The sequence below is a fragment of the Cydia strobilella genome, chromosome 3, assembly GCF_947568885.1.
Source record: "Cydia strobilella chromosome 3, ilCydStro3.1, whole genome shotgun sequence".
In the NCBI taxonomy this organism is placed as follows: Eukaryota; Metazoa; Arthropoda; class Insecta; order Lepidoptera; family Tortricidae; genus Cydia; species Cydia strobilella.
The window spans coordinates 10,965,889-11,087,057 of NC_086043.1; the positions used below are offsets into that span (position 1 = coordinate 10,965,889).

The window sequence follows — 121,169 nt, forward strand, 5'->3', positions numbered from 1 at the left end:
TGTGATGAGCACAGATATTTGTTCCTGAGTCATGGGTGTTTTCTATGTATTTATATATTATATATATCGTTGTCTGAGTACCCATAACACAAGCCTCCTTGGGCTTACTTAGTCAATCTGTGTAAGAATGTCCTATAATATTTATTTATTTATTTTATTTTACATCTATATTGTAAAAATCACCGTTCCTTTTTAAGTCAGGCACTGTTCTATTGGGCATGATAGGCAATGTTGAGCAAGTTTATTACGGTAATTTGTTCAAAATCGCCTAAACTGAAGAAAATAAAGTATAATACATAATATTATGCCTAGTAGCACAGAATATATAATAGTACTCGCTAGTATTAGGTAGATATAACAAATAGCTTGTTAGCCGGAGAGGACGTTGTTTTGCAGAGATATATTTGTAGAGCTCCCTTTCAGCGCCCATATGTAGCAAGCATATTTCGCCAGCGGCTACGATGTAGCGTGCAGCTTGCTTATGCTGTAAAAATGATTAGCGTAGCACCTTGACTTGTCATCAACTCATGCGCACTAAAAGATTAATAAAATTACTATTTTGGCAGGGATAACCAGACCAAGGATGGAAAAAGTTAACAAACAATGCACAGTTTTAATCATTTTGTCAATTTTACCTGTAAGACACAAAAATCATGAGCATGTTATATTTTATGTACCTAAGTCTTTACTTGTATTTTTATGTAGTTTGTTTATATTTGTTATACATTTTTAACTTTAATTTATTTCATTATTAATAAAGCTGTACATATAGCATTTCATTCCATTTTACGTTTGTTTTATTTAATGATGCAAGGAAATAAGTTTACCTTTACGAAGGAAGTATAGAAAAAAGTTGAACGAATTCTTATATCAAGACTTTTACCAGCCCGAGTCTGTATTGTTAGCATAAAAAAGCCAAATCGTAGAATTGAAGCTGCATAATGGAATTTTGTTAAACCCTTAGTCAGCTTGTATATTGGCGTATACAGCTATAATACAGCTGGATCTACACTTGAAGCTGTATAATTTGGGGCCCCTTTTGGATGTACAATGGCTGTATACGCGGATATACAGCCCCTATGCAGCCAAATTTAACAGCCTAAAGTAAGAAAATAATTCATAATACAACCTTTATACAGTTATAAATGTTTATTGGGGGGTATTACTGCAATGTTTTGCCACCAGAGTGCAGCACTAGCCCCTTTAGTAAACCATAGAGTAACATACATACTGTACACGACGCGCATAGTATTTTGTAACTTAGAGTCATTTTAACATGTAATAATTTTAAGTCGCGTCACGTATAGAAATAAATGGTATTTAGTATGTTTTTATAACAGGACAAAGTATGAGTAGCATACTTTGTACCTCTTAAAGGAATCCAATAAGAGAATTCCAATTAGGTAAAGTTAGGATTGCAATATAATTTAATTAAGATAGGCTTATAACAAATAAAGAATTTTCCTCATTGTGTTTCATTACGTAGATCTGTATAAGAAAATAGGGCAAAGTATACGCTACCTTATTCTAATAAGAAATTGTGATATTAGACTAGAATCTAATAAGATAGGTAGGATAAATAAATAAAACATGTAATTTGTTAATATATAACATAACTTTAATAAATAAAGAGAAACGTAGGAGAGTCGAGGAAAGAGAGGTCTGCGCATGCGCGAAGCGCAGACGCCCGCGCCGGCGCGGCGCGGGGGACGAGGTCTTTAAATATGGAGGGAATAAAAGGCGGTGCGCCGGCCATAGGAAGCCATTACGAATCGAGCAGCCGAGCAAGAAACACCTCTCCAAAAGAAGAAAAGAAGACCTCTCCGACCTCGACCCTCCTGCATCTGATTTAAGAAGAGCTCCAGTTGTTTTACTCCATCCTTGCCGCCTATGCCGCACCCTATACAGTCCACACCCCTACGATAGATCTCGAGATAACAAGATTAGGGCCTAACACTCACATTGTTTGGTCCTTCGAGCCGGATCTCTGAAGCAAGAAAAATAGCAAGATGGCAGTAACAAGAAGCAACCACGGCAGAGAAGAAAATTCGTCAGATGAAACGCAGGCCACGGACCAGACCGGCGATACATCTGGTACAGGAGAGACGTCAGGCACAGGCGAGACGTCACGAACAGGCGATACGTCACGCACAGGCGAGACGTCAGGCACAGGCGAGACGTCACGCACAGGCGAGACGTCAGGCACAGGCGAGACGTCGGGCACGGGCGAGACGTCAGGCACGGGCACCACCACAAGAACGCGCACTGCAACAGAAGCCAGCATCGCCGGCACCAGCACGAATGGGGGCCCAGCCGACACGTCGGGAATCAGAGCAACGCCTGCAGTTAGCACCGTCGCCACACTCGTCGGGCGAGATTCCGTCGAGTTAATGCCACCGCCGCCAGTTCCCGCTAAGCCCGCTCGGTCACACCGATCCAAGGCCTCCAGCAAGAGACTCCTCGCGGAGTTAGAGGCCAAGGAGAAGTTAGCCGAGCTGGAGCTGAAGCGCGTACAAGCCGAAACAGAACTAGCAAGAATCAGACAACAAAGACTCGACCTCGCCTCGTCAAGGGAAGAGTCTGAAGAGGAAGAGGACCTTGCTCCACAACGCATTGCCGATTGGTTCAACCGCCGCCCAGAACAACCAACAGCGATTGAAGAAGAGCCCGCCCATGAAGAAGCACACGTGCCGGCCCCGCGCGCCACTAGAAAACACGCGCGGCCGGAGGCCCCTCGAGCCGCCCACGCCATGGACGTGTCATCGCTGACCGCCGCCCTAACAGAAGCCATCCAAGCCGGCAAGTCCTACAGAAAATACATACCAGACCTGCCGACATTCAGTGGCCTATGCAACGAGTGGCTACAATTTAAAGCCGCGTACGACGAGTCCGCCCCCAGTTTCGCCGCAAGTGAAAACGTCGCCCGTATAAGAAAAAGCCTCAAGGGAGTAGCCTTGGAAGCCGTAAGCGCCCTCCTCATCAGCCGGCCGCACCCCGAGGACATCATTAAAGCACTAGAAAGAAGATACGGAAGGCCAGACGCATTACTCGTCAACGAACTGGAGAAGATGAAGGGACTGCCGCGACTCACCGACAGCCCGCGCGACCTGTGCATATTCGCCAGCAAGATCGCAAACACTGTCACGACTATCGAGATATTGAAGAAGCCTCAGTACCTCTACAATCCAGAGCTACTGCGGTCGATGGTCGATAAACTCACGCCTATACTTCGAAGCAAGTGGTACGACTACGCGGCCACGAGAGAAGATACGCCCGAGCTTAAGAAGATTGCCGACTTTCTAAACAACGAAGCCGACAAGTGCACGCCTTACGCTCCGCCTGAAAATACGACGGAGAACAAAGAAGTGAGGACCGCAAGAAAGAAGCCCGAGCGAACGTACGCCGCTACCGCCGACACTAAGAAGCCAAGAGAGGAGAAGCAAGCGTGCCCACTATGCGAACACGCTACTCACCAACTGCCGTCGTGCCCGCAATTCATCAAAATTGACACGAACGAGCGCTGGGAAGTAGCGAAGAAACACAACATTTGCTACCGATGCCTCGCTAGCAAGCATCGCCGCTTCGCGTGTCGTGCGAAGCCCTGCGGCCACCTGGGCTGCCCCATGAGACATCATCGCCTACTACATCACGAGAAGACGCCGCAACCAGTCGCCGCTGCGCAAGTCGAGCCACCACAACAACATAAACCGGAAGAAATAGTGGCCTCGGCAGTGAACACAGTCGCCTGCGCACAACCACGAACGAGCCGCGCCTACCTGAAGATAGTGCCAGTAACACTGCGCGGCCCGCGAGCGACACTAGACACGTTCGCCCTATTAGATGAAGGCAGCACGGTGACAATCATCGACTCAGCACTGGCGGACGCACTCGGGCTAGACGGTCCCACTGAACCAATGTGGGTGCAAGGCGTAGGCGGGAAAGAGATGGAGCACAATCAGAGCAGGAGGGTCGAGGTCTTCATCAAGAATAAGCACGACAGCCAAGAACAACGCATAACGAACGCGCACACCGTCGGCAGCCTCGGCTTCACCACACAGTCGATCGGCATGGAAGAAATAGACGGCTGCGCGCACCTCCGGGGTATCAAGCACAAGTTAACCTACCGCGGTGCAACCCCACAAATACTCATCGGCCAGGACAACTGGGACCTGATCGTGTCACGAGAAATAAGAAAAGGCCGGCGCGGACAACTCGTCGCGTCGAGAACCCTACTAGGATGGGTACTTCACGGCTGTCGCACCACAAAAGCGAAGCCGATCGCCTACTGCTGCGCACATCTCACTCGTACCGGGCCGACCGAGAACATAGAAGAAACCATGAAGAATTATTTCGCCCTCGAGTCTCTATCAATCGAGCCGAGGCGACCCCGTAGTGATCCCGAACAACAAGCTCTACGCATACTAGAAGAAAAGAGCCGCCGCCTACCCAATGGCCGGTTCGAGACGGGGCTACTGTGGCGCAACGAAACAGAGAAGATACCTAACAATCGCACCGACGCACTCAAGCGGCTGCACACGCTCGAGAGGAAGCTGGATCGTGACGCAAGCCTAAAGCAACAATATAACGAACGCGTCAACAACCTACTTACCTCAAACTACGCCGAGCGCGCGACAACGCCCCCGAGTGACAGAACGTGGTACTTACCTCACTTCGCAGTCTGCAATCCAGAGAAGCCGAAGATTAGACTGGTCCACGATGCTGCGGCCACATCACACGGTCGCAGCCTCAACGACATGCTACATACGGGCCCAGATTTCCTACAATCGCTACCCGGCGTCATCATGAAGTTTCGACAACATAGCATCGCAGTCTCAGCCGACCTGAAAGAAATGTTCATGCAGATAAAAATAAGAGAAGAAGACCGGGACGCCCTCCGCTTCCTATGGAGGGGCGATCGCCGCGAGGGAGAACCAGAAGAGTACCGCATGACTTCCGTTATATTCGGCGCGTCATCATCACCGTGCACCGCCCTATACATAAAAAATAGGAATGCACAAGAACACGCGACACAGTACCCGCAAGCCGCGCGAGCGATAGAACGAAATCACTACATGGACGACTATCTACAAAGTTTCGACACAATAGAAGAGGCAAGACAAGTAACAAGAGACGTCGACTATGTGCACAAAAAAGCCGGGTTCCAGTTGCGAGGATGGGCCACGAACGAAAAAGAAGCAATAAGTAACGTCGTCGGCAGCGAAGAGCGAGAGGGAAATACTGTCCCTATCGGCGGGAGCGAGATAGAAAAAACGCTCGGCCTGCTATGGAACACAAATGAGGACAGTATCCGCTTTCGCCTCAATACAAGAAGAGCGCAGCCCGAAGTAATCAACGACCTGCGGCCTCCAACGAAGAGAGAAGCACTCAGTGTCATTATGTCAATTTTCGACCCGCTCGGCCTCATATCACCAATCACTACGCCGGCCAAGCGAATCATGCAAGACACGTGGCAACATAGCACAGGCTGGGACGAAGCGATACCAGAGCAGCTACACGAACGCTGGAGCGAATGGCTACGACAACTTCGAGACCTAGGTACCCTAAAAATACCTAGGTGCTACGACACTACGCCCGCCGCCACACACGAGCTGCATACTTTCGTCGACGCCAGTGAAGAAGCCTACGCCGCCGCAGTGTATTGGAGAATGACGCGAGCCGACGGCTCAGTCAAGATAGCCCTAGCCGCCGCAAAAAGTCGAGTCACACCCAGGAAACCGGTCTCCATTCCTAGATTGGAGCTACAAGCGGCCGTCCTAGGCGTACGGCTAGCAAAAACAGTCATAGAAGAACACGATTTCGAAATCACTTCGAAAACATATTGGAGTGACTCTCGCACGGCACTGGCATGGATACGCGCCGAGCCCCGCACATTCAAGACGTTCGTGGCACACAGACTCGCCGAAATAGAAGACTGCACTAAGAAAAACGAGTGGAGATGGGTACCGACAGCACACAACGTGGCCGACGACGCGACCCGCACCACCCCGGCAGATTTCGACTCGCAACATAGATGGTTCACCGGCCCGCCCTTTCTCTATGAACAAAAAGAGACTTGGCCCCACGAGAATAAGGTCGAAGTTCCCGCGACCGGCGAAGAAAAAGAGACGTGCGCTGCGATCGCCGTCCCTACGCAAGATAAACACGCAGCTATACCCGAGATCGAACGCTTCTCAAAATGGATGCGGCTGCTGCGAGCGACCGCGCGCGTGCTACAGTTCATCGACCTAGTGCGCCCTCAACCCCGCGCGCCCACCCCGCCCGCGACACAACTTATCGCGGCGGCGAAGCGCAAGCGGACACGAGCGAACGCGGAACAAGACGGCGCATGGAACAAACGCACGCAACACACGCGCGTGCCCGCCAAGAGTGCAGCTACCCAACCCCAAGAAGAGAAGAAATACTTAACGCTAGAAGCCAAATACCTAAACGCCGCCGAAAAGTTACTAATACGCGCCTCACAAGAAGATAGCTACGAGAAAGAGAGAAGGCGAATAGCGAGCGGCCGTACGCCCGACAAGGACGACCGACTGGCCAAGCTGAGTGTTTATATGGACGAGGACTGTATCATACGACTACGGGGAAGAATAGCGGCGGCCGGGAACATACAAGAAGAGACAGTGCAACCAGTAGTGCTATATGGGAAGCATCACTACACGAAATTGTATGTTTCTCATGTGCATGAACAATTACATCATGGCGGTACGGAAATAGTGGTGAACGAGTTGCGACAGCGAGTGCACATAGTGAAAATAAGGCCGACAGTGAAACAAGTGATCGCTCAGTGTCCGAGATGTCGACTACGTCGTGCGAAGCCCGCGGCCCCGGCCACTGGTGACCTACCGGCGGCACGCCTGGCGCATCATGTGAGGCCCTTTACCTACACGGGTCTAGACTACTACGGGCCGCAAGAAGTCACAGTGGGGCGTCACAGAGAAAAAAGGTACGTCGCGCTGTTCACATGTATGACGTCGAGGGCCGTACACCTAGAAATGGTAGCCTCACTAAGCACGGACTCGGCCATCAACGCACTACGCCGTTTCATTGCCCGGCGCGGGTGCCCTACAGAGCTGTGGAGTGACAACGGGACCGCCTTCAGAGGAGCCAACCGCGAGTTGACGGAAGCCATGAGAGACGCCGCCCACGCGCGCCGCATAAACTGGCGTTTCCTACCCCCCGCCGCACCCTTCATGGCGGGCGTGTGGGAACGTATGGTGCGCACGGTGAAAGAAGCTATGAAGGCCACCCTACATGAAAAATACCCGAGCGACGAGACTCTACAAACCCTACTGGCGGAGGCGGAGGCGACGGTCAACTCGAGGCCCATAACCTACGTAGCGGTGAATCCAGAAGACCCGCCGGCACTGACTCCAAACATGATCCTACTCGGGCCGGACTGCTACACCCCGGCTCCCGGCACCTTCGAAGAGAGCGACATGAACGCGCGACAACACTGGAGGCGCGCCCAGCAGCTGGCCGACACCTTCTGGCAGCGCTGGGTTCGCGAGTACGCGCCGCTACTACAACACCGGCGGGAGCCCCACGGCGCAGGAGTCACCCCGGCCGTCGGCGATGTCGTAATAATATGCGACTCCAACCTCCCCCGCAACATATGGCCACGTGGAATAGTGAAGCAGACGTATCCGGGCAAGGACGGCGTGGTACGAGTCGTGGACGTCACCACCAGCAGAGGACACGTGCTGAGGCGGCCAACAAAGAAGATCGTCGTGCTACCAGTGGGATCGCAAGGCGACGGCGGGAGAAATGTACACGACGCGCATAGTATTTTGTAACTTAGAGTCATTTTAACATGTAATAATTTTAAGTCGCGTCACGTATAGAAATAAATGGTATTTAGTATGTTTTTATAACAGGACAAAGTATGAGTAGCATACTTTGTACCTCTTAAAGGAATCCAATAAGAGAATTCCAATTAGGTAAAGTTAGGATTGCAATATAATTTAATTAAGATAGGCTTATAACAAATAAAGAATTTTCCTCATTGTGTTTCATTACGTAGATCTGTATAAGAAAATAGGGCAAAGTATACGCTACCTTATTCTAATAAGAAATTGTGATATTAGACTAGAATCTAATAAGATAGGTAGGATAAATAAATAAAACATGTAATTTGTTAATATATAACATAACTTTAATAAATAAAGAGAAACGTAGGAGAGTCGAGGAAAGAGAGGTCTGCGCATGCGCGAAGCGCAGACGCCCGCGCCGGCGCGGCGCGGGGGACGAGGTCTTTAAATATGGAGGGAATAAAAGGCGGTGCGCCGGCCATAGGAAGCCATTACGAATCGAGCAGCCGAGCAAGAAACACCTCTCCAAAAGAAGAAAAGAAGACCTCTCCGACCTCGACCCTCCTGCATCTGATTTAAGAAGAGCTCCAGTTGTTTTACTCCATCCTTGCCGCCTATGCCGCACCCTATACAGTCCACACCCCTACGATAGATCTCGAGATAACAAGATTAGGGCCTAACACTCACACATACTGTGCCTTTAACAGTTTTTTCATAGTTTTTTGACAAGTTTTCAGAAATAATAAAATATGACATTGATGCATCAAGGCGGTTTGTATACAGGAGGACCTACCGGGAAACGCTAATCCGAAATTTTGCTATCGGCCTCTTTATCGCTCGAATATGCCAGTGACAGAGATGTTTTATAACGAAATTTCGATTTTTTTGTTTCGCGATAGACGCTCAGATTGTGGTAGTGGCGCCCCTTACGCAGTTTCGCGTAATATTCCCTGAAAGTGAATATAAATGGAACCATGACATCGGAGCTTGCAGTGTATTGATCCACATTCGTTTGGCACAGTAGGTACGTGACGAACATCAATGGCAACAGATGGCGCAAAAAACGCTTTATTTGCTTTTCATAAAAATATGCAAAATACAGTTATATAATTAATATTTTTTTTATTGCGATTTTTTCGCAAATGTATTAATAAAAGTCTCTCGGGGTGCACATAATGACAAACTTTGCACACTTGCAATCAAATGTACTAATTTTGCCGCCTTTTCTACTGGCAAAATTGGTTTGCCAGACTATATTACCTATTTTAAACCTTTTTACATTCCTTCTATATGTATATAGTTTACATTCTTTGATCAGTTTGTAATTTACGTTAGGATTTTTACAATATCTTTTATAAAAGTAAAATATGAAAATATATACAATCTACCCAAGAATCCCAAGATATAGAAAAGCTTTATTACCATTTTATTACACATGGTTGTTTTGTGAAAGTCAACAACTGACCTAAACATGACGTGAACATCGTGTCATTTTAGTTTTATATCGTTTTTTATGGCAGATCTTTATTAAGATTTCTTATTTTTACTTTTTTTCCAAAATGTTTAATCCGAAACTAAATGAAGACAAAGCCACAAATTATTGTTACCGCGTACGTATTGGTAATTGGTATGAAGACTCAGTATTGGAGGAGGTAAAGTTAATAGTTACTAGTTATGGCATTTTTTTGTCAACTGATCGCAGCAACAGAGATTGAGCACAAGAGCTGGCAGCGAATGAAACATATGACCGATTAGTACAAGATTTTGATTCAAAAAGGTATATTTAATACGTTATTAGGTTTATCAGGATCATGTTGCCAATAGATACTTTAGGCTTGCCTGCGGTCAAGAAGCGACATGGACATGACAGGCAGTTGTATGTATAGGTGTGTAGGCTCTCTGTGCACATCTTACAAACCAGGGCTTACTACCGATTTTTTTTATTAATGTGACTTGGAGGTGGGGTGACGGAGCGTGAAGAATTCAGATTCTCCACGCTCTAACCAGCCGACGGACTTTTATTCCTCGCTGAGGGACATGAGATTACTAGCGAACCTAAACATACCTGACGTGTAACATAGTAGTAGCAGTAAGTTAAGATTTTAGGAAATAAATGTCCATACAAAATAGGCTTACAGCAATTTTCTGTTATCTCTCCTTGGTGCCAGTTTTCTAAGGGTAAAAACGGAAGCCTATTACTAAGACTCCACTGTCCGTCTGTCCGTCTGTCTGTCACCAGGCTGTATCTCATGAACAGTGATAGCTAGAGAGTTGAAATTTTCACAGATGATGTATTTCTGTTGCCGCTATAACAACAAAGACTAATAATAATGGTTATAATTTATGAATCTATCCTGCACCAACATTTATGTCTCTGTTTGACCTAATGGTTGACTGGTAGAGAATGCCTTTTGGCATTAAGTCCGCCATTTGTACATTTTTGTTTGCTTGTGCAATAAAGTTTAAATAAATAAATAAATAAAGACTAAAAAGTACGGAACCCTCGGTGGGTGAGTCCGACTCGCACTTGTCCGGTTTTTTAGCCTAATGATACAGCAATTTTTATCTCGCGCCAGCTCTTGCGAATCGACTTGAAGGTAGTAGGTAGATTGTAAAGTTCTAATAAGTATTCAATATGGTAAAGTATTTATATCATATCTATAATAATTGATGGGTCATTTCAATTTCAGTACACAATGAATCCGTTTTCCCTGGAGACTATGAAAGATGGTGACTTAATGTTAGCGAGGTATCGAAAAATGAATGAAAATCTCAATGCGCCTACTATTTTAACTCGGGCTATGGGAACCATTGCTTTTAGTGAAAAAATTTCATTGCTTGCACCCAATGTGCCAGGTTAGATCTATCAATTTAATTCCAAATCGGACCTGCTTCCTGAAAACCAAAAATAAGTTATATAACTTATATACATAGAAAGGTGTACTACACGCTTCACCATTAGGTTGTATCAATCTTTGAAGCCGCGGTAGATATCATGGTCCTCATGCATTAATCGAGATTACTGCCGTCGGATACTAAAGATTATTGCCCGTATCATCTAGGACTTAGACCTCCATTCTGCAAGGTTTTCGGAGTGGTGCGATTTGAATATCGGTGTACAGGTATCGTAAGCTTGTATTCGTATTTTAAATTTTTTCATTAATTTCGTGTTGTTAAACACAAGTTGTAATAGTAGTTTATGTGACTGCTACATAATGAAAGGCATCAAAACTCGAGTGTGGGTTTATGAAACGAACGAAGTGAGTTTCATAATAGATTATGTACCTACAGTTACATACACTGTTTTATCTACACACATATTTTAAACTTTCTATGATATATATTATTCACAAACCTCATATTACACCCGACATTGGGGCATAGTTGCTCTCCGAAATATCTTTATCGCACATTTAACACGAAACTTTTGCTAGAGTTACTTTAAAAACAACAAAACAATTTTTTTTAACTTACAAACTAATTAAAAGATAAACTGCACGTCAAATGGCGGCAAAGAAACTTTTTTTTAAATTCAGAGACAAACTAGAGTGGGGGTCGATGGCCATATCGTTCGATACCAACTAACAAGCGAGATTTGTCAAAATTGTATGAAATTGACATTTCATTTCGAATAAAAGGTCATTTCGACTGATATTAGAATAGAGGTTAAATCAAATTTCTTTGTTTTTCAGAGATGTTCGAAATTTGAATGAAATAATACTATCGAAATCGATGTTATTATTTAGTTATTTAGCAATAATAACATTTTCACAGATAAAAAAAATCCTGTAACAAAACAGTTTATCTTAATGTTGGCCATTATTTACGGATTTTGAAGGCATCATAGGGGGTTTATAATATGTGTGTAGCTCAAGAAGCGTGGACGTGGCTGGCCCTAACGGACATGGCGGGACGACTTAGACACCTTCATCAGTAACTGGCCGGAAAAAGCACAACAACGGGAGATGTGGAGATCAAGGGGAGAGGCCTTTGCCCAGCAGTGGGACAATTTAACGGGCTAAGAATATTGATTATGTAAAAGATAATTTATTGTAGTATGCTTAAATAGATACACGTAAATATTAAAGGAGACCCCTGGCATGGAAACTCTCTTTTATAAATGTTCTACTAGTTTTTTGTTAGTCGTAGTTAGTGGTTATTATTAAGTTGCTACAATTATTACATCAATTTACTCACCAAAAGAAGATGCAAAAGGTCTCCTACTGGGAGGTCGCCTTTCGCCCGATGAATTGCTGTATCATCGAGACCTACACGACGGATGTTCACTGGCTGGTTTGCCTGATCTTCAACCGAAGGCTAAAAGCACCTTCGTTATTACCAGCGCCGATGACTCAGACCGAAAGGGCGAACATTTGAAATATAATCAAGAGTTTCTCTTAACACTCTCCAAGTCAGTGGACCAAAAGGTATCCCTTCTAAATAATATTATAAATACGAAAGTAACTCTGTTTGTCTGTCTGTTTCACGTTTAAACATTAAAATACACATTCTTATGTAGGTAAGGGGGTGTCAAGTACAATTTTACATACCACACAATAAATTATATGCCGGAACATTTTATAGACCTTTAACATAAAACGCGTACTTACTAAAACGATTTCAGCCGTTATACGTGCGTTTCGACCCGAACCCAATCCCGGGTCTGTGTGGCAAGTTCCTGCTATACCTGAGCGAGCACGCCGTGTCCAACACTCGTTGGAGAGTGCTGCCGGTCCGAACCCCTAATATAACGCGCTTTGAACAGGAGGGAAAACCGGTTCCTGTAAGTTACTATTAAATAACTGAGTTCAGCCACAGATCCCGATCTTATGCAGCAAGTTTCCGCTGTATAAGGTACCTGTTCTCTTATCCAACACATGCGGAAGTTTACTGCCAGCCCAGGTTCCTATCATGAGACACTGTACCTATATAAAGACTATCTCTTTGACCGTTTCCCGTAAGGCATAAGACTACTTTCCTAGGTCTCCAAAAAGTAGGTACATTTTTACTTTTACTTTTCAGATAAATACGGATATTGTTATAAATCACTGCGCGACGAATGTTAATTTAGGCGTGGATATCGACCATTGGATACATGGATTCTATGAAGAAGTAAGTTATTCACGTCAGGAAAGGTCTAGGAGGATATAACCAAACGGAGTAGTCATTAACAGGCATTCCCCTCTGTCGAAAATAGTCGGTCTATGGTCATACACAATGTATGGACTGACGTTTATCTGACATGGCTATTTTGATGTTACGTATATATTTAACGTTCCCCTCCCCCGCAAAAATTGGCATCTTTTTGTACAGCAAATTACAGACCAAACGGTTATATCCTCCTAGGGGAAGGTAGATAATTAAATAGTTATTTGTGCAACAAGAGAGGAAAGTTGGTTTTTCTTGCGAGTGACTCAAAAACACGAGATGTAAAATAACTTTGCTCTCGTGTTGCACACATAATTTTTCACCTCAGTGTGAGAACATATTAAAGGTTAAAATGTATTTCGAATTACACAGAATAAACAGAAAAAAAATTGTTATATAATATGTAATATAATACCATACCATACCAAACCATACCATACCATACCAAACCAAACCATACCATACCAAACCATACCATACCATACCTAACCATACCATACCATACCATACCAAACCATACCATACCATACCATACCAAACCATACCATACCATACCATACCATACCATACCATACCATACCATACCATACCATACCATACCATACCATACCATACCATACCATACCATACCATACCATACCATACCATACCATACCATACCATACCATACCATACCATACCATACCATACCATACCATACCATACCATACCATACCATACCATACCATACCATACCATACCATACCATACCATACCATACCATACCATACCATACCATACCATACCATACCATACCATACCATACCATACCATACCATACCATACCATACCATACCATACCATACCATACCATACCATACCATACCATACCATACCATACCATACCATACCATACCATACCATACCATACCATACCATACCATACCATACCATACCATACCATACCATACCATACCATACCATACCATACCATACCATACCATACCATACCATACCATACCATACCATACCATACCATACCATACCATACCATACCATACCATACCATACCATACCATACCATACCATACCATACCATACCATACCATACCATACCATACCATACCATACCATACCATACCATACCATACCATACCATACCATACCATACCATACCATACCATACCATACCATACCATACTTTACCATATCATACCATACCATACCATACCATACCAAACCATAAAATAGGCTTGTTCGAGCTGCTGAGGTGAAAACGTTATTGTCCAAAATACTTTTGCATTATATTTTTTACAGATTTGGCCACCTCTAATGAAAACCTGCTTAGACGTGTACGGGCGCGAACTACCCCATAATATTTGGCATATTCATGTCCCTGTCGCGTAATGAACGGTCACTTTTCGTTTTGTAGAAATTTACATCATTATTATTTTAAATTTCTATTTTTATTATTTTTTATTATCGTTATTTTTACCTTTAACCGCCTGTATAAAGGAGGAGGTTATCAACTCGACCGTATTATTATTTTTTGTATGTACATACCTATATGTTACGAGTAAGTACCTCAGAACTCCGTCATGTCTGATCTGATCCGAAATCCGATCCAAATTGAACCGATCTGATCCGATCCATGAAGAATTGAGGGAACTCCTTAAATGTTATAGGCACACATATGTATAGAGTTAGACCAAGATAAGTCTTCAACGATACGTTAGAAAATGGAATCCATCCATCTAGGTCACCTTCACGTAGGCACTACTTCTTCAACTTCAAATGAGTAAAACTCATGTAACAAATTAATTATCTCCATTAGATAGTGTAAAAACTTAGAGGAAGGTGGTTGTGACATAAATTTGTTTTCGTTCGTTATCGTCTCGTTTAAAATACGTTATTCGATCTGAAGGCATCGGACTTATTGCGTCTACCTTCGAAATCATGAATAAGTCATATGCTTCGTTATAAGAATTGCTCTAAAAGTGTCATGAATATCCTCGAATGGATTCGTCGCAAATCCGATCGTAATTTTTTGCATTGTGAATATAAGTTACAGAGCTTGAGAAATTTCAAGATTTTCGAGTGATGAATAGTAGATTGTTAACCAAGGGATGAAAGGCACTCATTTCTGCCGAGGTATTTTGGTGCTCGAACGCAGTGAGAGCGCCAATAGTCCGAGGCAGAAATGATGCCTTTCACCCGAGTTAAACACTCTACTTTTCATTTCGAATACGAGGAAAGTAAAATGCATGCGTTTTTTTTTAAACATGACAAGTATACATTTTTATAGTATTTTTTTGAGGGTACTTTCAATTAACAATTCAGGCAAAAGTATCGTTATTTATGGAATGGAGAGTCAAATATTAGAATGGAAATTGTATAACAAATCCATTTAAACTCAAATTTCAATTGCGTATCGTAAAAAAATTAAAAAAATCGTACTTCGAACGTAAAATGCTCTAGTGCAGACACGTATCATTTTCTGCACACCTTTTAGAACAACAATGACCCTCTTTCAGAGCATGAGAAATGAAAAAGGAATTTTAGTTCTATATTTATTTATTTATGGATCAGCGTGAAGAGAGGGTAGTGTTGTCCGATGGCTTATGGCGTTGGGATTATGGCGATGGGATGGCCACGGTGTTGGTTTTCGTCCGCACATAAGGTAGTGGGCCAGCGATGGTGCATACGCATCTATAGGTGGCCCATTCCATAGTGCGTGCTCTCAATTCGCTGACAGATAAGACCAGACAGTTCCATCCTGTGCACTTGTGTCAAAATTATTATTTGAAAATATGTATGTACCTCGCATATTTTAATATTTTTAGGACATTTGTTTATTTTTATTTGTACTTCTGACTAGACGTGTGTGCCGCGCCGGCGCGCCGCCGCCGCCGGGCTTTTTTGCCACGCCGCCGCCGCCGATAAATGATCGGCGTAAAATCGGCGTGACCTTGAGTGTTGTTAATTAGCTATTCCAAGTCGGTATTTGAATTACAATATGGATTTTTTTTGTCAGATATACGTCAATTATTAATTAAATAAAACAGAAGAGCCAGTTGCACAAACTGTTTCACACACCGACTAAGTAATCCTCAGTATTCAGCGTCAAGAAAGATGAGATAGCGATAGGTATATGAAGAAGGATTTTTTCTTGTTAATTGTGAATTCACATTGTCTCACATACGAAGGCAGAATCCTCAGTCATGACAAGACTTACGAATTACGAGCAATGAAAACACAGAGCTCATGTACCATGTGGCCATGTGACCTCAAGGTGGAATAGAAAAGGAAAACTAACTGGCTAATATTGCGACCATCATCCTTGCTTATTTGCTTGCGCCTTAAACTGTATTTAAGTCCAGCAAAAATCTGAAAATATTGATGTGCGAATACTCTCGAGACCCAGTGTCCTAAAAAAAGAAAGAGAGAGACAGAGTGACAACACTGTAGATTCGCTTGCCCTACGGAAATGTGCAAGCTGTAAATGTGTAAGGACACCCCGGTATACTGTAGTAACCAGTTAGAAATGTTTTCACTCGATACCTGGGTTACTAATATAGATTTAAGTAACTGTCTAATATCAAATGTTGATAAAATCGTTAAAGCTAAACGTAAGTACGACGGTTCTCAGTTACGAAGTATATGCAATTCAATGCTTACAGACACTTATCATGAGTATTATAAGATATTTACAGACGGATCTAAAACAGATATTGGTAGTGGAGCAGCGTTCTTAGATTGGCAAACCGGAGAAGTAATTAAACTACACATTAAGGATAATATTTCGATAATGGCTATTGAAATGATCGCAATTGCAGAGTCACTATCATATATTGACAGCATCAATAGTCATAATAAATTTGTAATTTTAACGGATTCAAAATGCACTCTTCAACATTTGAACCGCTGTACTTACGTCTTTAGGGGCAATCCAGTAGCTTACACAATAATTCGTCTAGTATATACCTACTTAAACTCTGCGCTGCCAAAAAGAAAGTTATTTTACAGTGGATTCCCTCTCACTGCGGTGTTGTGGGGAACGAGGTGGTGGATCGGTTGGCTAGGGAAGCATCCGAAATGGGTGACAATTGCCATAATGTTCCTTGGTTTTCTGATGTTCTGTTTAAGGTCAAAAATATGTGCTTTGACATGTGGTCCGAATATTTTGACGAAAGATCTCGCACAAAGGGCATATGGTATAAAACGATCCAACCCACACTCCCTCGTGCTCCATGATTCTCTTTCAGTAGCTTTCATTCCACACTCCTTTAAATAGCTATGCGTTTATGATGCGTAAAGTTGACTCGCCCAAATGTAATTTATGCGGAGTAGTTGAAGACGTGTTTCATGTTACAATGGAATGTCGCCGAGGTGCTGCGCAGCGTCGACTGCTTAATGTCAGGTGCTATGACCTCGGCAGGGTCAATAGTATCCTGGCTTGTCCAGCCTCAGAAGAGGCTGGGCTTCTTTATAATATGGTCAAGGACATCATTCAACTTAGAAGTAGTGAAAGTTAGTCTGTTGTAGTTTTTTTTAGAGAGTCACTATGAGGGTGGCATTTGTTTAAAACCCTCTATAAATAAATAAAGAATTTAAAAAAAAAGCTGTAAATGGGTGAAGCAACATTTTCTTGTCATTTTTTTTTTCATCTGGGTCACTGGGGTATGGATGGTATAGAAAGGATGCCAATCTCTTATGGCAGAATTGTTGCAAAAGTGACCGCTTTCAGCTTTAAATAATAGTTCCTAATCACTCCGGTGGCGCTAGTTAGGCTCTGGGACATGAGTATAACATGAACCAACAAATAACCCGACCAAATTACGTAGGTTGTTTTTGGTAGTATTTCGGTGTATGGTGGCGCCGCCTAATTACTGTTTTTTGATGGACACTTTTCATACATAGAGATTTGGCTCCTTTATATAGTCTCCATGCACTGGTGCTTTCAATTAACCAAACATTTTTGTAGTAGTTACTATAGTTTGTCAAAGGACTGTCACATTTCAAACGTAGACAGAGAGAGTCATACCGTCTTTGTCTTACACTAGTACTAGCGCCCGAAAGAAAGGGATGAATGTGATTTTCCTGGTTGTTACTGACTGACAGATTGGTTTGACCAACTATAGTTATAAACTTTAAGCTCTTTCCATAATGGGCCATCTAACAAGAATGAATGATAATGATAATATAATATGACTTAGTACAAAAGTTCTTGTAACAAACTGTGCCACTATTGTCGCCTGCCTGACGGGAATAACAACAGAAAATACATCGAAATAGCGGCTCTTCTGAAGAAATTTGAAGAATAAAGTTCTAGAGTTCAATCGTTCCAAGAAAAAAGTAATGGTAGTAGACAAGACAAATATTCTCCCATTTACCGAAGCACTCGGCGATTACCAAAAAGCGAGCTAGTTTGTATATCTTGGGTTGATAACCAGTGCCGGTGGTTGCACCGCCGAGATACGCCGCAGAGCTGGCATGGCTAAGAGTGCTATGGCTAACCTCGAGAAGATCGCAATTGCAGAGTTAATTGCTTTTATTATGTAAATTTATATAAATTTCTAGGTAAATTGGAGGCATCGATTACGCGGATTACGAGAGAAGGTTGTACCTCCTGAGGTTTTATGCAAACCAAAAATAAAAAACCGGCCAAGTGCGAGTCGGACTCGCGCACCGAGGGTTCCGTACTTTTAGTATTTGTTGTTATAGCGGCAACAGAAATACATCATCTGTGAAAATTTCAACTGTCTAGCTATCACGGTTCATGAGATACAGCCTGGTGACAGACAGACAGACAGACGGACAGACCCGTTTTTACCCTGTGGGTACGGAACCCTAAAAAAGAAGATGCAATTAGACGATTTTAACCTATGTGGTGATACGTAAGAAAATACATGAATTAAATATATACGGCAAAAAAAGTACCTACTATAAAAAAAGTGTAGACCAAATTTTTTTTTAATATGTTTAGTTTAAGTTAGTTTTAAGTTTCATATTAATTTAATTTTTTTAATTTTAATAATATGTAATTCTATGGATGTAATTAATCCGAAATAAAAGCTTTTTAATTTAATTTAATTTAATTTTTAAATGGGTTCTGATTTTGATTACGGTGAATAAAAGTAGATGTAAGTCAAACGAGTTGCAATCCACATTTTTCAGACTATACTGTGTGTGTGTTGCCATATAAATGAGAATAATAGCGCCCTCTTGACAATGATCATATATTCCTGTTCAAGCTTACGTTCCGAAACGCCATCGTTGGCTAATTTGCATTAAATCGAGTCTCCTTAAACAAGAAATACTTTATCGAAATGTATAGTTCTATTTTCAAAAATTTTATAATTGACTAAACCGTATCGAAATAGTACATTATGATACAAGTGTGCTACGTTGGTCATTAAACACGAGGCGATATTGTGCGCGCGAGCTGTAAGCGAGCGCGCAATAAGAAAGCCGATGTGTGTAATGACCAATGCACACGCGTTTCATACGACGTTTTTCAACACACTTGCGAGAAAAAAAACAAAACTTATAAATTCGATTTTTTTTGTCAAAACGGTAAAAGTACAATTTTCAAAATGGTGACTTCCAGTTTTAACATCGAATAATTGCACAAAAGCGTGCTGGGCTTGTAGGCACTTATTCGCCAGTTCATTGAAGTAAGCTACCAACACGTTTTCTAAGAAAGACTGGGCGTTTTTGCTGATTTTCCATTGTATAAAAGTTTCATATGCCGCCAATTATTTTTCACCCGATTTTGATGGTAAAAGTCTATCGTTCTCGGCTCTTGCCTCTATTAGTATTACTGGCAGCGTCAATTTTATGTGTTCTTCATTTTTAATATATTTTCAATGCATGAAAATTACATCTTCGTCAATATATAAACTAAAAACATGCAAAACTATTCCAATTTTATGACAAATACGGAAAATGGCTGCCGCGTAATTTTTTTACGCACGATTCCAATGCGCGCGCAAGGCAAAGGTGCGAACGAAATCGACAGCCAATTAAAAAAATTAAAAAAGCTAATATTTTCGTATTTCTAACCGATGGATGGAGATCAAATCGATAAAATGTTATGTTTATTCATTTATGTAATTTACGAGATCATTTAATCTATAAATTATGTTTGGTGTGATAAAACCTCTTCGAACTAACATTTGAAACCTAATAGTTGGTTAAAAAAAATGTGTTACTCGACCAAATTAAGAAGGCTCCGTTTCCATGCATATTATTAGCAATCAGTTACCTTCTTAACTCAGTCAGATAATATAATGAAAAAGCACGAGTGTTATAATATACTGAAAAAGCACGCGTGTTTAATGTCTAGGATTATGAGCCAAAAATCGGTGGAATAAAAACGTTGTTTTGAGCAAGTGTGTTGAAAAAATTCTTATGCTTGAGTCGGAAGTGCCATAGACTATCCAACGTTGAAAAGAGTAAGGTTGTAGTACAATACACAGCATATGAAGTTGTAATACACAGATTATAGTCAACGAGTAGAAATAGTTATTTGTTATACAAGGGTGCAAAGTTGTATTTTACTCGCGAGTGTATCAACACACGAGAAGTAAAATACATTTGCACCCGTGTGTAACACAAAACTTTTCACCTCACTATAGCGAGGAAAGTGCAACATCCACTGGCGTTAGATCATTTTTATCACTGGAAACACTCATTTTTTACGATATTATAACAAAAACTGGAAATTCTGTATTTTTACGTGAAAGTTATTAAGTAAAAATTTTGTTGACAATGTTGACATTTCTGACGTATGAAATGTCAATGATGCGTTTTGAAATTGCATCTACTCAACTTGTGCGTTCAGAATTATATTTAACATCATTATTAAAAAACAAAAGTTTCTTATGGAATTTTAAGGTTTATGACATAAAATCAATAAATAAAGCTAAATTTGGTATGTTTTATTAGATTCTCAAACCATTTGTTTAATGATAATTAGTATCGAACGAACCATTATTATAAGCGTTTTACGTTTTGTTATCTGTCAAGCTACTTAAACACGCTCCATCCAAGGTCAAATTACTTTCCCCACTAGTGGATAAAATGCGTTTTTCCCCGCTTGTTTTAAAGGATAAAAGACAACTTTCCGAGCTAGTCAGGGGAAAAAGATATTTTACTTTCGTACTCGTAGACAGGTAATCTGACGCGTTTTATTCCGAAGTTCATGCATGCAAAAAACATGTATCGGTGCGCCCATGAAATAAGCTTATCCCGAAGCAATCCCGAAGGGAAACGATATTTTTATACAATAACTTCACTGATTCCCTGATCCCTCAGATCATTTGACTCCCCAATTTCGTGAAATCATCTAACAAGTATATTTCATATTTACCTTCTCTCTATTGCACAAGTGTTTAAATAAAGGGCACCTAAAATATTTACAACTGTAAAATTACAAATCAGTTCATCAAAGCTGGCGAAGATAAATCGAATAAATGCCAGATGAACTACGTTCTAGTATGGTCTAGTTTATGGGCAGAAAAAACATTACTAGATGTCAATTCTTTAATGTGAAATACGAGTGTGTACTCTCTCTTCCGAATATCGTTTTTTCCAGATCGCGATTTTTGCCATTTGTAATTTTTACCATTTTAATTTTTCTCAATAGCTTCCTTTCCCGAAAGCATTTCTAACCATTCGCATATTTTCCTATTTTTTTATTTTCCAATATCTTATTTTCCTGTTAGGTTTTCTAACCATTCGCATAATTTCCCAGTAGATATTTCATTTTTTTTTACAATCACGGAAGACAGAAAATAGATAGGTGCGACGACGAGCGAAGCGAAGAGGAGTGTGTTAGGTGAACTGCGAGCAAAACAGTACAATACTGATTTACAAACAGAAGTCATATTTTATTAGTGTCAGAAGGTATATTTTATTATGTTTATGTAACCGAATTTAACGATTTTTGTTTGATTTGAACATGATGATAATTGACTTACGAAGGAAAATGTAAATGTTGTTAAATTCGGTTCACATAAACATAATAAAATATACCTTCTGACACTAATAAAATATGACTTCTGTTTGTAAATCAGTATTGTACTGTTTTGCTCGCAGTTCACCTAACACACTCCTCCTCGCTTCGCTCGTCGTCGCACCTATCTATTTTCTGTCTTCCGTGATTGTAAAAAAAATGAAATATGTATACTGGGAAATTATGCGAATGGTTAGAAAACCTAACAGGAAAATAAGATATTGGAAAATATAAAAATAGGAAAATATGCGAATGGTTAGAAATTCGCTTTCGGGAAAGGAAGCTATTGAGAAATAATAAAATGGTAAAAATTGCAAATGGCAAAAATCGCGATCTGGAAAAAACACACACTGAAATACACGTTAGGATTGTTAATTCTTGTTGTTGTTGTATGATGATAGGCAATCTAATAGGTACATAACCAATCTTCTTCCTCGCGCTATCCCGACATTGATTGATCGATCGATGGGATCGTGGGGTCCGCTTGACAACTAATCCCAAGAATTGACGTAGGCACTAGTTTTTACGAAACCGACTGTCATGTGACCTTCCAACCCAGAGGGGAAACTGGGCCTTATTTGGATTAGTCCGGTTTCCTCACGATGTTTTCCTTCACCGAAAAGCAACTGGTAAATATCAAATTATATTTCGTACATAAGTTCTGAAAAACTCATTGGTACGAGCTGGGGTTTGAACCTAGCAATCTAATACATAACCAATTATCTATGAAAATAAATAATAACGGAAGTTGTAGCAAGTTGTATTCGTGTTTACTTATTATAAGTAGTAGGTTGTTTCATTGATTAACAAGTACCACGATTATCCTGATCGTTAAGCTGAAAATAATGAAGTGTTTCCTCAGCGCTTAATCTCCCAAACTCAAGTTAAGTAACTAGAAGTGGTGGTCGGAGCTCGATCGATGGCTAGTTGAGAAGTACACCGGCTTTTCGTTCACAGGAATCACAGGTTATCGGGGGTAATTGGCTACAGAATAAGGCAATCCGGTTAGAATATTTGTAATTATTACTACAAGCCTCGGATTTTTTATCGCATATTAAGATAAAAGACTATGGAGTCGATATTAAAACTAAAATTTAACTCGTATTCATACTCATTACCCATACTCACTCGTTTTCTTAGTCCTGTAATACTTTTATCCCTTTATCAGACTGACAGATCGAAAATATCAATCCAAAGTTAATCTTACTTAATGTAATTAAAATGACTATTTGTAATACGAAGTGAGAAATGTTAGTGCCTTTAGCGATCTTTTTCAAGTCAAAAGTGGGTTTTCGACTGATATAGAACCTGTTTCACTCACGTATTTTTAGTCACTCGCGCGACATGTTCGCGCGCATGTTCATGTGCGCGCGATGTGTGAGTTTAAATTGGAGTTAATTATTTATTTAAAATATAATTTAATGAATGAGTATGAATATGAGTTAAATTTTAGTTATAATATCGACTCCATAGTTTTCTTTCATCTTACCATGCGACATAAAATCCGAGGCTTCAATTTATTACAGTTTTTATTGTCTTTCGAACTATTTATATTTGCCCAGTCCCGATACAGGATATTTTCCTGTTTTGTAATTGTTTTCACTATTTATTAGGTACTTTACAAAACATTTAGTTTCCCGCAAGTTTCCCGTAAATTCAGTTCCCGTGAAATTGGACGTAATTTTAAATTAAAGTTAGCGGTCTGTATGGTTAATTATAAAATTATAATTTAGAGGTACTCAGGTTGTCAAGTTACTCAAGTTGTCAACCTGCGAGGTTATTTGGGTTTCTCGAGTTGAATGCTTGAGGTATTGTGAAAATTTAATTTGTTTACCTCCCGCGTGGGGTTGCTGTAAGTTTACGCTTGTCGAATTCATAATGAACATAATGCAGCTCCATAATTACGAACGGTGAACAGTGTTACATTTTTATAGCGCTGTAATGAATGGCATTAAGAAACTAGCTGGTTTTTGAGGAGTCTCTTCAGCTCAAGTCTAATTAAATTTGCGGAGACTCAGGAATTCGTCGGTCGTCTTGCTAATGGGATTGCTCATTCTTCAACGACCGCGGAGTAGGAGTACGTTCAGTGGCCGGTGGCCGCCGATACTTGTGCAGCTGAAAGGGCCGGGTTACCGTTTTGCTTTTCATCGCGCTCAGACACTTAATCTCCTCTAAGAGGAGGGTGGCGCAGTAACTTTGGCCGGCGGTCGGTGTTGCCCATCTATATATTCGACCGAGCGTAGCGAAGGTCTTTAGTCAACTAGTAAATGGACCCCTGTGCATTTGGATTTTTAATTTATTTAGATAGTTTGTCGAAGGATAACGTAGAATGCAAGTGAGATATTTTCGTGTTTAGGGTTTCGTAGTTCTGCTTTTAGGGTACCTCCGATACCAAATTCAATTCGATGTTCAATTTTTTTTGCTTTAACCTAATAGTGTGAGGTATCGTTGGATAGGCCTTTCTTTTTGATAGTTATTTTTTTCGGAAATAATCGCTCCGAAAGAAAAAAAATATTAGTAGTAAAATAGTAGTAGAAATAAAAGTTAAAGGGGGGGGGGGGGGCTTTAACTTTTGAACCATGGGCCCAAAAAATATGAAAAAAATCGTGAAACAAAAGCTTAATAAATACTATGAATGAAAACTATAGCGAATATGATCGGTCCAGCCGTTTTTGAGTTATTGCAAAATATCTTCTCTTCTTAGTAAAAAGACGTACAAAGCGCTGCGAAGGTACTCCCTTATGTTTGTAATGTACCTACATGATATACTTACTAATAGTCCCCGTTTGGCCTGTTTTGACAGAATGCTAACCACGATAACATTCAACATAAAACAAAATATATGCGCCTTTAAATATTAAAAAATCAGACTACTTTTATCTAAAACAAGTTGTTAAAATTTATTCCATTGCGTAACTGCTAAGGTAATAAACAATGTTGTATTTAACTTCGTTACGTAAACTACTATAAATGCTTTTTTCACAACAAAATAGACCGTGCTCTTAGAACAAAGTAAGGGAGACTGTCTAATTACCTTGGTTTATTTTCTCAGTGTACAGAGAGGAAAGGAAGCTCTTCCAACGCTTCTGCGTATTTACCGTTGGAACTTATCCACCCCTCCAGTGAGATATGGTTCGGTAGATTGCACAATCTCAGTGCGTGGTGGAAACTATTTCAATTTGTTAGGTACTTGTTTTCGCGAGGTTAATTTAATGATAATTACCGGTGTATCGTGAACCACTCAAAACTGGTGCTTTGCCAATATTCATGTTGTAGATGCATTCAAATAGTGCAGTTACGTAAAAAAGCTGGAAGCCGTTCTTCGAATTTACATAATTACGTAAATAAAACTGCAAGGTGAAAAGGTCACGCATCGGGAGAACGTAATTTAGATTTTTGAAATAAGTTTTTGACTAGTTGGTTATTATTGTTGATATTGTTTAATATGAGTACCAAAACCTTAAGTGAGTCTGGAAGAGATCGTTTTTTAGCGATAAGACCGCCTATACTTTTACAAAGGTAAACTTTTAGTATTTGCAACTTGTACAGTGTTACTTCATTTTTGAAGTGTGAACTGTGTGCATTTGTGCAATACCTACCAAGAGGAGATACATTTAAGTTATGTAATCTTAAATGAGACTGGAGTCAATGAAAGGATAATAATTCCAGCCCTTCACCCCAACAATGGGTAACAGGATGAAAAAAAAAAGAAGAACCTTAAAACTGAAATAAAAAAAACCGGCCAAGTGCGAGTCGGACTCGCGCATCGAGGGTTCCGTACATTACAACCAATTTTCGGTGGAAGTTTGCATGGTAATGTACATCATATTTTTTTTCAGTTTTATCATTCTCTTATTTTAGAAGTTACAGGGGGGGGGGACACATTTTACCACTTTGGAAGTGTGTCTCGCGCAAACTATTCGGTATAGAAAAAAATGATATTAGAAACCTCAATATCATTTTTTAAGACCTGTCCATAGATACACCACACCCACCCACACGTATGGGTTTGATGAAATAATTTTTTTTGAGTTTCAGTTCCAAGTATGGGGAACCCCCAAAATTTATAGTTTTTTTTCTATTTTTGTGTAAAAATCTTAATGCGGTTCACAGAATACATCTACTTACCAAGTTTCAACAGTTAGCACAATCGGATTAAGTCTCACCTCGAAATTCTTCCAAAGATATGAAATTTGGTATGTATGTTAATTAAAGGTCTCTTTTTCATGTCCACACTATTTGACATTTGGGGACCTAGAGGAATCGCAGCCATCTTGGAAAATGTGTACCATCCTGGAGAAATTTGCGTTTTACTCTAAATATACGTTCTCTATGAAAATATGGTGTAAGGCAACATTAAAGCTTAATAAATTCTACACGAAAAAGCGCTAAATCTGTATTCAGCTATTATTTTCTATAACAAGATGTATTTTTTCCGCAAAGTTATCTAGGACTTTTTTGTGTAGAATTTAATAAGCTTTAATGTTGCCTTACACCATATTTTCATAGAGAACGTATATTTAGAGTAAAACGCAATTTTCTCCAGGATGGTACACATTTACCAAGATGGCTGCGTTTCCTCGAGGTCCCCAAATGTCAAATAGTGTGGACATGAAAAAGAGACCTTTAATTAACATACATACCAAATTTCATATCTTTGGAAGGATTTCGAGGTGAAACTTAATCCGATTGTGCTAAGTATAGTTCTTATAGTTTCAGAAAAAAGTGGCTGTGATATACGGACGCACAGACAGACAGTCAGACATGAAGAATCTATAAGGGTTCCGTTTTTTGCCATTTGGCTACGGAACCCTAAAAACTGGATGTTTTGTACAAAAATGGATTTAGTAAATCATCTGTCTTTATCGCAATCTACTGGTATTGTGGTTACTGTTTACCTTAATACTCAAATTAGGTAGTTACCATATGGTGGCTAATAGATACTAGTTATTAGTGTCTTTAGTAATAGTAATTTTCATTGCATAGCAATTAGTGTTCACGATGTCTCATTCCCATTCAGCAGATAAATAGTTGGTCAGTTTAATACACTGGATGGAGTTAGTAAGTGTAATAAAATCTAAAAATAAAAGCTATTTCCGTGAATACTGCACTATTTATAAAACAATTTACCCCATTTAGTGGAAAGTCAACTAAGCAGACTTGATTTTCATTTACTTTTATAACAATTGGAATTTATTTTCAACAACATCCTCTAAATTAACATACGAAATATCCGATTTAATTTCTTGTTACATTTCTTGTTTATAGTGTAAAATATAAACCATTTTTATACATGTAAGGGAAGACTGACAAGCTCTTTCGTCGCTTTTAACTCTTGCGTTTGAATACTTCACATACAGAACCTCAGTAGAGCAGAAGTTAAATATTATAATATTTCACGCTTCAGAGCAAAACAAATAGTCCGACAGGTTTCCGTTCCTGAGGCCCTCTATGCCGATGATGTGTGCTTGATGGCCAACAGCTTAAATGCACATCAAGGCTCCATGGAATCTTAAAGTGACTCGTGCGACAGATATGGCCTGGTGATAAGCGTTAGTAAGACTCAAGTTCTGAAGCAACCAGCCAGAGGTACCAGCGCTGATAATACTCCAATTGTCTTGGGTAATTCAGCATTGAAAGACGTTACAATCTTCAAATACCTGGGTAGCCAAATCCGAAGCGATAATCGCTTTGCCTCAGAGATTCCATCACGCATAGCGAAAGCTGCTGTATTTGAAAAACTAAACCAACGTGTTTGGAAGACGCATCTAAAACTCCAAACCAAGCTTTTGTACACACAAGGCCACGGTGCTTCCAATAGTTACGTACGCTTCAGTCTTGGTGCCTGTACAAGGGAGACATCAGAAATCTTGACACTTTCCACATGCGTTGTTTACGCAGCATACTTAGAATTAAGTGGCAAGATCGTGTGACTAACGCGGAGGTATTACGGCGAGCCAATATGTCCGGTATGGAGGCCATTCTAATGAAAAGCCAACTAAGATGAAGTGGCCACGTCTGTCGCATGGATGACTGTAGACTCCCTAAATCTGTTTTCTATTCGGAACTCAAGGATGGGAAACGTAGCCACGCGGGGCAGTTTCTGCGATATAAAGACGCTTGCGAAATCCCATCTGAGCGTTGGGAGGAGCTTGCGGTTAAGAGTGGCGCAATAAGGTATAGAAGGTGTAGCTACTTTCGAAGAAGCTCGACTTGAACACCTGGACCAAAAGCGCCTTCAACGGAAGTCTCGACCTAAGCCGTCCTACGCATACACTTATAACGAACAAAGGAAGCTTTATTGTGCACAGTGCGACCGGATATTTAAAACAAAGTTCGGTGTTGCGAGCCATATAGGTACGTGCTTAACAGGGGAAATTGTAAAGGTCGCCGCTGTCGGACACGATGTGGAGAGCAGAAGTAGACAAGCTCTTCCTTTCTGAATGAATGCGTCTGAGAGGCGTAGGTACTTACCTACATATATTATACAAAACACGAGAGTTCTTGCCCTATGACGGTCTCTCCCCGCGATAAAATTTATATGCCGCTCTTCCCCACAAAAAAATTTGAAGTACCTATTTACCATAAGTAGATAGGTATTTGAAATTATATCATTACAAAGTAAGACTTCAAAGGTACAGATATCGATGACGTATAAACTGGAATAACTCCGGGAGTCATAAGCTCCACACCCGCTCGCCCTCTATTTATCTTCCTTCAAGCTGAGTCTTCCAATGTGCAGAGCGAGTCGAACACTCAGGCTTGCCAGAGTAATTGTGACCCCGGCGGGATCCTTAACAACTATAGGTAATATAAGGGCACGTTTTATAAGTTCGCCTCATCGCTCGGCTCTCTTGCGCTTGGTAAAGGTAGTAGAGCCCCAGGCACCACTTTCCGTGAAACGCCGTTCATTAACGCCCACAATAGACTTGATAACAATTCTAAAAACTCGTCGCGCGGAGAACAAAGGCTTATCATAGCGACAGATCGCTTGATACTCGCATCATTGTTTTGGGCGCTTTACAAACGAATACGTTTGCTCATTGCTGTACGGGGGAGTCTCTGAAATACGGATTAAATTTTCTTATAATCCTACTTAATGTCATTATTTGTGTCAATTGTGAATTACACTTTGAATTGAATAACGTGTACCTACACTCGTTCAAATATAAAGCACATCTGTTTACAGCATACTAGCTTTTGTAACAGCAGCGCATCGGTAATCGGTAATATAAGTTGAGCGCCTGGATAAAGTGTAATAGCAATCATCCAATCTGAGTATAAGCTTAATTGCTTGACATCAATTATCAGGCAATTCATTAAATCTCTCAATTTCACCCCGCTTTCGCTCTCTTTAGGGATGATTTCCGACTTAAAAACTATCCTATGTCCTTCTCCGGGACTCAAACTATATCTATGCCAAATTTCAACTAAATGGGTTCAGTCAGCGATTGAAGCATGAAGAGGTAACACACAGACAGACAGACAGACAGCTAGACAGACTTTCGCATTTATAATATTATTATATATTATATATAGTATGGATGGATTCGTGCCGCCTAATGTACATTATTTCAAGGTTGTCAATCTTTTTTCAATCGTCAATTTACTGTCTCATAACTTAAGTACTTAGTACGTAGTCCTTGTCCTTGACCGATTAATAATAGAAATAAAACTATGAAAACGGATTATATCGCGTATATTGAATTTATAACCCGTGTCACCCGTTGACCACGAACGCTGTAAAGAGTTCGAAACGTCGGGATGTATTATAAATTCAATATACGCGATATAATCCGTTTTCATAGTTTTATTTCATGAGTAACTATCGCGGTAACCGAAGACAATATTACGATTAATAATAGCTTGCATGTGTTGGTATCTATTCACTCTCGCTTTCTCAGAGGAGTGTTAAGAGTCCTCGGCAAGCTCGGCCGAATTTCACCTTCCCATACAAATGGAGTTTCGTTCTCAATTTAAGTACGTGTTGATTGTAATGAAACTTTGCACATAGGTACAATGACATTAGGTATATCTAGTTCTGTAAGGCCCACTTGCACCATTCCACTAACCCGGGGTGATCCGGTTACACCTGGAGTTACCATGGTTACCAGTACAATTTGACACTTGGCTTGGTTTAACCGCTTAACCCCGGGTTAGTGGGATGGTGCAAGTGGGCCTAATTAGTTTAAATAGCTCTAGTATATTATAAAACAAACAAAATAGAGCAAAAACAAGTTTTGTATGAAAAACTTAAATTCGCTGTATTATTTTTACTATGGTATCTGAAGCTACATAAACTAATTACAGACAATTCAAAGTCGTCCTATTGTAAGTACAAAGTTTCAGAGCAATCTAGCTAGTCGTTTTAAAAATAAATGTGAGCGTGACTACGTTTATATTATGGATAACCGAGCTTGCCGGGGACTTAATTGTGCCCAACAGTAAGATTTGAATAGGTAGATGACAAATTAATGATTCTTATGAAATAAAACTATGAAAACGGATTATATCGCGTATATTGAATTTATAATACATCCCGACGTTTCGAACTCTTTACAGCGTTCGTGGTCAACGGGTGATGATGAATGATTCTTATTTTAACAGAGGGACTTAATCACCTACTTACACTTAGATTTATTTATTTACCTGGTGTTTCGAATGCGAAGAAAGGAATATCGACATTTTAATAAAAAAACTTCCGTGAGACACAGACATATTAAACAGTCAGTATTAGGCGCAGTCTGCGCCGGTCCGTCACCGTCGACGCAAGCTCCTGATGACGCTCCTCGGTACGGTGTGAAACATGTCGAGCGTTTTCGACTTAAAATACGTGAGTGACCCGTTATTAATATGTTTAATAATATCGACATTAGTTATTCCTTATCAAACACCTGCGGTGGCAGCATGGTTCCATTTTTATCGCCTGTTAACATGCCTGTCACTTTCGCACTTACATACTTGTTAGAACGTGGCAGGCATGGTGACAGTGACAGGTGATAAAAATGCGACCGTGCTACGGCCGCTGAAGTTTATGAGATTTGTTTCTAAATTTAGTAACTTTATTATCCTTTTATTAAGTTGTAACGTAAGATGTTTTTAAACGCCCACAGATTTGGCAGCGAATGCAATACGCAGAAGAAGGTTAAATGTCTTCCAGGAGCTCAAGTTCGCGGTGCAAGTGCGGTTCTCCCACTTCGTGCAAGAAGCCGCTCGGCGCTCGCTGAGGGGTGAGTTTCTGCCTTTATTTACACTTCAGTTACATTTCATGATTTCAGTATGCATACAGTACCATCATAAATAAGGAAAACTAAGACAATTTTACAAAACCCATCTGCTATTTAACATTCGGAGGCCCGATTTTTATCTAAGTATGAATCGTACTTTAAAAATCTCACGTAGTGTTTATCGCTGTGGGTTGTTGGCTTTATTATAAAACCGATATAACGAAATAAAATGTAAATTTATTATTTATATTTATAACATAAAAATACAGTTATACTTAACCTTAACCTACGACAAAAATATGAACAAAAACATTTTACTTGGTATCTATATGGAAAATAACAATTCATAAACCGATAACGGGAATGGATATAGGGTAAAGGTTGCAGAAAGTTGTTTTTTCTTGTTTGACGTATTTTATCAAACGATTTAATGGTATTATTGTGATTCGAACACGTGATGGCGGTTGGATCTGTTGAATGTTGTCGTTATTGTTTCCTAGCGAAAAGAAACAAGTTAATGTTTGGGAGTTGCGAGTTGTTGGGTTACTAAATACAGTTGTTCGTTGTCGGCAACCGTTCCCACGTGAATAATTCATAGCTCGATTGGAACATTACAATAACATTCGTTTCTATAGAGGTTAAACTAAAAATTAGGATAAATGACCTGACGGATATCGGTTCTTCAATCTTTTACCTCCATTTTTGTCTATTTTATTAAATTTTATATTAATAAATAAATTAATATTATAGGACATTCTTACACAGATTGACTAAGTCCCACGGTAAGTCCAAACACGGCACGGTAAACATTGTTTAAAAAAACACTTTTTTTCGTATCTCGATTGCTATGAAAAGTCTTACATATACGAAATCTACATATTTGGATTCGTCTTTGACGTCTCTAAAAATGTGTCTAAGGTTTTAATTTTAAACTAATTAACACAAAAGTTATAGCCAGAAAACCAGTTTCTTGGCCTAAAATTGTTCAACTTGGATGCCAAATATCTCGAAAACAATGAACTTTGAAGTAAATATGGTATACTACATTGTTTAAAGCCGTTGCTGTTAATATGATAAGCTACAAAAAACACTAGAAAACTAAGGGATACAGATCGAAGGTTATTGGGGCATGGGATCCCTTTAAGATACTTTCGGAATTCTCAGGAAGCATCGACAGGTCATACGCTCCGGGCCTGGGGCTTTACGCGGGGCTTGGCCTTCGGACATCGAATTCAAATACTTATACTAACTATTGTTCTTTGTCTGAACAACCTCCCGCAACTCGACCTTCGGCCGCGGCCGCGAATAGGCACGCCTCTTCGGGACGCTTCGGGCCTTCGGTCTTATGCGGATATCGGCCTAATAGGGCCTCCGCAAAAGCTGTCTACAACACGTTTCACTTAAACCGGCTGTGTCCCTAAAAAGCCTAACCGCATTTTTGTTCTTAAATCCGACTCACGCTTGACTATAGATTTCTTATAGGTTTTCCTGTCATCTTTGGGTAAAGAACTATTTTGTGTACTTTTTTCAAAATCTTAGACTCAGTTTTTTCGGAGATAGAGGGAGGAAATATGGTCATTTTTTGTCTATTTTCTTGAATAACTTCTAAACTTTTTATCATAAAATTCTAAAAAAAAATATGAGATTCACGCTATGAGCCCTTTCGTTTGATATACACGGTGTTTCCTGTAACAGGAGCAATAAATTAAACTGGAGGCTGTACGCCTCAAACTGACCAACATCTGTTCAGCAACTTATTAAAATTATGAAATTTTTAGATTATATCTTTTTCATACTAATTAAATATTATTTTCAATGTACGCTGCCATCTGTGTGTTTGATGTTGCTTGTCACCCTTTAAACATAACAAATTTTGCAATACATTGCGTCTTAGAATAAACTTTAAAGTGTAATGAAAATCAAAACACTAGTTATCTTTAAAAGTTGCTGAACAAATATTGGTCAGTTTGAGGAGTACAGCCTACAGCTTAATTTATTGCTTCTGTTACAGGAAACACCCGGTATAACACGATATAGTTTGCAAAACTTTGTTTTTTTAATTTTCTCATTTACCCCCCAAAAGTGGCATCTATGTTTAAAATTCATTTATTGACGTTACATGTCCGTCTTTGGGTCACAAACTTACATATGTGTAACGAATTTTACCTTAATTGGTCCGGTAGTTTCGGGGAAAATAGGCTGTGACAGACGGACAGACAGACGCACGAGTGATCCTATAAGGGTTACGTTTTTTCCTTTTGACGTACCTACGGAATCCTAAAAATATACCAAAATATATATTTATAGGAAAAAATTACCAATCACTAAACAAAGGATTTACGGAGTAAAACCGCTGACGGACAGAAGGACAAACAGACCGATATAACAAAATTATATGGGTTCCTAGTTAAAGTTGACTAGGGGACACTAGAAGAATATAACCAACGGAGACGCTATGTCTGTAATTTGCTGTACAAAAAAGTCTGCCAATTTTTGCGGGGGAGGGGAACGTCAAACGTATACGTAACGTCAAAATAGCCATGTCAGATAAACGTCAGTACATACATTGTGTATGACTATTGGCCGACTATTTTCGACAGGGGAACGCCTGTTAATGGTTACTCCGTATGGTTATATCCTCCTAGACGGGGCCATAAAAAAAAAAACAAAGGGTCTAAAAGAAACTTTATCTGTTGCCAACGGTAGGAAGATGTAGCATTATTAATAAAAACCCCGAAAATAAGTACAACAATTAAGACCAAAAATTACTTGAGAAAGTTAATATCGTTGAGCGAAAAGGAAATCCCAAAACTTGAGCCACTGAGTCCCCTTCAGAGACTTATCAAGACTTATTTGAGTAATTCAAGTACATTGCTGAGACCCAAACATCAAATTTTAGGAGTGTTTACCCCGCTTGAAGCAAGTACCCATCGAGGACTGGCGGGAATTGGAAATACCATATCTATAAAAAGGACGAGCTATTTGAAGGCCAATCAGAAGTAACAAGAAAAAGTGGAAGTTTTTTCCGGACACAAAATTACTCTGGAGACGTGCTCATAAATGTTTATTACCCGATAAACACCTCACTAGAAGTTCCCACTTTTCCATTAAACAACGCTACGAGGAGCTTAAAACTTACCACCCACTGACCTCCTTAGTAGGCGACTCGTTTACTACTTGATTTATTAAATATGGTTGAGGAAAACCCTAAATATTTCACACCACGAGGGGTAGAGTTTTGCTATTTAGCAATTTTGTATTGAAATTGCCTAATACATCTCGATACTTTACTCTCAGTGAATCTTTGTTTATGGTTTATGCGTGACCCGTATTCGAACAATGCTGAGAGTTATTTGTCAACAAGTTTAGTCCGCCATAGACAGCGGCTATTATTCTACAAGAGCCATGGATTTCCATTTTAAATGACAAATTGGTTTTCGAACTCTGAAGACGGATAGAGATCTTTACAGACTAATAATGTCAGTATTGTTGCAACACAGGGCTCTTATTCACTGGAACTTGGAACACGAGTACGGTTCGCACTTCGGTATTTTAATCACGGGGGGAATACGAAATGAATATTTTTATTTGATAGGTACTTTATCAGACTTCATTTAAATTAACTATAAAATCACTCATGATATTTAAATATTAATATAAATAAAAACTCAAAAATGCGCGTTTTCCCGAGATAAGACCTAGCTAGATCGATTTTTCGCCCCCGAAAACCCCCATACAGCAAATTTAATCGAAATCGTTAGAGCCGTTTTCGAGATCCCCGAAATATATGTATATATACAAGAATTGCTCGCTTAATGGTATATGATAGAAATCATAAAATATAACTTGTAAATATTTACGGAATATGTACTCATAAACTACATATGTACTTAAATGTTAATATATTTTTCCCCTCACTAGCTCGGAAAGCCGTCTTTTATCCTTTAAAACAAGCGGGGAAAAACGCATTTTATCCACTAGTGGGGAAAGTAATTTGACCTTGGATGGAGCGTGTTTAAGTAGCTTTTGACAGATAACAAAACGTAAAACGCTCATAATAATGGTTCGTTCGATATTAATTATCATTAAATAAATGGTTTGAGAATTTAATAAAAAATACCAAATTTAGCTTTATTTAATGATTTTAGGTCATAAACCTTAAATTCCATAAGAAACATTTGTTTTTTTAAATGATGTTGAATGTAATTCTGAACGCACAAGTTGAGTCGATGCAATTTCAAAACGCATAGTCAGAAATGTCAACATTGTCAACAATTTTTTTCTCGCCGACTCCGATACGTAAAAATACACAACTTCCAGAGTTTTCTGTTATAATATCGTATTGCCGTAAAAAAATTAGTGATTCCAGTGATGACGATGATCTAACGCCTGTGGATGTTGCACTTTCCTCGCTATAGTGAGGGGAAAAGTTTTGTGTCACTCACGGGTGCAAATGTATTTTACTTCTCGTGTTGAAACCACTCGCTACGCTCAGGATTCTATTTTAGAACCACTCGCTTCGCTCGTGGTTCAACTATAGAATCCTTTCGCTTGCTCGTCTTTCAATTCCACACTCGCGGGTAAAATACAACTTTGCACCCTTGTATAACAAATAACTATTTCCTTTTTTTATTGTGGGACGTACAACCACCACATTATTACAATAATAATAGTTGTCCCACGTTAACCAGAGTTGATCATCGTTGATTTTTTCATTGTCACCTATTTATCTATCTATTCAGCCTGTATCCGCCCACCGCTGACTAGGCCTCTTCTTTATTACACCACTCCTCGATCGTGCGTGTGCTACTCATCCAGTGTAACTAAACTTGTCGTTCAGTAGATATTAGCATCTGACCATCTAGTTCAGGGGATCCCAACCTTTTACCCTATGACCCTCACCCAATGAAAATACTGCGCCCCCTAGGGCGTCACATTAACTAATTGGGGCTTGTAAAGTTTTATGAATAAGGAGGTAAATTTGGAGCCGCTCGCTGCGCCCCCCAAGCACCCCAAGTGGGGCGCGCTCACTGGTTGGGAAACCCTGATCAGGCGTCGCTAAAGAACATGCGGCCCACACCAATTTTGGTGTCTTGCAGTAGTAGTTGCCGCGCACCCCTACGGAACGGACGCGGACGCCTGCTCGCGCTTGCGCTTATATCTCGTGATAGACGCATTTTGTTAGAGAGTGAACCTTCTGTACCTAGTAGTATTATTTATTCTGTGCCCTGATCTAGTTGACGGTCTCTACGCCGATCTTTTTGCACACCTTAACCATTCAGTAACCTGTTCATCACCTATCGTTCCTTCTCGCCAAGTGCCCTGCCCACCTCCACTTTAATTGTGCTATTTGTCTTTTGTACTACGTCGAAGGAGTTTAATATGTGGGATACGATCAACCTAAGAATACTAAATATTACTATAACTAAGTACTTACATACCTATTAGAATAAATATTATCATTAATAAATGTTCAGTGTCTCGTGCGAGTGCCCTCTCGCGCATGAGACGAGGCCTGTACCCAGCAGTGGGACGTAAATAGGTGTCATGCACACAACTAATAGGTAATCGTGCATTCAATAACTGCTAATCTTAATGTACTTGGTTAAGTAAACATTTTAAAATATAATCGCGTATGTATACCTACATGCATTAATTCTCAACAAGCAACTTATTTTTAATTCACTTTCATTTTCTTTAAGGAATAGGCACTCCACTTAAAAGGAAATTTCGAAGAAAATATTGGAGCATGAAAATTCAGTTACTTAGTAACGACGCTCCATAATTTGTATGACGGCGATCATCCGCCGAAAAACTTTGGACGTCATTAAAACTTATAATGTGCAAAGATTCTAGCTCCGTGACGAAAACAGGGTGTATACCTCTTGCCAAGTTAAACATTTCTTCAACGAAGTAAGGGCAAACGGAGACATTTTAATTTAAATCACGTCGCGAGGGTCGAAGGTCTACGTGCTTTTCATAACACTTGTTCATTAAAAAATTATATTTTTAATTTTTAGCTAATGAGGTTTATTTAATATAATACGATTTCAAGCTCAAGTGGAACTGACTGGTCAACTACAGTTAATCGCGGGATATTTGTGTAACAACTACCTGTACTTTTGTTTCAGCATTGTCACCATAATGCTCACTTCTTGAGTTCATTCTCATACGAGTACATTTGTTTAAGTAAGTAGCATTTTATTTCAAATGTACTTACTTAAAAAGTATAAACCGTTGTTTCTTATTCAAATAAAAATATTCTTTCTTTGTCATCAGAACCCAGTGAGCCATCGATATTTTAACTGTGTATTATATTATGTTTTATATTATCAATGCCAATTATTAAGGACCGTCTCAACTCAAGTATCTGTTTGATTCGAATAATTTTTCAAGTTTTATTGTGATTTATGCTGTTTCAATAAGAGCACATCATACTCGTATGACAAGATTATATGGCTAGCTTTGTAACTAGTGTCGGTAATCGGTATCATCGGCGAACTGGCAAATTGATTCTTATTCTGTGAGCTGTGACAGACAGTTATTCTGTGAGCTGTGACAGACAGTTATTCTGTGAGCTGTGACAGACAGTTATTTTTCTTTGTGATTTTTTTTGTAATTTTACACGATGCCTATAATTATGATATCACGAGCTGTAGAAAAAAACAATGGAATTACCTACGTTTCAGTCTATTTCAGTCCCCTTGGTTTTATAGGCAAAGCGCCGCAAAAGTACTTTGATTTGACAAAAGCCATCTTCTTCACAACCAAGATAAATGGATTTTATCTTCCTTGAAAAACGTCTCAGGTAATCTCGTTGGCCGCGTCACGGGTGTTTTCGTCTTACGTGGTAATATTTTCAGATGTTAATAAAAGGAGAACATTACTCAAGACGAGTAATTTTTGCGCTCGCCGATGCGAACGCATTAAAAAGATACTCGTAGATGTAATAAGAAATAAGTATTTATTGCACGGTTACAACAATGAGCACTATACTGACTTCATAATAACGAGGGTAGATCAGTAGGCCTAGCATAGGAGTGGAGCGACAGTATCTCGCCCGCGAGATAGACTCCCCGTCTCTCTCTCTAATTAATACAGTAAGAAAAAGACGGGTAGTCTATCTCGCGGGCGATATACTGTCGCGCCACTCCTGTGCTAGGCCTACAGGTCAGTAAGATATACCTAAAAGGTGACTAGAACAAGTGAAGAAAACCAAAATAAGTTAATTTAATTTCTTAAAGCGTACAGCGCCATCTATCGGCAAATTGGCTAACTAATTTACGCGACCTGTATGTATGTTGGTTTTTCAGGGATAATTCCTTATCATGTCAACCGATTTCAACAATTTTTGTTTTATTTCAAAGAAGGTGTTTTTAATGTAATCTCATAGACAATTCAAGTATAACAAACACCCGAAAATGGGCTTAAATTGCTAATTAAATTAGAAAATGTTTTATGACAATTAAAAAAAAATGTTCATGATAGGTGTGATTATATTTTTCTTGTAATATTTATGATAATGTTATTTTAATGTAAAAAAATCATAATTTTTCGTTGGTAAGCTTTGGAGATAAGGGGGGAATGGTATTTTTTTTCATATTTTCCATCATGTCAATTTTTTTTACTCCGAAAAATATGTTATGTTCAATTCGAGCTCTTTCAAATGATATCCGACTCGACCTAGTAACTAGACTTTGAAATTTTGTCCTTCTTTACATTGGGTATTTTTCATAATTAATAAGAAATAAAATAAAACAATTACACTTCCATTGCGTTGTTCATAAGCATTCCAAATTTCAAATCGATAGCTTCCGTAGTTCTCGAGAAATATCTCGAAATGCTAAATGCTAAATATAGCAATGTGACAGACAGACAGACGGACAGAGTCGCATCATAAGGGTTTCTTTTGTACCTTTTTGGTACGGAACCCTAAAAAGGGAACCGCCTTCAAACTATATTACGGGATTGCTAGTCTCGAAAGCGAAGCTTTAAAATAGTGTTTTAAAGAATACTTTTGTATTTATCAATTTTTTACTTAAATATTTTAAAATTGATACGTCTAGAACACTACGATTTTAATAATGTTATTAAATAACTTTAGGTACAAGTGTATTCTAGATTATGTAACATACTTAATTCGCACTAATCATATATTTACTATTAGAATGCCTATATAAATACTCGACAATGGCGGCAAATGAATATAAATTGTGTTGTTAGGTAAAATGTTATTCATAGAACTAGTAAAGCTTCATTTATATTCAGCGGAATTATTGGGGTGTTGCGAACAAAGTGAAGTGGACTGAAATTAGACAACGTTACGGAAGTGTGTGTTGCCTCTTGATATTAACATACTTGTAAGATCGTATATCTCTGTATTAACTATTTGAAAATATTACAGTCTAAATTTCGAAATTTAAAACTCGTTTGAACCTGCGACTTCCGGATTGAAAGTCGCACGCTATGCTACTAGCGCTTCTAGGCTACCAGGGGCCCATTTCTCGAACGGTATAAGGGCCCGCCACACTCGTGCGCGTTCGCGGCTTTGCGCCGCGTAGTCTGGAGCGAGCTTTAGACTAATATTAGTAGTCCGCGATGTGTCAAGTCGTATGGGTTACCATGGCAACACTGATAATATTAGACATTAGACTAATACATGCTAATACCGTTCGAGAAATGGGCCCCTGTAGGCCTAGCACATAATTGGCGCGACAGTATATCGCCGCGAAATAGACTACTCGGCTTTTACTAAATGTATGAATTAAAGGGGGACGGGTAGTCTTATGTCGCGGCGAGATACTCTCGCGCCAATCATGTGCTAGCTCGGCTGCTCTTTACCTTCATAATAGGTAAGTAAATACGTATACGTATCTACATGTAATTATTGCAAAGTATGACCAGAAATTAAAAAGCATCCTGTATTTATTGTAACCCACCCCTAAAGGACTCTGATTGAAGTATCATAAAATTTTCTTTAATTAAGTATCAGGACGGTGGCTAACAAGCGTAGTGCGTACGACCTGCTTCACAGTGATGGACACTTGCGACTTGCCCACGCTTTTCAAATAACAAGACAACAAGAGTGATCTTGTTATATTGTTTCGCCCTGCTCAAAACAATATAACAAGATCACTCTTGTTGTATGTACTCTTGTTAACTGGGAGCATGTACACACTACACACCTTAAGCGTGATATAATAAGAATGTATATTCTCTAAATCCCTGCCTATATACAGGATGGCTAAAAAATATGTGCATTCCCGTTGTCAGGGAGTTTTGGGATTATACTGAGCAACTTTTACTGGGACTAGCAATTTATGGGACCAACCCCGAAATCGCGAATAAGAATTTGGCTGTTTCATACATTTTGGCTGGTCCATTTTCTATGGGAGGGTAAAAAACGAACTGTTGCCAGAAGTGGGTTAGGCTAGGTTAGAACTAGAACTACGACCTTCAAGAAAACGAACTGTTGCCAGAAGTGGGTTAGGTTAGGTTAGAACTGTGACCCTCAAGAGAGCGAACTGTTGTCAGAAAAGTGGGTTAGGTTAGGTTAGAACTGTGACCCCCAAGAAAACGAACTGTTGCCAGAAGTGGGTTAGGTTAAATTACAAAATTGGGATATTTAAAATAGGAATCACGTCAAATCGGAATTAAAAATTTCGGAATAATGGCAATTCGGAATTCGTGATTTCAAAAATCGTAAATGTTAAATTCGGCGTTTGTCACTGTCGGAATTGTTATAATCGGAATTATGTGGTTAGGAATTTAAAATTTCGGAATAATGGCAATTCGGAATTCGTGATTTCAAAAATCGTAATTGTTAAATTCGGTGTCTGTCACCATCGGAATTGTTATAATCGGAATTATGTGGTTCGGAATTTAGAAAAGTTTTCAGGTTTTTAAAAATTCATCTCACTAATGGAGTTAAATAGTTAATATAAACTTTTTAATAATCATCTCATTATTAAAAAGGCGTTAATAGTTTATACGTGTCGGGTATGAATATATTTGGGAGTTAGGGATTTGAAAGTTCGTAGAAAGATACAATATTACAAAACAAGAACTTGAAAAATTATTCCTCCAAGCGAGTTGACCGGAGGTTGAAAGTTTGTATCGAGAACAAATATTTTTAAGTGAGGGACTTGAAACTTCATAAAAAGACATTGTGACAACTTCTATTTTTAGCTGCTCAATGTTCATCTTGAAAAATTAAAACATTCAATTTAAAAATCCAGGCGAACGAAGTACTTACATTCTTTTAAAGCCTTTTGTACATAGATATTTCTGATCAAAAAATCGTTACAGTATCTAAAGGTACGGTGCTTTGGCTACATAAACCTGTTTCAGGTAAGTACATGTGTAAACGATTCTCACAGAACTCTTGTTTCCATCGTCTATCAAACGTATCGTCCTTAGCCGACCAGCTAGACCTTCACTCAAACGTTCAACCTATAGACATATATATTACTTCGTAAAGACCGGCCTTACGAGCACTATGAATGGGTCAAATGGGTCGAATGGGTCGAATCATTGGAGTCAAAATCGCATTTAGTTACACTAGCGCGCTCAGTCGTGTCGTGTGGCCAATTGCGCAGTGGAAAGGCGTCGGTGTTCGGTCGGAATTGTATGCATACACTTATACTTTGTTTACACCAATGGTGACGCCTTTCCACTGTGCAATTTGCCACACGACTGAGCGCGCTGGTGTAACTAAATGCGATTTTGACTCCAATGTATCGGCCTCATTCGTAAGGCCAGTCTTTACAAAGTAATATATATAGATATATATATTTCTATGGTTCAACCGGGTTATATAAGGAGCAGAAACAAAATGTTTTATGAATTACGTACATGGTCGGGAATGCGTCTCCCAACGTTAAGCGTCATGGGTCATGGCTCAGTCTCAGAATTCTACATTGCAACGGTATTCACTTTGTGTCAGGCGACTCAAAGGCTTTAACTATTGGTAGCGTTAAACTACATTTACTCGGTACTTTTATAAAATTATATTACATGGAGGTAGAATATAAGTTGTAAAACTATGCCTGACAAATTATGTTAGATTAGTCAAGTGTCTCAGCATTAAAAGTGGCAACAATTGTCACCTGAGAGTGAATTCGCCGCACATTGTTGGACCGCACATTGCTGGTCCAACAAGTAAATATTGACGCTAAGTACCGTTGTTACATATCGACCCGACCGATCGATCGAAATCACATCGAAATGGACATATAATTGTCAGTGTCAGGTGGCAGTTGTCACCGTGGTGAAATAGGCCCCAGGTTTTTTTTTTATATAATGGAAATGGCCCAAAGTGGCTTATCAGTCGCACCGCGGTTGAGAAGTTTGTATTAGGTAGAGGATGCGCGCAAGCATCGCAGCCTCCGTACAAATAGTAAGCGCTGGTTGCTTTAGAAGACGCATTTTCATCTCAGGGTTGCCACATCATTGTTTTAATGTCAATACATACCACGCACACGTAGTACCTGCTGACTGATTGACTGAAAAAATACACAATTCAGTAGGTACTTCTGGTACAGTAGGTCTTGCTTTGCCGCCATTCGCGCTAATCATCTATCGAGTCTCGTCGGTCTTTCCTACTCGCGCGAGTGGCGTCAAGACGTGACGCAGCGTACTACGTAGGCGAACAACACGGGAACGCGAAGCGAAGCGATGCGGTGAATCAATCGTTTGATACCTATAGGAGTGTCTTACGTGGGCGATCTCGTTGCGAACGCGAACGCCGTGGGCTCGCCGTGCCGCGCCGCGCCTCGCCCCTTCGCGCTCGCGAGTTGTTTGCTTACGTAAGACGCTGCGTTAGCCGCGCACAAAATTCTTTAACTTTGTTAATCGGTCGGGTGTTATGCGATGATCAATGATGTCTTTATGGGACCAAGAACATTAATAGTAGATTGTTAACCAAGGGATGAAAGGCACTCATGATGCCTTTCATCCGAGTTAAACACTCTATTTTTCATTTCGAATACGAGGAAAGTAAAATGCATGTTTTTTTTAAAAACATGACTAAGTTTCAATTTTACAGTATTTCCTGAGGGTACGTTCAATTAACAATTTAGGGAAAAGTAACGTTATTTATGGAATGGGGAGTCAAATATCAGAATGGAATGCTACCGTCGCCAGCTCAAGTGGCTTCCCATACGTCAGCGCCGATCCTTTCGAATACTCTCCTCACTCTTCTCTATCCTATTTGAGCCCTCCACTCCAGAATATCTCAAATGTAACTTCAGCTTTATTCCAGGCCAGGCTGCGAGCTGTGCGCTGCCCGTTCTCTTAAACTCTCTGTTCTCCCTCACCATACCGGTTTTCTCACGTCTTCTTTCGCCGTTCAAGCAATCCGTCTTTGGAATTCGCTCCCTCTAACGATTAGACAAGCCCCAAACAAGCTGACTTTCAAACGAATGCTCTACAAGCACCTGCTAGAGACTGTCTAGTGGGACCCCCCCCCCCACCCCTTACCCGCACATGCAAAAATATACATTATTATATAATAAATTTGTTTATGTAATGTTTATAAAGGTATTATAGTATCTAAATATTACTAGTTTGTATATTGGCGTTAGTATTAGAATTTAGAAATTTTTTTTTCGCATCGCACTTGGGTGCAGTGCGATGCGAAAAAAAACCTTAACTAATTTCTGTTTGGCCCAGTGGTTGACTGGTAGAGAATGCCTTAAGGCCGCCTTTTGTACTTGTTCTTGTGCAATGAAGTTTAAAATAAATAAATAAATAAATGGAAATTGTATAACAAATCCATTTAAACTCAAAATTTCATTGCTTATCGTAAAATAATTAAAAAAATAGTACTTCGAACGTAAAATACTCTAGTGCAGACATGTAGTGCCTTTCTTACGACATAATTTGCTTGTTGGGGTATCATTTTCTGCACACCTTTTAGAACAACAAGGAGGTTCTTTCAGAGCATGAGAAATGAAAGATATTTTTTTGAGCGTTTGCTTTTGAAGGAGTAATTTTATTTCTGACTGCCATAATTCTGGTTAAAATAGCGTGATTATAAATTTATTAATCAATTACGGGATAATTTCAGGGTTGGCTTTTGACTCTTAAGACAAAGCGCTAAAAACATTAAACGACCGTTTTACATGACGGTTTTAATATTTTAAATAAAAGGTGGATAAAAGTTAATTATTTTGGCAGCCCTACAAAAACCGTGCAAATATGGAACGTCTCGGAGAAAGTTATTGGCTATGTACGTAGCTCAAACCAAGTCTCCAAAGTTTCCCAATATCAGCGATATTATTCGTTTCTTCGGCCTTTTATGCAAATGGGCTGAGTTGACACGACGAGTCTTCATTATAAACAAAGAAGTTCTGAATTTCCTACGCCTTACCTGTCAAATATTTCAGAAAATGGAAACAAGCTAAATTTGGTTTTAAAGATAAAGTAACCGTTAATTTTGTAGCATATTGTAATGTCTTGATTATGTTATGTTAAAAATACAAAAAAAGGTATTCAGTCAACTGGTGGTATTTAAAATAATTCATCATTTAGTACATAATAAACCATTTGTTTAAAATGTTATTTAACAAACAAATAAACTATTATAAACTAAACTTAATAACTAAACCTAAATAGTCTAAACTAAACATGTATATCTACCTACTGTAACCCGCCCGTAAAATCACTCTCCCTGCTTTGCTTCATTGGATTGAGATGGATAGCTTTTGCAGTAGGAAAAATCCGGAGCAGGGGTCAAGGCCCCTTTCTTGCAGGCGAGGATCCAGCTCTCTGAGGAAAGACTTTCCACCAGTCTTGACAGGGAGGGGGCGAATAAATAGCCGGTCAGCGCCAACGATTTATCCCTTATGGGATATCGCGTGCGCAGCAACCGCTGTTGCCGATCATACCTATAGTGCGGCTAAGATTCTCATAATGCCATTTAGAGCGTAGTGCAATAGATAGCAGATAAATAAATAATTTGTGACACACGTAATACCTGCATATTATGTGGAATAAAATCATCTGTTAATGCATAATCCATTTAGATATCTTTATTTTTGCAACAGCAAATAATTTACATCCTTTGAAAACAAAATGAGACTTTATTTTTTAAATTAAACATCTAATACGCACCTTCAACCCACCGAGTATGAGTATGGAAACGGATGAAAATATTGTAATAGAGGAAAAGTGTAATAAATATTTTCCAGTCGACAAACAAGCCCGGGGGTGCGCTACATTAAATAATATCGACATATCCAAGCCAATTTCGTACTTTCCGCTAAGCTTATTTCATACTTCCCGCATGCAAACATATCCTATACGAAAACAGATTCGATTTGCATTTTAGGGTTATAAGACGAGCAATAACACATTTCACATTTTGCTCACTCGAGTATTACTTGACGTAGAAAATTGAAGTCGAGCTTTCGCGATAATGCACCGGGAATTTATGCTGACTTCGAAAAATATTTTCTGTTAGATTACCTACTTAATTTTTCATTTCATAAGTTTTGTTTTCTAGAGAATTTATGTTGTATCCTACACGGGTTATTGATATTGCTATTTTTTTTAGAAACTACTTTTTTTACATTTTAAAATCTTTTCAACTCAGCAAGCGCAAAGCATACGCAAAACGGTTCTGTTTCAACTTAGACAAAAATGGTTTCATATGTCCGGCTGTTATCCTCTATCGGTTGCCTTTCTTAATCGATTCTCGTGAAATTGTGGAACAGGGTTCGATATCTATATGGATTTTTATGTCGGTTCATTATTTCGAAGTTTTTCAAAATGGCGGAGCCATGTGGATTCACGAGATCTCCACGTAGAGCTACGAGTACTATCCCTATTCACATATTCACAAAATCAATATATTTGTCGATAATAATGAATGCCCGCACTAGGCAATTGATCTTTATTGATAGTCCAACAAGCCAATGCGATTCTAATAGCCCAATTCGTTTAGCTCGTTTCTTTTGTTTCGCCGAAATGACTTTGTTTAACGATTTACTGGCCCATTCGTGTGACGAATGCGCGTAGGACTGAATACCGTAAATTAGGGGCCATATTCTCGAATTCATATTTAATTTGGAGGGTCAAAACAATTTAACATATTCGAACTTAAACTATCGTGAGACATATTTCAAAATAGATCAGTATTTTCGCCAAAAGCGACTAAAAATAATAGTAAGTAAAAACCGTACTGATTTAAATATTTTGAATTTAACATATGTTTATTTATTTAAAATTTATTGCACAAATTTACACAAAAAGAGTACAAATGGTGGACTTAACGTCTTGAGGCATTCTCTACCAGTCAACCCAATGGTTGGCTGGTAGAGAATGTCTCAAGGCAATGCCCAATGGCTAAATAGACAGTTTGGTGCAGGATTGTAAAGAGTGGATATGAAAAAGATCCAAGTCGAGACTACTATGATACTATACTTACAGAAATATACATTTTAAATATACCTACATATTTAATTTGTACATAAAGCTTACCAACCTTAAGCAACCAGGACGGGCTGTTATAAACTCAAATTTAGACACAACACATTCGCACCACCGTATGCACTGTGTATTTTCTCCGATTTCTCGGAGACGGCTCAGTTGGACCAATTTAAAAAAAATCTTGTTTGGTTTTAGAGTTGAACTCATTATAATTACGCCAGTAATCTGATAATGTGATTCTGGAGAAACCGAGAGAACTATTAAAACTAGAGATGGGCCAAATATTCGGTATTCCGCATATTTATTTATCTATTATTGTAGGGATGGAATGAGACGCCAAATGGAAACCAGTATTTTATTGGTTGTAACTTATAATAGAACAAAATCAAGTCATACAAGTGAAGTACCTAGCTACAAAACATATAACGTGTGAGCGGAAAGTGGTACGCTGCGGCGTTCTCACTCCTTGCTCGATCTCTCAGGGGATGTCCACAGCTAGACTAAAGGTCAACCGAGGATGAAGGTTAGGGCGGTACGTAGTGACGTTCTCGACCCGTGCTCTACACTGCTGCACTAACTAAAAATGGAAAAAATAAAATTAATCTTTAAAAAAATGTAAAACCGACTTCAAAATGGTTAAAATAAAATATAATCCCGTGTTATATGCGCTAGCAACTGCTACGTATGAAGTCGGTGCCAAGCCAAATAGTTACAATGCGGTTATACGTATATCGGTTGTTTCTTTCTTATCGTTCCACAACAGAGTTGGATGATGGTTTGACGGCGTGTTTAAGTTTTGGCTTGGCACCAGTTGTAACACGGGATTATATTTTATTTTAACCTTTTTGAAGTCGGTTTTACTTTTTTTTTAATTAATTTTATTTTGTCGTCGATTCTGTAATATTCAAAATATATGAATTACTTCATACATTCTGAATAAACTTCTTGTTTAAACTTTCACGATTTTTACTCATTATTTTTTACAACGACGGGACTTAATCGCGTAAAATAAGTTCTAAACCACCACCACCACCACCACCACGGGGACAACGCCGTCCTCGAAACGTCGGAGGTAAATTTAAAACTTATTTTACGCGATTAAGTCCCGTCGTTGTAAATAATAATAAACTTCTTGTGACAGACAGATCGACAGGTGGACTTCGTTTCGTTGTGTTATTATGGGTTCCTGCACAACCGAGCGTGAGAGCGTGTGCAAAATTTGCACAAAAAGTTGCAGCGCATTCTGGTGAATCAAAATCGAAACGACTATCTAGTGACTGAATATCTAAATATAATTTTAATCTAAATAAATCACCTACTTACTCTTTTTGAAACACGCAAAAGCTTTAGTATGAAAAATACAACCTCTGATGTCACAACACATACACACCCCGGGGTGTCTGAATTACATACTTATAAACAACACATTTCGTTTTATGCGTAGGGTTATCCTTAGAACTACCTATAAGCATAATGTCCATATTTAATTGATATCATATTGGTATTGATTCTTAGATTCCGAATATGGTCATAGGCCTACACACAGATACTTTACGTCATTACTCTGACGGAAATTAAAACCTATGCCGTACTGAGTTAATGTATTTTATAGCGTTAACCATTTATTCCGTAGCATTACGCACGGAGTACCGGATTACGTGGGTGTATTTATGGATACGTAACTAAGTAGGCATAAGCAAGCACGTTATACAAACATAATAGGACTTTATGTTGAAATTTATGTTGTATTTTATATAGAGATGTAAAATACAATGTCAAATATTTCTTTACTAGCTTTTGCCCGCGACTTCGTCTACGTGGAATTAGTAATTTGGGTAGCTTGTTTTTTAACCAATGAGCTATTTATTGTTTCCCCATACAAACTTACACCTCCTTTTCACCCCCAAAATTTTACCTGTTTAACATTCAGCTTGTGGTAGCCCTGGTCTCCCATCAGTAGCGTCTCCAGAAGAAACTTGTTCAGCAAAATATTGCAGGCGCCGAGGGACGCATGGGAAGCCACTTCCAGGTGTTCCAAGTCTTGGAGAACTCAATCTGATTACAGCAAATAATACCTACTGCGTTAAACGTGTGGTAGCTCTGGTCAGGCGCCTGCTTTATCTGGCAGCCCTCCAGGTGTTCCAGGTCTTGTAGAACTTAACGTGCCTACACTCTTTGCAGAAGCAATCCAGGTATTCAGATCTTGAGCTTTCCCCATCATAAACTACCAGCGGCACGTTGAGCGAGTGTTACTCCTGACCCTTTGCACCCAGCAGCACTCCAGGTGTTCCAAGTCTTGAGCTGTATTTATCATCCACTACCAGTGGCACGCTGAGCGATTGTTACCTTTGACCCTTTGCACCCAGCAGCACTCCAGGTGTTTCAGGTCTTGAGCTACTTCTAATTACACAAAAGAGAAGATAAGAGAAGAGAAGAGAGCTCCCTTACACTTTTACGGGATGATTTCGAGAATAAAAACTGTTCTACAACCTTCCCCGCAACTAAAAATCAGTGTTAATGGTTTTCATACAAATTTATTTTCTACACTAAATATCCTATGCCCTTCCCCGGGACTTAAACTATCTGTATACCAAATTTCAACTAAATCGGTTCAGCGGTTTAAGCGTGAAGAGGTAACACACAGACAGACAGACAGACAGACTTTCGCATTTATAATATTAGTATGGATTATAGTATATGGATATGGATTGTCACATTTCTAAATAAAATAAAGTGTTAAAGTAATTACTTTAACACACACTTCTTTGGTAGGTACCAAAAAAATCTATAAACATTTGACGTTGACAGTAACTCCACACAAAAATGAACTGTCATAGGAATCGCCGCGTCAGGTCTCTACCTATATCCTCTTCTCTTCTCTTCTCTTAGCTTATCTTAGCTTACCTTAGCTTACCTTAGCTTATCTTAGCTTATATTAGCTTACCTTAGCTCACCTTAGCTCACCTTAGCTCACCTTAGCTTACCTTAGCTTACCTTCTCTCCTCGCCTCTCCTCTTCTCTTCTCTTCTGTCCTGTCCTGTCCTCATTCCTTCCCCGGGACTCATACTATGCGTTTACAAAATTTTAACTAAATCGATTCAGCGGTTATTGATTCCCCATATAAACTTCCACCCCCCTTTTCACCCCCTCAAAGGAGGATTTCTGGGATAACAACTACCCTATGTCCTTCCCCGGGACTCAAACTATATCTATACCAAATCTTGTTAATATCGGTTCAGCGGTTTAAGCGTGAAGAGGTAACAGACAGACAGACAGACACACTTTCGCATTTATAATATTAGTATGGATTTTGTATGTAAATTCGCCATTCAGCGTTCATTAACTACCTAGTCTACCTATGATGTAAGTAGCTGTAAAATATCATTGAAGTCGTCCTAAATGACCGAACAGGCGCATTAAACTAAACTATCAACTCAAGGTCGTGTCAAAATAAGATGAAACCCATATCAAATTGTTAGAGTTAAACCAAGACAAGTGCAACGATTAAGAGAGCACGCTCAGTGCAAGTGTTATTTATTTGTCATAATTTAATGAAAGTTTAACGTTTAAAATAACACTTGCACTGCATGTGCTATCAAAATCGTGGCAGACTTATCTTGGTCTAACTCTAAAACAGAATAGGCCTCCCGTTGCAGAACGCGTACCTATACTAATAATGTAATCCGATTACGCGTAGGATCTACTACGTGTAACTCTCGTGGCAAATCCGTAGTTATACTACGTACGAGCAGTATCATAACTCCCTTATCGACCCGATACCTTTTACCTAAAACCCTTTATCGAAAAGTTCTTTAGCGTGAAATTACATTATTTCCAATATCTTTAAAACTTGAATGCGGAATATTAAGGACCAGTTGCACCAACCACACTTGATAGACTAATCAACATCATTCAGCAGAGAACTATGAAAATTCTCATACAATACAATTTAGCGAACTTTTTAACAGTGACAGACGGTTTGGTGCAACCGACCCTAAGTACTGTCCGCGCGCCAATTCCGTGCATTCGGAGGTCGAGGAAGTGGGGGGGTGTGCGCCGCGCCCGTACGTACAAAATGACACCACTCTGTTAATACGCCCATCATTCCTAACATTCCTCAGCCGTGCACGGAATTCGCGCGCGGACAGTATGAGTGTAAACAGCAAACACGTATTGTAGATATGTTATAGTACTTAAGGCGTCGACACATGGATCTTTTATTGACGAGATATTTGTTACTGCGAGAGGTCTTACCCCCTTTTCGTCGACAAAACCCGTCAATATACCGTTTCAATATACATTAATGCAAGGTAAGAAATGGAAGCTAATTTGTTTGTTATTTTATTTCTATTTGGTGTTAGTGCTGTGCGTTTGGAGTGTTATAACTAGACATTTCTGTGCTGACTGCACTCGGTGGTTGTGCTGTGCATTTGGAACGCTATTCTAGGCGTACCTGATTGCTTACTGCATAAAATGGCTGTGCTAATCATTTTGGAGTGTTAATCTAGACATCACTGTTTGATATTTGCACTTGGCAATCTTTGGCGTACTACAACGGTACGGTGCGTTTACTGCCAGTAGCCATGGGATATTGTGGTGTTGTCACATAACTTCATGGTTGTCACATATTCCTTGCCAAGGGCACTGTGATATTGCTCATGCTTACCTGCCAATGGGTAGTGGACTATAAGCCACCTACAAGTCTTGCTAGATATACTTACCTACTGATTTTTGTAGCGTGTTCGTCTAGACACAGCTCTTATCTTTCAAATGTTTTTCAAATTTAGTAGCTCCACTGTTTGATCAGCATAGTGGGCAATTGCCAAATAAGGCCAAAATGAAGAAGTGACATTTTGCGATTGCTTATTTTTGGATGCATTATTTTCTGTAAAAGTCGCCAATGAAGTTCCTAAAATAGTACACACTTTTAAAGCCCACAGAAACCAAATGCCTGCCAGTCAAGGGCTTTCTTCACGGATTGATCAATTTTGATGTTACTCTCCTCATCGGGTACCTATATGATCTTATACAACGGCATGTTAGTGTATTGGGGCCATAGTAACTTACTACTGTAATATTTTACGCATTTTTCGTTGTCCATTAAAATGCAACGAGATTTATCTTTATGTAAAATTTTGTCCAGATTGTCGCTTCTTTTTCTTCACTTGCTTTTGTTTTTGTTGCTCTGCAATTCTTTTAGCCATTTTTTGCTTTTTATAGGTTCATATATTCGAATTTAAACTATCGTGAGACATATTAACTTAACTAACTTAGCCAGCCAGACATGTCGCGCGAGTGACTAAAAACACGTGAGCAACGTGAGTGAAACCGCTAAGTTAGTTAGGTTCATATATTGTATATTTTCTTATATTTTAGTGTGTGCCTACTCTAAAGCCTGCTTTCTTAGGAAATTCAGGAACCGACAAGTATTTTTTATCGATTTTAACAATCGCATGACAATAGTTCGGTTTGTAGATTGGCCGGGCCGTACTGTGCTGGATTTTGTAAAATCTTCAAGCCTATGATGTTCTCAAAAAGTTTAAATTATTTGGTTCACGGTTGACTTGGAGAATTTGTGGTGAGTGCAGAACTAACTTGCAATGTCCCAAATTAATTCGCTACACGGGAAAAAATTACTATTAGGGAACAAATATGTAGCAATTGATGAATAAGGGATTGATAATTATATTGTTGTGAGCTGTATGTCAATTGTTTTTAAATTAGCAGATTAAAAGAGGTGTAAGAGTGTCCGCTTAGTAAATTGAACAGTCCTTATATACATATATTAATATAATTTAACTGCAAGTATTTTAGCGGCAATTAATTTATGTACATAGGTAGCATATGGCATATAACGCCCATCATATTATTAAAAACCAGACAAGTGCGAGTCAGATTCGCCCAACGAGGTTTCATAACTTCCGTACAAATTTAATTTTCCCTGTACTTCTAGTATAACATGATATTACTTTAATAACAAAACTTCCGTGAGACACAGACATATTAAATATATTAATAACGGGTCACTCACGTATTTTAAGTCGAAAAACGCTCGACATGTTTCACTCCGTACCGAGGAGTGTCATCAGGAGCTTGCGTTGACGGTGACGGACCGGCGCAGACTGCGGGCCGCAGCCCTCCGCGCCCGGTGACACGGCGCGGGCGCCGGTGGCGGCAGGGGGCGCGAGAAACTACCCTCGTTTACGGCTTTATTGTCAAAGCGTTTTTCGACTTAAAAATTTTAAAACGCTTTGACTATAATGCCGTAAACGTGAGTGACCCGTTATTAATATATTTAATATGATATTACTTGCCAAATTTCATAGTTCTATTTCAACGGAAAATACCTACCCTGTAAATTTTGATTCCCTTGAGAGTGTCGGAATATACGTTTTTTTTGGCATAAACGACCGCATATTTTTTACGTTAACTTAGAAGTTTGATTTTTAACAGTTTCAAGGGACTAGACCTGAGTATGAGTATGTGGTTTTAATTTCAACTCGATACATCCACGCGTTTTCGCGGGCATTGACAGACAGACGGACAGACAGACGGTAAACAAAGTGATCCTATAAGGATTCCGTATTTTCTAAAATTTACAAAGTACGAGTTTATACATTGGCTTCTAAAATAACGACTTGGCATCTAATATTGTAAACAAGCTCTGGGTCAAAGTAGCTCTGACTTGGAAAATGCCCGGCAAAAGGACACAAGGCAAAAGGATATTGTATTAGTAAACATGACAAAAACTTGAATGTATATTTTTACTTACTATCATAACATAAAACATCTTCGTTTTAAATTTACAGCTGCTCATTCTTTAAACAAAAAGGTCTTCCTAAAATTGTCTCCCATATATTATTTCAGTTGACAATATAGTTACTTCTTACCAGCCCATAAGATATCGGTAGCTGGAATTACATTAAAATACAACGAATATGGAAATATTATGAAGCAAACCAATTGATTTTAGTATCCATTTCTATATATTTTTTACTTTCTGTTATTAAGATGCCCGGTTAAATTCGTGTCATCTATACTCCGCCGCGTGGAACCCTAAGTCTCAAACAAAGTTCTCGCGCGTCTACACTCGTCTCTAAAGGGATTTGGATGGGTTTGTCTTGTATTCCTTTTTCATTTTAGCTGAAATAGCCACGTGTGTGATAAACTTGTCAACAGAGAGTATTATTATTTAAGAGGTTTTATCCGACTCCAGCGGGTTCAATAGGAAAATGAAGAAGGTTCTATTATTATAAGTCACTTTCGGCGAGATTATTTATTTTAAATTGTTTCTTTGGTTACCTCGTAATATTGAATAAATTATAATAAAATAAGAATCATTCCCTGGTGAAGGTCGCGGGAATTCGGTGGTTGCGAGCGGCACAGGATCGGTCGGAGTGGCGAGCCTTGGGGGAGGCCTATGTCCAGCAGTGGACGTCTATCGGCTGATATGATGATGATGATGATGAAGAATCATTCGATTCTGAGCCTAAAAACAAATATACCCCTTATATATCCCTTATAGGGATAAGCTCGCCTTTGTACCTAAATTTATATGAATTTCATGTTATCAATTTTTGTTTTGTACAATAAAGTGATTTACTACTACTACTACTATATACATTTGTCTCGTGCACGTGAAACAGCGTGATGAGCATTGGCAGGGAAAGTAACTTAACAAAATTAAAGGGAAATTCTGAGTACAAAAGCGTTATCTCAATTTACTCCCAAATTGAGACACATCTATCTATAATAAAGACTTTCCAAAAATAAAACCAAACCGCTAAACTGTTTAGGTATACGTAGTAACAGTGGCGTTTAAAGATGGAGTTACAAGTATGCTCGGTATGCACTCTAAAACTCTAAAACAGTACCCTCTATCGTCAGTCTAATAAAAACTGCAATAGAGTGCACGATTTTATTTAATACTTCTTCTGGCAGCCTTTCAATTTTCTCTTAGAAACTGACTCGCGAGGCGAGTTCCCTGTACTTAAACTGTTTTAAAATATACTTGAGCCCATTCGTTTCACAATCGTACATTTTCAATCCGTTTCAGATATGTTTTGTTCGCATACAGTGATAAAGTGTTCGCTTTGCAACGGGAGCTCGACACTGATTTGAATGAAAAGAACGTGTCGGGAATGTGGCACTCGGGAGCTGCCATCATAGACTACATTTCGAGCATTACGTAATTTAAACCAGATACGCTACTCTCATACATAAACAAAATACATTGTTGTCGTTAATCCGAATTAATGGAAAGAGTGTGTACTCTCTCTTCCGAAAATCGTTTTTTCCAGATCGCGATTTTTGCCATTCGCAATTTTTACCATTTTATTTTTTCTCAATAGCTTACTTTCCCGAAAGCATTTCTAACCATTCGTATATTTTCCCAATAATTTTATTTTCCAGTAGCTTATTTTCCTGTAACGTTTTCGAACCAGTCGCATATTTTCCCATTTATTTTTATTTTCCAATATCTTATTTTCCTGTTAGGTTTTCTAACCATTCGCAGGCACACTCCGTTTGTAATGACGTAATGGTAGACCTGTAAAATGTACGTGTAAGTGTCTGCTAAATATAATGTAATCTGTGTTTGTACTTCTAAAACCGACGGTCCTGATGAAACGCGTAATGAGTGGAATTCATCGCGGTTTTATCAATGAGGTACTTTAAAGTTTCGGTAAACCTACTATGTACTTACACAAATGTACATACTAACTGTTTTGAGGGGCCCAGGGCCTGCATTTATACCTACCAAAACCTACTTTAATGTCGAAGCGTTACCAAATTTAGTAAGGTTTTCTTATTTAGTGTGAATTGAATATTTTGGTATGAGTGCCTGTCCCTTTGAGTGCTTATTATATTAAATTAAATTAAACGTGAATAGTTCAATATGTAGGTCGACTCAATAATATTAAACTTTTTAGCAGTTTTTGGTTGAAGAAATGTCACTTTTAGCACTGAGAGATCAGTATCATATCGGAAACAGATCGAATAACTAAAACTTGAATTAACCTGTACCTGACCCCTGACGAAAAAGGTAAAAACGGATTTGTAATTTTGCTCTTCTTTAGTAGAAAGGTAGTTTTATGTGTTAATAAAGTGAGGATTAAATTATGCTTTTATGAAATAATTTTATTATGCTTGAATTGTGTAATTTTGACTGTCTATTTTTATTTAGGTATTCAACTATAGAAAAATATTCAGGCATGGTGGAACTATTATTGGTAAATAATGAAGATTTAGATGTATTTCAAGATCGTAACTGCATTTAAATGTCTGAAGTCTATGCTAAGTAGGAAGCGAGCAAGCAGACGCGATAGAACCGTCAATTTTAAACTCTGATAGGAGCTCGTCTTCCCTTTGAGACTCTTTAACGCCACACTCTGCTCTTGAATTATTCATATTGTCGGCAAATATCTATGAAATATCGTAGGTGAAAGGGACTCTGCCAAATTAAATTCAGACCGTTATTGATATAGAGAATCGACGTTAAACACCTTTCCCGGTTTATGAAATTTAAATTCTTCGGCTTTAATTTATCTAACTAAGCGTCAGAGCTTTTATTAAGAGATTGGTAATAAATTAATTAAACCGAGAAAACAAAGTCCGCTGGACGATAAAGCTTTCGTATTTATTAAGAAAAATGTTTTATTTAGATGAGAAAAAAACCTTTGTACCTTTCTTGGTTGTACTTTGTAAAGAGTTCATATCTCTAGTTTCATACCTAAAATATTAGGTTTATTTTCTTCGCAGTAATAATAAAAAAACCGGACAAATGCGAGTCGGACTTGCCCACGTAGGGTTTCGTACTTTTTTGTATTTGTTGTTATAGCGGCAACAAAAATACACCATTTGTGAAAATTTCAACTGTCTAGCTATCACGGTTCATGAGATATAGCCTGGTGACAGACAGACAGACGGACAGAGGAGTCTTAGTATTAGGCCCGTTTTTACCCTTTGGCTACGGAACTCTAAAAAGGTTACAGATTAGGGAAAGTCCAGGATACTTACAGAAATCGAGATGTGGGTCCTTAATAAGAATTGTAAAAGTGTATCATCATCATCATCATCATCATGTCAGCCGATAGACGTCCACTGCTGGACATAGGCCTCCCCCAAAGCTCGCCACTCCGACCGATCCTGTGCCGCTCGGATGTTAAGTGTATATGTTAATGAAAATAAAGGGTATATTTGTGAAGAGTGGACACCCAAACAACGTGGCAGGGGAAGCCATCAATCTTGAGGGCCGACACCGGGGTCCATCCACTTCCGGAACTCTTTCTACGGCCGCCTAAACTTTTGCAACTTTACTGTGACAAATGGTCTGAAAGGTTATTTGAGTGCAGACTTGATAACAGCTTTGTTAATTAAGCAACCAGCGTTAACAAAACATAGTTATTGTAAATTACTCATAGCAAAACAAGTTGTAAATTAATTATAAGTAAGCATATGATGTAATGTACTAATTTTCATTTTATAAAAAATCAATAATGTCTGCTGTACATATGCATGTAGATACAAAGTTGAAAAGGGTTCAACATTGCTCTTTAGCCCTCCCTATGATTATTTATTTTCTTTGTAACTAAGTACCTAGATGTTTAATGTTTTATTTATATTAAACATTCTCTTCATAATCAGCCTGAACAGATCCTTTGTATAAATATGTAAGGGAATAATTTTGTAGGTATTTGAGGCAGTTATAATGGATCTTGGAATCCGTTAATAATTCAACAGTTTAATTTCCTTTGCGGCTGATTGAATCCATGGGTGGCAACCTCGGCGTCCAAGAAAATTGAATCCTCACATTCAATGCGGACTTCGACAATTGCCCGCCTTTATCCATCCGCTTCCCGAATATTATTAGGAAACTTATTTATCCTACTATTCAGTCACAGAATTGGATGTTAGTATACTTTTTCAATGAAAATCAACATACTTTTAAATATCGCTTAGGCTTTCAGAAGAAATAAGAGTAACAGATTTATATTGCGTAGGTACTTATTTAGGGTAGCATTATGAGAAATAGGTGCATGAACCACCTGTACCACCACCATGTACCATTAACTATAAAATTATAAATGATTAACTAAAACATTGTAACATTAAGGTAAGGTTAAATGCAGGGGGGGGGGGGGGGGGAACACTAAATGTAGTTAACGTCGGTAAAGATGCAGGCGATTTCTATATCTTGCTCCCAGACAACCTACTTTTGCGTAAAGTCGACTTCCGATGCTTTCGATTTTGCAAACTACGTCACCAGATGTCACTATAAAATTGATACAATTTTAAGGCATGAATACAACATTGAGAAGGTTGCATATACCTAGCTTGTCAAGACCCGTCTTTATTTATAATGTTGTTACCTGGCAACGGTTGTTTACATGCAACATGTCAGACAAAAATAAATGTCGTAAACAGAAACAACCTTATTTTTTTTATAAATATTAATTTTAAAGTGTAACCAATATTGCAACACCTGGAGGCTTAAAATTTTAATAGTGCTCAAGTGCCAGGAAGTTTTTTGATAAAAAGGAAATACCATAATTGGCGCTCACGATGCGCAGGCAGCTAGCGATGAAAAATACCGATGACATTCTGCAAAAAAATCATGCGAATTGATTCCGCTAAAGACACGTGGAAGGAACTAGAGCGCATCAATGAAGGTACCTGTTTAAACAAGAGCCTATGCCTGAAATTCTTCAGTTACAAGATGGATTCGAATTATGACATTTTTGAGATCGTTACTCATGTAATAATTTTAAACAATATCTGGAGCAAACTGTGAACGGAGCTACAGAGCGTGGCGTGGCGTAGGTATTACCCCAAATTCTCCTATGAGACAATTATTGCAAAGAAAATGGATATGTATAGAGTCAGAAGCTGCAAGTGATGAATTCAACCTACTTGATACCAACTTGGTACTTACACCCAGTGTTGGCCGACCGTTAATTGTAATTAACCATTAACCAGTACAAATTGAACCGTAAGCCGTAACGGACGGTTACAGTTTACGGTTCAATTTGTACTGGTTAATGGTTAATTGCATTAACGTTTCGGCCAACACTGCTTACACCTGCTTTTATTAGGTACTTTATGTTTTTGTTAGATTAATTCCACTCTTTATAACCATTTCTGCATAATGTTAGGTCTACTTGGGTGGTTTACAAGTACATTTTTTGTTTGATACCTTGTAATAAAAAGGTTACAAGAAATCAAACAGAAAATTGACTTGTGAACCGCCCAAGTAGACCTAATATTATGTAGATTGAAAGTACACGTACGTATGTATATGTAGTTGTGTACGCACACATACATAGTTAGTTTCGGGAGCAAGTCAGAGATGGTGCTTTCAAATGAGTTTCCATAAAATGCTTCAAGTGGGCTCTCTACCTATTATACTTACTTTACTCTTTGGTTAAATGTGTGTCTTTATACTAATCATTTGTAATTCGGATCCCGCACAACTATGATGTCACAACCAACTCTTTAGTGATAAACAGTATTTACTTTAAGTTTATATATATATATATAATTTTAATATATATATATATATATATATATATACGCGTATGCAGATTGAAGGTTTAATATGTATACCATGTACACTAAACAGACCTGTAACGATTGTTATTAATAAACTTTCATTTTCATTTTCATTTTATATATTAAAATTTTTCAATCTAATATAATTATCTAACTCGCACCTTTGGATGACAAGTCGATTCCAAGGAACAAGGCGAGACATCATTTCACAGACGTTCGTGACAAACGGACAGACAGACAGACAGATTTAGACGCACGAGTAATCCTAATACGACCCTTACTCGTATTCCATTTATTCCTTTTGAGGTACGAAATCCTAAAAATGGAAAGTAAAACTCCCTAGGATGTGACAAGCCATGCAATTTTCTAACCGGCGATCTACTTATATAAAGAAACTTTTTCGAACAAGAGAGATAAAAACTGTGTAAAATTTCCCCATCGGCCGTGTACGTAACCGACCTTTCGTAACTGATAGCGAAGGAAGAAAAACTATTTTATTTTATTAATTTTTGCTGAATATACATAATCATAATCGGTAGCTCTTAAGAGGCCCAGGGCCCACTGACTATCAGTCCGCCGAACGATATCGGCCTGTCCGTTGTTCGGAACTGTCAAATTTTTGTTCTAAGTGACAGGCCGATATCGTCCGGCGGACTGATAGTCAGTGATGGGCCTTTAAGGTTTATCATTGGATTTCAATTGATTCGTACTGAAAACGTCAACGTGCTTATATTTATACAGATTAATCTGTTATCTATATAGGTAGCTCAAGATTTGTATAAATGCAGATAAATTTGTATATATGGCAACATAAAATGAAACTACGGCAGACTAGCAAGTTAGTAATCAGCACAACTCTCGCCGACTTGCCGTCGCTTGAGTAGAATGTTTGCTTTAGTTTAATTGTCCTGTCAGTGTCGACGTGAAATGGTGCGAGGTGTCTATAATGTTGCTACTTTGGAATCCAGATGCTGAAATGTCCGGTGGTTTTGACACTAAGTGTTAAGATAGTTCAGCGGGTGCATTATGGTTACATTATGGTTTCATCGGAAACATCAAATTTGCAACATTTTCGAGGACACGAGGATAGCTGTTTGTCGTAATTGTCAGTGTCACAAGGCCTCTCTGCATTTGTAGGGCGCGATTCACGACGCGAAGCCTAAAGGGGCCCACTGATTACCAGTCCGCCGGACGATATCGCGCGGCCTGTCAGTTGTTCAGAACTGTAAAATTTTTGGTCTACCTGACATGCTGATATCGTCCGGCGTACTGATAATCCTGTCCCTTACCCCTTACCCTTTAGTGAGTGAGTGAGGTCCCGCGAACCGATAATTTTCATTGCTTTTTTTTTCGTTTTATTTTCCCCGACTAAGAAAGAGGACTAAATCATAGTACTCTATGACGTAAATACCTACTTTAAAGGCGTTTGTTATTTCGCAGTTATCTTAGAAACATGTTTCACAACAGCTTCGTACCGCTTATAAATGCAGACAAATCGGGATTTGTCTGGTTTGTTGGTGATTACAATTTATTAGCGAATACACTAATGGCCACCTGCTGCCAAATTGTATTGCTAGCATTGTAGCATTAATGCTACAATTTTCCAGCTTGCAGCAAACAGAAATATTTCGTGGCTATTGTTAGCGGAGCATTTAAGCTTGAAGCACACAGGGCATGTTTAAACAGAAGTCTCCGATATCGCTGCTAAGCATACGCAAACACCCCTACCACAGAACAAATACACCCTGTGTGTATTAGGCTTTATGTGTGTCGCACGTTATTACGTTCGTGTAGCGCATCATCAACAAGTGAATGAAATGCAAATGCGATTTATGTGGATACAATGAGCGGCGCATCTTCTATTTGCAGTATGTAAGAGTTTGTGTGTGTGGAGTTATTACGCATGTGTGTGGGGGAACACAATTTGCGTGATGCACACGTCATTGTTGTGCCTGGGGACAGTACAATTCACTCGCGGTTATTATAATAACGGTGGTACGAAAAACCCAAAACAAATTTAATGCTATCCTAAACTTCATTATATGTAACCACTATATCTGCTCATTAAGCATTATTACAATCAGTTTGTCGTTTGTTATCGAATTGGACGTTCATTTACGCCATTAAAGAAAGAGATACAATACGAATACTTGGGCATATAATTACTCCTATAATTACAACCACAGATTTACCTTTACAATAATGGTTATTCTTACTTTCTAGTGGTTCTGTGCTTACTACATTATTTATTATTGGGTTATCTCCTCGGTAAGTTATGATAATTACATTTAGTTACTAGCTGCAGCTTCCCCGGTCCGCGCTAACCAATGGTGGTACAAATTTACGTAATGGGCGTTGGCAAATACTTATACCGCTTGCGTGATGATGGTGCATATGTCATATTTTCATTTTTAGGGTTCCGTACCCAAAGGGTAAAAACGGGACCCTATTACTAAGACTCCGCTGTCCGTCTGTCTGTCACCAGGCTCTATCTCATGAACCGTGATAGCTAGGCAGTTGAAATTTTCACAGATGATGTATTTCTGTTGCCGCTATAGCAACAAATACTAAAAAATACGGAACCCTCGGTGTGCGAGTCCGACTCGCACTTGGCCGGTTTTTTTGGGTTCTGTTCCAAAAAGGTGCAAAAGGAACCCTTATGGTGCGACTCTGTCCGTCTGCCTGTCTGTCTGTCTGTCACATTGCTAAATATCTCGAGAACTACTGAAGATATCGATTTGAAATTTGGAATAGTTATGAACAGCACTAACCTTAACACATTGGAAGTGTAATTTTTTTAATTTTATTTTATTAATTATGAAAAATGCCCAATATAAAGAGGGGGTAAAAAGTCAAAGTCTAGTTACTAAGTCGAGTGGGATATCGTTTGAAAGAGCTCGAATTAAATATTGCAAAACAATTTTTTATTCGTTTTTCATAGTAAAAAAAATTGAATAATGAAGGAAAATGTGAAAAAAATACCATTATCTCCGAAGTTTACCAACGAAATTTTACATAATAATAACATTATCATAAATATTACAGGAAAAATATAATCACACCTCTATCTTAAAAACTTTTTTTTTAATTATCATAAAACATTTTTTAATTTAATTTGCAATTTAAGCCCATTTTGTTATACTTTAAATGTCTATGAGATTACACTAAAAATACCTTCATTCAAATAAAACAAAAATCTTTGAAATCGGTTCACATGATAAAGAATTAAGTATCCTTGAAAAACCAACGTACATACAGGTCGCGCGAATCAGTTAGCCAATTTGCCGATAGATGGCGCTGTACACAATTACGCTTAGTATACTTCTGGTCACGTCTTTCGTGATTCTATTTACATGAGAAAATTGAAAGTTTGTGCAGAACCCTCGGTGCGCAAGTTAAACGAACTCGCACTTGACCGGTTTTTTTATATGGAGTACAAGTAGCTGGCACGTAAAATGTTTGTAGACATTTTATGGTAGTTCTGCACATAAATTTATTTAGAACTAACATTTACGTAACAAAATACGGTAAGAACTAATCTTCCAAGCAAATTGAAGAAACGGTCATTCATGTTGATATGATATCATTCGACGCGAGAGAGGTATACCTATGTAAAGTGTACGTTCATCAAGCGTTGCATAATATATAAATATAAAAAATACACAAACATACAAAAAATGCTGCTTACAAATAAAAAGAATGCTGGTTATATTTTAAGTAAACAAAGTTATTTCCCTTCTCCTATGCTTCTTTTCTTTGTTTTGGTCAGTATTTGCGCTTCGGTTTCCAATCAAATCAGACTGAATTATAAATCGTATTAATTTTTTCCAGTCTAGATAATAAAGAAATAATACATCTATTTGGTCGCCAAATTAAAAACTTTGTCTGTTATAAAAATTAGTTAAATTGCAATGACGTTTAAAATACGTGATACATATATACTAAAGTACTCTGGCATTTTACGTTTTTATCAAAAAACTTCTTTCAATATGTGTATACATGTACTCGTATAAGTCCTATATTCTATAAGTATATGAATTACGGCAACTACGGAACCCTACACTGAACATAGCCCGACATGCTCTAGGCCGGTTTTTTATTAAAAATACATATATCCTATATAGGTTTACGCTTATGAACTGAACATATTATAATGAGCTTTAATTTATGAAATGCAATGTGTTGTGGAAATGGAGATATAACTAAATGAAGAATAGTGAGCTAATTTGACGGTTTTTATTTGAATACGGCTGAAATACTAAAAAAAGCTCTTGGAGTCCCAAGACTCGGTTGCAGAACTATACAATTATTTTTATAAGCTCTTGTGAGCCCGAACCAGCTGTTATTCAATATTCGTAGCCAGATTTTCCAATAACTAAAAGCGTTTTCTTGTAAAAACATTTTCTGTGTACAACCAGACTACTACTTCAACACACTACCCATTTGATTTCATAAACTATGTGAGGTGTGCAATATTGTAATGTATTATATTGTATTGTACAATTGTGCGTTAGCGCCCTCTTAACTTTTGTGGGAGAATATATTTAAAATAAGAAAAATGTGCACCGTACATGTGGAAGAAGTGAAGCTTCTAATAAATAAGCGAAGTATTACGCGGGATATGTTGTTATGTTGCTGTATCGCAAGCGATCAAGATTTTCCGCTGTACTCTAATTTTCACTGCAATTTTTTTATGAAATTTGTAAATAAAAAAAAAACTGATTTAAACTAACACGATTTTCACTCATAATTTAAAACTAAAACGTGACTTAATCGCGTAAAAGCTTGCGTTTATTAACGGCCTGACGTTTCGAACGTGACGTTACGTTCGTGGTCACATGCATACTGGCAAGGAATTGCCAAAGAATTGCCCGAGAATCTGGAATCACAGAGGATCTGGGATGACGTTCAGTCCAAAATTCTGTACGACGACCTTCTTAGCCACAGCACTGGTTCAGAACGTGCCAGACTCTTGGCGGTGGGGACTAAAGAGGCCGGGGCCTGGTTGCACGCTTTTCCTTCGGTGCACACCGGTACTTTTTTGGAACCCAACACCATGCGCGTGGCAACCTGCTTGCGGCTGGGTGTCCGTGTCTGTGCTCCTCACCGGTGCCCTTGTGGTGCTGATGTCGATATGCAAGGCCACCACGGGCTTTCGTGCCAGAAGAGTGCGGGGCGTTTCTCCAGGCACTCGTCTCTCAACGACATCTTGCGACGCGCGCTCGCCAGCGCTAACGTGCCGGCTTTGCTGGAGCCTTCCGGCGTCCTCAGGGACGATGGTAAGAGGCCGGATGGAATGTCATTGATTCCGTGGGAGATGGGGCGGGTGTTTGTGTGGGACGCTACTTGCGTGGATACACTAGCCCCGTCCCATCTTCATGGCACTTCCGTCTCATCGGGTGCGGCTGCGGATGCGGCTGAGCGGAGAAAAAGGGCCAAGTACAGCTGTGTCGGCCAGAAATATAGTTTTACCCCTTTTGGTGTGGAAACACTCGGCCCGTGGGGTCCCGGTGCCCTGAAATTTTTCGGAGCCTTATCTAAGAGGCTGGTGGACGTGACTGGGGACCGTAGGGCTGGCAGCTTCCTCGCACAGCGCATTAGTATTGCAATTCAGCGGGGTAATGCTGCCAGCATCTACAGCACCTTGCCGAGGGGCGAATTTTTATTTTAGTTAAGGTTTAGGATAGGTAGTATATTTTAGTTACGTTTAGTTTATAAGTTTTGGCAAGGAATTGTATCAAGATCTCCTTGCTGAGCGGGTTTTGCAATAAAAAAATCATCCCATCACATACCATCGGATGTCGTGAGTATTGTGTGTAGGCAAAGTGACAACGCTAGCGTACAAGTTAATAATTAAGATCAAGTGCCGGTAGTTCGAAAAACCCGCTCAGCAAGAAGATGTTGATACAATTCGTCGCCAGTCTGCCTGTGACCACGAACGTCACGTCACGAACGTCAACGTTCGAAACGTCAGGCCATAAATAAACGTAAGTTTTTATGCGATTAAGTCCGGTGCTAGTTAAAAATTAGAAAAATGGAGTTCTGACGAGGGTACAGTTAAGGGCATAAATATATATACATTCCCAAAATTTCAAAATATGTGTACGCTCTTACACCTTAGACAATAAAGTCGTATTTACATATTTTTGAGCTATTTGTCTGGATCGATATTTTTGCCTTCGACTGTACAATGAAAATTAATGACTATGTTATTTGTTTTTTATTTGGTTGTATTTGATTTGCATCCGAATAGGTACTTACTCCTCTATTGTTAAAATTACAAAGGTTAAAAAACAAAGCTACTCATTTAAATTTCCATCAAAGCAACATAACTGGAAGTATTGCGAGGCAACAAAGGCTTGAGCGCTTAAATTGTCGGCGGGCGGCGCGGGCCGCGTGACAAACTCACTGATCGTCACCCACGCACACCGCCCTACATGCCAACCATTGGCTTACACAGCATACCAACGGATTATGTTATCTGTGCCAGAGAATTACTATAGAGTTAGACCAAGCTAAGCTGGCAGTAATTTTGATAGCCCAAACTGTGCAAGTGTTATTTTAATCGTCATAATTTCATAGAAGTTTGACATTTAAAATAACACTTGCACAGTCTAGGCTATCATAATCGCTGCAAATTTAGCTTAGTCTAACTAATATTATTCTATAATACTTGCAGTACCTTCGTTTTAAAGTTTTTAGTTGCAGTAGAAACTGTGCATGTATTATTTTATTTACTTTTAAGTTTATTTAGCAAATAATGCAGATCTCTGACGCTCTTTCTAATTAAATACACGTACGATACACACGTACGGTTTACATCTTTTTTCCGTCACTTGTTAGGATTTTCCTTGTGTTTTCATTGTTTGTATATTATTGTGAAACAATGTTGCCTCATTTTTACGAATTTAACATATAAAAAAAATGTTTGCAAAGTTAATAAACCAAACTTTTATACCTACATGTTTTGGATAGTTATAACTCCGATTAAACTCAAAACTAGAAAAATATCTTTATGAAGTTTTTATTTTATCCAACAAAAATACTGCGTATATTTTTTATTTCCCTGTTCCACTAATGTTTCAACCCAGCAGCACCGTGAGAATACACTAAGCCCTTCCACACCGCGTACATCTCTGCGGATTGCGAAATTGCAAACAGAACTCGTATTCCTTCCCATCACACCTGTCGTCCTTAAAACTTTATTGCTTGGCGTCTTCATTAGCTCCGAGTTTCTTTGAAACCGGTGAGCTTTTGCGTAAAGTAAATCTACATTTGTATTGCTGTACGAAGATATATTTTGAGACGGTATTATTGATAGCTACATATTTAAGATGCTCTGGTTTCATCTTTATATTTTTTTAAAAATTTGCCAGTTGCAGAGCATTCGAGTACCAAAATGTTTGTTGCTCCATTTCTTACAGCAGAAAAAGCATTTTTGTCATGAATATTGAATATGAAGTCTTATTAAATTAAACCATGGAGCCAAACCACACGTCACTAGAGAGTGTTGCACGGAAATATTTATTATATCGATAGGTTTAATGTAGAAGCAAAATCCAAGCAACCTGAAATTGCGATCATATTTAGTTGGCGAAAATAGACCAGCAACCCATAAATCTCAATAACTAGTATTTATTGATAACTATTTTAACTTATAATTTTTATTTTATTTAGATATTTTTCTTAAAAGTTCACCTGGCGAGGCTGCGTCACATCACCAACTACATTTTTGGATACCTACCTAAGTAGGCACCAGAACATCGTTATTAAGAATTTCATTTTGCACGCGTTTATAATATGTATTAATTCATATAATGTAGCATAGCATTTCTTTGAAAGAGGTGTTAAATTGTTTTGTAGCTGACTTTAAATAACATATTTTGGAAGAACATAGCCCTACCCTGAAGAACGCAGTAGGGACAGAAAAAGCAATTATACTTAAGTACACAATAATTTGACCTATGTGCTTAATTGGAACATGTTCGATTGTACAGCAAACACCAAAATTCCCAGTAGTTTATGTGAATAATACTATAACTATGTAAGTATGTATTGTTTCTATATTACATTAATGGATAATAATCACAAATAAAATAATATCAGCACATGAGACCTAAACATTTTCTGTAAGGTCTCATGGGAAATCATAAGAGGAAATCTCGTTTATGGATACAACAAATGCATTGCGTATTTCTTAAGTTTTATCAACCTTTTTATAAGTGGCTCAGTTTACTATATTTATTCTGTGTTGTGGTATATTTCACGAAAAGAGGAAATAGTTACCTTGTGGGTGTAGGTATATCATAGGTACTGATCGTGATCATGGATCGCTAAAAACAAACTTATGATTTTAATCGTTAGTTTGCTCATTATAGGTACTTTGAATATCTATGGCCTACATAATATAAATGTCTAGTCATTCTGAGATAAATATAAAATAATTCTCCAACCACTTACAAACTGTAACCTCAAATATCCACTGAGCGTCGACGCCAGGAGTAAACCTCAAATATGAAACTAGTCACCACATTTCTAACTTCAGTACTCGGTTATAAAATTGATGATCATGGCGTTTAGAATTTTATTCATTAAATTTCTTTAAATTGAATGTATAACTACTGTGTAGATAAAAATAAAGTTTTGTAAGTCGTAGAAAGTTATAATATTTAACTATAAAGCATTATATAAATATCGAATATTGTATTTCGAAGGAATATTTTATTTTGAATATTTATAATTTAATCCATGTAACCTCGAGCGCCGAACGCATCAACGCGTTACGCAACTTAGTCAAAAATCGAAAAAACTGCGTTTTTTTTTGGTTGATTATAACCATAAAGGACTAGTTTTTGATTGTACCTACTTATTGTAGTTTCTAAGAGCAGGAAGAAATATATAACATATACTGGACCTGGGGAGCCATGGAGCCAACCCTTTCCCTCCCTTTTTGGGAGGGGGGGGGGTAGGCACGGTACAAGCTCGTGGATACCGGGCCAAATCAGCTTTGTTTGACCTTAGGAACAATCGTACCAAGCGACATCGCCTGAGACAAAAGTGCATACCATACCATACCATTTACTCACTGCACTTACATAGCCTATGAATTCGTTATTTTTTTTAATAAAATAAATAAATAAATAGGTATTATAGGCCAATTTTACTCAGATCGACCTAGTTCCACAGTAAGCTCAATAAGGCTTTGTGATGTGGGCATTAGACAACGATATTTTATATATAATACATAGGTATAGGTGTATAAATACTTATATACATAGAAAACGTCCATAACTCAGGACCAAATATTTCTGATAAAAACAAATAAATGCCCTTACCGGGATTCGAACCCGGGAGCCGGGACTTCCTGCTTCGTAGCCAGAGTCACTACCTACCGACTGGGCTAGGAGGCCGTTAATTATAAATATTGAAAGGCTTTATCTCGGAAACTATTAGATCTACAGAGACAATTCTAGTCTCGTATTGTAGCAACTTTGACTACCTACCTACTTTAAAAACGTCTTAAGAAGGTATATACTATCAAAAACTAGTCCTTTAGGGTTATAATCGGTCAAATCTGAAAAAGACAAACCGAAATTTACGCGGTTTTTTCGATTGTTCAACTTGCGTTCGGCGCTCGAGGTCACAAACTTGGATTATTCATTGGGCCAACATCATAAACAAGTCTGCAACAAATCAGAACTACCGGATTTGACGCAAACGCTAAATGTATAAAGTTACTGGATTAATTATATATAGATCCAAGCCTGTCTATTTTTTGTCATACCAAAATATAACGTCCAAAAAAAGTCTGATGGTAAACTAATATTTAAAATATTGGTTGAATCTGTGCAATTAATTTTGGTGTAATTAAATAGGCATGTTATAAGGCAATTTAGCCACAAGCAAAGCATGTCACATTTCTAACACCACACGGTACGGGAGCGAGACTAAACGGCACCGGCCTGTGGCACCTATCACCTATACATCATTCGTTCCATTCGTCGTCGCCTCCTCTAAAGAGGTACGTATAAATTAGATTTCCGAAATTAAAGAATGGGTTAACAGTTTAATTAATTTATAGATTCGTTTTCACTAAGTACTTAAAACTAGTTTTCCGAAACACCTTCACATAAAATGTGGCTTAACGGGGCTGTAAGTTTTTAACTTCTACGCAAACGAAGTCGTGGGCGGATCCATGTAAATATGTCTGGTACTGCGTTTAACGTTTATCCAAGGCGTAAACGTATTCTCTGATCCGCTTACCGCGTCCCGTCACGAGCTTAGTTAATGGAATACCTACTGGAAAATCTTGCGTGAGTAATACGAGCTGACTGGGCACCTATTCCCAAATGTGCATTGAACCCATGAACGTGAAACCAAAAACGTAATCACTGTATTCACTTGCTCGCACTAGAAGACTGGCATATGTGTGTGAACGAGACACCATATTGAATAGAAATAGTAAGTTTTTGTTTTTGAATAAGACCTTTTGTAAACGAGCTACGGTTGACCAGCGTTGAGGATATTATTAACAGTTAATATCCATTTACTTACTGAATACTTCTGAGCGATATATGTATATTTTAAGTGCTTGGATCACATTTAAGTGTTTGTATTGTGTTGCGTAATTACAAGGCTCTGTAATTATCATCTAATTAACCTCGAAGAAACCGGTTTATATTTATTCTTGAAAAAAACTAACAAACCACTTCAGTGGCAAACAAGTATACAGCTTGCCTATGCTAAGCAGATACTATAGACTACGGACACCTGCAATCCTGCCTGTCCAGTAGTGTCACATGTACGTTGTTCATCCATTAACCTACCTAACTATTCACTTTTTTTGTAATAACCCCATTGCAAGTCCATCGAAAATACCTCGGCACGAAGCTTACGTTGGATAGTCTACTTATCTATCTGTCGGGTAATTATGGTATTGTTTGCCTACGCAATTGTAATCATACTAATCATATACTAAATAATTCGCCTGTTTTCCAAATTTAAAGTGACTGCACTGCCGGGAGAAATTATTCTACCCCTTTTCTACTTGTATTTTCTGAAGTAAGGTTAAAATTATCCCGGCTGATTTCATACTAAATGAGTTGTTATTTTTAAGTTTTGTTGCTCATTTTTAATGAAAAGTAAGTTAAATTAAACATCAAAGGGCATTGTTCTCCATCAAAGTCACAGTTAGCGTATTTCCGTTTCCGGGGAAGATGCAACTACATATATATAGGTAGCTTCCGCCCGCTCCATAGTGCCTTGTCTCGAATTAATGCGCCTCGTATAAAATGTCCCACCAACCACACTAAATAGCCAAAGTTTCCTTGTTTGCGCAGAGTCAAATCAGTTCTGAATCCACTGTGCTGACAATTTCACGTAATTTTGGGAACATAAACAAACATTGTGTTTTCTCCAACGTGCTTGGAAATAAGCGAAGTGCATGATTTTCGTCTTTTCAAATTCAAAAAGTTGATGTTTTCCTACCAAAAGGTGAAAACGTCTTAACATTTGAATTTGATCGTAATAATGGAAATTCGTTTTCAAGATAAAATTGAGAGCCCCAAATAAACTTACAAGGGCGGATATCTCAAAAACTAGATATCGCAAAAATTGACGAAATAAAACTTGTAACAAATTTAATCACCTTTCATTTTGTAAAAGTTGCTATGTCGCTAAGACATAGTTTCCGAGATATAATCGAAAAACAGAAAAATGGAACCTTCAAACCCCCTTCTCCCCCCGGCTACGGCCGGGAACTTTAGATATGTTCACCTCCTCTAACTAGTCCAAACAAAGTTATGAAGTAAAAAATTGTGTTCCAAGCATTTCCGTCTATAACTATTTTTGAGCATTTATTTCCTGGCCTATGCTTCGTAAACCTTGCATACATTCTCGGTCAGATCACTCGTGTCCCAAGGCTGGATTATGGAAATATGCGCTTAATGGCATAGGTATGAGGTTTGATATGGCTTAACGTGTTTGTTGATGGGTTTCCTATGCAAATACATCGGTAAGTTACAAGGCACCTCCAGCCTCTAATAGCGACGCGGAAGAGAAGTGCTTGCAAGCAAGGTTCCTGTACGTATAGTCAGTGGAAACAATTTGGATTGCCTGTCTAAGTATTATATGGCAGTCTTGTCACAAATTGATCTAATCTGACAGTACTTTCAATAAGGCTTGTGCAACTTCGTGGACAGGGTTACTATCGACTAGGCTAAGAGGCCGAAAAAAAAGGTGACTTACAAGTGTCAACATACCCATAACTTCAAAGAGGACAGGTTTATATTATACAATAAGTTACCACTTTACTTTATAGCTCTATAAACATAAAATCTCTATCTATCTAACATCTGCGTAGTTGTTTCAGTGTAAAACGATAGGAATATCCTGGCCGCACCGATCTATCTAAATATTCTATAGAGTAGATCAAATTCAGGACAATTTGAGAAAATAGAGAACGTCACCAGACCCTCTGGACGGGATTTTCGACATGAAGATGAAATAAAGCAAATAAGTAGATATGTTTACTCTACTATCAGATTATCAATAAGATCATTACAGGTAGGTATACTCGTAATTGCATTAATACAAAGGTTACCATAATAATATTCTGAAAGTAGCAGGTAAACAGTTACTGCATCGATTCGATCGCTTCTGCATCAATTTATCTCTAATCTGCACATCAGAAGATATTGTCTAGAAAGCAAGAAATTTGTATCTATTTCCTTTGCTAACAAACAGTTAATGAAATGCGGGATCACGCTCATGGAGAGCAATTTGCTACTCAATGGCAGGATATCGGTGCTATTCCGGCAAATAGGTCGAAGTGAGCACGCGTGGCCAAGGCGCGACTGCCTGGCGGCCAACTTCCTATTGCGTAATCCCCAAATAGGGTCGCTTCGGTTATTTATTTATTTATATTTTGGAGATCCAACAGCTATCAATTCAAACTTATGATACTATAAGTTCTGAGATTTGCAAGAAAATTGTATATCTTATCCGCACTTAGTTAATATTTTTTGATACAGGATGCTTTTTTAACCTTTAGTGCGACGTGAATAGGTAAGTGAAGAACTACTTTAAGGTACTATTAGACCAAACACGAAATACCAAAAAATTGGCCGTTTCCAAACTCTGGCTGATCAGATGTGTGTATGTGATTCATAGTGAAATGTTTTTTAGTATGACCTACACATTCTCGGCTAATAAGGGTTGAAAAAAGGGTTCAGAAAATTGACATATTGGTTTAGTTACATCAGTTTCGTGGTTTTCAAAAAAAAATGAACTTTTTTGTAACAATTGGTACCTTATTTCAGTGTAAATAATTAAAATTGAAGATAAAAAATTTCTTTACCTAAATTAAAAAAGTAGTTGAAGCGTTGGTAATGGTAACTGAGCGGTATAGCTTCCTAACCAGAGGTCGGTCGGTTTGACCGGACCGATTTGCATTTGCACTATCCACAAGCCCAGTTTCATTATGGCCTACAATTTGTTTAGTATAACAAACTCGCGTAGTTATCACAGTAGCGTTTTAAATTTTTATGCCTCACTCAGATATATTCGTGAAAATTTTAGTAATATGCAGTCGGAGAGGGCGATAAGTGTTTTGCATTTGGCGCTCACACGGCGGCGCCGTGTTCCAGACTGTAAATCTGAATTTCCAGCTCCAACGCTGATGGAAACGTCAACTCCAAGCTGGGAACATGTTGCGAGTCAAAAGTTCCGTGCATCTTGTAAAACTCTTGGCTATCTGTATCTCGGTGAACTTTTTAATTAGAATTTATTTTGGCCCGAGATTAGCTAGAAAACTCATTATAAGTATTTTGCGCTGTACTTATGCAAAATATGTAAAGTCACTAGAGAAAGCATTAAACTACATAATATTGTGTTCATAAATACACAAAAACAATAATAAATACATACGTGTAACTGAAGCAAATATTAAACGAATTTCTACCTACTGTCTATTTTCGCCTATATTCTATCTCAATGTTTTTAAACATCTTGGAGGTTGACTACGCGCACTAAATTACGGCAGCTTATATGTAGGTATTTAATATATATATTGACTCCTACATATTTGATAAAACTAGTTATCATTGAAATAATTATTTGAACAGTTAGTCAAATAAAAGTAGTTTTCACCAAGGCACTTTGCGAAAACTAGTTTTAACTAAAAAACCCAGTTAAAACTAGTTTTCACCGAGGCCTTACGGAAAACTACTTTTAACTAGTGAAAACGCGTTTTCACTAAAACGGCTTTATACGGTAACATATACACGAAAGAATATATTCGTATATCAAATATCTTGAAAGAAATGCCAAATTGTTGAAGGGTGAAAGATGTAAAAGCCAGGCCATGCACGTTTATCTCCAGATTTTAAGTGAACACCGAGTCTCACAGCATAGAATTTCCTTGCAAATAATGGGACGCTTAAGAATATCTAGCGTATAAATCGCGGCGGCGTGTATACGGTGTAGTGGTCGTTTTCCCCACGAGTCTCAACACAAGGATCTTAGGCTTAGGGCGATGTTTTTGTGGCTCGTCGAGATAGCGCCGGCGAATTGAAAGCTGCCCCTTTGCTGGCTTATCCCCGTGTAACAGATACTTTGTTATTTTTTATTCCCGCTCCCGCGGCACTGGGCCACTGATAAGGCTATTTTCCTTAATAAAACCCTCTGATACAGTTCACAATGACACTTGATAAATCACATTATTTATGTGTAGGTATACGCTTTTGATGACGACAGTAGAACTTATAAACTATAAAAGGAGCATACTCGAAAAAAGGGTAACATAATATCAATTTTTGACATCAGTGATCTTAGTTTTGTTTTACAGGTACCTATACTATGGGATTAGTTTCTATTTTAAAAAGTTTAATTTTATTAAAAAAATAATGTTTTGAGAAAAAAATATAGAACACGAAAACTTAAAAAAATCGGCCAAAAGCATGTCGGGCCATGTTCAGTGTAGGCATAGAGAAATAAGCAAGCATAGTGCTCACTCCATACATTAGTTTTGTTACCAAAATGACTATAGAGTTGCTTCTACAAGCTTAAAGTGCTATATAAAATTCGCCCATACCTAAGCGAACCCTTGCGCATTCAATTGATCGAGTCACTTGTACTATCAAAACTGAACTATATGGATGTTGTAACTGGGCCTAGACTTTTTGCTAAAACATAAAGACTCATACAACGTGTTCAAAATGCCTGTGCTCGCTTCTGTTTTAATATTCCGTTGAGAGCCCACGTCACTCCGTTTCTTAATAGTCATAAGGTTCTCAAGATGCAGCACCGACGTAAACTTCATTTGCCTTGTTTGCTCTTCGGAGTTCTGAAGTATAAAACCCCTGCATATCTTTTTAACAAGTTGTCTTGCATTAGGCTCCGCGACCGCCGTAATTGTGGGATTCAATTGTTGACGCCACGCCACGCTTCAGCAGCCTTCCGGGGCAGCTATCGCTATACGGCTACAAAATGTTGGAATAACGTGCCGCCGCCAATGAGGAATCTGCAAAGTATTTATAATTTTAAAACGAAGCTTAAAGTACATGCTTAACCACCAACTTAGCCAGGAAACCTGCTTACACGATAAGAGCTGCCTGTAGTTTTTTGCTTTTACTTACCACTTAGATTACGTTCCCTTTGCATTGCCATGGCAAATTACTTTATATAAAAAACTTTGTTCTCGCCCTCTTGCGGCTGTCTGTAAGCACTTAAGCAGTCAAATTTAGATTGATACAGTATTGCTTTTGTTCTAATCAAAGAGAAGTTCTGATAAAATCGACCTGACTTAGCTGTCATTTTAGTTTAGTTTGCGTATCTGCCGCATGGCGCTAGTTATAATCTTAGGCATAATGTACGGCCAAGCTGAGTTCGGCCGGATATAACAGCTGTGCATAGTGTCTATTGTAATAATTATTTTTAACTTATCTCTGTCTCTGTCTTTTGTATGTTATATTATATATTAATTTTGTTGTTTTTCTTGTTACCTGTCGTGATTGTTTCACCGGATGGTCTCACCGGAAGATCAGCGCTGGAAGTCGCCAGCAACATGCTGAGGTGAGACCATTTCGTGGCACTTTTTCTTTTATTTATGTTTCTCTGTTCTGTATAACTTTCTATTTGTGTGTGCTAACGAATAAATTATTTTTATTCTATTCTATTCTATTCTATTCTATATTCTATTCTATTCTATTCTATTCTATTCTATTCTATTCTATTCTATTCTATTCTATTCTATTCTATTCTATTCTATTCTATTCTATTCTATTCTATTCTATTCTATTCTATTCTATTCTATTCTATTCTATTCTATTCTATTCTATTCTATTCTATTCTATTCTATTCTATTCTATTCTATTCTATTCTATTCTATTCTATTCTATTCTATTCTATTCTATTCTATTCTATTCTATTCTATTCTATTCTATTCTATTCTATTCTATTCTACTCTACTCTACTCTACTCTACTCTACTCTACTCTACTCTACTCTACTCTACTCTACTCTACTCTACTCTACTCTACTCTACTCTACTCTACTCTACTCTACTCTACTCTACTCTACTCTACTCTACTCTACTCTACTCTACTCTACTCTACTCTACTCTACTCTACTCTACTCTACTCTACTCTACTCTACTCTACTCTACTCTACTCTACTCTACTCTACTCTACTCTACTCTACTCTACTCTACTCTACTCTACTCTACTCTACTCTACTCTACTCTACTCTACTCTACTCTACTCTACTCTACTCTACTCTACTCTACTCTACTCTACTCTACTCTACTCTACTCTACTCTACTCTACTCTACTCTACTCTACTCTACTCTACTCTACTCTACTCTACTCTACTCTACTCTACTCTACTCTACTCTACTCTACTCTACTCTACTCTACTCTACTCTACTCTACTCTACTCTACTCTACTCTACTCTACTCTACTCTACTCTACTCTACTCTACTCTACTCTACTCTACTCTACTCTACTCTACTCTACTCTACTCTACTCTACTCTACTCTACTCTACTCTACTCTACTCTACTCTACTCTACTCTACTCTACTCTACTCTACTCTACTCTACTCTACTCTACTCTACTCTACTCTACTCTACTCTACTCTACTCTACTCTACTCTACTCCGTTCTACTCCGTTCTACTCCGTTCTACTCCGTTCTACTCCGTTCTACTCCGTTCTACTCCGTTCTACTCCGTTCTACTCCGTTCTACTCCGTTCTACTCCGTTCTACTCCGTTCTACTCCGTTCTACTCCGTTCTACTCCGTTCTACTCCGTTCTACTCCGTTCTACTCCGTTCTACTCCGTTCTACTCCGTTCTACTCCGTTCTACTCCGTTCTACTCCGTTCTACTCCGTTCTACTCCGTTCTACTCCGTTCTACTCCGTTCTACTCCGTTCTACTCCGTTCTACTCCGTTCTACTCCGTTCTACTCCGTTCTACTCCGTTCTACTCCGTTCTACTCCGTTCTACTCCGTTCTACTCCGTTCTACTCCGTTCTACTCCGTTCTACTCCGTTCTACTCCGTTCTACTCCGTTCTACTCCGTTCTACTCCGTTCTACTCCGTTCTACTCCGTTCTACTCCGTTCTACTCCGTTCTACTCCGTTCTACTCCGTTCTACTCCGTTCTACTCCGTTCTACTCCGTTCTACTCCGTTCTACTCCGTTCTACTCCGTTCTACTCCGTTCTACTCCGTTCTACTCCGTTCTACTCCGTTCTACTCCGTTCTACTCCGTTCTACTCCGTTCTACTCCGTTCTACTCCGTTCTACTCCGTTCTACTCCGTTCTACTCCGTTCTACTCCGTTCTACTCCGTTCTACTCCGTTCTACTCCGTTCTACTCCGTTCTACTCCGTTCTACTCCGTTCTACTCCGTTCTACTCCGTTCTACTCCGTTCTACTCCGTTCTACTCCGTTCTACTCCGTTCTACTCCGTTCTACTCCGTTCTACTCCGTTCTACTCCGTTCTACTCCGTTCTACTCCGTTCTACTCTGTTCTACTCTGTTCTACTCTGTTCTACTCTGTTCTACTCTGTTCTACTCTGTTCTACTCTGTTCTACTCTGTTCTACTCTGTTCTACTCTGTTCTACTCTGTTCTACTCTGTTCTACTCTGTTCTACTCTGTTCTACTCTGTTCTACTCTGTTCTACTCTGTTCTACTCTGTTCTACTCTGTTCTACTCTGTTCTATTCTGTTCTATTCTGTTCTATTCTGTTCTATTCTGTTCTATTCTGTTCTATTCTGTTCTATTCTGTTCTATTCTGTTCTATTCTGTTCTATTCTGTTCTATTCTGTTCTATTCTGTTCTATTCTGTTCTATTCTGTTCTATTCTGTTCTATTCTGTTCTATTCTGTTCTATTCTGTTCTATTCTGTTCTATTCTGTTCTATTCTGTTCTATTCTGTTCTATTCTGTTCTATTCTGTTCTATTCTGTTCTATTCTGTTCTATTCTGTTCTATTCTATTCTATTCTATTCTATTCTATTCTATTCTATTCTATTCTATTCTATTCTATTCTATTCTATTCTATTCTATTCTATTCTATTCTATTCTATTCTATTCTATTCTATTCTATTCTATTCTATTCTATTCTATTCTATTCTATTCTATTCTATTCTATTCTATTCTATTCTATTCTATTCTATTCTATTCTATTCTATTCTATTCTATTCTATTCTATTCTATTATTTTCGTAGTCGACATCTAGCGTCAAGTAGCGGCATTATTAGTACTGCTACTCGACAACAGATGTCGTGACAAATGGAAAGTCTAATGATCAACAATTTTCCTCTGATATTATAACCGGATTAACCGGAACTCTATTTTCAACTCCTTCTGCTTGTAGTATTAAATTGTTGTAAATTGTCGAGCAATACACTTTTTGCCAGTCGCGACACACGTGACATCTTTAACTTTTTTTTGTAGTTTTATTTTACCGTTCGGTCGCAATGCTTGATTTAGGTATCCATGCCACTAACGATCACGGAGCAAAGCCTCGGATAGACTGACAGACGGACATGGCGAAATAATAATAAGGGTTCCTAGTTGACTACGGAACCCTAAAAAGACGACAACATGTCCAAAATAAAAAATAAAAAATTATAACGCACGTTTAAAAAATATTCTGTAGCATATTCAAATCAACCAATGAAACAACACTACTTAGAACTGATGCGTTGTGAAGAGACTTTTAATGATTGGATCCTATTACGGGCACAAACGTGTTTCTTTTACACTTTCCACTGCAAGCAGAACACGAGAGACATTTTAAAATACATTACCCCATTCGTAAAAACGACTTGCAATCGCAAAAACCATTTCAAAATAAATATCGAGAACCAAATATACGAAACTTAATTACGTCGGTGACAGTGTACCTACGTGTATGAGAACTAATCGAAAATTAGAATATGTAATAATTAACTTGTTTACAGGTAAAAGTGTGAAACCTGTATTTTTTTAAGTTGTTCATATACCAAGTCGAATATTTCTCATCCTGAGCATACATTCAGCTTGAAATAATCCCAGCAGGCGTTATACAGGCCTGGTTCCTAGAATTTATATCCGGAGTGGCAAATGTATCGAGCTATAAGTCGCTTGTATAAATTGTCAGTCCCGTGATATGAGTTCACCGTCGACACGAGTCACCTGGGAGAGAGCAATTATGGAGACATCACAGACGGGCCGGCGAGGCGCGGCGCGCCTCTCTGCTTATTTGTACTGCAAGCCAACAATACCTACTGCCGAGATCAAAGAACGGTACCGGAATTAATTTGCGAACGCTTTCTCACCCCCGCACCAACCCGCCAGCACCAGGACAAACCTCGCGAAAATATTTTCCATTTTTGACACGGTACTTATATCCGTTAAAATGCCTTTGATGTTAAATAGGGCAGATAATAAAGTATATGCGTGAACGAAATCTTTGTATTTTGTGCAGTTGAATTTTAACTTATTAAATATTTAAACACAAATAGTATTTTAATGAAACATAAATACATTCACGATAGTGCATGTTTGCTTCAATTAAGCGAGTTTCAACACTCTCAACCGGGATAGGCTATTTCGCATTTTTGATAGCTTGTTTGTTTCACTTGTCGGATGATAAGTAAATAATGTCATTGGCAGTGCAGTATTTTATTTGTGAATAACAATAAATAAAAATAATAATAAACAAATATTATAAGACATTATTACGCAGATTGACTAAGTCCCACAGTAAGCTCAAGAAGGCTTGTGTTGCGGGTACTCAGACAACGATATATACAATATACATAAATACATAGAAAACACCCAAGACTCAGGAACAAATATCCGTGCTCATCACACAAATAAATGCCCTTGCCGGGATTCGAACCCAGGACCATCGGCTTCATAGGCAGGGTCACTATCTACCCACTAGGCCAGACCAGTCGTCATAAATAATGCATATCAAAAGTTACGCAGTGTGACAGCTCAATGCTGTTGATTCAATCACAAGTTCACAATGTCGATTTTCAAATGTTAAAATGTTCCAATTCTACAAGGCATCAAAGAGCATTCTACAAGGCATCTATTATTTGCTTATTTCTTTCGATGTATGTAACAAAGAGGATTAAAAAAAAAATTATTATTTTTCATTACACTTGCAGCTCGAAAAAGATCTTATTTACTGCAGGTGTACGTAAAAATTTTTTTTCCTTAAAAATACATTGTGTGAAATTCTGGGGTAAAGAATATTGCAAACTCGAGTCTTTAATTCACTCCAGCCTACGGCTGTCTAGAATCTAATGACCTAGTTTCCAATATTTAACTTACGCTCCTCGTTGCACAATGTACTAATAAGTGTCAAGCATGAGTGCATATATAACAAATGGTCAAGGAAAACTACGCAAATCGACCAATGGGCTACATAAACTATAACTATCTTTTTTATTATTTTAATAAAATACAACTTCAATATTCTTTTGAATAAGTTTGGATCAAAACGGCTTTCATTATGTCGTTAGTGTACTGAACCGTTTATAATTAGCGTAAAATACGGTACACTGAATATTAACATGAGAATAGGCTTTCGTCAATTTAATTATGACAAGAAAGAGCTACGTGAAAAACATATTTTATATACCGATGGTAATATAACGTCAAACTCAGCTACACAACGCAATTTATCATGGTACGTTGATGATTGAATATGTTAAGCATACCAAAAACATCCTCAGATACAAATTATAAAATGATAAATGATTTAATATTTAGGTGTGTTGAAAATGTAAGGAATTAAATTCGCTTTTGAGTAGTTAACCTAACCTCTATGTAATTCAATTCAACCTGGGATGACCTTAGCCATTGGACAAACCCTGAAATCCCACGTAGGGTTACTTCTCAGGAATGCTCTAATAGTCATACTTGTTATGAACAAAATGCTGCACTTCATGATAAAAGCAAGCCGCTCTGCACAGTGATAGTAGGGACCAAACTGAGCGATTTGACCCGCAGCAGCGGCAGTTTCACCCCTTAGGAACATAGATGGCGCCACTTCTTTAAAAAATATTTCAAAAAATTCTACAAGCTAAACCAATGAACCGATTTAAATGTTTAATATCTCAAATGAAAGCGCATTATATACATTACTTTTAAAAAAATACTCAAAAAATATATACTCAATACTTTTGATAAAAACGGGAATTTTAAGTTTGTTTTTTTACTCGATTGATAGTTTTTACTTGATTTCTCAAAAAAATTGTATGGAATATGAATAGTTTAATGCATGTATATATTACTGAATAAATAACAAGTATTATAAAAAAAACCCGACACCGATATCTCTCATACTCTTCGAAATATGAAAGTTTGAATGTGAGTGTAAATTTCTTCAAGATATATTCCAAATAATTCTACAAGCTAAACTATTCGACCGATTTTAATGTTTAATATCTCAAATAAATGCTCATTATATATACTACTTATAAAAAGATATTAAAAAAACATATACTGAATACTTTTGGCAAAAAACGGCATCTTAAGTTTTTTTTCTTACTCGATTGATAGTTTTTACTTGATTTCATAAAAAAAAATTATGGAACATGAATAGTTTAATAAATATATATATAGTACTGAGTATATAAAAGTATTACAAAAAAACCCGACACCGATACCTTTCATTCTTCGCGAAATATTTAAGTTCAATTATGCACGTTCTTACAAATAAATTCTTTAAAAGAAATCTTCAACCGCAGTAAGTGCACTGATTTTAATATTAAATGTGTCATATGAAAAGAAATCACCCAATTTATTTTAATAAATAAAAAAATTAATAAATAAAAACTGAATAAAGTTTTTTCCTGGTGCTGAACTACAAAAAAATATAACAAATCTAAAATTAGGAATTATTTTTATTTAAAGTGACTACATTTGTAAACAAAAAACTCAAATGTCCTCTTCGGGTTCACCGGTAGATGTAGAACTGAAAAAAAAAGTCGTTTTGAGAAGTACTCGTACCATTTCAATACTACAAAATCACCGATCATACATGAACTGGTTGCTGTAGATTACTGTTGGATAATTTTTGTGCCTGTAGATTCACTGTTGAATTATTTTTGTACCTAGTTGATTACCATTAAACCTATAATTTTGTGCCAGACCTGTAATCAGTGGTCAGCATGCAAAATAACTCTGGATTGAAAATTACATTAACTTACTTTTGATTTGTACAGCCACCTTTGCATGATTTACACTGGGCTGTGCATGGTAAGCTGACGCGACGACACTCACAACGCATAGTTTCGCAGCCAGATTTGCAGCCACAATGGTCCAAGAGGCTTAATTTCGACCAAATCGCTGTAACTGCCGACCATTCCGGAGTCCAACTCTCTTTTTCCTCAGTCCATCCCTAAGAAGATGGACATGGTATGGAAACTTCTGGTTTCATAGCGTTTCACCATATATGGCCCGCTTGGTAAGCCGCTCGAAGTGCATGTTTATAGAGAGCAGCTGATGTAGGTGGCAGGCTTGTCACAAGCTTGTTTTTTTGAAGCAAACAAATATTTGTGAACTTCATTTACGTTTATGTGTTCCGTTTGGCCAAACAATAACACAAATCTAGGGTAACTTTATACTAAAATTAAAATATGTAGTTACACACCTGACAACTGACAAAATCAAAAACTTAAAAGTTGACATACTCCTATTTTCCCGTCTTTTTATAGTGGCCAGAGAAAGGCAGCTTGATCTGAACGAATTCTTGGAAGAATTCTTGAATTGTTGTACTGGAGTACGAAAACCAATTTTGTCCACCTTCGTTGTCAGTCAATGGAGGGCGTCGTTCAGGGAACAAATCTGATTTGGCCGAGAAATTAGAACCTGCCAACCCTGCCACCTACATCAGCTGCTCTCTATAAACATGCACTTCGAGCAGCTTACCAAGAGGGCCATATATGGGGAAACGCTCTGAAACCAGAAGTTTCCATACCATGTACATCTTTTTGGGGATGGACTGAGGAAAAAGAGAGTTGGACTCCGGAATGGTCGGCAGTTACCGCGATTTGGTCTCAATTAAGCCTCTTGGACCATTGTGGCTGCAAATCTGGCTGCGAAACTATGCATTGTGGGTGTCGTCGCGTCAGCTGGCCATGCACAGCCCAGTGTAAATCATGCAAATGTGGCTGTACAAATCAAAAGTAAGTTAATGTAATTTTCAATCCAGGGTTATTTTGCATGCTGACCACTAATTATAGGTCTGGCACAAAATTTTAGGTTTAATGGTTATCAACTAGGCACAAAAATAATTCAACAGTAATCTACAGCAACCAGTTCATGTATGATCAGTGATTTTGTAGTATTGGAATGGTACGAGTACTTCAAAACGACTTTTCTTTTTCAGTTTTACATCTACCGGTGAACCATATAATTTGACATCACCTAATAATAATTAGTTGCCCTTTTATTTTTGTATTTAATACACTGACAATTATCTGATTCAATTCGGCTTATATGTATAAAAACTACTAAATTGACCTACTTTTATATTATACACATAGATTTAAGATTAGACCCTAAGTATGCATGTATTATTGCTATGCCCCCACGGGGTCCATGTGGAACTACCAAGAATTTGTAATACCTATAAAACCATGGTTGCAATAAGTAAATATGAACCCGAAGAGGACATTTAAGTTTTTTGTTTACAAATGTAGTCACTTTAAATAAAAATAATTCCTAATTTTAGATTTGTTATATTTTTTTTGTAATTCACCACCAGGAAAAAACTTTATTCAGTTTTTATTGATAATTTTTTTATTTATTAAAATAAATTGGGTGATTTCTTTTCATATGACACATTTCATATTAAAATCAGTGCACTTACTGCGGTTGAAGATTTCTTTTAAAGGATTTATTTGTAAGAACGTGCATAATTGAACTTAAATATTTCGTGAAGAATGAAAGGTATCGGTGTCGGGTTTTTTTGTAATACTTTTATATACTCAGTACTATATATATATTTATTAAACTATTCATGTTCCATAATATTTTTTTTAAGAAATCAAGTAAAAACTATCAATCGAGTAAGAAAAATAAATAAAAAGATGCCGTTTTTTGCCAAAAGGGTTCAGTATATGTTTTATGATTATTTTTTGTAAGTAATGTATATAATGAGCTTTTATTTGAGATATTAAACATCGAAATCAGTCAAATAGTTAAGCTTGTAGAATTTTTTGAAATATATTTTGAAGAAATTTACACTCACATTCAAACTTTTATATTTCGTGAAGTATGAGAGGTATCGGTGTCGGGTTTTTTTTATAATACTTGTTATTTATTCAGTAATATATACATGCATTAAGCTATTTATGTTCCATACATTTTTTTTGAGAAACCAAGTAAAAACTATCAATCGAGTAAAAAAAAAACTTAAGATGCCGTTTTTTGTCGAAAGTAATCAGTATATATTTTTTGAGTATTTTTTTAAAAGTAATTTATATAATGAGCTTTCATTTGAGATATTAAACATTTAAATCGGTTCATTGGTTTAGCTTGTAGAATTTTTTGAAATATTTTTTAAAGAAGTGGCGCCATCTCTGTTCCTAAGGGGTGAAACTTGCGCTGCTGCGGGTCAAATCACTCAGTTTGGTCCCTACTAGCACTGTGCAAAGCGGCTTGCTTTTATCATGAAGTGCAGCATCCGGGCAAAAAATGGCCATAACAAGTATGACTATAACGTTAATATTTTTTTAATTAGAACAAGAGATAAAAAAAAAATTAAACAAAAATTAATTCCAATGATCGACAACAAGAAGAAACATGCTGTATTAATCATTGGCAGTGTTTTTGACAACTAGTTCGAAAATGTGCGGCAATGATGGCATTTGTCATAAGTCAGAATCTTATTAATGTCATAAATAAAAAAGATAATAAGGTCGAAGAAGGTTACATACTATTTATTACCTCAGGAGCAATAGCTCCTGCAGCATGTATGTGTTAATAAACACATACAGGCTGCTCCAAAGTAAAAAATCGTAATTTGTTAATTTCTTCGTAACCGCTACACCGGTTGTTATGATACTTGGTATACTGATATGTATATGTACAATTCAGCTTTGTCCAATGGCTAAGGACACCCTATATTAAATAAAGTAAAATATATTGTAATACTCGCCAAAGCTGCCTCCAGTTCAAAATCTACATAAATAAAACAAATTCACGAGTTATTACTTAAAAGTAAATTGATCATGATATACATGATGCTCTTAGCCATTCAGCCTACTTCTCAGGAATGCTCCAACGTTAATATTTTTTTAATTAGAACAAAAGATAAAAAAAAATTAAACAAGTTATTTCCAATAATTGACAACAAATAGAAACATACTGTATTAATCATTGGCAGTGCTTTTGACAATTTGTTGGAACGCCACTATAGACGCGTCATACTTTCATACGAATTAGACATAGGTATATTAGTGTTACTCTGTCGTTTGGTAATTCGATGCATAGTTAGTATGAACTGACAATATATTGATTTAGCAAATATATAGGTAACAATGATTAAAAACTAAACTTAATCACTAAACCTAAATATAAATATAAACTAAATGTGTATAAAACTACCTACTGAAACCCGTCCTGGGCTGTCCCCGACGCAAAGGTGCCCATCACACCAGTTGCGTTGCCGCGTTGGATTGTGATGGACAGCCTTTGCATCAAGAAAAACCCGGAGCGGGGGTCAAGATCTCTTTCAAACAGGCGACGAAATATATTGATTACTTAACTTTGAAAACCTCTATAGTTGCATAATGTATGAAATGTTTTTTTACCTTAATTTCCGGCGTTTCGTCCCGGAATTTGCAGTGCTGTCCGTTTGATTTGATTTGATTTGATTTTTATTCCCATCAAAGATAGATATAACTCCTGCATAGCTGTGCGTCACAAGTAATTGGCAAACCGCAAAAGAAAAACCAGGACTGGTTCGACGCTTCTGACGCGGATATCCGGAAACTTGTTGACGATTTCAGACGCTCCCTACGTACTAATGATACCGCTGAAAGAAATAAGGCACACCTAAGTCTGAAGCTAAAGGTTCGTGCTCTAAAAGATAAATGGTGGACAGAAAAAGCAACCGAAATGCAACTATATGCAGACACAAATCAAACGGGTAGGTTCTTTGAATGTCTTCAGGGTATCTTTGGACCAAAATCGCAGAAAATAGCACCTATCTACAACAAAGATAAGAGCTCCCGACTGACAGAGCAGTGCGACATTCTTAACCGATGGGCAGAGCATTTCAGTGATGTTCTAAATCCTCCAACCCAGACCACTGACTTACTATACATCGAGGCAATTGAAAATTTACCCACGCAAGATGACCTTGCCAATCCTCCATCATTTGTCGAACTCAATGCAGCAATAAATAGACTAAAGAACTCCAAGACACCAGGGCTGGATAGCTTGCCGTCAGAATTATACAAATATGGCGGACCTAACATTAAAAGCAGACTGTTCGATCTCGTCACGAAGATATGGGAACGTGGAATCGTGCCGCAAGATTAGAAAGATGCCTCCATTTGCAAGTTATATAAAGGCAAAGGTGACATTTCTGACTGCAGCTCCTACAGAGGCATCTCACTCCTATCTACTGCCGGTAAGGTCCTTGCTCATATAATAAATAAAAGATTAACCCTTCTTGCGGAAACATTGCTCCCAGAAAGCAATGTGGCTTTCGCCCAGGCAGAGGCACAGTAGATGCCATCTTTGTAGTTAAGCAAGTTCAAGAAAAAAGTCTAGAACAACATCGTCCTCTGTTTATGTGCTTTGTCGATCTAGAAAAAGCCTTTGATCGAGTACCACGGGAAGCCCTTTGGGTTGTGCTTGAAAAAACTGGCTGCCGTGTGAAGTTTGTTAACTTAATACGCCAATTCCATGATAACACGATGGCAAAAGTTCGGCACGAAGAGAACTTCTCAGACCCCTTTCCAGTCACATGCGGTGTAAAGCAGGGATGTGTCTTGGCGCCCACTCTGTTCGCGTTATTATTTATTATTAGGGCGATGTAGGCCTTTGAGTGTCACGTCGACCAAACAGTGATCTATTGTGACGGCCCTTTAAAGCTCATTACTAATGCCCGTTGAATCCAGAAAATTTCAGATTTTTTGGGCCGTAATGTTCTGAACCTCATAGGGTTGCAGTACGTGCTGCTCTAAGTAGGTACTTCTTTTTGACATAAGTGGTCCACAGGAACAGAGAATGTGCATTGCAGTCTCCTCTGACTCCTGGCAGAACCTGCATGTCGGATCTTGTATCTTTCGTTCGCGTTATACTTTGCTGCTGTATTGAAAGACGCAACCAAATCATGTAGCGAGCTTATAGAAATAATTTTGAGAGCAGACAAATCTATCTTTGACCTTTCTCGTTTTAGGGCCAAACGTCAAATTAGTAAACTTTCGCAGATGACGTTTGCCTTATGGCGGACTCTGCGGAAGCCCTTCAATCCTACGTGAATTCCCTTAACACGTCATGTCGTCAGTTTGGCTTAGTTATAAGTGTGACAAAAACACAGGTTTTGGTGCAACCGCCTAGGGGCTGTCACATAGAGCACTCCAGTATCAGACTAGATAGCAAGGATCTGGAAGAAGTGTCACACTTTAGGTACCTGGGAAGCCAGCTCCGGAACGACAATAGCCTGACGTCCAAAATACCATCCAGGATAGCCGGTGCAGCCGCAGCGTTTGGGAAACTAAACAACCGTGTTTGGCGATCACATGACCTTAAATTAACAACCAAAATTATGGTCTATAAAGCCATAGTCATACCAACTCTTCTTTATGCCGCAAAAACCTGGTGCTGTTACGAAGCAGATATTAAAAGGCTGGACTCCTTCCATCTACGCTGTCTTCGCTCAATTCTGCGCATAAAGTGGCAAGACAAAATACCGAACACGGAAGTCCTGCGTCGCGCCAAGATGCCTGGTATCGAGGCACTCATCATCAAACATCAGCTGAGGTGGGGTGGCCACGTCGTGCGCATGGGCAATAACAGATTACCCAAAGCTGTGTTCTATTCCGAGCTCTCTAGCGGAAAAAGGAAACAGGGGGCCAGTACTTGCGCCATAAAGACGTCCTCAAGCGTCACCTATCCACTTGCGGTATACCGAGCGATTCCTGGGAGGACAGCGCGATGTGTAGAACGGCATGGCGCGCAACTGTTCATATAAGTGTAAAGCAATACGAGCAGCGGCGCTTAGAAGACTTGGATGCTAAGCGCCATCTCCGTAAGACGCGCCCGAAGCCTTCGTACACCTACACCTACAATTCAGCCGGCCAGCTCCATTGCGTACCATGCAATCGCATCTTCAAAACCAAGTTTGGCTTCGCAAGCCACATTAGAGCGTTCCATGTTTCCCATTAAAAACGGTTGGAGTCGCCGTCGTCGGACACGGCGAGGAGGACATTATTATTATTATTATTATTAGATGGATACAGTCTAAGGAAAAAACGTGCCTCGAAAATCACGAAAATTTGATTCTCGATCAGATGGCGCCACTAGTTTTGGCCTACTCTCGTATAGAGGGCGTTGACGGTTTCGTTTGTTATTTATAATTTTAACGCATATCAGTGAAAGAATATGGGTCAAATTCAAATAAAAATAATTAATGCAAATAAAAAAATAATTTATCCATATTTAAATACATTTTAACGTATTCTTATAAATCTTCATTTTTAGTTTTAAAGTATGTCGATAGATGGCATTGAATTTACAGTGGTTACAAAATTTATTATGACAGTACCGCTCTATCTTATTATATCCTCTTTGTTCCCATAACTTTACTCATAATATAATATTACAATAAAAAAAATCAAAAACAAACCGCATTAATTATAATATAAATCAACATTAATATTTACAATGTTTAGACATATGAGCCGCTCAAACCCTTCAAAAAATCTAAGTTTAATACACTGTGATAGCCGTACCGCTAAATCTTACAGTTCAACGCGTACTCGTATATCATAAATTAAATTTTAATCCTCCATTCTTTATAAATAATGCTTGGTCTACAGTCTACGGTCCGGCTTACAGCACTTACAACTGGAAAACAACCATAAAGAGTTTCTCGGGAACCAAGCGAACATTAATATTTACAATGTTTAGACATATGAGCCGCTCAAACCCTTAAAAAAATCTAAGTTTAATACACTGTGATAGCCGTACCGCTAAATTTTACAGTTCAACGCGTACTCGTATTTCATAAATTAAATTTTAATCCTCCATTCTTTATAAATAATGCTTGGTCTACAGTCTACGGTCCGGCTTACAGCACTTACAACTGGAAAACAACCATAAAGAGTTTCTCGGGAACCAAGCGCTTTCCAATCAGTTTTTCTAACGTATCACGTACGCTTGAGTATGTACCATATAAAGGTTATTAGGGAAGATTGACGAGGGAGGGCGGACGGCGAATCGGCGATATGTTAAAGTAACGGAGCGCCCTTTCGTGTGCACTTGATTAAGGGAATCACGAGCGGGGATCATCCGCCGTTGGCCACTTTCGAGTTTGGCTTACCCTTACCTAATCAATATAAACAAGACATAACTTATGTAAGAATATTTTGAAGGGTCTGTTATAAAGACATATTTGTTTAATAAAGCTGTAACTTCCATGATGTGCCGCCGACAGCTATAATAAACCTCTTTTCTTCCTCTTTACCTGCTTTTATAGCTTATGACGTATGCTCATCCATTTACGGACATAACCGTTAAAGATGGTCATAAAACTAACCCTCGTCCCTTCTGTACCGCTTCATGTACTTATGTAGCGGTGAATATTAGACCAGGATTACACTTGTAAATTTTACTTACGTAAGTAGGGACACAGCTATACTACAGAATGAGATATGAATATCCTTATCTCATTCTAGCAAATAGCTTTGTGACCTACTTACGTAAGTAAAACTTACAAGTGTAATCCTGGCCTTATAATAAATCGTTATGTTTTTGTCTTCCTAATATATGGCATAAAAATTATCGAGGTGGAATCCCTACTACCAATCACCTATAGGTTCTAATACAGTGTGTAAATCCAATACGGACGAATATTTAAATGTTGGTTAGCATAGGACCTAAGAAGTATATTGAGGTTTTTTTTTTTAGAAATACAATAAAAATATTAACCATACAAAATAATTCGGCCCGCAATGTAAAGCAACACAAGTTACGAGATACGAGCTTTTTAAAGTAACTGTCAACGCTTGTTGTATGTCATGTCTCGTAATGTACTGCAGTACATTGCTGCTCAATAAATTTTCCAAAATCTATTACGGGTTCATAATTAAGTGTAACTTAAAAAAACCTTCTTAATTTATGATTAGACGGATAAATTCTATATCTGGTTTAATTTATTGCCCGTATTGGATTTTCACGCTTAAACCGGCTGAATCCATTTAGATGAAATTGCGTTATGGAAATACTTTGGAGCCCGAGGATAGGATAGTTTTTATCGATCATTATCATCATCATCATTCCAGACAGACGAAGTCGCGGGCAGATGCTAGAATAATATAAGCGGACACTTACTTCTTGAATTTCTCGGGTGATAAAAATGGTGCGCATATTTTTTACGGCCGGGTGCATGACATTGTAATGAAATGCTCGAATTATGCCATTTAAAAAATTAGAATAATAGCGCGAACCTCTTCGCCGCAGATCTCTGCCGACTTTTAATCAAAATGTGGCTCATTAAAGTGTGAGATCCTCTTGGTCCCCAGGGTGATGCGAGAATAGGCAATGGTCCTGTTAAATAGTGGAGCCTCGACTGATGGTGGGGAGTGTACTTCATTAAGTCGATATCCGGCGAGCACTCAGCCGAGAAATGTGCTCTTTCTAAGATTTACTTTTTCGAGATTCTTTTTTCTCTTTGACGCAGTTTTCAGCTGCAGTTCAAATCTTACATTTTTATTAGCAAAGAGATATTACTTTGTTGACTTAAAGAGCGCATATCGATGTCTCAGGCGTGCCGGAAATATGCACGATGTCATTTAAATTGAAGCCGTCGAAAAATATTTTGTAAGGCTTGAGTTCAATTATTTCTGATTCCTGAAATTTATCACTCTTAGATTTATTTATCATTTATTTATTGTATTGTCATGTACATAATAGGTGTTACATAATATAAAGTCAGATCATGACACCCTGTAAGGGCACACAATAGTAATATTATTCTAGGCTATTCTAGGCTAATTACAAATAAGTAATCAATTTAAATTAAAATAAAATAAATGACCGCAAATCTTAAATCTAAATCGTCAAAAATAATTATATTGGTAAATGATTAATTGAATTGATTTGTCAGTTTATTATTAATAGTTATTATTTAAATTTATTGATGTCGTATAATAATAAGTAGGCTAATAGTAGAAAAATTTTTTAGCTGTGTTTGTAAGTAATCTATAAAAGGCTGATATTTGTGGGTCAGATATGTACAACTATGACGGAAAATGTTCTTTCCGAACTTCAAAAATCGTAATTAATTTTCATTTTATATATTAAACAAGCAAAGATGAACCAATTACATGAAAAATATTTATATTGTTGATTGACAGTTCTGTTATAACTTTTAGCATTTTTCTAATCTTAAAATTAAGGATAACAACTTACATATGCGTGCCGAGTTTCATGCTTTCTGTCGGATGAGACAATACTTTGAGATATGAAATTTAACTACCTAATTAATAAGACTGGCATCGCATGACATAATTTAGTCATTCTTTTGATTCATTTCAGTTTTCACTTATTATCATTTAATTACAATACTGCATTAATAGTTAAGTATAAGTTTGTCATTTCATTACTTAAATACATTCTTACTGATAATTAGTGTCTGGTTCACACTTAACTGACTAAAAGTAAAGGATGGTTTAAAAAGGCTTGATTAGTAAATAAAATAATAAAACATACGACTTACGAAAAAAAATGTGTGAATAAAATTTCACTATATCGAAAGATAAATTCTGATCCCCATAAGTTTTCCCCTATTCTCGTCGATAGCGTTTACGAAACCACATGGCGGTGCACGCCTCCAGCTTTGCGCCTCGACCACTCCATTGTAAATAGGAATTAGGGCAGTCAAGGGACCGGCACTGCTAAGAGATCTGACCGATAGGGTCCGCTTGAGATCCCTCTTTCTCAATGCGATTGATTTAGCTTTATTGCTGTTAATAAATTTACCCCTGGGTTGCCAGCTGTTTTATTATTTTCTTTGCGTTGATCCCTTTATAATAAAGCCTATTTTTTATTGCGTAGACTAAAATGACAACCACAAATGTCAAACTATGGATGGTATAGAAAGGATCGCAATCTCTTATGGCAGAATTGTTGCAAAAGTGACCGCTTTCAGCTTTAAATAATAGTTCCTAATCTCTACGGTGGCGCTAGTTAGGCTCTGGGACATGAGTATAACATGAACCATATAAGGCAACAAATAACCCGACCAAATTACGTAGGTTGGTTTTGGTAGTATTTCGGTGTATGGTGGCGCCGCCTAATTACTGTTTTTTGATGGACACTTTTCATACATAGAGATTTGGCTCCTTTATATAGTCTCCATGTGTCAAACGTAGAAATAATGATACCAGCTTAAAACAAACAGTCTTTGATTTCGGTTCGTGAATAACCGATAAATATTAAATTAATTTTAGATTCAAAATAAACAATAAATGAAATCTACTCGCAACATGATAGGAAATCCATACTTAATATTATAAATGCGAAAGTGTGTCTGTCTGTCTGTTACCTCTTCACGCTTAAACAGTTGAACCGATTTAGTTGAAATTTGGTATAGGGGTAGTTTGAGTCCCGGAGAAGGACATAGGATACTTTTTATTCCAGAACCCACCCCTTAATGGGGTGAAAAGGGGGTTGGAAATTTGTATGGGGAATTAATAACCGCTGTACCTATTAAGATAAAATTAGGTATGGACATAGTTTGAGTCCTAGGGAAGGACATAGGTTTTATTTCCGAAATCAACCCTAAAGGGGGTGAAAAGGGGGGTGCAAATTTGTATGGGACCTAATAAAACCGATTTAGATGAAATTTGATATGGAGATAGTCGTAATTGTTGGGAAGGGTGTAGAATAGTTTTTTATTCCCGAAGTCATACTCTTCTCTTCTCGTTTCTGTCCTTCAAAATCTTCAAATTTTGGAGTGCAATATCTCGGTATTTTTAAAATTTATAAAAAAGTTTTTCAAGTAAAACCTGCTTTTTTTGACGTTTTCTGTAAGGTACAATAAAAAAAAATTACTGTCAATTTGATCACACCGACGATTTTTCCTGTGAACCCTATGCTAGAAGTCCTGGTACCCTTTGCTACACCCCAACCCAAATACTTAAAAGTACGGAACCCTCGGTAAGCGAGTCCGACTCGCACTTGTCCGGTTTTTCGCTATTTGCCTCCATTTCTAACAAAATATTCGATTTAAATGGTTCCTTTATAAAACAGGTCGCGAAAAGTACAAAGTAAGGTTCTCATTTAAATTAAACTTAGTAAACGTAGAGAAATAGGATGAGTAACTTGGTGCATTATGAGCTATATGATATGTAGCTTCGAGGTGATTTAATCTTACAATAAAATCGCTTTTAAATATTAGAAATATTGTGTATACACCTGGATACAAAAAAAAATTAATGCCTCAAAATGATGGCATTTTTACCTACACTATTTCACCCTTTTTAATACCTCGCCTAGTGTCCCCTTTTCTCACGTCACGGATTATCCATTCATTGTGTTACAGACACTTCATCAACAAATATAAGTACCTCCCAATAGGTTTATTTTCGGTTAGTACGGGTTGTAGCCCATCACTATTTATAAGACGGTAAAAACTAACAACACTGTCATATTAGTCTACGCAATAAAAAATAGGCTTTATTTAAACCTATATGCATTAAGATATTGCTATAAAAATCGAGTTCTCAACACAACGCTAACGCTTCCTCTGGCACGATATAGTGTAAATACATTAGGCCCAGCCTCACCGTAAGCGGTTTGTAGCCACCCCTGACTGTTATTTTCAGACATTGTCTCGAAAAGTGACTTTTACGACCACTTCGTTCTCTGCTGAGTCGTGCCTTTATTGCCAATAGAATTACCTAAAAGTAAATAACTTTTAAGAGTGGACAATTTCGTGCTAAAGCCCGTTACACTTAGCTATATGTGTAGATGCTAGTTACTCTAGTAACTAAAACTGTATTTACTTATTTTTAGTCTAGACCTTTAAGTATTAGGAAAGTGTTGAGAAACAAAACGTACTGGATCATTCGGCCAAATATAGTAGGTTCTATATGACTGGCTAAGTAGTGAAATCATAGTGGTTTAGTGTATCATTATACTGGTAGACTGTTATATCTGACCATAGTCTAAGCGGTGAATATGTTGGTCTTACTAAATAACTTTTACAACCCCGCGAGAAAATAACCATCTGTTTCATACATTTCAACAGCCGATTTTTTACGTTTTATTATAGGTAGTTCATTATAGGTACTTATTTGTGTAGAAATAAACCTTGATTGTCGACTGCTTATAGCCGTCACGTTTTGTTTTTAACCGACAAAGACTGAAGAAACTGAATAATTTGCTTCTATTTGACGTCAACTATTATTGTGCTTATTTCGTGAGTTTTGAGGGAGCGTAATAAATGTAAATTATATTTATAGGGAGCGAAGTAAGTGTCCGCGGGCGCCTGGGAAGTTGTGCCATGCTTCGTGTTCCTATCGCTTGCCGTGTGCAAGTGAGTCACACGTAGAAAAACCAGTTTAAGTGTTTACCTCTGATTACACATAGTTTTTAAGAATCTTGAGGTGACTGTTAAACGTGCCTGTCAAAGTATTCGACTCCCTTCCTTTTGGTAAGCGATTGGTATAACAGCCCTGGAACAAAGGGCAGCGAAGACAGCGAGGTAAACAACTTGCAATAAGTTTTCCGACGGGGCGATTCTAACGTACACTTAGTCCTTGCTTCTCTCTCTAAATGCTGTTATTACACTCTAGTATCTACCCCTCACTTTCAACACAGATGAGGTTTTAATTCGATAAAAATAGCGAACAGACTTTTCCATAAAATTTAAAATATAATTCTCCCTGTCTTAAAAAGGGCGCGTTAATATTACAAAACTGAAAATTCTACTTGTTGGAGTGCCTGCTAAAATAATTTATAGTACTAACAGTCTCGTGTTATCCTTTAAAAAAATTCTTTGGGAAAAGTTTTCCGAGCACAAATTCCTGGCCCAGTATAAATTTTCCCCCTCGTCGAGCCCCGCTTTTCACTTAGCCTGGTCAGAATGTATTTAATGTTTCTTTTGACAAAAGTTATTAACTCGCAAAAGATTCTTAACAGAATTAGTTTTATGCCTCCATGGGGTGACTTGCGAAACAATGCTAGGGTTTTTAGGACGTATATGAAGTAAATTAATATTATCCCATCAAAAACATTACATGTAAAAAGATGCAATTCTCGCAACGCAGTTCTTTTACTACAAAAAAGTTTTGAGATGTAATGTGAAAACAAGTCGGTTATTTTAGTCAGTGCGGGGGGTGTTAAAACCGTAACAATATTAGATACCTTTATTTTTTAATTAAATTAAATTTTGTTAATTAAAGTATAAAAACCGGCCAAGTGCGAGTCGGACTCGCGCACCGAGGGTTCCGTACTTTTTAGTATTTGTTGTTATAGCGGCAACAGAAATACATCATCTGTTAAAATTTCAACCGTCTAGCTATCACGGTTCATGACATACTCGTAATAGGGTCCCGTTTTTGTTTTTACCCTTTGGGTACGGAACCCTAAAAATCAGTTAATAAACTTTGGAAATGGGAAAAACCAGAAATATTCGTTGTTTTAATTGTAAACTCATCTGATGAATCAATTCTGCTGATATTTTTAATTTCAAATGCAAGTACGGAAATAATGTTCAAGGTCTTGTGCTTTAGACGGTTCGTCAAGAAACGAACAAAGCGTTTTATCATCCTGGTCCTTTCATGATTGTTTTAAATTAATATGAGCCAAGACAAACTTTGGATTGCGCCCGCAACCATAAGCTAAAATTCTTTGAACATCAAAATTACGCTCACAAAGGAATTCCCGAATATTCCCTCTTCCTTTGCCTGAGCTTTAGTGCGTTTGTCAAATAATTTGCGTTATTGATTCTGGTATAAATATGAGAGGCTGTCGGGAACGATATAATGTATAAAGACGCAATTTTTAGTTTTATGTTTATGTTTTAAATTAAAATTCATATTGACCAGTGCGTCGCTTTTATTATTTTTGCGTTTCAGCTGTAACTGTTTTATGTAATTCTTACCCGCATTATCTATATTTTTCTTAAAAGAAATTACATCTTTCTTGTATTCCCTTTACGATGATAATAGTTATTATACTGCATCAAAACAACATTATCATTGTGAAATTGCGTTGCTTGCAAACACAGTTAATATCTTTTATAGAATGCAAATACAAATTTAGATACATTACGTAAAGATACATTTTTTCGCGGAATATAAAAAAAAACACTCTTTGTTCAGATGACTTTATATCGTTGGTGCGAGAGCCAATATATATTTACTTTGCGTACTCTCGGTTATTAAAATGACAGAAGAGCTATAATTTAACTTAAATATTTGACACGTGTGACACGAGACCGAGCATTTTGTAGCGACGTCGGCTGCAGCGGAGCACAAGTCGACACGTTGCCTGCAGATAAGTCCGGCGAAGGTTACAATTCAATTTTCCGCTAGACCTGCAACGCCCGCGAAAGGGTTTCACTCTCGGAATGACCCGTTGGCTGCCAGTTGTGGAATACGGGGTACATTTTAGTAAACTGCTCAGCAATTTCTCTTAAGACCTTTAACTTTTTGTAAACAATTCCAAATCACGTAAAATACGCAGGTTTACGGAGACTGAAAATTTTTGTTGTTGTTTCTTGATTTAAATATTCGTCTGCGTCATGCATACGTCTATATAAACCCGATACGCGCTTTGGACCTTGCTTAGTTTAAGACTGTTTGATGTTTCGTAACGTCCTATACAGTCGCTGTACAATCTAATTTTTTTTATAAACTGGGGAATCGAATGGTACCATTATAAACTAAACTTTTGAAACTGAGATCTTGTATTTTTATTTTTATTTCCATATGTTCTTTACGTGTTCAATTAATGCGCAAAACTTGCGCAACTTGCGTGGTTTTGTTAATACCACCTACGTTTTTATGATAAAAAATATGTAAATTATAATTCGTGTGATTCAAAAAAGTCCTTATCAGCCACTCAAAAACTTATTCTCATATGATAAAATAAATCAGTGGATACATTTGATGCTACTCTTTCTCAAAGCATAAAACATTCCCTAATACGCAACAATAAGTAAATATACAGCATTTCGAAATCCTCCTGCAAATGGCCGGTGAAATGGGATTAAGGAACTATGTTGTCGGATACAAACAAAGCTCCATTACACGCGCGATAAGTAGGTAGTGTAATGTAGTGAGTTAATTCGTGAAATGGCTTCGCAGGCAGGTGATTTAACTCTTCTGCGCTAATACTACGAATCGCCGCGCACTTTATCGCCGCACTTGTTTATACTGTCGACGACAAAGATACGTTAACAATTTTGTAGGTACCTTAATCCATCGTGATAAAGTTAAAACTGTATTAAATAATTTACTAACTCCTGCACTTATCGGGAAAATTATGTTAACTACATGCGATGTAAAAACGTCGTTCTTTTACGACTTTATTGTACTCGTAGGACGAGCCGTGATCCTTTGGATATGTCAGATCAATGTTTTAAAAAACACAATTGATCGATGAAGTGCTTGAAATAGTTAAACCAAAGAAATAGTTAAGTACACTAGACCAAACTGAAACTATTCTTGTCTTCGTAGCAAGCTACTATTTATTACTGTCAATTTCTAAAAAAGAAACTGAACTTATCTAAATAATTAATATTGCTCGTAATAATAATAGTACCTAACTACTTATATCTTTTACTTTGAATACGCTTACTAAATCTTTGCGATGGTATGTGTAGGTCTACTAAAAATAAATAAGTGCAGTTAGATGAAATAATTAGTGTCGGATATAACAAAGACGCGCCAAAAGTATTAAATTTGCGACACTAATAATAATAATTTACGGCCTCATAGCGAAGAGTCACGACCAACACTGAGAGACTCTCGCTAGGTGGTTGGATCAAGGGTCAGATGCAGAAGGCGGTGATCTTGGACACGGAACGCCGGATAGTCCGGCGGTTCCTCTCTCTGTGGCTCTAACCACCGGCAGCGAGCCTGCCCCGCTGCTGGTGGCACCCTAGGTTGGGTTTTCTATAATGTGTTTATATGTTTTTTTGTTATGATGTTGTACGTGTTTTTGCATTTTACTTTTATATTCATATTGTAAATACCTCTACAGTTCGCATTCAAAAGTATTTGCCACAGGCTAACAATTTTACAAGTGGTGACTGGCGATAATTATTAGGTACTCGTGCAATGATAGTTTTAAAATGTTTAAAACAGTATCAGATTTTTCGACTATTTTATCATTCATTTATTCGAGTCAAACAATTTTCATAATGATTCCATTAAATCACTTCGTTAGGAAAGCTCAGCTGAATTTCTTGAATGTCCGGTGATCAGATTTCCCGAGCTGACCGGAAGAAAATCAATTAAGTCCGCAACGGCTGTTGACTCTGTCTAATTGAAACCAAACTGCAGCGATCCAATGAATTGGAGCCTGTTAAACTTATAGCTAAGTATGCAGAAGTCACTATGGATAACTAAATAATTGCTTGTTTATTTATGTTTTAACAAAGCACAGCCGATCTGTCGAGTCAAATAATTATTTTAAATGTAAAGGAAAATAATGGAAAAATGTATCGACTCAGTTCAAGCGGGATTTGAATAATTATGGTAAAGTTAATTAAGGGTAACAACAATAGAAAACATCAGTTGATTTGAGAGCGTTTGTGCTTATAGACTTTATTTAGGCCATAGCAGGTAGTAACATCTAGTAGTACAATTGTGCCAAGTTTTGTTGAAAAATTCCCAGTGGTTCAGCCAGGAAAAAATAAAATCCGAATTCATGAGATATGACTTTTCTCTAAAACTATTAAACTTTACCATACAATCTTTTTTTGTTTTGGTTAATTAAATGTCCTGAAAGAAAATTGAGTCTCCATCTTTAACATTTCTGTAAAACAACCATTTCTGTGTAACAATTTCCTTTCAGGGCATATATATTATTTAATTAAACAAAATGAAAAAGAAAGATTAATAGTTTTAAGGGGCCCACAGACTAGCAGTCCGCCGGACGATATCGGCGTCAGTTGTTCCGAACTGTCAAATTTTTGTTCTAACTGACAGGCCGATATCGTCCGGCGAACTGATAGTCAGTGGGCCCCTTTAGAGAAAAGTCAAATTTCATGAATTTGGATTTTACTTTTTCCCGGATGAACCACTGGGAATTTTTCAACTAAACTTGACACAATTGTACTACTAGATTACATACATCTACCCTATAGAAAACAAAATCAGCTCTTAATCATGAAGGTTATTTTAGGGTTCCGTACCTCAAAAGGAAAAAACGGAACCCTTATAGGATCACTCGTGCGTCTGTCTGTCTGTCTGTCCGTCTGTCACAGCCTATTTTCTCCGAAACTACTAGACCAATTAATCGAATTTAAACTGTTGTGAGACATACTAACATTAAATCATTTTACGGTTTAGACTCACTTGTTTTAGTCACTCGCGCGACATGTTTCGGAGAGCCTAGGTCTCCTTTCTCAAGCACTAATAGTGCGAGCAGCGTTCACGACGACCGTGTATTGCGTACTGCCGCTGCCGCGCGCCGAGAAAACCGGTTGGGGGAGGTCTTGCGCTATCGTTGTAGGCGGGCACAGTGGTGTGTTTGGGTTTGGGTCACCTAACACTTGTAGCGCCACACAGCACGAACTCACTATGTCCACTACACTGTCACAACATTCACCGGCATTCTGCTGAGGAATCACAGGCTTCCATGCTGGCGGCACAGCCCAGCCGCTATCCCGATTGAAATTAGGGCGCCGCCCAATCTTGATCGCTTCACGTATTTTAACAACACACCACTGTGCCCGCCTACAACGATAGCGCAAGACCTCCCCCAACCGGTTTTCTCGGCGCGCGCGCAGCGAGCGACGCGGCGCGCGGCAGCGGCAGTACGCAATACACGGTCGTCGTGAACGCTGCTCGCACTATTAGTGCTTGAGAAAGGAGACCTAGGCTCTCCGAAACATGTCGCGCGAGTGACTAAAACAAGTGAGTCTAAACCGTAAAATGATTTAATGATAGACCAATTAAGTTGAAATTTGGTATACATATGTAAGTTTGTAACCCAAAGACGGACATGTAACGTAAACAAATAAATTTTAAACACGGGGGCCACTTTTGGGGGTAAATGTGAAAATTAAAAAATAAAGTTTTTCAAACTTGGAACGCGAGTCCGACTCGCACTTGGCCGGTTTTTCTTCCCTTATCCTGCTATGGACTTTATCTCTTAAAAATCATAACACATGTAGGTACTTGATATGTCTTTAGATTGTTTCAGTATTATACCTATATATAGTTCCATTGTTTGAATGGCTTTGTGACTCATAAACAGGACAGTTTCGTACAAATTACATTGTTTTCGACGTTCTAAACCATACTTTATCACCGTTAAGGCGCTCCTTAATAGTTTTATCGATGTGCAAATTGCCCTTAAGTGCTGAAGTTACGAGTAAATAAAGAACTAGCATTACTTTAATCTTTATAGCTATTACAGTCCTAATGATTAAAGTTAGAGTATTGATATTCGGCGTTAAATTGCTTAAAGCCTTTACCAGTATCAGTACCCTGTCCTTAAAAACATTTTGCTGAAAATGATACTTTATTTCTGTCTCATGAAATTATAAAAAAAATATTTATGGTAATGTCCTTTCACAAAATATGTAGGTTCAGTCTATTTATCTTATCGTACATGCTAAGCTTTTCCATTTTAGAAGAAATATGTTTTACTCACTTTTTTACAGTGCACTCTATTGTAATGGAGCCAGCCAGCTACCAACCCGTATCATTACTTTACGTAGGGTAGCACCCCGAAGGAAATAACAATGTTTTGCTTCGTCGCAGATAACAGGCACCTGTCCCAAAAATTAGTGGACACGGGTAACTAAGGAAAATAATATCGCTACTTTAAAGTCACAATATTTGAATATCTGTCCCTCCTTTCTCAATGTGATTATTGCTTTGTGCTGCTCCACCACACAACAAAAGTAAATATTTTAACAAAACAAATTAAGTCGTAGAGGTATTTTGTATTATATTTAGCAGCTCAGATTTATATGACTGTTAACAAGTAATTAAGGTCGTATTATTTATAGGCGGATAGCCGGTGAAAGCCGGGCATCCACGATAGCACGGGGTGTTGCAGCATTGTAGCATTCTAGTGACGCAGACGGGAGGCTCTCACACACACAAACATATACCGAGGGGCAATTACCACAATTTGCAATTAATTACTCCACAGCGACGACCGCGACAGACCTCGACTACAAACCCACGTGCGTTATTTAACCGCGCACCGCGCATTATGAAAAGCATGGTCAGATTTAACTAAAAACAAAATTTCAATTTACATCGATAAATTACAGATGTTACTCGCATTAGTTAATACTAACGTTGTTTATGTGCGTTTATGTGCAATAAAGTAACATACATACATACATACTGATACTAACTATTAAAATGTTTAATTAATTACTCTCAAATTAGTCTGCAGATAACTATGGATATACTCTTCAAAGTGTAGGGGTGGAAACAAAAATCCACATGGCATATAAAAGGCTTTTCCGACGACACCCAATTTGATAGGGTGCGTGAAATTGTTTTTTATTCTGTTTTGCGTCGGGATTTTTTTGTGCCTCCAATCTTTGCGACGTAATTTACTAATAGAGTTACACTGGCAGAGTGATATATGGTTTGTTTTACATAGTTAGCTAGCTTTCATGTATAACCATTTTACATTTTTGATAAGTATATATTTAAGTAGTGCCAATCTGCATGTAGTTTAATTTCGGTAATTGCCAGCAAGAGATTTATTAATTGATTGCCAGAAAAAAATCATATGGTGTATTTTCACAGCATCGACCAAAAAAATAACTAAACTATAGTAAATCTTAAAGTAAACTTATAAATAAAAAATATTCTTCAGGTCACCTTCATGCGTTATGGTCCCCAAAAATTTATATAGTTTTTTGGTATGAGAATCCGCAATACTCGTAGAACAACGAGCGCGATGTATCCCGTGTCTCCGAAACCAGTTAACGCTGTGCCCCAAGTTATTCGGTTCGGGAAGTCATTAGCAATTCAAATACCTAACCACCGCATGCTTACTCCCACTGAAGAGGGGATTCTCTTTCACATGACCGCTTTTGTAAATTATTTATTACTGTTTGGCCAGTTTCAAAGTCCCGCTTTGTTTCCCAGGAAATACGACATCGCAAATGGAAATAACTCTTAGGACCCATTTTGCGTTATTTCACCTTTCTCCTATCCTGTTTAATGCGTTGGAGCCATAAAATTTTTAGAAACAAAATAATATATATGTCGACGCGCAGGTGATATAATTAGTAAATTCAAATAATGGTCGCTTATATGACGTACTTGCGATTTATCATAAAAGCTTGTAAGCGATGTGGATAATAAAGATCGATTAAGTAGAATTACTTCAGGTGCCCTGTAAACGGGACATGTGCGAGTCCGAGCTTTGTTATTATGGTTTGATACAAAAAACTCGAAGGCGCCGGCGTCCCGCTGCGCGACTCTCCATTAAGACTTCCAACAAATAGAGTGTGAACTTGACACCACTTGATTTGGCGGCAATTGGCGCACTTAAAATGCCGATTGGATGTGTTCTCACGGGTCGTGTTTGGTCATTAATTACGTTTGTGATTTTTGTGGCGAAGCTTATCCTATGAGGCGCCAAGCCAGGCAAACCGATGAAGGGATGACATTCTATTCTGCGACTGAGCGTATGAAACACGCATCCGTGAGACTACATCTCGCCCAGTAGTCCTAACTTAGTATTTAACTCCTTTCGGAATACGCATTATGTTGTTGAGTGATCTCGCGTTATACCTAGTTTCGCGTTGAATACCTACGCCTTAAGATGTATTATCTAGTGCATTTAGCCATTCCTGAATAACCTAATACCTAAATTATGCTCCGATATCAGATCGTGGGATCGTTACGTGAAGGGTTCGCGAGGTTTTTGCCTAAAGAGGTTGTGAATGTTGTGATTTATTTTGTGATATCGTGAAATTATGGACTGAAAGGTGAATACATAGTTCAATTTGTGCAAAGACTTGCAAAGAAGGTGAAACTGGTGGTTTCCTGTAAATCCTGTCTGGAGTTTGGACGTCGAATCTGAATCTGGTCAGTTCGTTCCTTTATGTTTGATACCTATGATTTACCATTGTTAATTTGCCCACATGAGATGATCCATAAAAAAGTGGATTGTTCTGGTTTGTTGGTTTTATTTAAAATAAAACCTTAGATATTATTCTTGAGTATTTATTATAAAATTGAATTGAGGATTTTGTCACTATATAGTTAAAGAATATTGTGGCGTTTGTCCGATGGTGATATGGTATGTAGCCTGTTTGGAGAATTTGTAATGGTTTTCCAAGACAATAAGTCGATGTTTTTATTTGATGATAAATGGATCATAATATCTATGAGTGAACTTAAAATTAAAATTGAGATGCTTTGCGATAGAAGTTTAAGATAGTAATCGAAGAGTAATCAAAACTTACGTCATTCATTTCACTATAATAATAAATAAGGGCTCAAGAGGCCGCTGTTTGGCGATAAGTCCGTCTGCTGTTACGTACCGGTTTCTTTTTGTGCTCGATTGTGTACCAGTTTTTATAGTGTATCTACGGTGAAGCATTTTATTGTTTTTATTATAAACTCGTAGATGGGCTAACACGATTGAGATAATTTGAGATTCTCGATTACCTACTAACATTTTGTCTGTTTCTAGACTAGAGTTTTGAATGAGGTATTTAAAACCGAATATTTTCAAATTATGAAATTGTCGCTTTTATAACCTGTCATGGAGTCCATTGTTAGGATACCTACCCAAAAGGCTAAAAGAAACATTGAAGTTGGTTTCTTGTTTAATCCGCTAATTCATAATGCAATAAATTTCAATGCTTAGTTTTGAGCGAGTAATTAAATTATACGAAAATTGAAAAGAGACTTTTCGTAACAAACTAACGAATTATTTAGTTGTGTCATTTGAACTGACGGATATTGGATGAAAATTGATTTTGAGAGGAACAAGAACTTACATGATTTTGTAACGAATGTTTTGACTGAGTAAAACACTCTTATTTCATCATTAATTAGTATGGGCTTTAAACTGCAGTTATTTACATGATTGAAATTGGGATCGTTAAGGGGAGTTTAGTCAATTATTAAGTGTTTGACCGGTGTTTTGGTTTTGATATACCCGAATAATATGTTAAAATCAGAAAGAATGCTAAGATCAATGAACATGATACAAGAGCAATGAATTTTGTAATGTCAATGGATTGATTACAAGAAAGTTATCCGATTAGTAACGTAAGGTAATTGTTTTTGTGACGACTGGAGAGGTCATAGATAATAATCTTTTACATAGTCACCCATTTTTCAATTAAAGATGTAAGCTCGTGGACCTAAATTAAGATTGAGCCTTTCAATCGGATTATTTTGGTCTAGGTATGGCTTACAACACATTACTTATCGTATAGTCAAAGTATTACAACCGACAAATTACGAGACGTAAGATGTACGCCCATTTCTGTGAAGAATACAAACCTTATTATCGATTGAAATAGAGTCTAAAGTATGTTGGCAATGAATCAGTGTACCTTGTAGGGAGTAGTTGGGTCATGTTGTACCTGCTGTTTTTTTGTTTGTGGCAGTAAGTTGTTTGGCTTTTTGGAGTACCCAATGATTTGGGTCGAGTTTTTTTTTGGGTCATAAAGTTGACGACATTTGACGTTTCTTTGATAAAGTTGTTTAGCAATAAAAAATATTGCAGATATGCTTTGGGAAGACGGCAAAAACATGAACAAAAAAAAAACTTTGAAACCGAGTTAATTTGAATGATGATTAGCCAGTAGTACATTGATGAAGTACAGTGATGTAATATGATATTTGGGAGAGTATTGGCTCTTTTTCACTGTTAATTTTGTAATTATTTGGAAGAAATAAGCAGCGCAATTATTGCGAATTCTGTTTGGATTAACTTTTTTTTGGAGACATTAATCAATTTGTCCTCACGTAAGGATGTACGTATGTAATGATATAGGTGCCTACCTAACTGAATGAAGGATACCTGGTATGTAGATGCTTATTGTATGACATGCAGCTCGAATAATAAAAGGGCGGAGTTATAATTTTGAGTTATTAAAACGATTTTATTATCCGTTATTTTCGGCTTTAAAATTATAGTATTTTCGGCGCGTAAGAAAATTAGAAACTTGCATTGATAGTTTTGTGAGTTATAGTAGTGGTAAAACCAAGTTTTAAACATAACAGTGATACTAAGTATAGATATACGAAATCTAAATCGGAATTACAAGTTAAATTGTAGTATGTGCGTATGTTTGTGTACGATAAAGACACGTTTTTGCTTGTGAAGTGGAAACAAAGTTTCTGAAATCCGCTCTCGGATTTTTCTCTTTAGACTGATGAAGTCGAAGTGCGTAGAAAAAAAACCGTTTGCTTCAGATCAATCAATAACGTTGTTAGTATAAAAATCTTAAAACATCATTCGTGATAGGTACATTTATAATCGATACCTAACTATAAAAGATCTGAAACTGTGAATTTTAAAAACGAATGAAATGCTGTGAATTTTCTTTGTTTAGGTACTAAATCAGCGCTTTCCAGTCATGTGAAACTGCTCAATTTTTTAGAGAATATTTTTTTTGCATTTTCTGGTTTAATTTTTAGTGGTATGGAAATAAAGTTTTCGAGACACTGAAATGCTGAAACTAGATAAAGTGAATATTAAAGGTTCGATTCCTGGTTTGGGGCTGCTAGTAAATGCTCTATTTTTTTTTGTTGAGACCAAGTTGGTCAAGTTGCAAAGAACAGTCAGTTATAGCCGTTGTCGACGCATAAGAATGTTTACCTATTCTTTGAATAATTTGGATGGTTGAATATTGGAACTGATATTCAGTTGGTTTATGTGACTTCAATGCAAAGTTATTTTAGAAAGTGAGAGTTAAGTAATTTGAGTACTGATGACTAGTGACCTAGGTGCATCACTTTGTGTCTAATCCGCTGGGCGATCGTAGGTCACATACCCGAATCAGATATATTGTCACGCATATGTAGTGAAAATGTGTTTGGTAAAGGAGGCTGCGCGGCGCCCACAGATGATGATACATTGTGTTAGGGATGATGACACCCGTGGTGGTGTTTATGCCTGGTGTGGCATGGTTTGGGTTCCTGTGTGACACCCGTGGTGGTGTTTATGCCTGGTGTGGCATAGTTTGGGTTCCTGTGTGGAACCGTTGGAGTGATTGGTGTATCACTTTGGAAGTGGCCTGAGTGCTGCTGGATGTGATGGTGGTCAGTGGACCATATGTGTTGTGGCCGGTGTGTCACAGGTGTTGAGATGTGACAAGGTATGTCGCATGCTCATATGTGTTGTGGCCGGTGTGTCACAGGTGTTGAGATGTGACAAGGTATGTCGCATGCTCGCATGTGTTGTGGCATTTGTGCTACAGGTATTAAGACTTTCGAGAGTTGAGATTTGATAGTTGAGACATGACATCTTTGTGACTTGTGATGGATGTGGTCGGTGTACCACACGTGCTGTGACGTGACAAGGTATGCCACAGGTATTGAGACAATTGAGACATGACAGCTTTGTGACGGACGTGGCCGGTGGACCATGTGGTTACGGTGGGCGTGCCGTGTGAGAATGACTATAATAGAGCAGGAGACAGTGACATTTAGTACAAGCCGTAGTGCCTGTTGACTAGTAGACACTATAGCGGAAAATATTCCGTGATGACAAAAGTGTCATATTTTTATGTGGTGGTCGAATGTGGTAAGGGGCATAGTACTATTTTAGAAGTCACATAAATGTTTTAACAACGAGGTGTTGTTTTGATCAACGTAAATTTTAATGAAATTGATGATGTTCTTATAAGAAAATAAACTGAAACTGTTAATTGTTGCTTGTTACTTTGTACGTATGCTAGAGTTCATTCGATTGTAGCATTTCATTGATCATTTATCGTTGTACTCTGAATGATATTCATGGCAGAATAAACTTCGTTAGTTAGGTAGGATCTTCGCCGATCGTTCGTCGAAAGTTAGGTCGGATCTGTAGTGATATTAATAGCCGAATGGATCTTAGTGATCTGTAGTGATGTTAATAGCAGAATGGATGTTAGTGATCTGTAGTGATATTAGTGGCAGAATAGCCGAACGGTAAAGTTAAATTAAAATCTGCTGAGTTGTCATATGTGATGACAATTTAATAGCTCATTGCACACGAGGACGTGTGACAGTCAGGATCGCCGTGTCGACGCGCAGGTGATATAATTAGTAAATTCAAATAATGGTCGCTTATATGACGTACTTGCGATTTATCATAAAAGCTTGTAAGCGATGTGGATAATAAAGATCGATTAAGTAGAATTACTTCAGGTGCCCTGTAAACGGGACATGTGCGAGTCCGAGCTTTGTTATTATGGTTTGATACAAAAAACTCGAAGGCGCCGGCGTCCCGCTGCGCGACTCTCCATTAAGACTTCCAACAAATAGAGTGTGAACTTGACACCACTTGATTTGGCGGCAATTGGCGCACTTAAAATGCCGATTGGATGTGTTCTCACGGGTCGTGTTTGGTCATTAATTACGTTTGTGATTTTTGTGGCGAAGCTTATCCTATGAGGCGCCAAGCCAGGCAAACCGATGAAGGGATGACATTCTATTCTGCGACTGAGCGTATGAAACACGCATCCGTGAGACTACATCTCGCCCAGTAGTCCTAACTTAGTATTTAACTTCTTTCGGAATACGCATTATGTTGTTGAGTGATCTCGCGTTATACCTAGTTTCGCGTTGAATACCTACGCCTTAAGATGTATTATCTAGTGCATTTAGCCATTCCTGAATAACCTAATACCTAAATTATGCTCCGATATATATTTTGTTGAAAAGATATTCATTATCTCATTATTTTTACCCTTATATTTATCCTAGATAAATGCACACATCGCTTAAACTAATCCTTTAGAAATAGACTATAGAAAGGCTTTATACTGTGCATATTATTGTATATGTCGATATTAAAAACTAGAAGCATTAGATAAAATAAAGCACTTACTAAACTTCACTACATAGTAAAACAAAGTCGCTTCCCGCTGTCTGGCTGGATGTCTGTCCCTATGTATTCTTAGATATTTAAAACTACACAACGGATTTGATGCGGTTTTCAGGGTTCCGTACCTCAAAAGGAAAAAACGGAACCCTTATAGGATCACTCATGCGTCTGTCTGTCTGTCTGTCCGTCTGTCACAGCCTATTTTCTCCGAAACTACTAGACCAGTTGAAATTTGGTATACATATGTAAGTTTGTAACCCAAAGACGGACATGTAACGTAAACAAATGAATTTTAAACACGGGGGCCAGTTTTGGGGGGTAAATGAGAAAATTAAAAAATAAAGTTTGTCAAACTATATCGTGTTATATATCAAATGAAAGAGCTCATTGTGAGAATCTCAAATATATATTTTTTATAATTTTAAGATAAACAGTTTAGAAGTTATTCAAGAAAATAGGCAAAAAATTACCATTCCCCCCCTTTATCTCCGAAACTACTGGGTCTAAAATTAAAAAAAAAAATACACAAAATAGATCTTTACCTACAGATCACAGGAAAACCTATTAGAAATGTGCAGTCAAGCGTGAGTCGGACTTAATTACTTAGTTTTTGATCCGACTCCTACGGGTTTTTTAAAGACATTTCACTCACGTTTCACATAAAAAATACATTGTTTAAATTGTGTAATGTACGGAACCCTTGGAACGCGAGTCCGACTCGCACTTGGCCGGTTTTTTTTAAATAGATAGAGTGATTCAAGAGGAAGGTATATATGTATAATACATCAGCATTGCACCCGTGCGAAGCCGGGGCGGGTCGCTAGTAATTTTATAAGAACAATAGTAGTAGATACTCAATCTTACAAAGTTAGTTGCTAGGTACTTTGTAAGTTTGAGTATTTGACAGTAGGCACTTTATGACTTAGTCCACGGGTCAGTTTTGCTTTACACATTTACTTATGGTGGTTGTTGGGCAAACTACATACGAAAACTTCGCAGTCAAACGACGTCGTCAAAATTAATTAAATAGTGTACCGAGTTGTAGTATCAAAACTATCTCGGAAGGAAACCTTAACTACTATTTAATATATAGGTATAAAATAATAATTATATAGCGTTTCTTGTTTTAGTAATTGCAGGCGATTTTATATCATTGCCAATATTCTGTGACTTTTAAAAATTCGACACAGGAGCACGATTAGAAAACTCTACACTTGAAGCAGGTTGCGGTGAAGTGGACTGTGCAAAAGACTTAAGTGTAAAAATTCTTTAACATGTTGTAGGACTTTTGGCGTTTGTGAAGTCGTGTTGCAGAAGGAGCGGGAAGAATTTCAATCACAGGCGCCGCAGGCTGTGCGCGCTAGACAAATTGCAGACGACGTAACGTGGCCGTATCGCACTACAGTCAACACGCTAGATGTTCTTGCCAATAATATTAAATTGGTCTAGTTCGTAAACACACTTCTGGAATTGGTGCTGATACACTATAAGAAGTTTCATGGATTCCATTTCTAAAATCAATCTTCTCTACTATAATATCAAATTAGGTCGTTGTTTCGACTACATTTGAAGGAATATATTATGTTGCCGACAAATATTATTCCATGGAAAGCTAAGAAAAAGTATTACATAATACCTATTACATAATACCTATGGGTGGAGTACTACCTAATTAAGGATGGCTCACGCTCAGTTTCTATGGAAAGCACCACGTGATTACGGATCAGCCGTCATAGAAAATGACATGGCTTGGTCCAGCGCGAGTCATCCTTTATCAGCTATTATATACTGACATTTATCGTAATTCGAGTGATTACAAAAATAAGTAGGTAATTATACTAGTTATTAAGTTCATTTGAAAATATTAATGAAAATCTTTCATATGCGAATTTTTCCATTAATTTAATAGCCTTTGATTTCGAGCGCTCGTAAACCAGAAATTGGCCCTTAGTTGCTTTAACTTATTGTACTGTTTATTAACCGCTTTGTTCTTTTGATTATTATTTTGTTGATAATTGTAAATATACCACATGAGAGCCCGAAACGAAACACTCCAACGACGTCTTTTGACATACCTATTTATCTTTAAATATCAAGCATACATTTCAATGTCTCAATTCAGCTACGGAACCCCAGGTCTTAATAAGATTAAATAAACCCTGCATTTTTATCTTTATCTCCCGGTATTAAGCGTTTTTGCATTATAACAAACATACATACAGGTTGCTTGCGTCGCTTATTGAAGCGCGAGGCTCGCTGTGACGAGATAATTGGAGATCCGGGTAAGGACATTAATAACAAAACAGATATTAGAGGCGGGGGTCGGGACCCCTGCCGCTTGTTATTTCCAAACAAGGAAATTGTAATAAAGTTACAGGATACGTCCGTTGCCCTGTAATATTGTTAAGGAAAATAGAGCCAACAGGATGTGATTGTGGCCCGCTTATGAATTTGAAGGTCTTCGAATATAAATTAATTTGCGAAGCGGACGGCCGGGCATGCCGACATGCCCTGGTTTACGTGTTGCCCTCAAAGCTAAATCAAACGTCAATTGCACTGAAGCCTTTAATCACCCCGCAGCCTTTGATAAACTGAGCTTGTTACTGAGGTGAGCACATTTAATATATAATGGATGTCAAACGGTACGCCCATGTATTAACCAGGTGATTAATTAGATCAAACTTGTTCAATGAACAAACATATTGTTCTAGGCTTTCGTAATATGCACCTACAGGTTTCAGCAATCGTAAGCATTTCTCTCCATAACAAATATATACTATGTATATATGTAAAACTAATAAAGCCACACCATAAAGTGTGTTTTAACAGAAAGTTAGGTTTTAACAGTAATCCATAGATTTCGGGTTTGTCTGTTTGTCTGTTTTCACCTTTTTCCCTATAATAAATAAACTCTCAAATGGGGAGTGTCTTCTCAGAGGCTTATTTTTGTGTGGTTTTCATACAGAAATACCCTTTTGAAAAGATACTCCTCAAATGCAAATAACAACATTTGTATTACTTTTTAACTATGAGGGAACAATCAACATGTTTGATGTTCTTAACAGAACGGGTCGCATATTTTACTATGAGTGTGTTCTTATTTAGCCCAACATTCGAAGGCATAATATTATGTAAGTGGCAGACAGGTACTGGTGTGTACCTGAGCTTATATTACGTTCGGGGAGTGATTTCCGTCGCGGCGCTGAGTCTGTTTCGACATTGTATCCGATCTAATAATCATGTGAGAGGGAATTATATAGCCAGACGTCGTCGCGTCGACTGAAACAAGTAGGTAGTACCTGTCTGACAAGTTAGTCTAAGCCATGTTTCAATTTAACATAGCAGTCCTTTGTGTAATTTAATTCCCGCCCCGTTCTTTGTCTACCTATCTAGCCAGATGACGAAGGTTTGTTACTAATCATAGGTAGGTAGCTTTGAAGTCGCAATTTATTTAAATTTTATTATACTCTCGCAAATGTAAGGAGTAACGTGATGTTTTCGAAAGGAGAAACAACCTATAAAATCTAGTAAAAATTTACCTACCATCAGAACAATATAGGTACACTGACAAAGCTAAATTAGCAGATTCATTTATTAATAAATTAATTTTGACGTTAAAATATAAGGGGAACTCTCGCTAATTGGATTAACATTTTAACACTCCTTGAAGCAGCCGCGGTATTGATTTTTGATTTATCTTCTCTCACAAATAATTCGGAATTTCCATTTATTTATGTTATCGTTGTATGTATGTCAGCGACAGATCGTAAAATCGGGCATATTGAGATATTCCTAGTGTTAATGTACCTAGTTATATCATGAAACGCCGCCATTTCATGTTCTGACTAAGATTAATCCAGGCATATCACGATCTGCCTAATAAAACAGGCGGCAAATCGATCGGAACAATGCATTCGTTGATATTCCTAGCTTCATACCGGGCGCATCGTAAAATAACATGATCGAGATATTTCTAGGCATATCATGAAACGCCGCCATTTCATGATCTGACTAAGATTAACCCAGGCATATCACGATATGCCTTATAAAAGAGGCGGCAGATCGATAGGAGCAATGTACTTATTCGTCGTAAGTTTGGTTTGCGGCAAGATGACGGAAAAGCATCAGCTGATCGAGTTAAACTGTTAGTTATCTACGGCATCATAATACGTGATTTAGCTGTTTTTCCATTCTGTTTTGTTGCAAAACCGTAAAATATAGCCGCTTAATACAATATAATTCAAATTTATAATTGATATTTATCTTTCCACTTGAAACCCTTGAACTTTGCACGATATGGCTAGTGGTCGCTAGGCAGATCATTAAACGCCGGCATTTCATGATCTGCCTAGGAATATCACACCTTGAAGTTTGCACGATATCTGCCTAGCGACCACTAGCCGGTCGCTAGGCAGATCATGAAATACCGGCGTTTCATGATCTGCCTAGGAATATCACACCCTACTTATTTGATATGCCTAAACGTCGCCAGGCAAATCGTCAAACGTTGAGGTTTGAACGATATGGCTGGTAGTCGCTAGATCATGAAATGGCGGCGTTTCATGATATGCCTAGGAATATCTCGATATGCCCGATTTTACGATCTGCCGCCGACATGTACATGCGGAACACAACCGAGATTTGATGCATCTTTATCACACTAATTATGTCATACAAATGAAAGGGAATAAAACATTTTAATTAAAATGTAATAAGTTTTCCACTATTTTTTATTTTTGAGTATCATTGCCCGGCGACTGCACGTTCTCACTGTGCCGGACTCTGGCCCTATTGTTACGAGTCACTGGACATTTTCAATGGCTATTGTTAACGATCGCAAATTGGATAAGTTTATAAATAGTTATATGTATAGACATACTTTCACGTTACGTCGTCCTTCTTGCTAGAAAAACTTTCATTTTCAATTTAAGAGTTAATTTGTTTTCGTCCGTCACAGTTTGGAGTCACTACACGAAACCGTCGCCAAAAAGCCGCTCCCATACAAACCAAGTTACGCTCTCATTTTAAAACGACATGCTTAAATTGAAACTTGGAATTACTGAACATTATGTATGTATGTAAACACTACATAAGACAGATTAAAAACACAATAAAAACAAAATATATACAATGTACAAAGGTGAACTTATTCCTATTAGGGATCTCTTCCAGACAACCTTTGAGCCAAAAAAATTTTTTTTGAGAAAAATAAAATTAGTATAAACATTAACATTTACGTGTATGTCTGGTACTGGTTTTCCTTTCTAAAAATTGCTATACAAAGGAAATAAAACTAGTAGAAATTTTCTATGAACATTTTCTACTTGCTCTAAATTCTTTGCACTTATTACAATTTCTAGCAATGAAAACTACCATACATATTATATGTTACTTGAATGTTTATGTTATGCCAAATTTCACGTTATTTCAGAATACTTATCATTTTAAAATGAGAGCAAAATTTCGATTGTATGGCGGCGGCTAGGTTCTCGTGACTCTTTATTGAGTCGATTATTACCCCTATTGTGAACGCCAGCAATAGTTAATTATTTTATACATTTGTCGAGGTTCATATTTAGTGTCGGATTCCCTAGGCAGGCTGCGGCACTAGACACAGGACTCCTGCGCTCGAAATTCAACAATAGTTAAAATTAACAAATATAAGGCGCGATTTAAAATGATACAAGTGACGCGATTGCGCTGTGATCCAAATAGAGCCGGTTATCCGTATCAATTTAGAATACAAACGTACAGTTACTGCTTGTTATCAAAAATGGTTTTACACTGGTTCCTACCCCGATTGCTTTGTAAGCGACGTCGAGAGCAGACCGGTATGGCGTGAGGACGAGGCCGCTGCCGCTGCTCTATTTGCACACGTTTTGAATGTCATTGTCACGCTGCTAATTGCCGAGGACTGGCGTCCTCGCTCCCTCTGTACAACAACTATGTGATGCGCCAAATACGCAATTTTAAATTTTGTCCCTTTCAATCGTTTTTTGAAGCAAGGGATATATTTAAATTCCAGGGACATATTGGAAAATGTTTTCATTCTAACAATGTACGTATTCGTTATGGACTTTTCATTCTTCAGTTTTGCCATAGATTTGGTAGGCGACATATATTATGCCTAAAGTAAAAGGATCTCAGAAGTATTTATAGTATTTTTATTTCGTTGAGTAAGATTAAAGCTGTTAGAAGTGGCAAACGTAGGCTGGGGGAGCGGAAGAGGCCTCGGCACCGCGACTTCGAATTATTTTTTCCACGCAGTTGAGTTCGAATGCGCTTCCTGCTCGAGTCGCCTGAACTCAAATGCAAACTTTATATGTTTACATCACTCTTAACTCTTATAATAAGGCAAGGAGGTTTGTTTACGACTGTGGCAAGCGAGCTCTTAAAATAAAAGTGCACGATAAGTTCGAAATGTAGTCTTGATATTACGCTGCAGGTGCAGGTTCCACATCCACAGTGCAATAAAAATGTGTACCTAGGTAGTGGAGGAATTTCTGCACATTCCGCGTGGAAGAGTGATTTTCCAAACTAACGCACAGTTAATTTGAGTTGCAATAATTTATTAACTAACCATAAAGTCAAGGTTCATTTTGATGTTTTTATATGATGTATACAAATATGCCTAATCAAAGTAAGTAAATACCAGACAATAATAATTCCACCAAAAACATTTTCATGTAAAATGTTGCCAAGACGAGACCATATTGCTCACACTGTCAAAAAGTTATCAGATCTCATGTAGAACCAAGCTTGCTCTACAACCCTAACTTCACAAACTCTACACCTTACTCAAAATATATGGCTTGGCCGTTTCGTTACTACAAAAAATATTGTATAACAGAAAAGTAATGAACAGTGAATTACATTTTTCACCTAACGCCCATGTGACGGTAGCAAAACGGCCAAGCCACATATTTTGACTAAGGTGTAGAGACTAGAGTTGTAACAGTTGAACAGGGATATATTACTTATCAGTGCCGAGTTTGTTTGTTTAAAAGTTATCACAGGTTTCAATTTGGGATTGGATTAGTAACAATATATTATCATATAGTACATTGGATTGCAAGAGTAGCGAGAAATGGTGGTCGACGTCAATGCAATTTATCAAGTAAATGGACATTGCCACTGCAATGCTGCAGCAGTAACGCTTCAGGAGCGACGTTGCGCGACAGCGCATGATTTTGATAGTGCAGCGCGCGAGTGGCTCATTTGTATATCTGGACGCACCTTACAAAGTTGAGTTCGTGTTCTTCTCTCGCTCTCACTGTACGCGTGAGCGAGACGAATGTGCGTGTTCGGGATCGCGGATTTAATGTTTTTGAATATTAATTTGTTGTACGTTTTCACAAAAAGAAGTAATTGATGAATTCCCTCAAACATTTTTAGAAGCAATTTTCATATTTTTAGCTTATGTGCATGAATTGTAACAAATTTTTAAAGTGCGTTTTCTTAGACGTTCGTGAGTTTTTCTATAGAGCGAAAGTCAAAAAATCTGGATTCGAATCAATGAAGTCAATAGAGAAGGGCCTCAAGATTGCTAATTTTTTTTTGCAAACCGTATTCTAAATAAAGCGGTACGACTTTTCCAAAACTCTGTTCTCTGAACCTACAGTACCTTAAGCATGTAATAGTTCCTTGAACTAAGATTTAGTTGGGGTTGTAAACTAAGCGATCGAGTTGTAATCGTCAATGTGCAGAGTTAGCGAATATTGATAACCTATACTCAATGCTGCATCTTGTTGCAAACTTTCTACTAAGTCCGGCCAGGCGAGGATCACTCTACATTTTACGACTCGTTTCTCCTCTGAGTTGGCAGTTTCTCGTAAAAACTAGTGTCTATGCCACCCAAGCGTTGACATTAGGCTAGAAAGCGCTGAGATAGAATAAATATTCACTATATAAACCGTTAACTAAATGCTATCCAATATGAAGTTAAGAATTTTTATTTGTTGATTCGATGTTATAATCTCTTCCATAAATATAACAGCGATTTGGATTGGATATTGGCAAAGCAAATACCCTTGACAGAGGAAATGCTATAAGCAAATACGATTTGTCGACGAGCTCGATCAAACGATAATTGCCGATATCGCACTGTAAAATATTGCCGACATTTACTGGTTTTTACCTCTACGTAGGCATCTACAACAGAAAACAAATATTTCTTAATTGGTCATAGAAAAAAAAATTGAACCAAATAAGAGTGCTCTAAATACCTACACATTTTGTATAAATATAATTTACCATGCTGCTAGAGTTAGACCAAGCTAAGTTGGCAGTGATTTTGATAGCCCACACTGTGCAATTATTATATTTTAAACATTAAACTTCTATGAAAATATGACGTTTAAATAACACTTGCACAATCTGGGCTACCAAAATCGCTGCCAACAAGAAGCACTATCAAAGAACGCATGCATGAACTAGAGCGAAATATTCACTACACTTCAAAAATAATATTTTATTGTATTTTATAAACTAAAATTGTAACGATTCATGTCGAAAGACAGGCCTAAGGATTACAAAATCTTCAAAACCATTCTAGTTCTAGAGAGGAAATAGAATTTAGGGCTCAAAAATAATTTAAAATTGTTAAATTTCAAATAAAAAAATACCTACGACGTAGTTTATCTATCCCACTAGTAGCGATTTAAAAAATAAATAAATTACATTGAATCATAGAGTGCAATCTTCTAAGCCGTAACGTAAAACAAAATACATCTGTTGCAAAGATGAATGATATTATTAGTATGTAGTTAGGTATACTTATTTTTAAACGCCATATGTATGTACAAGACATATGTTTTCTTGATATAATTTAGGTGTAGGTACATTGGACCCGTAATTCTCTAAACACACTAGTAGATCCCGTCTGAACTTAATAAATGGCGACAAGCACTCAGCGTGATTGCGATGAAAATATTTGAGACTAGCGGATTGTTCGGTCATTGCTTGGGTCCGAATAAAAGAATTGCTTTATGAAATATGGACTTGATTCTCTTTAGTTCAAATAACAATCCTCTTTTCCAGTCATTTACTCTAAGGTTAGCTGGAAGAAATCCCTTATAGGGATAAGCTCGCCTTTGTACCTAAATTTATATGAATTTCATGTTAACAGTTTTTGTTTTGTACAATAAAGTGATTTACTACTACTACTACAATCCTAATTAACGCAGACCGTTGGGTATTATTAACGTCGTAAATTTTAGTTAAGAAGTCAAAGTGCAGGAATATTGTATACCGGCCATAAAGCAATGTTAAGAATTATATAAACAATCGAAAGTACCTATAAAAAGCATCAGAATTTAACTTAAGTAAGCAATTGGGTCCATATTTTGTTACTACATAGTTAAAGACAAGAAGTATTTTAATAGCGTACATAAGTAAGTTAACTTCTTGAAACGATTTAAGCCGATATAGGTATCTATACCACATTAATTCATTATTTGACATCTTATATATAGACCGGCAGGTATAACTATAATTATACATAGCATCAGCATTTAACTCAAGCTATTGCTTAAGTTATTATTTTGTTAATCTGTAAAAATATGTAACTAGTTGAAAACAAGAAGCTTCTTTTTTAAATTTTACGGCTTAAATCGATTTATGCCGATTTATACCTGTAGTAAAAAAATATTTAATAATGTGTGATTTCCGACAGGTATAAATGTTGCCAATGTTTTCGTGAAGCTATATGTGCTCTTAATATGATTTTCATAACGTTACATGTTAACGTAACAGCATCGAGAACGATTAACAATCAGACATTATAATCGTTATGTTATTATGGCGATTTCATACTATAAGGTTAGTGCTTTTTAAGGTGCTACAACAGAATTTTCACTCCTTGTGACGTGGAATCTCACGCGCTACGATGTGCTACGATATTTGTAGCACATCGTAGCGCGTGAGAATGTTGGAAGTATTGTGTAACAAAATAAATATCAGATCAATATAAAATTATTTGATTTATAAAGTTCAAATAGGCCTCCTAACTTAACGTTGCGTGCCTTGTATAAAGCCTAAAATGAACATAAACAAACAATCGAATTGGAAACGTTTTAGGTCGATCTCGGACCTTTTATAAAGCCTCTAAATTGCTCGTTGGCAATTACTTCCGCTTCATCGTGCTTAATACATTACAACAATTACTTTAATATGCATGGCGTTTGAACGAGATTAAGACTTCGATACGCCTTTATTCCATGGGTAGGTGATTAAATACGAGAATCGCAAATTTAATTAAACGCTATGCTTTTATTTTAATTACTGACACGCAAGTACTATTTCTGTATATACGCCACGCTGTTATAATGATAGTGATTTTCGAGCGACTTAGAAATATATATATGCATGATTAATATACGTAGTAAAGTACATTTTCATTAAAGAGTAGTTGCGTTTTAAAGGGATCGAAATACGCAATCCTAGTTGAAAAGATTAATTGGAGATAATAACCACAAAAACTGCCCTCGAAATTGTTTTTACTTATTTCGCTCCTTACGCTGTAATGAAATTGAAAATTATACTATGTCAGATTTAAAACAAAAGTCAGATTTTTATTTAATATTATCATTGTGAAAAATGTGTAGCTGTAGGTATTATCTACAGCATAACTTCTACCTGTTCAATTTTCAATTTACAAGTAACTTTGTCTTGCTCTCTGATTTTCCGGCTTTCAATTAACTAGTATTCATACACGCCCCGAGAAGCCCTTTCATTAAATACTGTTAATGACTTTTCACCCTTCGACGAATGGACATTGGAGCTTTGACGACCACTCGCGTCGTGTTTTGTCTTTTGGTTTTGCTGACAAATTGAGCAAGAGCGAGGCATTCGGTTAGTTAGGCAGAATAAACGTAAAAATTGACGTAGTCATTGCTTTTGGTTTTCAATTAGCGATAACAATTAAATCTGTTTATCAGTAGGTACTGCTTTAGTATAATACCCAGGTAAAATTATCTGCAAATAAGAATATACGGCTAAAAGCGTTGATAAATAGGTACTAAAAGTGTTATTATGTACCTAAATTAAATTGAGGCGTTTAATGGCATCCATAATAGGATACTTAGAATATTTCGTTACAATTGCAGCTGTACTGAAGGGTAGTCTTCTTCACGTGATTTGATTAGTTACATTGGTCACCAGAGACGCAAAGTACCTACTATCGAATGTCCCTTACCAGCACTATGTGGTTAGCAAGACAGGACCGAAGGGGCTCCAATTCCAAAACCAAACTGGTCGAATCGAATTAGAGGTTGCAATCGGCCAACGTTTGGGTCCGGCATAACAGAGAAATTGCACCAATTAGCCGGAGGTAAGTAGGTACTCGATTTACATATGCTATGGTTACAATTCCAAGATTAGTTAGCATACAATATAAGCTGATAATAGCTGTTCTGTATCTGCATAGTTTATCCTAGGTATACAATGTGTGGCCTGTAATAGGAGCAAGAAATTAAACTGTAGGCTGTACTCCTCATACCGACCAACATTTGTTCAGCAACTTTTAGAAATAACTTGTGTTTTGATTTTTAATACACTTTAAAGTTTTTTCCAAGACGCAATGTATTGCGAATTTTGTTATGTTTAAGGTGTGACAGGCAACGTCAATCACAATGATAATGGCGTACATTGAAGATAATATTTATTTTGTATGAAAAATACGAAGTCTAAAGTCTTCATTATTTTTAAAAGTCGCTGATCAAATGTTGGTCAGTTTGAGGAGTATAGCCTACAGTTTAATTTTTAGCTCCTATTACAGGCCACACATTGTATAATTAAATAGAGTAATCAAAAAGGTGTCAATGCCACGCGGGTAACATAGGCTACAATTCTAACAGATTTGTTTATCTACTCGTAGTTATTAGTACATTACGATACAAGTGCGAAAAACAGGAAATTCGCAACAAGTGGCTATAAATTGAAACACGACCGAAGGAAGTGTTTTAAGTCGACACGAGTTGCGAATTACCTATTCGCACATGTATCGTACAACGTTTTACAGTACATATGGCCCTTTAAATTCACGACATAGTTGCGTAATGAGCTTATTATCGCACCAGTGCGGTATAGTAGCACCATATGTACTGTAAACATATTTACAGCATGAGACAATTCTTGAGTTGCATAAGCGCAGCATCAATAGAGCCTAAGAAGCATCTTCATTTGCTTCCAGCAGGCACCAATTCTTTTACCAAGCTGAAAATTGACACATGACACTAACAGTTTTCTGTGCATTTCCAGATCTATAAGTTACAACAGTAAGTAAGTACCTAACGTTAAATATTGACTCGTTGGGCTAGCAATGTACGGTGAATTGTCATTGTCAGGTGACAATTGTCACAATGATGAAACAGGGTTTTCACCAAGATTACGAGTATTTGTTATAAATACGGCGTAAATCATTAAATATTAAATTCCGCATATACCCATATTTATTCATCGACGACCGCTCAGCACCCATTGACAGTTACGTATTTATTACGTGTATTGCTTCGAGCGTATGTCAATGAAACGAAAGGCAGCTCGGCGACGAATCGAACGGCTCTCATTAACGGTAATGGCGGTCGGAACGATACTCCGGATACAGCGGTTTAATTAATGCCGTAGCCACGGGCCCTTTGTTATACCGAATTATTATAATAGTTCTGATAACGATTTAGTTACAATTAATGTCGGATTGCTATGTCCTATTTGTTATTTATTTACCTATATCTGTATTATATTATTACTTTGTTGAGTAGGTACTGCTATTTATATCGAACCCAACTATGAGCTCTTAATAGCCAAAAAACGTCTACTGATAGACAAAAACCTCGCTGAGGATCTACACAACGACCAGTTGAGCCTGACCCTATGATCTTGACCATATAGTCGACAAATCTTATTTCATTTCTGAATTTTGTAGTAGGTACGTAGTCACGCCGCCTAACCTAACGGTAGCTCCGGCATGATTGAAATTATCAGAAGTGCCTTTCCGATATCGGATGTCGGAAGGCGCCTATAAGAAAATAG

The 121,169-nt window shown here is 37.8% G+C and overlaps 1 protein-coding gene across 1 annotated transcript; it reads left to right on the plus strand.

The window, feature by feature from the left end:
• Positions 1-2,009: 2,009 nt before the first annotated feature.
• LOC134756214 (uncharacterized) lies at positions 2,010-86,234 on the plus strand. The gene is made up of 6 exons (XM_063693043.1): positions 2,010-7,800; positions 11,994-12,253; positions 12,451-12,609; positions 64,072-64,459; positions 85,618-85,763; positions 85,863-86,234. The coding sequence occupies exons 1-6, from the start codon at positions 2,010-2,012 to the stop codon at positions 86,232-86,234; spliced, it is 7,116 nt and encodes a 2,371-aa protein (XP_063549113.1).
• Positions 86,235-121,169: the final 34,935 nt, after the last annotated feature.

What these genes read in the sequence shown, in the direction of transcription:
- LOC134756214 (XM_063693043.1), top strand. Translation starts at nt 2,010, where the DNA reads ATGGCAGTAACAAGAAGCAACCACGGCAGAGAAGAAAATTCGTCAGAT. An exon ending in AGGAGGGAAAACCGGTTCCT is followed by an intron (nt 12,610 to 64,071) that starts GTAAGTTACTAT and finishes CTGGAATCACAG; the next exon opens with AGGATCTGGGATGACGTTCA. An exon ending in CGGCGTCCTCAGGGACGATG is followed by an intron (nt 64,460 to 85,617) that starts GTAAGAGGCCGG and finishes GTGCGTCACAAG; the next exon opens with TAATTGGCAAACCGCAAAAG.